This window comes from Adiantum capillus-veneris, chromosome 21 (assembly GCF_014529385.1).
Source record: "Adiantum capillus-veneris isolate H3 chromosome 21, ASM1452938v2, whole genome shotgun sequence".
Taxonomy (NCBI): Eukaryota; Viridiplantae; Streptophyta; class Polypodiopsida; order Polypodiales; family Pteridaceae; genus Adiantum; species Adiantum capillus-veneris.
The window spans coordinates 113234920-113379098 of NC_140951.1; the positions used below are offsets into that span (position 1 = coordinate 113234920).

At 43.1% G+C, this 144179-nt stretch overlaps 1 protein-coding gene across 4 annotated transcripts; it reads left to right on the forward strand.

Moving 5' to 3' along the window:
- The first annotated feature begins 20833 nt into the window (after window positions 1-20833).
- LOC147431561 (uncharacterized) lies at window positions 20834-91788 on the forward strand. Of its 4 annotated transcripts, XM_086494117.1 has the most exons (9): window positions 20834-20948; window positions 21045-21287; window positions 67437-67558; window positions 67672-67738; window positions 68184-68215; window positions 68543-68636; window positions 90885-90941; window positions 91021-91195; window positions 91283-91788. In XM_086494117.1, exons 2-9 carry the CDS (start codon window positions 21144-21146, stop codon window positions 91744-91746), a joined length of 1155 nt encoding a protein of 384 aa, XP_086350243.1. In that variant the 5' UTR covers window positions 20834-20948; window positions 21045-21143; the 3' UTR covers window positions 91747-91788. The 4 variants fall into 4 exon arrangements, with proteins under 4 accessions (XP_086350243.1, XP_086350245.1, XP_086350242.1 ...); XM_086494119.1 differs by lacking the exon at window positions 20834-20948 and having other exon boundaries at window positions 20970-21287; window positions 91286-91788; XM_086494116.1 differs by lacking the exon at window positions 20834-20948 and having other exon boundaries at window positions 20974-21287.
- The last annotated feature ends 52391 nt before the right edge of the window (window positions 91789-144179 follow it).

Consider the following 144179-nt stretch of genomic DNA (forward strand, 5'->3'; position numbering starts at 1 on the left):
TCACGCTTTACATACAATGTGCTTTCTGTTGGACTGTTACGAAAGCCTCATTTAACCAAATGAGTGTCAGCTTTCTCATACCAAGCACGAGGAGATTGCTTCAACCCATACAAAGCCTTCTTACATTTGCACACTTTGTCCTCTTGTCCTTTTATGACAAAACCGCGAGGCTGCGTTACATAAACTTCCTCAAATATGTCACCATTCAAGAAAGCAATAACAATGTCTGATTGATGTACATCCCAACCAAAATGAGCTGCCAATGCACATAGAAAACGCACAGTAGTCATACGACAAGTGGGAGCAAAAGTCTCTTCATAATCTATGCCTTTTTGTTGTGCATAACCCTTTGCAACAAGTCGAGCCTTATGGCGATCGATCTCACCATCCGGCTTGCGTTTCAACTTGTAAACCCACTTCGTACCAATGGCCTTTTTGCCAGGAGGCAAATCACATAAAGTCCATGTGTCATTCTCTATAAGTGCATCATATTCTGATTTCATGGCAGCAATCCAATTTTCTGAATTCTGTGCTTCATCAAAAGACAGAGGCTCCTCAACATCATGTAAACTAGACACAGCCAAAGCATAACAATCTGATGCATAAGATGCACGGCGAGAGCCTGAACGAGTACGACTAGATAAAGGTGCATCCAATTTACTATCACGCAAAGTGTGCACCAGCCATTTTGGCATACCTCTAGCCTGCTCATTTTCAGCCCTTTCCTCATCAAGTACATCATGTACATCTGCATCAGTAATAGGCTGTTCTAAAACATTTTCAGAAACCCCCATAGGCTGTACATTTGCCTCATTGGAACTTACATTCGTATTTCCACCACTGAAAAGAGGCAACAAAGTGTCATAAATGTCCTGTGAGCTTACATTACTATCTCTAGTACATGACAGCAAGGGCTGAACAGAGTCTTCCACAAACACTACATCCCGTGAAACCAGAATACGTTTTGTTTGCGGATGATACAACCTGTAACCTTTGCTTTCAGCACTATAACCAACAAAAATACATTTGACAGCCTTATCATCCAATTTTTTGCGCTGCACTTGTGGCACCAAAGCATATGCCAAACAGCCAAAAACACGCATGTGCTCAATAGAAGGCTTTCTATCATGCCATGCTTCATATGGAGTAATAGACTGCAAAGCTTTCGTAGGACACCTGTTAAGTACATAAGTGGCACACATGATGGCCTCAAGCCAAAAAGAATGCGGCAAAGCTTGACTTTTGACCATACATCGTGCCATTTCCGTTAGTGACCTGTTTTTCCTCTCAGCAACACCATTTTGCTGAGGTGTATAAGGCACTGTACATTGGTGTTTTATCCCACGACTAGCCAGAAATGCATTAAATTCATGAGACATATACTCCCCCCCTTGATCGGAACGGAGGGTGCCCATAGTACATTTTGAGACATTTTCAGCCATAGCCAAAAATTGTTTGAAGCACATAAAAACTTCAGACTTCGCTTTAAGCGGAAATACCCATGCATGCCTGGAGTAATCATCAATGAAAGTCACGAAGTACAGGTAATTGCCCAAGGACGGAGTTTGCATGGGCCCACAAACATCACTATGCACAAGTTGCAACCTGCATGTGGCCCTAACTGAACCATCCTTTGGAAACTTAGAACGCTGCATTTTACCCAGAATACAGCCTTCACAAACATGTTTGACAGTTGCTTCAAGAGGCGGCAAAGAAGCAACCATATCAGATTTCTGCAAACGCAGCAAACTGGCAAAATTCAGATGACCAAAACGTGCATGCCAAAGTTTTGCATCTGAAATAGCCCTTGAATCTGCAACAGCATTTGCAAAATTTTGTCCACACTTGTCATACAAAGTGAGCTTATACAGCCCACGGCACAAAAGCCCAGATGCAACAATTTCATCACCAAAACTGAGATCATGAACTGTACATCTGTCATCCACAAATTTGACTACAAGTCCAAGTCTAGCAAGTGCGGATACAGACAAGAGATTCTTCTTGATCCCAGGTACATAAAGTGCATCAACAAGTGTGAAGGAACTGCCATTAGCAGCAGTGAGCACTATCTTTCCAACTCCCTGAACTGGATAAGAGGCGTTGTTGGCACAAGTGATTGAATTCCCATGAGGGACAGACTCGAGAGAGGTAAACAATTCACGATGTGAGGTAATGTGCTTTGTAGCACCACTGTCGAAATACCACACATGTGAATCTGCAGCAACTGACAAGCATGCATCATGGACAGCAGGATTGTAAGTGCACTCTGCGCTAAAAGCCCATTCTGCATCAACATCAGCATCACAATCTCCTTTCACAGAAGACTCAACAATGGCTGCATTTGTAGTGGAACCAGCATTTGCAGTGGAACCACCCTCTTTCTTCTTAGCCTCTTTGGCCTTCAACTTAGGACACGACTTGATCAAGTAATCATTGGCTTTACAATAATGGCAACGCATCTTCTTTTTGCCCTTATCACCAGAATTGCCAGACGAAGTGCTGCCACCAGAAGCATTAGGAACAGAATTTTTGCCACTCGCAGCAGAACCATAAGAAGTGGCTGCATTACTGTTACCACCCTTTCTTTGAGTAGCAATAAAAGCCTGTTCAACTGCACGCTGCCTAGTCCTGTTTTTTCTAGAAAGTGACTCTTGCAACAGCAATGTGCATAATGCATCAAACTTGACAACTTCAGGATTTCCTTGGGTCATGAGTCTCCAAGTACTAGCAAAAGTCTGGTAGGAATCTGGTAAGGCATCAAGAACAGTCTGCACAAGGGAACTGTCCGAAATGACTTCACCTGCAGAAATGAGTTGCTCATTGATATCCTTGACACTAGCAAGGAAAGTGTCCATATCATCTTCCTCATGCATAATCTTCGACTCTAGCTCTTTACGCAGCAAAGCAATTTTAGCCTCATTGCGGCTTGCATAAAGACCTGCTAGAATATCCCAAGCCTGTTTTGCAGATTTTGCTGAACGGATGTGAGGAATAATGGTGCGCTTCACAGACAACGCAATCAATGCATGAGCCTGCGCATCCTTAACATCCCAACGAGCTTGTTCTGCCGTAGGCAAAACAACTCTAACAGCTGCAATCCTTGCAGCAAGACCTGCAACATCCTCAACATCGCCTACATCTTCAGAACCAGGACGTACATCAATGCCCTGCACAATGTTCCAGACACCTTTTGAAACAAGAACATGTTGCATCATATAAGCCCACATAGGGTAGTTGTCCCCATCCAACCTGTCCTCAACAGCAAACATCTTGAACACATCTGTGTTGTTGTTGTCAGCCATGGTAAATGCTGCACCTGATGTGAAAACTGCCCGAAAATAGGAGAAATGGAGCGGGAACAACTTGTGCTATATAGCACAATCCGTAGAAGACTATAAGGCACCTGTTATGCAGAAAACGGCACTGACAAAAAATCTGCACAAAATGACGAAATAGCCTGTGCAGTACTGTCTGTAGTGGAAACGGAGGCCGAAATGAGCCCAAATCAAAATTCTGAGAAGACCATGCTCTTCGAGCTCTCTTAAAATATTTGTCAACCTGCGAACGCTCGCCAAAGCTCACTGAAATCGGAGAAGGTGAGCAGGCGTGTGCTGGAGCAGCTGGCGACTAAGCCCGGGAGGACGTGACCTGCTCTGATACCAATTGTTGGAATTAGGGTTGCAGAGAAACACACACAGCTTGGAGAAGACGAAGGAAGCTCAAGGCACACAATAGAGAGTGTGTTACTTAGTGTGCAATGGAAAGATTGTTAGCCCTAGAGTGATGGGCGTATATACAATGCACGGGGGAAAAAACCTCCTAAAGAGGGAAAAAATGCCCCGGCGGTCCTAGTGTGTTCACACACATCACTACCACATGTATATGGTAACACTTTCTTGAATGGTGATATATTTGAGGAAGTTTCTGTAATGCAGCCTCGCGGTTTTGTCAAGAAAGGACAAAAAGATAAAGTGTAAGAAAGATTTGTATGGGTTGAACTAGTCTCCCTGTGCTTGGTATGATAAATCTAGTGCTCATTTGGTTAAAAGAGGCTTTTGTAATAGTCTAACAGAAAGCACTTTGTCTATAAAGCGTGAGGGTGACGTATTTCTTATCATTGTTCTATATATAGATGCTTTGCTAATTATTGGCCCAAATGAGACATATATTTTTGAATTTAAAGCTGATTTCAATGCTACTTTCAAGATGAAAGATTTGGGACTGTTGAATTATTACTTGGGCATACAGTTTAAGCAGTGTGATTGTGGTATTGCCTTGTGTCAAACAAGCTACATAGAAACATTACTATGTAAGTTTGGACTTGAGGACTACAAACCTATTGCTACTCCCATGGAAACAAGTTTGAAATTGAGTCTTCATGATATTGGTGATCATGCCAATGTCACTCTTTATCAGACTGTTGTTGGATGCCTTATTTATGTATACAATATGAGGCCCGATATTCAATTTGCAGTCTCATAGGTCAAAGATTTATGCATAGCCCATGATCTAGACATTGACATGCTATCAAGAGGATCTTTTGCTACTTGAGTGGCACTTTACATCTTGGGTTATTTTAGACATCTTTACATCTTGGGTTGCTACTTTACATCTTTGCTCCACTTGATTTGTTACCATACATATGTGGTAGTGATGTGTGTGAACACACTTAGGACCGCCAGGGCATTTTTTCCCTTACTAGGAGGTTTTCCCCCAATGCATTATATGTACGCATGTCTTTCTAGGGCTAACTTATCTTTCCATTGTGCACTAAGCGATATACTCTTTGTTGTATGACGTGAGCTTCTTCATCTTCTCCTATTTTCAACACTTGAAACCATTCTAAGGCATCATCCAAAAGAACCATAAGTTCATGCCTTCCTCTGCATAATACAAATACTGTAACATAATTTTACAATGATAAGAAAATTATCATAAAATCTAATATCTAACCCACCCAAATGATTTTCTCATATTAAACTGATCACTTAATGTGGGAGAATAAACGGGAACAAGGGTTAAGATATAGACGTGTGCTTATAGTCTATCTCAACATGGGGCCAATGGTAAAGGGGCCCAAATGAGAGATGGTCTATCACAGAGCAAGGCTAACCAATGGAGCATAAGACCTTAGGGTTAGCTCCATTGAAGACCTCAAATAAAGTGTGTAAAAGTCCTTTGACCTTGGATAAAAACTAGAGCTGAGCTTGAGGTGGGAACCTAACCCAACTCGAGGTGCTTGTCCTGCTGGATGATTAAGGTGCTTGAGATGCTTGTCCTGTTGGATGACTAAGGTGCTTGAGGTGCTTTGTTGTGCTTGCTTGAGATGCTTGTGGGAACACCCCAAGCTAGAAGTGCTTTATCATGCTTGATGAGTAAGATGCTTGAGCACCTAAAGTCAATATGATCCCTACATAAGAGGGGGCGAGCCCATATTGTAGGGGCTAGTGAGAGAACACACACACACACACACACTCAAGGTAGCCCCAAGCCTTAAGAGGCAGCAAGGACACATGCCAAGCTCCTACCCATGTTACCTTCAAGAGGTGCTTGAATCCTATTGGCCAGGCTTAAAAGGGGTCCAATGATAAATTACTTGAATTATCTAACTGTTCTTTCATTTATCAAGTCCTCTCTCTTGTATGGGAGAGGGGGACACTTATCCCAACACTACCCCTATTTCTAGACATGACCCAAGCTTGTGATTGGCTAGGCTTAGCATGAGCCAATGAGCTTCAACCATGAGCTAGAAGAGGGGGTCGACCAAAGCAAGAAGGGGCCTTGCTTGCAGGGTATACTCACCCACACACACTCACACACACTCTCATTGTGTGCTATGCAAAGTGCAAGATCTCCATCTCCTTCTCCAAGCTCCTTGAGAAGTTGAGAGCCTACACCAACACTCTTGGCTATGGAGTGCAAATCCAACCAAGAGCCATGCTTCAATGCTTAAGCTTGCCATCTTCTCCATCTTCATTACTATGCTATTATGTATGCTAGCAAGAAGAGTTATGATAAGTGAGGAACTAATTCTTTCTCCTATGACATGTTTCTTCTTCCTCTTCCCTACCCTCATTCCCTGCTAGCTCTCTCCACCTTTGAAGGTGTTTGAGGTCTTGGGATTGAGGCTTGGGATAGTTAAAGCTTTCTTCAAATTTTATGTTATGTTTGTGATCCATGAAGCTTTCCATCTTCATTGCATCACCTAGGTCACAAGGAACACAAGGATTGTATTGTAACAAGTCTCTCTTAATGGGAAAAATCATAATACAAATGCCTATTGGAGGGGGAACCGGCTCCACCTAAATCCAGTCCTCAACTGTTGTCATGTTCTCTAAATTCTCTCTCTTGCAAAAGTAATGTTCATGCCAAGTTAACTGATTGCTATGCCTATGTTGTTATCTTCAATTATGTTCACCCGCTATGCTCACAAAGTAATTTCTCACAAGTACTCTCATTAATTTCCGCTACTCTCAAGTTAATAGGACAATTCCATTACAAAATCCTCGTCAAGTTGTTGTCCCAAGTCAATTTGTTGAGTATCCTTCTCATATGTAGCATGGAAGCCCTCCAAAGCTTCATCCAATATACACACAATTTCTATGTCTTCCTCCTCATGAAAGAAATCCTCTTGAAAACCCATCACATGCTGCAAGAAACCCTCATCACATGAACCATGCATATTAGATAGCAAAACAATTTTGCACATCCTCTTGTACCCCCTCTGAGTAGGCATCCACATCCTTGGAATTCCCCTCATCAATTGTTATCTTGCTTTAAGTCATCAACATATGCGCCCTTCCAATCTATGAAAGATGAATGCTCATACATGCGCTTGAAATTACCCTATGACATGATATTATCATCATCTTTATGCCTTGCATACCTGTAGACCATCCTCTTTATGCCCATGATATCGCTTGCATACTCGTGGAGAATCCAAACTCATGTTACCCTATAAAAACATCACTTCATTGAAATCACCTTCATTTGCATCTCCAAAGGGATTGGAAATAGCATCCACATACAATCCTCTTTATGCCCAAGATAGTGCTTGCATACCCGTGGACAATGCAAACTCATGCTACCTTGTAAAAATGTCACTTCATGGCAAGCACCTTCATTTGCATCTCCACATGGATTGGAAATAGCACCCATATCACAAAACATCTTTGAATAAGTTTTCTCACCTTGTAATTTACTCTGTGATGTCACTTCGACTGTATATCATCCATGGATACATCTCTTTCTTCACTTTGCTGGATTTGAAGTTTCATATTTTACCCCTAATAGCACGAACCTTGTGTAAAAACACTGGAATATTCAATTTATCATACGTAGATTTGATTATGTTGTCATCTTTGGCCTATAATAGTTGGTCATCTTATAGAAGACACTCATCTATAATGGATTCTAGCTTTGCTCGAACTTGATTACAACCACATGTATCATTTGTAATAATTGGTCATCCTATAGAAGACACTCACCTATAATGGCTTCTAGCTTTGCTTGAACTTTGGTACTTGCACCATTTCCTCCATCTCTGTGGAACCAATCTACTCCAAGTCTACATATTCAAGATATCCTTTCTTAATGTCTTCATCAAAGTAATCCCAACTATGTTCATATTCCCTTGCAAGGTCTTGGATTTGCTTATGAAAATTCCCCTCTAGTTGTTCAAACGCTGCAATCATTTGATGTTATGATACCCCTTGAAGCTTCATCTCTAGGACATAACACTCCTAGGTTGTAACCTTCAATCATGTTCCACTTGTCATATACCTCACCTAAGGCCATTTCAATCTCTTCTTTTATTTTCTTTTGCTCTAATATTCGTTCTTCTTCTGTGGCATGTTGCTGTTGCATAAACACAACAAAAGGCTTGGAACATTTTCATTGTGGCGGACTAAATTGCATTTCTTGTTACTCCATAGCTTTGAATATCTATGTGGAGACTTTCTATGAAGCTTTTTAACCCTCATCCAAGCCTACTTTGCATTGGGTTCACCAAAAAGTATGTCAAGAAGTAGGCAGTGTGGCTAGGAAAGCGTCGGGGGCCTCTGACTCTGAGGGTTCACACCAAAATCAAGCGAGAAGACACACTTAAAATGAAGAATCTCCAACCATGAAGTCTTCACTCTATAAAGCCAAGATCAACTCAAAACTCTTGTGTGTGTGATGGTTTAGTGTAGCCTTGCTCCTATCCTAATTGCACAGATACAATGCCTATTTGCCCTATCGAAAACCCTTTCTTCCTCCAATTATTTGTCAAGGAAAATTTATGGAAGCTTTAGAAACTCCATAGACAAGCCCGCACACCTTTTTGAAGAGACAAAACCCTAATTGGAATCCCCACGCACTCGAATACAAGGTAGGAACAATGTGGGAGTGCATTAGCACGCCATAGAAGAAGCCTGTGTATCCCTTCTCAGAGAGGTTAAAAGTGATAATATTTTTCTTCTAGTAAACCAGACCCTTGCTTAGAGTCACAGAAATGTGAGTAATGTGGCATTTTGAGCCACTTTTTGACCAAAATGGGTATTTTTTTAATCATTTTGCGACATTTTTTGGGCCTTTTTAGGCCCCAAAATGACCCATTTTGACCATAAGAAGCCCAAACAAGCTAGGAAAAATCTTTAAAATTATGTTATTTTTTCAATTTTTTTGACCTCTAATCATATCATTGATGGCTATGCATGCTAGGTAATATTTTTGGATGGTGTTCGTCCTCATTGAACTTTCTAAGCGAAACGAGTGTGCCATTACAAATACACTTTGACATATGTACATTTGTAAACCAAAATAGGTATATGTTATTGTGAGAAAATAGGTATATTTTATTGTGGGAAAACAAACTTCAATGCCACGTCTAGGGCCTCGCCTCCCTAATAAGATATGTATACAACTACAACCGTGGGAAACGTTTTCACACATATGACAGTATGTACACGGTATATTTATTTCACATATCAAAAGGAATAAAAAGTGAGGTAAAATTTAGATTCACATTGTAAACATGCCACGACATGACAATGTGTGATGTTGCGTGTGCCAAGTTTGGTGGCGCTGCCGACCTTTACGCTAGGGATGACTCACACCTTCAAATGGGCATTACTATCCTTAGCAAAGTGGAGTGGCATGTGGTCAAGATCGAGTTTCCAAAAATAGAAAAGAAAAAAAAAATGATGTTATTTTTGGCAATGAGCCAAAAGAAGAGGAGATTTGGGCCTTATCATGATGTGTATTGGGTAGTTTGGTGAGTTCTTAAAGAGGAGGAAGAAAGAGAGCTTGGGAGAGGGAGGAGAGGAGAAGAAAGAGAGCTTGAGAGAGGAAGTAGGGGAGAAGATCGTGTTTTCTTGCTCAATCACACACTTTTTTGTGTTCTACAAAGCAAAGGAAGCTTCTGCTATAGTCTAAAAGAAAAAATTTCTTATTGTGGGAGCCGACATGGCTTGGTTGAATCATTTATGATTGGATTTAGAGCTAATCAATCAATTTGGGATTGATTTTTTATTGGGTTTGCACAATTGAGGTGTATACCGATTGTTAATTGATTATATAGTCAATCTATGTTATTTGGATTTTGAAATAATCAATTGGAATCGAATATTGGTTGCTTGCTCAAATTCTTTTCTATCTTCCTCTAATCAATCTTAAATCTGGTTAATTATACATTCTATTCGGTCCGTTTAAACCTAAGGTAAACTCTACTTATAGCTAGAGGCCCGTGTTAACCACCGGCGTCCACTTCTAGTAGTCATGGGCCGGGCTTGTCGGTCCAATAGGAAAAGGGTAAGAGTGATCACCGATGAGAGGCGCGCTCTAACTAGAACATTCAAGGGTTAGTTGGCTAAGCATGGGCGCCCAAGTGTGAACGCGCGTGCTCATATAAAAGTCACCTAAACCTAAAAATCACTCATTCTCTCATTTGTGCAATTGAAGAGTGCTCTTGCTCCATCTCCATCTTCTTCTTCATCTCCTTTCGTGTGTGTGTGTGTGTGTGTGTGTGTGTGTGTGTGTGTGTGTGTGTGTGTGTGTGTGTGTGAGAGAGAGAGAGAGAGAGAGAGAGAGAGAGAGAGAGAGAGAGAGAGAGAGAGAGAGTGATCGAGCATTGCGATGGCACGGCAAGCGGTTGAGCACGGCATGGTGGTAGCTCCCTCTTCTTTGCGGCAAGGAATCCTCCACGAAGGTGAGCGTAGGGCGGTGAGTGACATACCCTTGCTCTCTTGAGTGTAATCTGGTTGTGTGCTTGCAGCCATTTGTGGCTCACACACAGTATACAGAAAGTCCCTTGCTTTGATACGTGCGACAGATGTGCACATTTTTGGTGCCACTGCCAGGGAGATGCCTTGCACTAAGCTCGAATACCACTCTATGTTGCTTTGTGGTGCAATGTGAGATGTAGGAAAGGTAGAGAAAGAAGGTGTGTGGCTGTTGAGAAGGATGTGTGAACTTTGTTTTTGCTACAGTGTATTGTTGTCTGTTAATAAGGTGTTAGATTTTTTTGCTGCAATGTATTGTTTTCTGTTGGATAAGGTGTTAGAATTAAGGTATTAGATCTATAAAGTTAGATCTGTAAGGTGTAGTAGGTAGATCTGTTAGTTAATTAGTTGATATAGTACTGTGTTAAATAGTGTGTAACAATAGCTCTGTTAGTTGCAAGTAGGTAGGTTAGGTGTGTGTGCGCACACACGGCGTGATTGCGGCGACCTTATTCGCCAAAAAAAATTATTTAAAAGGAAGGACCGGGGATCGGGAACATTCCCCAAGCCCAAGCTCAAGCCCAAGCCCAGGCTCATGCCTCAGTTACTTATTTTAGCCTCACGCCTAAGTAAAAATCGACTCTTTTGAGGACCATCGGAGCTTCGGGCTATAAAGCACACCATGACCCCTGAGCGATACGCTCGTTTCAAGCTATCACACGCTCTAATCCAAAAACCGATCGTAAAAAGACATTAAAAAAACTAGTGAAAACGGGGTGCAAAACGCCCAAAAAATCAAGCGGTTAACCTTCAAGGGTATTCGTCGACGCTTGTAAGGTGCCAAAGGCACATGTATCTGCGCTTGGTCGTGTGCTAAAGGCCAAACAACTAGCAAGCACTTCGACTTAAGTAGGTTCTCAATACCCACCTACCTTAGGTTCCAGGCCCTCGGCGGGGACCCAAGGTAGTACAACCCAAGACCCAAACATAGTGTCTAGTGACTCTTCATCTGACTATGATATTATGGAAGGGCATCCTACACCAAACCTCGAGCAAGTAAATTAAAATTTACGTGTTTGGGCTCCACAGCCTAGATCTAGTGTGTTTAGTCGCTTTATAGAAACCTTTAGTAGAGCTACTCGCTCTGAACCTGCGGCTAGTGAAGTTAACGAAGGTGAGGGAGAGGTAGATTCGCCTTTGGTATCTCAGGGGGAGCCTATACTCCCCAAGAGTGTCCACGTCAATATCTTGTCCCTTGTTTTCATGGAAGACTCTGCAAAGCAATCACCCCCCGAAGTTTTACTACCCGATCGTAGGAGTCTTGTGGAGGTGCAAGAAGTTGAGCGCTATATGCAAGCGGCTAGGGAGAGGAAAATGGAGAGTTTCCTAGAAGAACGCCAAGCCATGAAGGGAAAGACCCCTGGGACAATAGGCATAGCAATCAAGCAATCGAGTGCTCGTGAGTTAGTAGGCAATGTGGATCAAACTGTGGGGAACAACAATGCTTCCACCTCAAGGGAAACCTCTAGTACACCGGGCCTAGAAGGGTTATTTCTCAACTAAAATTGGGAATATGACCTACAAACCGAAACCTTGACTGACCTGTAAATGAGTTACACATACCATATAGGTTGGTTAGAAGATGTACAATCTACTTCTAGCACCACAAGTCTAGAGGAGCGGCAACAAATGGTCTGCAATGTCATCCATAGCATCATCCAATCGGAGAGGCAAAACCGAGGGATTAACATTCCTTCAATGGGCCTTATGAGATTCTTGGATACGGGCAAGGCTAGACAACCGACACTATCACAGATGGAAACTCCTTCAGTGAGTCCAATGGACCCTTCAGTGATTGTGTCGCCTGGAGTTTTGGTACAATCTGTGATGAGTACAAAAAGCACACCCTGGACCTCGTTTGTTAGCACTGCACCGCTACCTAGTAGCACAGTGCCCCCAACAATACCTATAGGTGCGCATAAAACCTATGTACCTCTCACACCTCATGCCCACGTAGCTCCCACACTCCCAATTATGCCAAGGGCTTACACTCCACAATGGCATTATCCGAGTTCTTATTCAAGTCGAGCCATACCATTTAGCAATAACATGTCGTATCCAGCACCGGCTATGCCTAGGGCCACACCTATGAACTTTGGACCACCACGTGGTACACCACCATAGGAGGTATGGGACCCGAGGGCCGCGTGTATGCCAAGGTCAAGGCCAACTCCCATTCCACATGTAGTTCCAGGAGCGCCTGCACCTGCGACCACTATACCTGCTTATTTAGGAGATTTGGTAGCATTTGCTCAAACCATCGGTCAACCTATTGCTGAGAATTTGCGTAACACACCTGGTAGAGAGTCTAGAAGTAAGGCAGTACAAAAAGCCAAGCTCAATCAAAAGTTTAGTGGAGACGGGGATGTGAGAAAGCATATCGAAGTGTTTGAACAAATATGCGATTCTCTAGGAGAACACAATGACCTGCATAAGAGTAATGCTTTAAGCCTAACCTTAAGTGAGAAGGCTGGGGATTGGTATAGAACCCTAAGGGTGGAAGAAAAGACGATTTACCCTACACTTAGGAGACTGTTCTTGAAAGAATACATACGAGAGGGAGTTCTTTGGGGTGTAGCATCTCAGGTCCAGAAAGCCCAATGAGAGGAAGGAGAGTTCGTGAGAGACTTTATTAGTCGCTGGAAGCATTTGAATTCTCATTATAATCCAAATAAGCGCTTCAATAATAATCAATTGCTTGATAGATTCATTAGGGGATTACGACATAAGGTTATCGACAATGGCCTAGTCATTAGAGGTATCACCACTTGAAAAGCAGTCACCACCAATGCGATCCAATTGGAGGATAATTTAATGATTCAAGGAGAAAGAGTGTCTGTTGAGCCTAAATCTACTAGCTCGCAAGCATTAGGGCATCAACCAATGACCCTAAAGCCTGTTGCTAAGGAGCCAAAGATATCTGAGACGACTTTAGCAGATCTCACCAAGGTCATTCAAGAGAGTCTTAGAGACAATCGTGCTCCGCAAAACTTATCTCAAATGACTTTAGCAGATCTCACCAAGGCCATTCAAGAGAGTCTTAGAGACAATCGTGCTCCAAGAAGGGTGCAACAATGGTGCTCAATATGCTATGGTTCGCATAGTACCAATGAATGCCCTACTTTTAGAGTAAAATTCAATGGGAATTGCAATGCCTGTGGGAGGTATGGTCATCAAGATAAGGATTGCATAGTACTTAAGCGCGCGATGGCCAATAGACTAACCTTGGCATGGACAGACACACCTCGAGTGCTTGCATTGATGCCAGCCCCACCTCTTGAACAAACGTCACAACACATGGTCCCTAGGGCCCAAAATGTAGTTCAAACAACACCCTTACCACCTCCAATGCTAGGACCACAACCACCACATCCAAGAATCACGTCTGTGAATCAAGTGGATTGTGAGTCATCTATTGCTTGTTTGGAAGGCTGTGAGGAAGATATAGACCCTAATATTGCCTATGGGATTGATGTGCTTGAAGAAAGTACACAATACTATTGGGGACAAGTCAAACCTGTCTATCAAGTAGTTGCTCTTGCTGCAAGAGGCCAAAATATCAATTACACTGCCAAGAGACCACCTCTTCAATGCTATGAGTGTGGAGGTCCACATCGTTTGGCCGAGTGTCCTATTAGGCTACAAAAGAACGCCACACTAATGCAAACCAATCAAGCGAGCACGTCTACAATGCCGATACTCATGTGTAATTGATGTGGCATAGATCATTTGATTGCCCAATGTCCAAATAATCCAAATGCGTCGAAGATCACGCCATTAAACTTGATTGAGGTTACCAAGGAGCCATCACAAAGTACATCTATGGTACCGGTAAACGTACTCACCCGATCGATGCTCCAAAAACAAAATTATATTCTTGAGGAAAGAGACACGGCATCAATTGCCCAATCTTAGAAAAAGAAGAAAACGAAGGAAGAGATCACAAAAAGCAGTGAAGTCAGACTCCAGTTCAAAGACCAACATAGGGATTGGTGACGACCCCGTATATATGAACGACGCTCAAGAGGATTCTGATTCAGGTGAAACTATGGACACCAAAACGACCACTAAGAAAGAAACCAACAAGGAAGATCGTCATGAGCCACAATGGCCAGGATCCAAGAAGAAGATAGGAATTCATCCAAACCCTATAGAGGAGATCAAGCGAGTCAAGCAATTAAGGAGTTTGGTAGAAGATACCCAAAGGGATCTAGACCCAGCACCTAGGCAAATCCATATTACAGACACATTGTCCCCTACGCAACAACAACCTCACAAAGTCCATAGACCCCTAGCCATACCTAGTGTCATCCAAGAAGAAAGTAACTTAAAGTCATGGGAAAGTGGGCGTACTCACTTCTTGTTAGAAAGAATATTTACAGAGGGACTACCTGACCCTATCGAAGAAATGGAGATCCCATCTTCCCCACGTCAAGGGACTGAAGCCCAAAAGGTGCCGTTAAATATTGCCAAATTGATGGATTTTATGGCTTCAAAAGTTAGAACCACCATCATGTCCAAACTATATGGAGACCCTGAGCTATTCTTAGATCTTCGAGGTTTCCTTAATGGAGAACTGAAGGTTGGGCTACCGTAATGGATGGAGCTAGGGAGATGCCAATAGAGGAGGAACACTTAGATCCACAACCCAACCTAGAAGAGAACCCTATTGTAGAAATACATGTTAACAAGTTGGGACAATACTTTGAGGGCGATATATCCAATGCAACCATACCAATCACTACCAAGGGATTAACTGTGAAGGGAATCCTTGATGGTGGCGCTGGGGTTAGCATTGTGACTAAAAATTGCTAGGAAACTATGGGAAGACCTCACCTTGGGACCACAACCATAGTAGTAAAGATGGCCAATGGGTCTATTGTTAAACCTATTGGGATGCTAGAAGATCTCAAGATCAAGGTCTTTGGACATAAAATAAAAAATACCTTCATTGTTATGGATTTCTCCAAGCACACTATGGCATCTGAGATGATCTTAGAACGTCCTTTCATGAGGGAAGCAAAAATGGTGCATGACTGGTCTAAAAACCATGTCTACTTGCAGTTCCAAGATTCTGTCATTCAAGTGGATCTTGTAACTTGTCGAGCACATCCTCTAGGAAACAAATTTATAATTGATAATAGATATGACACCATAGTTCACTCGGCCCCATTGCAGTATTGTTACACATGTAAAGTGGACACTGATGTTGGGGAAGATTCTCCTTATATGGATGTACTACCTGGGATGACTGAGTCAAACAATGTGGATTGGGTCCACTTAGCAGCAACCATAGACACTTGGGGAAACAGGGGGACGACCTAGGTAACACCTGAGGGGGATGAAATGCCACCACTCGTACCCTTAAACATGCTAGAAGCAATGCATATAGCTTTTGATGACCTACAAGATGAAGGTTTGACTGGCATTGGAACAGTAGCGTCTCACAAGACTATAGCCCACACGATTTGGGGTCTGAATCATCAATTGAAATTGACTCCGAGGACGAAGAATTTGAGTTAAATCTTAGTGCAAATGTGGGGACAAACCATTCAGGGCCCTATGGTACCCTAGATGACAATCTTTCCAAGGGAGCAGAAGACACAAGTAGCGATTCATCTATTGACTCTTCACTAGAGATTGGCCGTAATTGAAAATTAGACAAGAAGAGTAAGAGATATAAGAGGCGATGATATCGAGCAAATGTGCGTGCTAGAATAAATGAAAAGAAATCTACCGCAGAATGGATTATTTATATAGGGGTATGTGATGCTCATCGAAAGTTGGTCGATAAATGGGGCGAATACCTTCAAACGATATGTGGTGTAGTCCAGAATCCATTGACATTGCACAACTAGAAGCTACAGAGAAGCCAAAGTTGAGCTGTATCGTAAGGAGACGACAAAATCGAGAGTTAGCTCAACAACAAAAGGAATTGGAAGTGAAATCACAGTCCACAGAACAACAGGACCCCACAGACTTACACCCTGCAAAAACTGAACATTTCAAATCCTACACCATAGAGGAACGTAAGGTTGTGTATACAAAGGCTCAAAGAAAACCTATGGATGGAAGAAATGGAGTTGAAACCATTGGATTCCTCAATGGGAGTAAATTCAAAAGGTACTATGATCCTCTAAGCCAAGAAGAGTTACAAGCCATCCATCAAAAGAAAGCAACCAAAGAACAGGCAGAGCTTAAAAAGATCCAAGCAAGAGTTGAGGCTCGAGAAAGACAACGTCTTAGACGCCAACGAGAAGCTAATCTGGGAATCACGTAAGCGTTTTTTGAAGACACTGATGATGATTCATCGGAATCTGAGCCACCTCTATGATATCCAATTAAACTAAATAGCCTCTATCGGAGAGTACTATATAAGGCATTATTGGATACAGGAGATCAACATAATTTGCTATCCTATGGAGTCTGGTGTCAGCTGGAAAACCACCCCTATCCACAAGCACCATCCAAGTCAAGGGTGTCAATAAGAAGAAGACCACTGTTTTTGGAATCCTACACACTCCTGTTATTTATGACAATGGAACCGTGGTTCAAAGCTTTTTGGTCATGCCTGTTGGTACTATGGAGGGTAATATAAACCTGGGGTGCAAATGGATGTCTGTAGTCAAATGTAATATCGATTGGGAGATCGCGAGTATCCCGATGCAGAAACCAACTCATGGCCCTACGGATCAAGGAACAACACTTGAAGTCTCACCTCTTCATAACACAAAAAATAACAAAATATTGCCAATCCAAAAAGGCACAACATCCTTGCTAGTAGCACAATCCTCTAAAGCTTCAACTTCCATGGCTACGACAGACAGTGCTACATCAAAGACTCCACGTGATCTGACCAAGGGTATATATCAATGGGTCCCCAAGGTATCGTTATCGGACCCCCCTATGGTTCAAGTTAATTCACGAAGGAAACCTCAAAGGAAGGCGTCCACTCAGGTTAAGAAGGTGAAAACCAAATCATGTTGGATTGCCAGACAACTATTAGAAGCCCAAGGCTACTATGATGGAAATGATCGAATTTGGGTACCTAAACGTAAATCGTGTCCTTCCCTATCCAGTACGAAACCATGTGAGTCAAACCTTGTGATTTCAAAGCCGATGGAAGACCGTGGGAAGGGAAAGATCACAGAATGCTACACACCTATTCCAGAGCTAGTTTGGGTTCCAAGGCAAAACCAATCTATTTGGCTTAGCTCAGGAAAGGGGGAGTTCCATGAAGCTTGTAGCTCCTCATGTAATGCATGCATAGAGGTAAAAGCTTCTACACAACCTCCACCTACCATAGGCAGCCTCCATGAAGCTACAAAAGATTCGACACCTCCCATTGTTCAATTATTACCTGATGCACTACTTCAAGTTCGTTCATGGGAGAGTACCTTACCACCTTCCAACTGGATGAGGCACCCAAGGTAATAGAGAACTATTGGCTAAAATCCTCACCTATTACCAATTGGAATAACTCGTGCCAAAAGGTGATATCCTTTTAAAGTGTGATCTACCCAAGGAAGGAGGGAATCTTCATTCACGTCAGCCTATTGAATTATTTCCCTCTTACCCTTCTTTCCCTGATCCTTGAGCTTTCCGATTTTAGGGATTGTATATATATAGATATATAGTAACTAACCACTCTAGTTTAAAAAATAATATTTTTTTAAGAAAGAAAAGTAAAGAGCAAGAGCAATTAGCAAACGAGTGTGCACAATACTAGTTAAAATCATTGACCCAGACCTACACATGTCACATCAGGTACATTGAAACAAAAACCTATGTCATTAAACACCTAACCATCCTCTATTTGGGTTCACAGATATGGCTGATTCTTATGAATATTCTTTTTACATGTCCCAAGTAATGCATTTATGTTATCCTCATATTTTCTTTGAATGGGATTCGATTGAATCACTCACTTGTGAGAGAAATGTTGAGGAGTTAGAGTGGCTGGTCCGCCTCTTGACTACGACGGATCCCTATTCTATCAAGGAAGTTTGCCCAATTGCCCAAGTTTACCCTTTTGCCCAGGCTGAGTATGCATGCCTTGTGACATTCCTAATACTATTCTGCACAGACGAGGACGAGGACGATAATGGTGATTGGACAGACAAGACACACGGCCTTACCGAAGAGGATTACACCTACCATGATGATGAGGATGGCGGTTTAGCTTTAGAGCTACCGATCAAGCTCTCCAACCTCCACTTACTTTGATCCTCATCACTCGAGTGATGGAGGGTAGGTACGATTAGTACGATAAGAGTGTTTCTGGTTTAGAGTTTATCGATTAGCAAAGTTCTCTGATGTGCCTCTGGAAGGTATATGTTTGGTGATGACTATTGTGCAGTTTGTGACTACATAAGGATGCCTTTGAAGGACAACGACAATGGATATTTACATGTTACAACGGATGTTCTTCATTATATTAGGTGCACTACTTCCTTTTATCTATGCTTTCCACAGTTACATGTTTGCATCTTGTCATTTGAATTTCTAACAATGCATAAAATTTATGAAGTTGTGACATTGCCAATTATAATTTTTTCAAACTTCTAGTACCGTGTTCTTCTCTTTGAGTTTTGTCTATTAGTTGGCTTTAAATAAGCCACTTAATTGCCGACTTTAATTCCTAAATAGTCTATTAATTGTAGTAACTTTATGTGTTAAGTTGGTATATGAGATGTTGAGTCTCCTGGCTAGTTTATGCTCAAGCTGGTATTTGAGACCTCGAGTTTCCCAACTGTTGGTATTTGAGACCTTGAGTCCCCCAGCTACTTGTAGCAGACCAAAAAGAAAAAAGAGAGAAAAGAGAAAGCAAATAGTACAAACTTCCTTGTATTTTATGTTGATTACACTTAAATGGTATAAGTGACAAGATCATTAGTCTTTAGACCTCGACGAGCATTCCTAGGGTTAACTACTCTGTAGTCAACATTTTTGAATTAACGTTGGTCAATGTAGTACTTACTTTAGCCCTAGCTCTTGTGTACTTCTCTTAAAGTTAACCTAATAGACCTTAACTGAATTGCATTTTATTCAGGCACTACGCTTGTTTTAGTTGGCAATGTTACGATTTATGATTTTTTTTTCGCATTTTCTAGAATATCATGTATGCATCTTACTTATTGCACGCCTGCACATGTTGCCTTTGAGCTTTCACAATGTTGTTTTTCTTCTGCTATACAGGTACTCTTATCGTGGATCCCAATGCTGCACTGTTATATTCTGAGGACGGAATTTACATCAGGAAGGGGGGCATGTTAACCACCGGGTCCACTTTTAGTAGTCATGGGCCGGGCTTGTCGGTCCAATAGAAAAAGGGTAAGAGTGATCGCCGATGAGAGGCGCACTCTAAGTGGAACATTCAAGGGTTAGTTGGATAAGCATGGGCGCCCAAGTGTGAATGGGCGAGCTCATATAAAAGTCACCTAAACCTAAAAATCACACATTTTCTCATTTGTGCAATTGAAGAGTGCTCTTGCTCCATCTCCATCTTCTTCTTCATATGTGTGTGTGTGTGTGTGTGTGTGTGTGTGAGAGAGAGAGAGAGAGAGAGAGAGAGAGAGAGAGAGAGAGAGAGAGAGAGAGAGAGAGCATTGCGACGGCGAGGCGGTTGAGCGCGGCATGACGGTAGCTCCCTCTCCTTCGCGACGAGGAGTCCTCCACGAAGACGAGCGTAGGACGGTGAGCGACATTGCTTGTAGCCATTTGTGACTCGCACACAGTGTATGGCAAGTCCCTTGCTTTGACACGTGCGACACATGGACACAACCCGACATCTATCTAAGCTCCCTTGGAGTACGAGGCACTTTGATATCGTCCTTAGACCTATAGCTTTGTTTATGAGGTGATCATAAGAAACCTTGCGTGCCTTTTAAATTCCTTGGCACACACACACTCCCTATGCATTCAAAAAAATGGCGCATTTCTTTTGAATAGGGGAGGGGAGGTTTTTTTGTTTGGGGAGGGGGGGAGGTAGGTTGGTTGTTTCAACACATTGGTGGATTGAAACACATTCATTTAGAGAAATTTAATGGCATTTCCTTCAATTCAATGGGCATGTTGCAAGGATGAAGAAATGGTGAGAAGCAAAACGGACTTCAAAACATTGTCATACTTGTAGGTTCGTGCTTTTATTAGGCGGAATCTTTGTAGATCCCGATTGAGGCCTCAGCTAACCTCTGTGTGGGCACCAACCAATCACTCCCCAAAAACTCTGAGGTAGAGATCGAACTCAAATGGGCGCACGCAGATTTCCAATCACGTTGTAGTAACCACCTCACCCAAAGGATTTCGGCTTACCGACGTCCACATGTATTTAAAAAAAAACAATTTTTCATCAGCTTCTGCGCGCAGCTGCTCTCTGCCTTGCCTGACGTCAAATGTTTTTTTTAACCACCTCACCCAAAGGATTTCGGTGACTTACCGACGTCCACATGTATTTAAAAAAAAACAATTTTGCATCAGCTTCTACGCGCAGCTGCTCTCTGCCTTGCCTGACGTCAAGTGTTTTTTTTAATAACTTTTATTCCAACACCTTCGTCGGCATCTAAGCAAGATTCGCCTCAATACAGATTTTTCCAAAATCGTCAGGACATACTTGTTTGGGATATTCCTCCGCGTATGGAACAACCTCTGCAACTAACAAGAGAAAGAGTGTGAGTAGATCTCAAGGTAATGGTTGATTAAGTAGTGCCTTTTTAAATGCTCTTGATGATGCACTTTTGGTACTCGCCCAGAGAAACTTTCTTTGTATGTGGCGCCCAACAGACTACTCGAGCTCCATTCTCATTGAACTAGCAGCCTGAAACTCCATTGTCATTGTACCAGCAGCCTGAAACGCGCTTCTGGTGATCTTCAAGGACGCGTATGGAGCCTACCTTGCCTAGTATCAAAAGTCGATTGCAGGAGGCTTTTCTGCAACTAACAAACGAATCCACCATCTTTGAGCGCCTCATGTACAAGAATGTCAATCAGCACCGAAGGGCTCTTTACTTCAGGAGACTTTGCCAGGTACACAAATTCAGCTTTCATGGTAGTTTTTTGCATAGTTACCTCACAATATTGTGGAATTCAGTTCGGTACAATATGGTATTTTTGAGACTGTTCATCTAACTTACACTAGAAGTTTGGTGTATGATAGAGTCAGGGTGACATTTCAGAATGTAAATTGAGGTTTTTTGTGCTTGTGTATTTGCATTGAAATTCGCCCAAATGTTATTTTTCAATCAGCCAGTACTAGTTGTAGATTTTCCATATGCGTATGGTTACTGAACCAAATGTTTAGAAAGGTATTGTAAACAGGAGTATGGTATCGGAGACCGTACTCTGCCTGCAAAAGATTGGGGGCACATTATCATTGATTGATTTTGGTCTTTTTGGACCTGTGTGTCCCTTACGTTTGTCATCTTAGGCTGTAGGCCTTATTGTGAGGGTCTGCAGCGCCAATTTTGCAAGTCGACAGACCGGGCCACTTTTTGTGCAGGTCGATAGAGAGTTCTCTCTCCTCGCCTTGCAACTTGCAAGTGTTCGCACTCCAAGTCCCGAGTCATCTACATTCACAGTGTTCTCTGTCTTTTTGCAGCGGGAAGAAAAAATAAGTTGGAACAACTTATTAAATGTCTTTTGGTGTCTGGGTAGTCATGCCACGTCATCAATTTGTGACATACACCCCTCTTGAAAGAATTGTAATCGCCCTCCATTACGCCGGCAAAATCAGACATAAGCCATAACCCAGTTCAGTAGACACCGACTCTAAGTACTGACACACTAGACGACACAAATCTAGCACTTGCACAAAGATGACAGTCACATCACATCACATTCAAGTCATATCATCTAAAATCCATTCAGATCTAGGACCATGATTCCTGGCAACGTATTTAGCAATCGCATCTAGATCACGCCGGACCTCACTGATGTCCGATTAACTAATTCTGATTGCGATCATGTCCATTTCTCAAGACCGAAATGCTACAGTCATTTCGTCAATCATTTCATCTTTCAATCATTCCATCTTTCAATCTTGCACTCAAACACAATCACATCATTTTTGAAAATTATAGTTCATTAGTCAAACACGGAGTTCATACTGAACAGAGTGTTTCAATCATTCGGTTCTAGTCATCTTATCGCTGTGTAGCCATCTCATCCCTCGGGGAACTCTTGATGCGCTCACCACAGTTTCATTCAATCATCAGTCATCATCATCAATCGAAATTTATGATTCTTATCTCGAATCGTGATCGGGTTCAGTCTGGAGCTGTAATTGCTCCCAATTGCATTCACTCGTCATCGATTTCACTTGTTATCTGCACACAAACAACAAGTTCTTCCAGAAAACATAAATCAAAGTCATCTTCGAAAAGTCCTGTTTCAAAATCTTTCATTCATAAAGTCATAAAATACATCAGTATCTTTTTCAATTTTCTATCGGGTATTTGTTCTGGAGCAAGTATCTTCTTGCCTAGCTCTATTTTAGTATGTTGTTTGTTCATTCTTGAGCCTTTTTGAGGCACCGTGCCGATATATGTCCTTGTTCCCCGCATTCTAAACACTTTCCCGTTTTGAGATATTTGTCTTTCTATTCCTTTGTGAGTTAGGGTCGTGTATCTTTTAGTCTTCTGCTTCTGTCATCACTTGTTGAAGGTTCTGATGGATAAGTCAAGCTACCCGAATGCATAGCAAAGCCTTGCTTAGCATGTTCCTTCAACTACTGTATGGTCTGAGGTTTTTGTAATAAGCTCTCATATCTCTCCGGACAGTCCACAGAAAAATTGCTTGATTTGCTGCTTAAAACTGATCCTTTTAAAGGATGAAGCAGATAGGAAAACATTCCAAAATCTCTTGCAATAAGTATCTAAAGTATCTGGCTATACCATCCGAAGATGATTTAGGCGGTAATCACGTCTCGTTCGTATTCTTGAGTGAGCCACAAAGAAAAAAAATTCTCTTGAACTTGGAGTGCTCTGAGTAGCGGCCTCCAGAAAAAGCTATGTCAAACTGTTAAATAAAAGCGAGGGCATTGTGCGCATCTCGAAAACCTGAAAAGGTTTCGAATTTTATGGCTTGTCCACCCTCCTTGAATTCTTTGGCCTTCTTCGTGTTCTTTCCATATCTTTGATTCTTTCGTCGTTTCTTGCCCTTTCTGTCCTCATCACTTGAATCAAAAGAAGAAAAGCTATCCGAATTGTCAGAAGAAGATGAGGACGAGTAGACAATCCCTCAAAGTGTACATGCTTCTTTTGTTTTCTTGCATTCGCAAAAAGAAGATTGACGACACAAATAGTTAGGGTAGTCTGTTCCCTTGTTGCGTTTCTTCAATTGCTTCTTCGCTCCCAAAAGTTGGTCGACTCATCTTTTGACAACGTCATCGAGTTCATCTTCAGTGAGCATCCGTGGGACAGGAGGTTTCTTGAGGGCTGACTTTAATGGGAAGTTGATGGATGTCTGCCATCGGGAATGAACTTCATCGATTGGGTGCCGGGTCAAAAATTTGGCATACTGGGGATCCTTTGAAAATTGGAGCAATTGCTTTGCGCAATCATCAACCTGTTGTTGACGTTGCATCTTGTCACAAACTGGTGACTAAGTAGAGCCACCCGGACATAAACACACACCCCTTGCGGGCTGACGGAAAATGCGTCGACAGGCTGACGTGGCACTGTAAGGATGGCCACATTATGCGTTGACATGGTGACATGGCAGCGTATGAATCTCCGCAAAACGCACTGACATGCTGACGTGGATTAAAGGAAATGCTTGAACATGGTGGTCCACTCTTTTTTTGAGGAAAGAAGCTTCAATTAAGTGGTTGAAATTTAAAAGGCTCTTTATTTCTTCTTGGCTGACCCAAGAGTACGAACGGGATATACAAACCGCTTGCAACTACCTTCGGATGACCAAGGGAGATTCTTTGGACGCTTATTGCGAGAGGTGTTGGGACTCTTTGCTACCGACCGCTTCATTTAAGAAGGTCTCTTTTAAGGAATAGATTGAGCGGTTTTGCTGCGGACTCCTTGTTGGGAATGGGATCGTGCTAGCTATGGTGGATGAAAGAGAAACATAGCGTCAATGTGTGAGTGTGTGTGTAAGCAAGGTTGTCACTCAAGTGAATTAAGTTCCAAGATAGAATTAGCTTGGACTCATAAACACAATCTTGAGTATTGACTTAGCTTAGCACAAGCTCACCATAGACAAGCATGTAGTGCAAAATAGAGTTGTGTTTATTCATTCATGAAATGAGCTTTAAGTAGCTTTACAGCCTTGCTCCACAATATGTGGGATAAATCCAGTGTCCTCTCCTTGACTCACACTTTAGGACAAAGCTCACACTTTACAATCCTCCCCTTGAGGTTTGGACTATGACAAGGTACTGAAGATGCAGAATCCACACAGGATGATAAGTTGCTATCCACACAGGATGGTAATATCCACACAGGTTAACAAAATCCACAAAGGATGTTAAAATCCACACAGGAAAATAAAATCCACACAGGAAAAAAGTCCTCCCCTACAAGTAGAGAGGCTGCATCTTCAAAATGGGTCTTCAATGTTGCTTTCGTCTTCATCCTTTTTGTCTTCTACCATGTGAGCTGATCCTTTGATATGTCTCTTGCCTTCGTAGCTTTTGCTGTTGCTTTCAACTGCTTCATGGTCTTTGACTTCGTATCCTCCCCTCGAACAAGTGCTTCTATCTCCCTTTTTGTTGTGCAATCAGGCTTTATTCCATGCGTCATAATGACATGCAACAATATGCAAAGGTATCCTATAAAAGGGTTTATGCAAAAAGTTAATGATTTCTCTTCCATCTTGGTCATACTCCGAGAGTCCAAGCATGCGGTGTTTCTCATACAAAGTCTTCACACATGGAGAGGTTTTAGCAATTTGGAGACTCTCCAATGCCAATGTCTATCCCCTTACAAAAGCACATTTATAATGTCATCCATGTAAACGAATATAATTACATACATTGCAAGAAGTTGTTGTGCTTGGTTGCAAGATCAATGTGTGTCACAAAAATACGGAAGCGTAAACTGACGTTTAATTGCACTTCAAATACTCAAGAGAATTAGAGAGAGAGAGAAAGCTTAACACTTCATTGGGGACCAGAAGATGGGTTGGTCCCCCCCCATAAAGAGAATATCTTTATTACTAAGAGAGAATCTTTACAATCACAGGAACGGGACGAAAGCCCGTCCTCTATTCTTTCTTGGCCTTTTTCTGCTTCTGACTGAGAGAGTAGAAGAACTGCTCTCTGACTACTGAGAGGATCTATCCTCTTCTGCGAGATTTTGGGAAGCTCTCGTAGGGGAGAGTCTACCTTCCACAAAACTCATCGGAAGCTCTCACGAATGAGGGCCTATCTTTCGCTAACTGTGCCACTTTGGACGTAATCATTCCTGCAATTAACCAACCACAGAAACATGCAAAACACAGACACACACACGCTTGCTGTAATTTTCTGCACATAACCAGAAATTGTTACCTGAGCGCGTTCCAATGCCAAAATGGAGGTTCTTTTCGCGATGGAAATGCTCCAAACTTGGTGTATGTGTAGAGTAGGTAGTGGGGAATGAGATTCTATTAAGACTTTGCTGAAATTCACCCTAATACAAGTGATTAGGGGCTGAAAACAGGGAATTTGCAGCAGCTAGGCAAGGGAGAAAGAGATTTTTCTACTACTTTACGCGATGAAACTTCTCCCAAAGCTGCATGCAACCTTGAGAGGCCTTGTTCTAGGTGATGGGTGCTCAGATGCTTCACATACACCACAAGGTGCTGCTCTCAAGCTTCAATGGAGAGCTTCACTGCGTAGAGGATGGTCAACTTGGGGGGGTAGTGCACTGCCAACCTGGCAAGAGGGGGAGGGACTCCTCTCTTATAGCCTAGTGAGGGAGAGAGAGATTGCATGGGAAAGTGTGCCAAGTGACACACTTACTTTAAAATTTTTAAACCATTCAACTTTTGACTTAAAAAATCCTATGCTAGTTAATGAAATGTGTAATTAAGTGCTCAACTGCACACATAGATGCAACAAATGAAAACTTTATCTGCTCCCTAGCGCATTGCCGTACCAACAATGCTCTGGCATTATTTTGCGCACTTGTCCGACCATTTGGTCCAGCGCAAATCATTTAAGAATACTTTTAACTAACTTATCCTAAGGCTGTAAAATAATCAGGCCTTAGGGTTATTATTCTAAGGACCCCATCTCATTCCTGTGCTTGCACTAGCGCGCGTAATTTTATGAGCCTGAAATCTGAGGCTACTATCTACCCCTTCATCGAAGACCCGATTTCCCAATCGCTAGGGCTTCAGGGTATTTTCTGCTAGGGTCTCCCTGAGGTGCATTGGCCCAAACTTGGGCGCACCTGAGGCTCCAGAACTGCTAAATCTATTCTGATGTGCACACAACTAATTAGATAATTCTTTTCTCGTAAATAAATTAATTATTTACAAAGTTTGACTTAGTTACATCCCTCTTGGTTCTAAACAGTTGACCTCAAGTGTAGAGCGTCAACATAACTGTGCAAGATGTCTGGGTAGTCCTTAAGATCGAACTCAGTCATCCACTTTGCATCTAAAGGAGTGTAATTCTTGAACTTGACTAAATACTTTCGATGTAGACTCCCCGACTTGAGTTGTCGCTCCGAGTGGTGTATTATCTGTTCAGGTTGAAGGAGTTCCTCAGTCTCTTCGACTTCTGGAGGATCTTCTTGTACTTGCGCCACTGGAGGAGGTCCAACATACGGTCGGAGGAGACTGACATGAAAAGCATTATGGATGCGCCAGTTAGAAGGTAAATCCAATCTGAAAGTCACGTCATTGACTTTATCTGTAATTTTGAAAGGGCCGTAAAATCTATGGGAAAGTTTGACAACTTTCCCTTTTCTGACCCGCTTTTTCAATCTAGTTTTCTCAAACCGAAGCAGGACATATTGTCCTTTTTCAAGATTGAGATTCCTTCTGTGCTTGTCTGCTTTTCTCTTCTGTTGCTCTTGAGTACGAAGAATCGCTTGCTTTACTTGTTGATGGGCAATATCAATATTGCGCACAAATTCATCTGCGGCGAAGATGTTTTCTTTGGTCACCATAATAGGAAGTAAGAGTGGCTTCCCATAAATAATTTCGAAGGGAGCTTTACCAGTTGAGGAATGTATGGTATTATTATATGCAAACTCAACTATTGGTAAGTACTATTCCCATTCGGATTGTCGTTCTGAAACATAGCATTTGAGGAGATCTAAAACAGTGGCATTAGCGATTTCTCTTTGACCATCTGTTTGAGGAGAATAAGCTAATGAAAAATCAAGCTTAGTTCCCAAGTTTTCGAACAATGCCTGCCAAAATAGACTAGTCATGCGGGGATCTCTATTGCTGACAATAGTCTTTGGCAATCCATGGTGTTTAAAGATCTGAGCTAGAAATATTCTAGCCATGTGATCAGCTTTGATCGTCTTCTTTACTGGAAGAAAATGTGCTTGCTTACTGAATCTGTCTACTATAGTCCAGATTGCATCATTTCCATTCTTGGATCTAGGAAGATCCGTAATAAAATCTATGGCAATACTTTTCCATGGCGTGTTAGGCACAGGGAGCGGCTGAAGCTTGCCATAAACCTTATGTTTGTCATATTTTACTTTTTGGCAGACTAAACACTCGCGTACATGTTTTTCAATGTCCGCACGGAGTGTTGGCCAAAAGAAATACCTTTCGAGGACGCTAGTGGTGGAAGCAATTCCCCGATGCCCGGCATAAGGAGAATTATGTGCTTCATCCATCACCTTCTGTCGTAAGGGCTGAGCTATGCATATTGCTTGTTGACGATAGAGCGTATTATCCCTAATGGAATAAGGTGGCCTTGAGTGACCAGCTTGAAGATCTGCCCAAATTGTGGCGAAGTCTGGATCTTGAGGATACATCTCGCTGAGAGATTCTAGTTCCTCATGATAAATTGTTGTTAGTGCATTGATCTTTGGACGCCTGGAGAGAGCATCTGCAAGTGCATTCTTTGTTCCAGAAGTGTGTAAAATCTGAAAATGGAACATTGAAAGAAAGTTGGCCCATCTCATTTGCTTTTCTGATAACTTTCTCTGTGTGAGAAAGTAGCGAAGACTTTGATGATCTGTTTTGATAATAAAATCAGCTCCTAATAGATAGTGCTTCCAAATGGAAAGAGCATGAATTATTGCCATTAGCTCTTTCTCGTATATGGAGACATGCAACTCTGCATCTTTAAGGCGACGACTTTCGTAGGCTATGGGGTGACCCTCTTGGTTCAAAACTGCTCCTACACAATCTCTAGATGCATCTCAGTATACCTCGAAAGGTTTGCGAAGATCAAGGACGGTGAGAACAGGTCCGTGACTGAGTAGATACTTAAGCTTTTCGAAAGCTTGTTTTTGTTCAGACCCCCAATGGAATGGAATCCGCTTCTTTGTCAGGTCATGGAGGGAACCTGTTATCGCGGAAAAAGCTTGAATGAAACGCCGATAATAGGAACAGAGGCCAAGGAAACTTCGTACATCATGTACTGTAGTTGGCATAGGCCATTCTACAACTGCTTGAATCTTATCAGGGTCCATCCTCACCTGATTGTGAGACACTATATGGCCCAAATATTGGATTTCTTTTAAAAAGAACTCACTCTTCTTAGCATTCACAAGTAATTTGTGTTTGCGTAATTCTTCAAACACTAAGGCAAGATGCTTATAGTGTTCGTCTTCCGTCTCTGAGAAGATTAAGACGTCATCAAAGAAAACGCCTGTAAAGCTTCTATATGAGTGGAAGATTCTATCCATCATTCTGTTGAAAGTAGCTGGTGCATTAGTGAGTCCAAAAGGCATCACTAGAAATTCATACAACCTGAAGGTTGTTCTAAATAAAGTCTTATGCACATCCTGAGGAGCTATGCGGATTTGATGATAACCACTCTTCAAGTCTATACAACTAAAGACACTTGCTCCTTGTAACTTGTCAAGAATGTCGTCAATCCGAGGGATTGGAAATCGATTCTTGATTGTGATCTTGTTTAGAGATCTATAGTCTATGCACATACGGAATGTGCCATCCTTTTTCTGTACTAGCAAGACAGGTGAACAATATGGAGAAGTACTAGGCCTTATTAAGCCCTTCTCTAAAAGTTCGTTAACCTGCTTGAGAATTTCCTCTTGTTGCATTAGACTAACTCGATAAGGGGGCTGATTTGGAGGAGAACTTCTTGGGATCAAATCAATTGTATGATCCTCAGGTCGCGAAGGTGGGAGTTCATTTGGAAGTTCATCTGCAAAACAATCTTTATAACTTTCTAATAACTTAAGTCTTTTTTGCTCTAAAGAGGAAGAAAGTTGTGAAACAGACACATCTCTCTCTCTCTTGCAAAAATCAAGTACGCTGAAACACACTTTTTCATTTCTTTCTTGATGGCAATGTGATTGGCGATAGGAATACGCCAATCACCTGCATCTGCAAGTACAAGATACTCCTTTCCTTTATGAGCGAAGGATAAGGTTTTCTGAACATAGTCAGGAATGGGATGCATCTTGTAGTGCTAAGGCATTCTCAAGATAACATCGCATCCTTCAAGTGAAGCTAGTGAGAAAGACTCTTGATCTTTGTAGTCGTCGACCTTTAGATTCACCTTCCCTATGATTGGAGTAGAGTTTGAGTTCTGCCCTTTGAAAGCAGATTGTGCTTGAATAGAAACTCCAAAACGATTGGGCTGTAAGTTCAGGTCATCAGCTAGCTTTATAGAGATGAAGTTGTCTGTACTGCCAGGGTCAAACAGAATAAGAGCCCGTTGGTTGTTGATGCTACCCCATGCTTTGAGAAGAGCTCTTTCTTTTCTATCCTTGGTCGTATTTCCCTGTACATCTGGGATTGCATTGGAAGAGGGTGGTTGCGGAGGTTTAGTAGGACAATCACCCTTCATATGATCAACTTGTCCACACTTGAAGCATCTTCCTTCACTAATGTAGGTTCGCAACTCAGCAGGCGAGAGATATCTCCCTTTCTTGGGCTGATTTGGCTTTGCTTCTGCTTCGGAGGCGGTTCTTTTCTTCTTTTGAGAAGAAGAAGTAGAGGTAGGCTGCTCATGGAGAGCCTTCTACTTGGCATGGTAAGTGCTTTGCTCCATCTTCGTGGGAGTACCCTTGTCATGTATTCCATCAGCTATGCGGGCTGATTCCATAAGGATCTGCAAGTTACCTCGAGGGTAAAGATTCATAGCCTTTTGCAAAGCTTCATGCAAACCTTCTTCAAACTTGTGCATCTTCTCCGAATCGTCAATCTTCTTGAATGGAGTGACTTTCAAGAGAACGTCCCAAACCTATCCACATAGCGTGGAACAGTTTCGTTCTCTGACTGTGAAAGTTGATCCCATTCTTTCTTTACCTCTTCCTCATAGTCTGGAGGAAGGAACTGTGTGTAGAACTCCTTCTTGAAAGCAGTCCAATCTTGGGGTTTGCGATCTTCCAGGATAAGGGTTAACCACCAACTGCTGGCGGTGCCTTTTGAGATACATATTGACATGGCGAAGCTTGGATCTTTCTTTAAAATTCCCTTCAGCAAATGCAACTTCGAATTGGTGGATGAAAGCCAAAGCTTTGTCATTATCACGCCGTCCATTGTAGGTGTCGAATTTCACATCTTTGTCTCCCGACTTGAATGTTTTCTGCCTGTTATGCTTCTTCTTATGGTGCTCCTTCTTTCTATGCTTAGACTCCTTATGGATAGGAGTCTTTTCCCTTGAATGCACTTCTTGCTGCGACGGATCGTCAAGAAACATGTCTTCCGGAGCAACGATGTTATCCAGATCCTTCATGAAAGAGAACTGAGGGGAATCAGGGGGATCTTGCTCTTGAACCTTTGGGTTAAACCGCACATGACGTTCTGGAGGTTTCCTCTGCCTCTTGTGCATGCGGGAGGTTCCAATCAAAGGATCTTTCCTTGGTTCTGGCGCCTTTGGGTTCTGCGGGATTTCTCTCGACCCCATCGGCATTTTCTCCTTCCCTTTCTCAAGAGTATGGAGAATCTTTTGAACTTCTGGATGGAAGAGAGCTTTTTGCAACTCTTCCACCTGCTGTTGAAGGAGAGAGAACTCTATCCCGCGTCCTCCCAATTCTGCAGTCTGCCAAGAGTCGTCAATCCCTTAAGGAAGAGAGAGATGACCTTGCTCTGATACCACTGTCACAAAAATACGGAAGCGTAAACTGACGTTTAATTGCACTTCAAATACTCAAGAGAATTAGAGAGAGAGAGAGAGCTTGACACTTCATTGGGGACCAGAAGATGGGCTGGTCCCCCCCCATAAAGAGAATATCTTTATTACTAAGGGAGAATCTTTACAAGCACAGGAACGGGGCGAAAGCCCGTCCTCTATTCTTTCTTGGCCTTTTTCTGCTTCTGACTGAGAGAGTAGAAGAACTGCTCTTTGACTACTGAGAGGATCTATCCTCTTCTGCGAGATTTTGGGAAGCTCTCGTAGGGGAGAGTCTACCTTCCACAAAACTCATCGGAAGCTCTCACGAATGAGGGTCTATCTTCCGCTAACTGTGCCACTTTGGACGTAATCATTCCTGCAATTCATAGTTACATGGGACGGCGGGTCGGGGTCGGGAACAGGGTCGGGAACGGGGTCGGGACGGCAAAAGTCAGGAAACGGGGACGGGGGTCAGAACGGCAAAAAAAAAAGAGAGTTTTTTTGGCATTTTTTGACCTACACACATGCCACACACATAGAGCATCACTTTGACCATAAATTTACACTAAATAGACCAAAGAACACGAGTCATATAGGCTGAAATGTGCTAATAAAACATCGATGATCGATGGATACAAAATGAGAAGTGCATGCCACAAGGGCTCAAGAGTCAAAAAGCCTAAAGGACTTAGGACAAGCCTGAGGCCTCAAGGATAACAAAAAGTACAAAGGGCTATGTAGTAGGTAGAGTCGTAGACTCAAGAGTCTAGACTCGAGAGTCGAGTGATCAATGATCATCAAACTCAAGAAGTGCTCGCCTGTTGAATCTCCACATCGTCGTCGTAGTCGAGGTTGTCAGCAACGTATGAGGGCTTCGGCTCGGGAGGCTTGCATTGAGGCTCGAAATCCTCCTCTAGCTCCTCCAAAAGAGTATCGGCCATAGATGGATTCTCTTGTGCCATCTCCCACTCAGTGAAAGGATCTGCCTTGTGTGTGACGCTCTTGGCAAGCATACGCAAGTTAGCGCTCACAAACACCAAATCATTGGCCCTGTGAACCCCAAGGCGATTCCTCTTCTTAGAGGCAATGTGGCTGTACACACTCCATAGTTGCTCCAAGCAACTAGTGGTACATGCTTGGCTAAGGACACGAACAGCCAAGCGCTGTCAATGTGGGCCATCTCCTCCATAGTCCTCCCACCACAAAACCGAGCCAATCTTGTTGCGATCAAGCTGTGCATCTACACATCCATAGGAGCCCTTCTTTTGCCTGTAGTTGAGTAGCTCGTCTCTAATCTTGCGCCTAATGTCACTGCTAGGCTCAAGGCGCTCCAATGCAAGCCGCCATCCTTTGCTCACCTCCTTGTCGGTCTCTTGACGCCTTCCTTGAAACTCAGGGTCAAGCACATAAGCTGCCGCATGAAGTGGAGAGTAGTATCCATTCCACCTCGACTCACACAAGCCATGAATCTCCGCATACTGAACAGGGTCAGGCACAAGCTTCTCAAGTGCCTCTATCATCCGATCCATGGCTTCGTAGACTTTGCCAATGCATGGCTGCAAGCCATCCACCACTCGAAGTAGGTGTAGAATAGGCTTGACCATGGCGTCAAGAGTCTTCACCTCCTCCCACCAAGCGGCGTTGTCGGCCCATTCTTGGCATTTCAATCCTACTGCTGATGTAGACTCCGGCATGGCCTGGAACTCATCACTGAGAAAGAGGCCCCTTAAGGCTCCGCCACATGTAGACAAGCGGCCTAGCATAAGCCAATTGAATGCAAATCTTGTCTCTGAATATTTGAGCAAAGACAAGTGGCTCCTCTTTGAGAATTCATGGCACACTTTTTGATGGTTGAGCACAAAGGAGACAATTCGAGAGGCGTCACCAATGGTGGGTGAAATCCATGACAAGTTCCCTATGTCCTTGAGGAGGTTATTGAGGCAATGCGCCATGCAAAATGTGACATGGATGCTGGGATACATGCCCTCAATGATAGCTTCGGCTGCCCTATTTGACGCCTCTCCATCTGCAACCATACAAAGGACATTCTCCGGGCCGGTGATCTCTATGGTGCTTGTCCACTCTGCAGCAAGCATCTCGGTGGCCTTGCCACTATCGGATGCATCATGTGACTCCACAAAGTACATCTCCCCCCGAGAGTAGGCCACCACCCCGTGGATGGACCGCTTGCGGGTGTCGCTCCATCCATCTACAAGAAGAGAGACGCCATTGGTCTCCCACAAATCCTTTGTTGCTTGGGCCGCTTGCTCCACTGCAAGCTTCTCTTTGTCAAGGAGGGTGGTGCGAAGGCTCTCCGATGAAGGTGGCACATAAGAGGAGCCATATTCCTCTATTTTCGTAACCATGGTTCGAAAGTATGGAGACCTATCCACACAAAATAGAGCATGTTGCGTTAGTATGGAGAGTCGAGAAATTATAACCCATTATGAATACAAAATGGAAGATTGCAATGTGCATATGCCAAGGGAAACTCACCGCGAAGCATGGAAGGCAATGTGGTCGTGGAAGAAGAATCAGGCAACCGACCTATCCACCTCTTCCTTCAATTTAGGATTCCAATTTTCGTTGAGAGTGGTTTGGCGATGCGGAAGGGAAGAGGACGGTGTAGATCCATGGCTCTTGAAGGTTCGAGAGATGTCGTCAAGGTTGGCTTCCCTTTGCTCTCGCGGTGTCGCCGTGGCGGAGGGATCAACGGCAACAAAACGGCCCCTCTTGGCCGCTTCCGCAACCTCATACACCGTGAGTTTCTGAAGAAGATCCAACCTCTTCTCGGGAGCTACATGAGGGCAAAACTTCACCTCGTGACCGGGTTCATGAAGAAGATGGGCTCGCACTTTGTTTGAACCACCCGATCTCTTGTATGGACATAGCTTGCACGTCCATGGTCTTGCACCGCCACCTTTGCCACGCGAGCTAAAGTCGACTTCATCCCACCACGACCACGTTTGCACGGCGGGCCTCCTTCGAGAAGAAGCGGCTTGAGAAGTGGAGTTGGCTTGAGATGACATGATGGTGGAGAGACTCGAGAGAGTAGAGCTTAGAAGCTAGAAGGGTTAGAGGAGAGCTTGTGTGGAGAGAGAGTAAAGGAGAGCTTCAAAGTGGGTAGAAGAGGGAGAGGAGAGCTTCCAAGTTCAAACTTGAGCCTTGAGCTTGAGGGAAATGGAATGAGTTTGAGCCTTGAGCTTGAGGGAAATGGAATGAGCATTGAGCATTGAGACTATGAGTATTAAGAGGCCCAAGGGAGCCTTTTATAGCCTCCCAAGGACCAAGGCTTAAAAAATATGGCAGTTGGGGCTGCACAGAGCCGTTGCAAATGGTCAAAAACGGCCATTTTTTTGAATCCGACCCCGTCGACCCCTGCCGTCCCTGTCCGGTCCGTCCCCCCTGCGACCCGCCCGTCCGGCCCGTTTTCCGTCCGTCCCTCGGCGTTCCCAGCCGTTCCCGGCCCAGTTACGGCCGTCCCCCGGCCCTAGGGCCCGTCCCCCCCGTGCCCTGTAACTATGCTGCAATTAACCAACCATAGAAACATGCAAAACACAGACACACACACGCTTGCTGTAATTTTCTGCACATAACCAGAAATTGTTACCTGAGCGCGTTCCAATGCCAAAATGGAGGTTCTTTTCGCGATGGAAATGCTCCAAACTTGGTGTATGTGTAGAGTAGGTAGTGGGGAATGAGATTCTATTAAGATTTTTCTGAAATTCATCCTAATACAAGTGATTAGGGGCTGAAAACAGGGAATTTGCAACAGCTAGGCAAGGGAGAAAGAGAGTTTTCTACTACTTTACGCGATGAAACTTCTCCCAAAGCTGCATGCAACCATGAGAGGCCTTGTTCTAGGTGATGGGTGCTCAGAGGCTCCACATACACCACAAGGTGCTGCTCTCAAGCTTCAATGGAGAGCTTCACTGCGTAGAGGATGGTCAACTTGGGGGGGTAGTGCAGTGCCAACCTGGCAAGAGGGGGAGGGGCTGCTCTCTTATAGCCTCCCAGAAGAGGGGGCGCTAGCATGAAGAGAGGGAGTGAGGGAGAGAGAGAGAGATTGCATGGGAAAGTGTGCCAAGTGACACACTTACTTTAAAATTTTTAAACCATTCAACTTTTGACTTTAAAAATCCTATGCTAGTTAATGAAATGTGCAATTAAGTGCACAACTTCACACATAGATGCAACAAATGAAAACTTTATCTACTGCCTAGCGCATTGCCGTAACAGCAATGCTCTTGCATCACCGTTCACACTTGTTCGGCCATTTGGTCCAGCGCAAATCATTTAAGAATACTTTTAACTAACTTATCCTAAGGCCGTAAAATAATCAGGCCTTAGGGTTATTATTCTAAGGACCCCATCTCATTCCTGTGCTTGCACTAGGGCGCGTAATTTTCTGAGCCTGAAATCTGAGGCTACTATCTACCCCTTCATTGAAGACGCGATTTCCCAATCGCTAGGGCTTCAGGGTATTTTCTGCTTGGGTCTCCCTGAGGTGCACTGGCCCAAACTTGGACGCACCTGAGGCCCAGAACTGCTAAATCTATTGTGATGTGCACACAACTAATTAGATAATTCTTTTCTCGTAAATAAATTAATTATTTACAAAGTCTGACTTAGTTACAATGTGTACTTTGGAATTTCCCTTCAATGTGAAGTACCTGTTCACTTGCGTGAAGTCACCCTTCACAGCCTTGAGTTCTTCTTTGATGACTGGAATGAGCCTTTGAAGTTGACTTTGGATACCTTTGGAGCTCCTTTTTAAATGCTTGAAGATGCTTTGTTTTGTATGCTCGAAGAAGCCGTTGATGAAGGTCTTCTACCTTTCTCTTTAGTGCTTGAGGCCGCCTTTGAATGTCAAAGAGAATGGTTGCTTTTGTGGGGGCACCAATTAATTCGAGGCTTGGGAAAGGTGGCCAAGGAGTGGCATTCTTCGTACGCGGAAACGGGTCCTGAGTCAGGAAGTGGGCAAGGCCACGAGTAGGCGGGGGCTAGGTTCGGGCAACGGGCAGGACTCCCGGGCAGTCGGGCACCTTTTTCGGGCAGGCGCAGGCAAGACTAGACGCGCGCATCAACAAGGGCTGCCGGACGGATAATCGGCCGGCCTCGTCCGATCGCGGACCCGAAAACTTTATGGAAAACAGCTCACCGCCGAGCTTGAGGTCCGCCAGTGGGCGCCCAAGCCTTTTTTGGTATGGCCCCTCAAAAATAAGTGTTGACCCTTATTTATAGGGTGTTCCCACCTTGGTAGGGCCAGCTTTGAACACCTTTTGGGGCTTCTTTTCTACACGGTTTTGGTGGGCATTAAAGGCCTTTTAGACACACACACACACACACACACACACACATACACACACACACACACACAATTTGGGCTTTGAATCTGCAGGGAAAACCAGAGAATGAGGGTGTGCATGAGAGCAAGATTGAGCAAGCTTTAGAATACGCAAAAGAGATGCGATTTTAGCATGGGTGGGCTTGACGGAAAGCACTTGAATGGGGCTACGCACACACACCAAATTGCAAATGTCAATTTGCTAAATAATGAGCAGCTATTGAATGCAAGATGCAAGTTCTTAATGGCTAAATTAATGCAATCTTATGCTAATTAATCTTCCAATTAGCTAGTGAGTAGTGGCCCAAGAGTCTTTAGCTCAAGAACATGCTCATGCTAGCCAATGGAACACTAATCAGGCATGCGGTATGCAATAAAAGGGCAAATCTAATGGATTTATCTAATGATGATAAAGTAATGCTAATTGTACCAACACACAAACGCATAACAACAATCCTAGCTAGCACACCATAGCTCTGATACCATTTGTTGGGAATGGGATCGTGCTAGCTATGGTGGATGAAAGAGAAACATAGCGTCAATGTGTGAGTGTGTGTGTAAGCAAAGTTATCACTCAAGTGAATTAGGTTCCAAGATAGAATTAGCTTGGACTCATAAATACAATCTTGATTATTGACTTAGCTTAGCACAAGCTCACCATAGACAAGCATGTAGTGCAAAATAGAGTTGTGTTTATTCATTCATGAAATGAGCTTTAAGTAGCTCTACAGCCTTGCTCCACAGTATGTGGGATAAATCCACTCTCCTCTCCTTGACTCACATTTTAGGACAAAGCTCACACTTTACACTCCCTACAGAGATCCTAGACTACTACTTGGAACAAAAGTCAAATTCTATCCAAGAATTAATGGGTCTTGCGAAACGGGGTTTTTGGATATATTTGGGAAATTTGACTTACCCCACTAATGAGATCTTGACTCAGAACCCGACAGACCTCCAACAATGATAGTAGAAAGAAAAAGAGTTCCCAGAAAAAGAAGGATAAGGATACACGGCGCCAGCTGACTCTGCGAGAGAGGGCCAATTATATTTAAGAGGGGAAATCCAATCCCTTATTTCGACACTTATGGATTCCGAAAAGAATCAGTCGACTTCTTGTGCATTTGTTGATGCGGGAGGAGATCACGCATAAGATTTAAACGACTTATTAGAGGAAGAGTACGGGCCACCTCGGCCTACTTAGTACGAACTTCAAGAGATGGAACGTCGACAGCAGGTTGACGATGTCAGGCCAAGGGCAGGAGGGCATGGCCCGACCTAGGGGGGTCAGGGACCTAGGCCAAGGGCCGGACTGAAGGTGTGGATAGGGGATCCATTTAGGGCAAAGGGCCATGGGCCCTCCTATAAAAGGTTGGCTAGGAGGAGGATCCGGCATTCAGTCTCCCCTCGGCCTTTCACTGGTATCAGGGCAAAGGGCCATTGGTCCTCCTATAAAAGGTTGGCTGGGAGGAGGATCCGGCATTTAGTCTCCCCTCGGCCTTTCACTGGTATCAGAGCCAGGAGAGGGGAGAGCTATGGAGGAGGGAAGAAGGCAAGGCGTTGCATGTGCTCTCTCTCTCTCTCTCTCTCTCTCTCTCTCTCTCTCTCTCTCTCTCTCTCTCTCTCGGTTAGGTCATGGGAAGCTGGATGACGAGTTCTCCAAGGCGGGGCTTGTCATGGCCGAGAGGACGCGGGAATGGCTGCTTGCATGACGGAGGCGGGCGGCTTCGACCTGCGCGAAACCGGGCTGTGTTAAGCTTGCCGAGTTTGCCATGAACCAAGGAGGGGAGTTCGTCACAGCAGCATGGCTCGACAAGGTCCGCAGCGTGCGCCCTCTTTGGTTTCCTCCCTGCACAGACGATAGCGTGCTGCCATAGCCAGGTTCGATTTTGTTAATTTTGTTTTTTCCTTTTTTCCCACTATTGGGCGCTCTAGGGTGCCCATGGGCCACCCAAGCGGCTTGTCACGCAATCATAATAGCCGTGCAAAATCGCATGGGCAAGGACAACCGCAAGGGGATATTGCAGCAGGACATTGTGCTGCCATGCAAAGCTGCATGGCCAAGGACATCCATAAGGGGAAGTTGCAGCAAGACATCGTGCATGCATAGATTGTATGATTTGCTCGACAACAAACATAGTCGGCACGGCTTGCAACCTTGGCATGCAAAGAGAATCGACCCAAACGGTTGCTTCTCAAAGCGACAAACAACTATCCACGGAGACAACCAACCAGGCACGGCATGGCAAATTATTGTGGGTCGAAGTAATTGGCAAACGTACTTTACATGATTCAACATTATTCAAAGATAATAGGCAATGGATATTAGACAACACAGGTATTGCTTGTCTGTGAAATCATTACCGATTTTCTACTTGACCAAGGTCGAGCACAGACGGGGTAACTCGGTCTCGACTTTGAGTATAGACACAAGGTAATATATGGGTGTCTCGAAAATGCCCGGGTCATCAATTGAAAGTACCGCTCCGTATGACCAAGTATATTGCTCCAGTTTTGACTAGGGAGGACGACTCCACATGAACCTAACCATGGTGATTATGTCCTCGTTAAGGAGGACAGCTTGCATTTTCAGCAGCCACATATGGCTTCGTTGAGCAGTCTCTCTTTGAAGGGAAAAAAGCAAGGCCTTCAAGAGAAATGCTCCATATTGGTGTATGCATTGGCTGCATATACACTTTAAAGAGAAAAGCACCATATTGGTGTATGCATTGGTTGCATATACACTTCACATCTATTGTCGCTTGCCAATGTGCCGGCAGATAGAATTCTCTACAATGCTAGCTTGCGAAGCAAATGTTGCTTTGGTTAAGTAGAGTTTGACGCTTGAGATAAAATAAGTTACATGGTTCGCAAGGCCGATTCTGTCTAACAGTTCGACAAGGTTGATTCTCTTTTCGTTGACATTTTGGTGTTTACCCAGAGCACTTGTTACCTATGAGCACTAAAGTTGTGTTACATCTCACCTTTCAATGAGACTACAGGTTTTTACATCCCATGAGGGTGTCTATGCTACACTCAGTGGAGCAATACATATGGCTATGAGTCAGATTCAAGCAAATTACCAAAAACTTGGCCTCAAGTGGGCGACAAGGTTAGTCAATTTCCAGCTATGTTTGTTTTTGTCTATGTTTTACCTTTCATTTTTGAAAAGATCTCTCTGTTGTGCAAAGCAAAGTGCTTGTGCAGACTCCATAAGAAGCCACTGTATTAAGCAAAGTGCTTTGCTTGTCTTCATGTGCAACACGACTTCTTTTATGCGCAAAGGTATTATCGGTTGACTTTAGATCAACGATAATGGCACACATCTTAAGCACTACGTGGATATAAGCTCACAGTTTACGCCACGGCGCACTGTGATGTATCCATACCAATGTACTCGTGCAAGGCACGTATAACAAAGGCTCACATGGTCGAGACTGTCATTGAAGCCACGGGCTTGTTATTATATTGTTTTGCTTTGTATGCATGGCATACTAATACGATAGTTGCACTGTTACACAACACCCATCATTGCATACGCTTCCACTATAGCACTAGCTACTACGTCACGGACAAGCTCAGTTGTTGATGTTTTCAAACAATTTGTTTTTATGTTTCTTCCCAGGCAACGTGCCATACATCTGCACCCTGATACAGTCTCACGATCACTTACACGGTGAGTCGGTCAAGATGTGACTTATGGTACCTCTCTCTACGAGGGCGTGGTACAAAGTACGCTTATAGGATAAGCTCAGACACAGCCATGGTATGCACTGGCTCATATGCAAGGGACATACAACCCATTTGAATAAGGCTTTTTCCTCAACCCAGCATTCTCTCTTTCTCTTTCTTTTCAACTTCTTTGCGGGAAAGGTGAAACCCAACGTGCCCATTGACATTTTTCTATGTCAATACGGTAACAGGAAGGGCTAAAAGACAACAAAAAGGGCTACGAGCCATTTCTTGCTACTTATTTTGGAATGGTTAAGAGCCATCTTTTTGTAATCCATCAGTGATTGCTTTCAAGATTGACCAACTCTATTCAGTTGCGTACCCATTGATTTTAATGGACAAGTAAGAGTCTTGCCATTACTGATTTTTGGGTCTTAATTTTCGCACTCTATACCTTCAGAGTGCAGATCACGTTGAGTTTTTGAAAGACTTAAACTTCTAAAGGCTTCTCTCTACTAAGGTGTATAGATAGAGCAAGCATTTCAGATAGCATGGCTGTTCACAACAACCTAAGATTATGGATTTTTGGGTCTAGAGTAGATCCAGTGGTAAATACGATTCGAACTTGAGTGGATCTTTTCTTTTATCTATAGCACTAGGAGTGTCTATATGCATAGAGTATTAGGGTAAGACCAATCTCGTGATTGCTCAATCACTTCTTAAAGTGTTGCTGGTCAATTCTTGGACCCATCACACTTGCACTTTCAAGGAAAGAAGTCCACAGATTGCCAAGGGGTAGTGGCCAAATTTCAACTTCCACAAGAATTTAATGCCACGGGCAAAGCCAAGGGGGGTCACAAACATAGGCCAAAGGCTATGCCAAGGGCTGGCTGCTAGTTGAGCAGTTTTACTGCAAAGGTTACCCAAGGGGTTTGCCACTGTTGATTTTCACCAAGGGGTCTAGATTGCACAAGCAACACCTAAGGTTACATGTGCAATACTACTTGCATTTCACTACTTTTCAATTAGTGTTCTTAGGCCTTTGGAGGCAGGAAATTTGGGCAGGTGCTCTTCACTCCGGATAAGTGACCACTACGTTTAACCTACAGGTATGCATCTGTTTTGGTTTTGTTTCTTTTGGTTTGTTTTTCTACGTAGAATGCATAAACTATGTTTGCTCTTTTGAGAAATGACAAGGTCATGTAAGAGCCAAGCATTTTGGGCTGTGGTGTAACAAATCGCTGACGTGTCAAAGCCACTAAAGAAGAGAGCCAACTTGCAGATCACGGCCGAGAAGCCAAAACCCTAAGAAGAAGCAGAAGAAGAAGAAGAAGAAGTTTTACAGTCTTGACGAGTGGCCTATTTTTAATGAAGAGTTCCCACCAACTTACGGGACTCCGTCCGATGGGGCCCAAGTGACATAAAGGCATTAAAAATAAAGTAGAACACACTCAAAAGATTTTGCACATCAAAATATGACGTGGCACTTGTACGGACGTTCCGGAATTCACGGCGGACTTTTAGGGAAATCCCGAAATTTTAGGAAAGTGATTTTTTGGGGCTAGCTTTTCATATTTGATGCTTTTAGGCTTTGGGCCTTTAAATATGAGCCTTGGGGGCCCTCTCTGGCACTCTTCAGCGCGCAGATTGCAGAGGAGGTGTTCCCCGACTGTTGTACTTTGCGAATCAACAGTAATATAAAGAAATACCGAAAGGGGCGCCAAGGTTTGGGGCCAATACTCTCTGGGGTGGAATTCCGCCACTTCGTGTTACGTATCGTTTCTCTCTCTCAGTTCAGTTGTTATTGAAGTGCTAAAAGTCTGTTCAGTCTGTTCTTTTCTATTGGCACGTGGTGCCCGTCTTGTGTTGACAGCCGAGGTGACCCGTACTCTTTATCTTTTGTTCCATGCAAATTTTCCATGTTGCCACCCGTTCGAGAATTGTCGAGTGGGTTCGTCTGATTCGTGCGGGAGTCATCTCCTGAATCTTGTGTTATCTCCTGAATCCATGTGTGTCGCGGTAAAAGGATTTGATTTCCCGGTAGAAGAGAAATCGGCTGAGCTCTGATACCATTGTTACAGACTTGGGCACCCCAAGTTGTAAGTCTGGCAGGACACGAGAGAATCACTTAAAATACTTCACAACTTTATCACACTTTAAAATTGGAGTCGACATGGCCCGACGTAGTTCCGTGCCCAGAGGTATTGGCCCCAAAATCCAGCGCCCCTTTCGGTATTTATTTTTATATTAATGAGCAAAACACCCGAGGGACCTCTGCTCTTAGACTTTGCGTCCAGATGCTCTTAGAGTGAGGCCCCCAGGGTTCTATTTATTCTTACAAGGGATGCCCCAAAAGCAGAGCCCCAAAAGCACTTAGTTCAAAAGCAATCAATCCCAAAAGCATCTGGTCCAAAACTAGCGCTGGGACTCCTGAAAAGTAGCCAGCCTAATTCTCGGATTTCCGTACAGCGTGCCATGTTAGCATTGTAGGCGCTTTTTACGGAAATCCGTACGGCAGTCCAATCAGCCTGTCAGCGTAATTTGCGAAAAATCCGCACTGCTGTCGAGTTAGCTTTATTCAACTTGTGTCCCTAGGGCCTTGTCGGCAAGTACCCATAAGTTGGAACAATTTATTAGGTGTCTTTGGGTGTCCGGGTAGTCATGCCACATCATCACTTTTTGACACTAAAAGTAGGCTAGAATGATTAGGCAAGGCTAAAGAGGTACAACCGTGCAATGCAACCTAAGGATCACCATTCGTTGATGGCTGCTCAAGTAATGGTTTGAGCTTTTGACGAAATGACCAAATGTTATAGTAAAGGCTAAAAGTAGGCTCAAATGCTTAGGCAAGGCTAATGCGATACAACCAGGCAATGCAATCTAAGTATCGCCATACCCAATCTCCAATACGAAAGGGTGAAGTTCAACTGTGTATAACCTTGTTGGTGACTTTTTATTTCATTCCATTGACCTTGGCTTTGCCTCTCAGTTGCATTGTAGGGAGGGGTTGCAATCTTTGGCCCCTACTGGAGGCAGGATCACAAGTGCTGGTTTCTTACAATAGTATTTATACTTTTCAAGAAATTGTAAACTTTCCATTTCGATATAGACAGGTTTTTGACTACATCTGGCTGGCTTTTGCCATTGTGCCCCCCTTTAATTGAACTTTTGTTTTTGGTAGACATTACAAAGTAACAATGCCAATGGCAAGGCTACTGTTGTGTGACTTGATGCTGTTTTACAAAAGGCAGTGTAAAGTTGGTGAGGTCTCTTAACTCCCTTTTGCAATCTTTACACAAATACAGAAGAAATGGGAGAAAATAAAGCTTATAGACAAAGGTGATGCTGGAGAAATCTAATTTACTATGGTTTCAAGAGATCCTTTTTGTTAAAGCTTTTATTGGTAGTAGTTGTAGAGGTTGACCTATCGGTGTGGGCTGACACCTTGTATAGGAATCTTTTTAGGTTATGCCTCTGGATTTTAATCCTGTACTTTGTTGGTACGGAGCTTGTTTTTTCTGGATTGTGTGGACTTGGAATTTGGCCTGATCAAAGCTCAGTAGCCTATTTAATTCCCCTTCCTCGCACGTTTTTCATCTTGTTCCCCCCCCCCCCCCCCCCCCCCCCCCCCCCTTCCTCCTCTCCAAAAAAAGAAAACCCCATCCCCCCTCTTGTTGGCGTGCTTGGTCATTTCTTCCATGCCGCTCACAACAATGTTAAGGCACTCTCTTTGGGTCCATCTGAAAGTGACCTCTTTCTTTTGCAAAGCGTGAAGAGGTGATGCTATCTCTGCAAAATTCCTGATAAACCTTCTATAGTAGGAACACAATCCCAAGGAGCTTTTGACATCGTGTACAGTCTTCAAGTCTGGCCATGTCTTAATAGCTTCGACCTTTGCGGGATCCATTATGACACCATCCTTTGACACTATGTGGCCAAGAAAGTGGATCTCTTCCAAGAAGAATTCATTTTCCTTAGCATTGACATGTAACATGTGACTGCGCAGCTCTTCGAACACAATGGTCAAGTGACGCCTATGCTCCTCTTCATTCTTCAAATAGACTATCATGTCATTGAAGAATGTCCCAACAAACTGTTGATGCAAGCAGAAAATCTGGTCCATCATCCTGTTGAACGTGGTAGGAGCATTTATTAGACCAAACGGCATCACTAGAAACTCATAAAGACCAATGTCGTTCTAAACGCAGTCTTGTGCACATCCTCTGGCCTTAGACGAATCTGATGGTATCCACTCTTAAGGTCTATCCTGCTGAAAATTGCAGCACCCTCTAAACGATCGAGAATATCATCAATTCTTGGAATAGGAAACCTATTCTGCGAGGCTTTTGTGCATGTTATACCTGAGTTGAGGAGTAAACTAGATGCCAAGTCCCTTAAAGGCCTTTTCATGGGATATGGTGAAGAAGGCGAAATGGGTTACAGGATTTGGTTACCTCAGCTCAAAAGGGTTATACGCAGCCGGGATGTTGTTTTTAATGAGGCAAGGCTGCTTCAAAACAATTGTGCCTCAAAGCATGACCATAAAAGGGTCAAATTTCAGCATGACCAGCCACCTGTTAGGCCTATTCTTGACCCTCAGGATGCACCACATATGGCTGAAAATGTAGATGATCCAGTGGTGTTTGAGCCAGAAGATGTTGGGCAGCAAATTGAGGCTCCTGAAGGGCATTTGCAGCCACGAAACAATGCTGAAAATGGTGCTGAAAATGTACAATAACCCATTCTTGATGATTTTATCATGCCACCTGATGTAAACCCATTGCCGGATAATGTGGATCATTGGGTGAGGCGGTCTACTCGTCAAAGACGGCCTGTGAGCAGATATGATCCCTCTTTGCATTACATTATGCTGACAGATGAGGGAGAGCCTCTTACGTATAAAGAGGCAAAGACATGTGAGCATAGCGACAAGTGGGAGCTTGCTATGTAGGAAGAGATTAAAGCTTTGCATGCTAATCATACTTGGGATTTGGTGGAATTGCCCAAAGGAAGGAAGGCTATTCCTAACAAATGGGTATAAAATCAAGACGGTTGATGCAAAACCCAAGTATAAGGCAAGGCTAGTTGCAAAAGGATATGTTCAAACCAAAGGCATAGACTTTCAGGAAGTGTTCTCTCATGTTGTGAAGATGACCACTTTGCGTGTATTGTTTGCCATAGTGGCTGCTCTTGATTTGGAAATGGATCAAATGGATGTACATATCGCTTTCTTGCATGGTGATGTGGAGGAAGAGCTTTACATGAAGCAACCCGAGGGTTTTGTTATTCCTGGCAAGGAACATTTGGTATGTATGCTCAATAGAAGCTTGTATGGCTTGAAACAATCATGTAGACAATGGTACAAGAAGTTTGATCGCTTCATGCTTAAACATGGTTACAAAAGAAGCTATGCAGACCATTGTTTGTATACCAAACGTGATGAGGATGGCAGCCCTATCATTCTTGTTCTCTATGTGGATGATATGTTGATAGCTGCAAAGAAAAGAAGCATTGTTGATGCTCTTAAAGGGCAGCTGAAATCTGCATTTTCAATGAAAGATCTTGGGGCAACTGAACATATACTTGGAGTGCGTGTTAGAAGGCAAAGGGATCAGCGCATATTGTATTTGTCGCAAGAAAAGTACATTGAAAAGGTGCTGGACAGATTTAATATGGCTGAAGCAAAGCCTCTTGGTGTGCCATTACAGCCATATGTCAAAATCTCCAAGGATGATTGTCCCAAGTCAAAGGAAGAAGCCAATGACATGCAAAGTGTGCCTTACGCTTCAGCTTGTGGTTCACTTATGTATGCTATGGTTGCTACTAGGCCTGACATAGCCCATGCAGTGGGAGTTGTGAGCCGGTTTATGGCTAATCCAGGCAGGTTGCATTGGGATGCAGTGAAGTCCATTATGAGGTACTTGAAGGGGACTAAAAACAAATGCCTCTGCTATGGTAAAGGACCATTGGATTTGAAGGGATTTTGTGACTCTGACATGGCTGGTGATATGGATACACGAAATCCACAAGTGGCTATGTATTTACTCTTGCAGGAGGTGCTGTTTCATGGTGTTCTAGATTGCAAAAGATCGTTGCATTGTCTACGATAGAGGCTGAATATATTTCAACCACCCACTGAGGCTTCCAAAGAAGCCATTTGGTTAGCACGTCTATGCAGTGAGTTTGGTTTGCCTGACAAGGCACCTATGCTTGGTTGTGATAGCCAGAGTGCCATATGTCTGGCAAAGAATGCCATGTTTCATGCATGCACAAAGCATATTGATGTGCGGTATCACTTCATTCGAGAAGTGCTTGAGGATGGCCTTATTACATTGGTTAAGGTCCATACATCACAAAATCGAGCAGATGCTCTCACTAAGTGCTTATCCAAAGCACAACATCATCTCTGCATACAGATGGTGGGAGTCACGTAGCTTAAAGTCGCCATTTATGTCTTTAAGTGGGAGGTTGTTGGGTTAAAGGCCCAAATGGCCCCCTTTTGTGTATAGTTTTAAAGGTTATTAATCTTTGGTCAAGTTCACATTGAACTTGGCCACTAACTTTAAATTGGTCCTATACTTTTAATAAAGGGAATGTGAGCCCAATTTTGGTTTACTCACTTATTCCCCTCAACTATCGTGTAGCGCTCTCTCTCTCTCTCTCTGCTATCTTCGTTCCCTAGCGCCCCCCTTCTCTGCAAGCTGTTGCCCCTCTCCAAGGCACAAGCCCTGCACTTCTCCTCGTGCTCTTTCACTTGCACACACCGCTTCGCGCTCATCAATCCCCTCCTTTCAAAGTGAGGTACTGGTACCGAACTGTATGGCGTCGAGGGAGATCGCCAATAGCATCCGGAATCCTGGAAGGGACTCTTCGTTGGCCCACTCTAATGTGTGGGTCGTGCGGTACTTGAACTTCATAAAGGTCTGCAACGCTTGCTTCTTTGGGCCGCGCCGAAAGCGACACAGAGTCGTCTGTGGCTCCTTCGATGCTTCAACTTCTTCTAGAGTCATGCTTCTTTCTCCTTCAAGAATCTCCATGGATGAAAATTCCTGAAACCATTTCCAACACAAAACCATGAACATACCTATTCCATGTAAAGTGATTGGAAAAAATCTTGTCTTCCTCAAAGATTGTGCATGTAATGTAGATGAACAAAGAGACGGAGTGCCAAACCATTCACCACACACACGCAAACAATGAGATCGAATCTTTCTCTTTTGATCTAAAGCAATCAACTGTGGCAATTCACAACGGAAATGCCCATGCTTGGTGCTCATAATTTCATGTGCTCTTTCTACAATTGTGTCGTACCAAGGGAGAGACATGGAATGTGACTTCCTTGAATGCATACTTTTCAGCTTTTCATGAGAAATACGCATACATCCGTGCTCATTCATGAGTGAATCGTGCTCATCGTGCAATATGTCATGCCTGTGAAAAGGGATCACATAAAGACGCCGACTAAAATACAGGTAACGATCATGAATGAAACACTTGTATAATGCGTGTTGACGAATCATTCGAACACATAGTACTTCCTGTGAGGGTTCTTTGGACATAGGCCCGAGAGCCAAGATCGGTTCGTCGTGTTTAATCGAATCTTCTTGTGGGGGTTCTGAGGACCTCGGCTCGAGAGCCAAGATTGGTTCTTCGTGATTGATCGAATTTGCAACGAGGTTAGCTTCACTAGAGAAAGTATCAACTAACACATTATCCTTGTGAACAATCATATCATCTTCATGCAAATCATCATGCTCGTGAGAAATCACATCGTGATCATCATGCAATCATCATACTTGTCATTGTCATCTAAATCATCATGCTCATCATTATCATTCAAATCATCATGCTGATCATTGTCATTCAAATCATCATGCAAATCTTCATGTGTGTCATGCTTTGGAGAAGTAGAGACTGAGAGAGTCTCCTTTTCCTGATTTTGTGCAAAGCGCACCTGCACAATAGAAAAGAGTTGCAAGAACTCTTTCATGTGTTGGTCGCTCTGTTCTTGTCTTACTTTGTTCTCGCGATCAAATTCTGCTTCACTTTCTTTGTTCTCGCGATTCAATTTGGCTTGACTTTCTTTGTTCTCGCGATTCGATTTGGCTTGACTTTCTTTGGCTTCCAGGTCATACTTACGCTCTATGGCTGCCACGCTTTCTTCGTAGTCATGATCTATGGCTGCCATGCTTTCTTCGTAGGCCTTTCTTTTTGCTTTTCTTTCTTCGCGTTCTAACTTTCTTTCCATAAACAACTGCTTCAACTTCTCCATAGGAGTTAGTGCAATCCTTGGCGTAGACGGGGAAGGGGGAGGGTCGGAAAAACCTCCTGGTGAAGAAAATTCTTCTTCGCCTCTCTCATGCTCATCACCTCCAAATGAAGTATCCATTCCGCTTCGAGTGATGACCATCCACTGAAGTCTTGGGTTCTTAAGTTCACGAGGAACTTGGGTTCTTGAGGGTCTTGGTTCTTGAGTTCTTGAGGTTCTTGAGTCTTGAGGTTCTTGGGGTTCTTCTTTCGCTTGCAATCTGTGTTAGAGAGGATCTTCTCTTGTCACAGGAACAGAATAATAGAGCTAGACAGTAAAAGATAGAGAAAGAGATCTTTGTATTGATAGAGTTTGATACAACAGAGGAGTGATAAAATATGTGGATGCACTCTGTTGTACGGAGCTTGAACCTCCCGACCACCCCCGAGCTTCAGTTCGCTTGCATGCAGCATCTCACTCGCACTCGCAGAAGAAGAGATCGGTGAATGATCCCCCAAAACGCACCACCCGTCTTTCTATTTTGATTTTTCCTCCAAAAGCATGCGACCTCTCAAAATAGCCGCTTTTCTATTTTTGGCGTTTGGTCGACTCGACTTGCGCGCCAAGTATACCTGCGAAAATAAGGTAAGAACGTGATCGCGAACCGATCCGTAAAGGTTAGATCTGTAAAGGTTAGTCCTAAAATTTTTAGCTGTCTTCAACTGAACATAACTCCCAAACGGAGCCTAAACAGCCCAAGTCCGTCTCACACAATCTTGTTGCCCTCGTTGCCCTCTTCGACGGCTATGTGATGGAAAATTTCCATAGCCTGCTCTGATTTGTTGAAAATCAACCTGCAAAACAGCATTTTCTACAAAAACGATGCAAAAATAGAAAATCCCACTTTTTTCTTAATCTTTGGTCCTCAACGAGCATCAAAACATCAAAATCTCTAAAGACTCAGAGAACCAAAGTTGTCCCTTATAACACTGGCTTTGATCGCTTAATATATCACTTTTTCAAAATCCCACGTTAACACCTTCAAAAATGCTCCAGAAAGTGCCTTCCGGATCAAAAAATTTTATTGGACGAAAACAATCCACACATCCTTCTACACAGTGGACTAACTTTAAAACGACCAACACTTCCTAGAAAAACAAAATTTATTGCCAAAACACCTCAAAATCAAGTCCTGTTACATCTCTTCACCCGAGTTCTTCTCTTTACCACAGGCGCACCCCTTGGCGGCCTTGCGCTCACACCAAGGTTGCTTTTTCCCACCTCACGTCGATTGGCCGGCCGCTAAGTGCACGGTCCGCTCTCAATGAGTGAAAAGAGGTACAAGGGGAGGCTGGACAAGCCCTTCTTTCTTGGGTTTCCTGTCACGCTTCAAAAACACAATTAGGAATCGACACGCCGAAGCGAACTTGGGTTTGTGCGACCTCAACAAGCAAAAAAAATAAAATTGTGGTTCTTGTGGTTCTTCCCTTGAGTGATACAGAACACTGCCAAAGCTCTGATACCAATGTAAGGTGCAGCGGAATGAATGTTTGAACTTTGCTCAAGATGAGTGCTTCGAAGTGTACTCAAGGTTCCTTTTATTCTTATGGAAGGGAGAGCCTTCCGTTCTTAATGAGAGAGTGCAATGGACACAAACAAAGTGAATGGAGACTGTGAATGGATGTGCATGAGACTGAGAGATAGAGAGAGAAGAGAATACGACACCAGAGACGTTGTAAAACCCTCCTCCGAAGCTCTATGGCGATAGCGGTCTACTTATGATTGCACAAATCTCTACAATGCTTGGACTTGCCGACGATGTCGACGGCGATGAGGACGACGACAAGACGGGCTGAAATCTGAAAATGCTAATGGCTGAAATCTGCAAATCTTTAGCTGCTGAATTCTGACTCTATGTCGGAGACGATGTAGATGGCGACGATGCAACGATGACGCGCTGAAAATGCAGATGCTGAAATCTGCGTTTTCCGGGCTGAATCTGCGAACTACGCGGGATCTGACCGTGCAACGAGGATCTGCTACGGGAAGGTGAGATCTGCGAGGTTCGGGGGTTCTACTGTGGTACTGACTGCTGAAAACTGAAAACGCTGATGCATAATGAGGTTCCGTCGCAAAGATCTGTAAAAATGCTGAGTTGTCTTGCAGATGCAAAAACGCTAGGGCTGAAAATTATCCTGTTGTGGAAATCTGCTAACGCTAGGGCTGATCTGCTTCTTGCTATCGCAAGGAATCTGCAAGATCCAAAAACGCTGGCTGATTTGGTCCAAAACACTAGGTTGATGTTGTGGAGCAAAAACGCTAGGCCTCTTGGGGGTTCTGCTGAGAAGTTGCCTGTTGAGCGTGTGCTCCTGCTGCCTCTTCTGCCAGAAAGTGCTACCTTTGATTTGCTTATATACAAACTTAGCAAAATTGCCCTACCTACTTTCCAACAAAAGTCACTTAAAAATAATAAGTGAAAAATATCAAAAATAGGGAAAATAGTCCTATGCACTCTAAAAATGCTACTGATGGGATCTGACTAGAATCTAATGGTCATGATGTGTGCAACCAGAGGATATGCATCTAATCTAAGTGTCTGGACATGCACGGTCTGCGAACAGACTCACAAAAGTGCCAGATCACTTCCTATTCTAGACTGACTAGACTGAACTGAACCCTGATCATGCTGTAGCTTGTCCACGGACACATAGGGTTGGATGTGTCACGTGACACGACAATTTCTGGCCATTGAAATTGCTCCTGACACGTCGTGCTAAAAATGGTCTAGAAAACAGATTTGACCAGCACCTAGGGACATCGTCGCGACACATAATTGAAGTAGCGGCACCAGTGTCTGTCCCAGAGACTCATATTCTCCACATATGGAATACGTCTCAAGTAAGGATGTTTGAAAAAACATCCTTCAAGTACGAGCTGTACTTGGGTGTGGAGGTAACTGTAAACACGCATGCGACGTGCGTGAGAGAGACTCTCGTTATCCATGCTCCACACTGGCTAAACCGAACTCCTTGAGTTCGTAGACCGTGTTGCATTCCATGTGACATGTGCCAAATAAAACCCTACAAGTGGGTCGATAATTGCATAATGTAGAAACTGATTTTGGACACCACATGTCACAAGACGGGCACCACGTGCCAATAGAAAAGAACAGAGTGAACAGACTTTTAGCAGTTAAATAACAATTGAACTGAGAGAGAGAAACGACACGTGACACAGAGTGGCGGAATTCCACCCCAGAGAGTATTGGCCCCAAACCTTGGCGCCCCTTTCGGTATTTCTTTATATTATTGTTGATTTGCAAAGTACAACAGCCGGGGAGCACCTCCTCTGCAATCTGCGCGCTGAAGAGTGCCAGAGAGGGCCCCCAAGGTTAATATTTAAAGGCCCAAAGCCTAAAAGCATCAAATATGAAAAGCTGGCCCGAAAAAATCACTTTCCTAAAATTTTAGGATTTCCCTAAAAATCCGCCGCGAATTCCGGAACGTCCGTACATGTGCCACGTCATCATATTTTGATGTGCAAAGTCTTTTGAGCGTGTTCTACTTTATTTTTAATTCCTTTATGTCACTTGGGCCCCATCGGACGGGGTCCCGTAAGTTGGTGGGAACTCTTCTTTAAAAATAGGCCACTCGTCAAGACTTTATAAGTGTGTAAAACATCTTTTTCTTCTTCTGCTGCTTCTTCTTAGGGTTTTGGCTTTTGGGCCGGGATCTGTAGGTTGGCTTTGTTCTTTAGTGGCTTTGACACGTCAGCAATTTGTTACATCTCCCCTTCTTGAAAGAGAGTAATCGTCCGTGATTACAGCATATCTGCAAAACAATTCAAGTTAACTCAAAAATTTCTGAGGGTCATTCCGAGGGACAATCAATTTACTCTTTTTATTAAGGAGTTAGCTTCTCCTTTCGGCTGTTTTGATCAAAGAGTTAGCTTCTCCTTTCTGCTCTTTTGATCAAGGAGTTAGCTTCTCCTTTCGTCCAGATCGGAACTCTTGATATTCCAGCGTAGTAAAATTAGCCATCACACCCAGACCGTACTGATCTTCCACGGGTGTCTTGATGCACTAAAATTACATACCCAGGCAATCTCATCCAATTAGGAATATTCAGTAATTGGCACATCACAATGCAACACAAATGCTTACATATGCATGTTACAAGACATAGAAACATAAAGCCGCCGATGAACACTCCTCCCACATAACCTAACAAAGTTTGGGCTGGGAGATATTCAACGACTCCCTCATCACTCCTCCCGCAAAACCTAAAAAGGTCCGAGCCGAGAGATATAGAGGCCTTTTACAACCAAACGCCCCCCAGACCGAAGCCTACTCCCCATGCATCGGCCTGCGTCGTTCCGAGGTTCAAACAATACCAAAACAGTATTTCTGACTTCTCCACCTTGGAGGGAAATCACCAATCATTGAAACCAGTATCAAACCAGAGTCAAACAATTCAAATCGGCACCAAAATAGGTTCAAAATAGATACCATCCATTTCAAACAAATTCTAAATAGGATCACCAAACAAGAGCAAACAGAACTCAAAACTTAAAAAAAGCAATCTCGACATCAGTCAAGCTCGAAAAGTCGACTGACTTTCCATCTTGAAACCTGCACCGCCACGAGGACGTGGCAGTTATTAACCATGTCACACAGATGTGGCAACTGCTAACCTTGGTTGTTGGTTTCTTTCCAATGGGGTTTATTTTATTTGTTTTGAGACCCTCTTATAGAAGTAGCAAACGGTCGGACATTGTATGGCCAATGTGAACGGTAGATTCACCCGCAGACGGGAAGTGGTCGGCACTGGAATCCGTATGGTAAGAGGATGTCTAGGCTCAGAGCAAGATCATATAGGTCCCCCCGTCGCACTTAGCAAGTTGGTGATTCTAGGAAGTGAACTCAATAAAGGCCTAAAGTCAAGGTGTGACTACCAACAAAAAGTATCCAATACTTGGGCCACATTGCACTTTTGGATGGAACGGAAGCATCTCCTAAAATTTAGGGAACTGCTATTTTGGGCCGTGAAATGTGTTCGCGTCATTACCATGACTAGGGGAACATTTTACAACTCTGCCGCGAAGTCAACTGGGCAACCGGTCAGGATATTTTTAAGCTGCGAACTCGAAACGGGCAAATGCTTGTAAATGCGCCAAGTGTCGATTTTTCATGAACTTTACCCTTGCAGAAAAACGGGTGCTGATTTTTAAGCTGGGAGAGGCCTCATTTCAGTTTTTTGTCACAGGTTAAGAGCTATGGAGTGCTTCCTTTCCCTCTCATGTACAGTGTGGTGCTAGGAGTGATGCCCTGCACACTACACATTGCTCTCTCTCTCCCCTACGTGCAGTTATGTGATGCGCCACAAGAGGGCTCCTCATTTGACTGATGTACAACTGTGTGGGTTTATGCTTTTGTGCTGAGGCAAGAGCCTCCTTGAGCAGGAACAGGGGTAGCTAGCTGCTACTCCAAAGCAGGCACTGGTGAGGGTCATAACCTCACCATACAGGTGCAAAATCAGCGCTGTGTATGCGCTGTAATTTTACTGTTTTCAGCCATACGGACGCCAGAACCTTTGGGAATCGTGCCCCACGGCAGAGGACAATTAGGGGACTGTTTGGGGCTGAAAACAAGGTAAAAACCAGTAAATACAGTGCTGAATTTACTGTTTTTGGGCAGGAATCAGAGGGTATACGCCAGTAGAATCGAGTTCCAACAGGGGAATTGGTTTCGCGCAAGTTTAGGGGTTGTTATGCTGCCGAAATTTGGCCAAAACAGGCGGTATCTAGTGGGATACAGTCAAATGATTCCCAGGACTCTTCTTTGTACTTTACCCTCCTAAAGAATAAAGAAATACCGAAAGGGGCGCTAATTTTGGGGCCTACAGGTTGTCGGCGTCTGCTCGGAGCATTCTAGCTTCCGAGCCATGTGTGTGATTGAGTGTCAATTCCCGTTACAGGTCTCCTTTGCAAAGTGCTCTGTGTGTGTGTCTAAAGTAAAGAATTTCGGGTGAAAGCGAATACCTACCGCCCTACGGGCCGGTTTCATGCACCAGAAATTAGGGTTAGATTCCTTCCATGAGGTCGTAGCCGAGCACAGCATGGTCCGTCAGCTCTTGGACAAACAGTGTTGCTTTGGCGGCGATGGTAGTCCCAAGATAGCAATCGCACTAAACCTCCAAGGTCATCTGCTCGTGAAGAGACATCTACTGAGAGATGTCGAGAAGTTTCAAGATATAATCTACTAGGGTTTCCATGGCAAGCATTTCAGGATACCCCACTCTGCCAGAAGTTGCACTCCGAAGGAAGATGTCAGAAACTGTATAACTTCGGGCAAAATTTTTCTTGAAAGCTTGCCAAGTACTTGGAGTATGCTGCTTGGTAGCTATCAACATCTGCATGGCCCTGCCTCTGAGAAAAACAGTGACTCGAAACAAATCTTGGATCCTTCTTTTGCAAGTGATCTTAATGGCTCATGCCCTGTAAGACATGAGCGGTGAAGACAGGAGCGCGCTTGATGCGCGATGAAGTAAGGCTGGGAGTGGCTAATAAGCCTCTCGTTTGCTCTGTCTGCTCTTTCGTAGGACCGGTACGCTTTCAGAAAAGCACACGCCTGATGCTCTGATACCACTGTCACAAGACGGGCACCATGTGCCAATAGAAAAGAACAGACTGAACAGACTTTTAGCACTTCAATAACAACTGAACTGAGAGAGAGAGAAACGACACGTGACACGGAGTGGCGGAATTCCACCCCAGAGAGTAATGGCCCCAAACCTTGGCGCCCCTTTCGGTATTTCTTTATATTATTGTTGATTCGCAAAGTACAACAACCGGGGATCACCTCCTCAATCTGCGCGCTGAAGAGTGCCAGAGAGGGCCCCCAAGGCTCATATTTAAAGGCCCAAAGCCTAAAAGCATCAAATATGAAAAGCTGGCCCCAAAAAATCACTTTCCTAAAATTTTAGGATTTCCCTAAAGATCCGCCGCGAATTCCGGAACGTCCGTACATGTGCCACGTCATCATATTTTGATGTGCAAAGTCTTTTGAGTGTGTTCTACTTTATTTTTAATGCCTTTATGTCACTTGGGCCCCATCAGACGGGGTCCCGTAAGTTGGTGGGAACTCTTCTTTAAAAATAGGCCACTCGTCAAGACTTTGTAAGTCTGTAAAACTTCTTCTTCTTCTTCTGCTGCTTCTTCTTAGGGTTTTGGCTTCTGGGCCGGGATCTGCAGGTTGGCTCTGTTCTTTAGTGGCTTTGACACGTCAGCAATTTGTTACATCGGCCTACAAAGTACCAACTAATGGAGATGTGTAACAAACTTGGACACCCCAAGTTAAGATACTGTTGCGACACAGTATAGATTCACTTCAAGTTAACTGACAGAACAAAAGAGAGACGACACGAATGAAAAGGCAGAACTGAAGCTCGCTGCTGCCTGCGCTCCGCCCCCCCGGCTTCCTCTCCCCCTGCTCCCTCCCGCGCGCTATCCCCTGCCCCTGGTCTTGTGCCCGCACGCCCTCACTGCCCCTACCCGCCCCCTCCTCATCTGCCTACCCTCGTGCCCGTTCGCCCTCGCTACCCCAGCCCGCCCTCTACCCTCAGCCCTCCTCCTCACTCCTTGGCTTCCGTTCCCCTTTTACCTCTGGTGTTTTCTTTCAGCCTGTTGGTATTCGCCTTGACGCCAACGCCCTTCTCGATTCAGCAGCAGACACAGAATGGCGGCTTCTGCTCCACCTCAGAGGGACTCTATAGAAGCCCCCTCACCTGACACCGCGGAGCCGACCCTTCGACTTGCTCTCTCGCCAGAAGAGCAAGCGAGCTTGATGGTTGAAGTGGAACGCTTGCAAGCTACTTCGGTTATCTGCAAGATCATTGGCACTCGGCCCAGTCAGGGCGAGGTTCGGGATCTACTTCAGGCCCACCTTGTCTCCGATGTGGGTACAATCACTGATGTCCAAATCCTCGGGAGAGGGTACTACCAGATAGAGTTCGAGTCTCCAGAGATGACGGCCAAGGTGATTTTGATGACCCCGCTCGGCATTTGAGCAGCTCGAGCTTACTTCAAACGATGGCATCATGGTTTTGACCCTACTATAGATGTGTTTGAGGAGGAGGCCGGCTTGCCGATTTCGGTCTGCTTCCGAGGCTTGAGGTGAGAGTACCTCCCTCTTCTCCCCAAGATTGGTTCCATGCTCGGGACAATTCTGGAGTCTCTGCGCACTGCAACTTTAGTTGTGGCCAAGGCTGTAGTTTTACCTACTGTGCGAGTTCTTGTTTGAGACACACACTCCCTCCTGAAGGTGGTATTGTTGCCTCGGGTGAGTGGGGGTTGGATCAGACAGAGTATGGAGTATTCAGGTTTCTCAAATCAGTGTTTCATTTGCAGACAGATGGGCCATTTGGCAAAGACCTTTCCTCGCAAGAGACCTCGACCCACAGCGCATGCGCAACCTCCCAAGGTTGAGCATGCCCAGCAGCCAGATACACAGGACGCACAGGCTGGTACCTCGACAGAGACCAACGATCAGACAACTGACCGTTGGCAGCAGGTGCTTGGCCATCGTCGACAGGGGCGGGCTCGCTCCACTGCTCCCCCTGGTGGCCGACCTCTTTCAGCTTAGCAGCACTGGGTTTTGACAGGGAACCATTTTGACCCCCTTCAGCAGGACCCGCATGAGGAGTTCCCATCCGCTTCGGTTCCTTCGCCTCCACCACCTCCTCCCTCAGATGCTGCCGCTCCGCCTCCTCCCCCTCCTCCACCTCCACCCCCGCCTCCCGTCCCTCTTCTCTCCCCGTGGGGCCCACAGCCTCATCTCCCGACCCTCCTTCACTCCTCCTCAGAAGCAGGGGACTGGACGCGTCTGTTGCGAGGTGATCCCTTGGTAGTGCTTTGCTACGAGCCGTGTGGCTCGGGAGGGCAGCCCCATCTGAGGCCGCCTTTTCTGGTGCAGACTTCTTCTTTTGCAGCAGTCCCTAGAGGTTTGACTAGCTTTGACATTCGTAAACACTGGGACTTCTTTGACTACAGCTTCACACGGTTCCTGGGTGACTCTTCTCTTGACCTGGAAGAGGCTTGCTTTTGAGTCCACGTCCTCTTTCTTGCAGCTCGAGGCATTGAGGCTTTGGACACAGCTGTGGGTTTCTCCTTCCCGCTGTGCGGTAGGTATCCTACAGAGTGGACCTTGCACACAGTTCTTGACTGGCTCCAGATTCAGGCTACTGAGTTCTCAAACCACATAGGGGACTTAGGGGTGACAGATCTGGTACAGACACTTTGGCCTCTTGCGAAGTTCAGCGTGACGCCACCGGATGTAGCGGGTTGCAGGCACATTGTGGTGCATCTGTTTGTTGATACTCAGAGCCCTCCTTGCTATGTATTTGTACATGAGGATTCTTGGACAGAGGATGTAGCCCTACGGGCTGCACGCTCGGCTTGGGCATGGGTGGGACAGTCACTCTATACGCGTTTGTGTAGAGGTCGTTCGAATGCGGATTACTCCCCATCCAAACCAGCCTCAAAGATAGCGAGGTTGGCTGCTGTTGCAACATCTGTTTTCTCTCACTAACTCCATCAGGATCATCTCATGGAATGCGCAGGGATTAGGAGGGCCCTAGTTTCAGCGTCAGAGGGGTCGGCTGCGTTAGGAGCTTCAGCAATGCCTTGTGGGTGATGAGATTAATATTCTTATACTACAGGAGCATCATCTGTGTGAGAGCCGCGTTAGACGGTGTGGTCAGATTTTGCGTGGTCGCTATGAGACATTTTGGTCAGCTGCATTTGGACCTGGAGGCATCAAGGGAGGGGTACGTATGACTATTGCGGATTCTTTGCAGCGGGCCATTGTGGGCAGAGGTATTATTGTACCAGGTAGAGCTCAGTGGATTACTATGCAGGTTCAGGGTTGCCTCATGGGTTTCCTGAACATTTATGCGCCCAATGTGGCAAGTGCACGGGCAGAGTTCTGGTCTCAGGTTGTGGAGTCTTTGTCGCATGCAGAGCAGTGGTGTGTTGGGGGGGGACTTCAACATGTTGCAGGACCCCTCTGATCGGATTGGAGGTGGCCATGTCACGGTGCACGGGGCTGAGCTGGCAGCTTGGAGCGGTTTTGTATGACTATGAGGGTTTCTGATGTTGGCGCACTCAGGTTTTGTGAGACCCCCTAACAGCTTGATTTTCTCTCGTTCTGGTCGCATAGTTGGAGGAGTGAATCTATCTAGGATAGATCGCTTCTATGCTAGTGACCGCATTTGTGACTTGGATGGGTCAGTTTGCATCTTGGCTGGGACGTCCTTTTCGGACCATGCACGTGTCACGTGACACATCCATCCCTATGTGTCCGTGGACAAGCTACAACACGACAAGGGTTCAGTCAGTCTAGATTAGAAGTGATCTGGCACTTTTCTGAGTCTATTCGTAGACCGTGCATGCCCAGTCACTTAGTGTAGATGCATATCCTCTGGTTGCACACAGCATGATCATAAGCATTCCCATCAGAATCCTTCAGGGGAATTTTCCAGTGATTTTAGCCTATTTTACCTATTTTTGACATTTTTCACTTATTATTTTTAAGTGACTTTTGTTGGAAAATAGGTAGGGAAATTTTGCTAAGTTTGTATATAAGAAAACCCAAGTAAGCACTATTTGGCAGAAGAGGCAACAGGAGCCAAGCGCAACAGGCAACTTCTCCAACAAGACCTTGGCGGTTCTCCCCTCCAAGCAAGACTCAGCCCTAGCGTTTCCTGCATCAAGCATCATCCTAGCGTTTTCACATTCAGCATCATCACCAGAAGCAAAGCCCAAGCTAGCGTTTTTGCAACAGTTCAGCATCGCCGGCAAGGCTGCAACACATCAGCATTTTCAGCCATTGCCATCGCCACAGGAACCCCCATGCCTAGCGTTTTCGGTCATAGCAGATTCAGCCCCTAAAGAGTAGCAGATTTACCCCGGAAAGACCATCAGTTTCAGCCTTTAAGAACCTCAGTTTTCAGCCGCTAAAACCTGCAGATTTTCAGCGACAAAGACCTACAGAATCAGCCCCAAAATCAGTGTTTTTGGACTGTAGCAGATTTCAGCCCATAGCGTTTTTGGATAGCAGATAAAAGATTGCAGATTTCAGCCCTTAGGTCGGTCTCGTCGTCCCCGACGTCATCGCCGACATAGCCTAGACTTGCATCAATCACATGCATTCAGTTTGTACCAGTTTGTACAATCATAAGTAGACCACTCTCGCCGACGAGAGTGGGGCCTTTGGAGGAGGGTTTTACAACGTCTCTGGTGTCGTATCTCTCTTCTCTCTCTATCTCTCAGTCTCATACACTTGCATGCACAATGTCCATTTACTTTGTTTGTGATCATAGCATTCTCTCATTAAGAACGGAAGGCTCTCCCTTCCATAAGAACAAAAGGAACCTTAAGCACAGTTCGGAGCACTCATCTTGAGCAAAGCGCAAACATTTATTCCGCTGCACCTAACATTGGTATCAGAGCTTTGGTAGTGTTCTGTATCACTCAAGGAAAGAACCACAAGAACCACATAATTTTCTTTTTTGCTTGTTGAGGTCGCACGAACCCAAGTTCGCTTGGGCGTGTCGATTCCTAATCGTGTTTTTAAGAGTGAGAGGAATCCCAGGAAAGAAGGGCTTGTCCAGCCTCCCCTTGTGCCTCTTTTTACTCATTGAGAGCGGACCGTGCACTTAGCGGCCGGCCAATCGACGTGAGGTGGAAAAAAGCAACCTTGGTGTGAGCGCAAGGCCGCCAAGGAGTGCGCCCGCGGAGAAGAGCAGAACTCGGGTGAAGAGAAGATCCTTCTCGAACACAGATTGCAAGCAAAAGAAGACCATCACGAACCTCAAGAACCCAAGACCCCCAAGAACCCGAGAACCCCAAGAACCCAAGTTCCCCGTGAACTTAAGAACCCAAGACCACAAGAACCCACAAGAACCCAAGACTTCAGTGGATGGTCATCACTCAAAGCGGAATGGATACTTCGCTTGGCAGTGATAAGCATGAGAGAGGTGAAGAAGAATTTTCCCCACCAGGAGGTTTTTCCGACCCTCCTCCTTCTCTATCTACGCCAAGGATTCCACTAACTCCTATGGAGGAGTTGACGCAGTTGTTTATGGAAAGGAAGTTAGAACGCGAAGCACGAAAAGCAGAAAGAGAAGTAGATAGAAAGGCCTACGAAGAAGGAATGGAAGCCATAGAGCGTCAGTACGACTTGGAAGAAAAAGAAAGTCAAGTCAAATTTGATCGCGAGAACAAAGCCATCAAAGAAAAGAGCGACCAACACATGAAAGAGTTCTTGCGACTCTTTTCTCAAGTGCAGACACAGATGCAAGAGATTCGGGAAAAGGAGACTCTCTCAGTCTCTTCCTCTCCAAAGCATGACACATGATTTGCATGATGATGATTTGAATGACAATGATAAGCACGATGATTTGGATGATAATGATGAGCATGATGATTTGCATGAAGATGATGTGATTGTTCACAAGGATGATGAGTTAGTTGATGCTTTTTCTAGCGAAGCTAACCTCGTTGCAGATTCGATCAATCACGAAGGATCGATCTTGGCTCTCGAGTCGAGGTCCAAAGAACCCCCTCAGGAAGAACCCCCTCAGGAAGAACCGATCTTGGCTCTTGAGCCTAGGTCCAGAGAACCCTCACAGGAAGTATTATGTGTTCGCATGATTAGTACGCACGCATTGATGGAGTGTTTCATTTGTGATCGTTTCCTGTATTATAGTCAGCGTCTTTATGTGATCTCTTTTTCTAGGCATGACATATTGTACGTTGAATGGATGAGCACGGATGAATGCGGATTATTCATGAAAAGCTGAAAAGTATGTATGTAAGGACGTCACATTTTATGTCTCTTCCTTGGCATGACATAGTTGTAGAAAGAGCACACGAAAGTATCAGCACCAAGCATGGGTATTTCCATTGTGTTTTGCCACAGTTGATTGATTTAGATCAGCACGACAAGATTCGATCTCATTGTTTGCGTGTGTGTGGTGAACGGGTTAGCACTCCGTCTCTTTGTTCATCTACATTGCATGCACAGTCTTTGAGGAAGACAAGATTTTTTCCACTCACTTTACATGGAATAGGTATGTTCATGTTTTTGTGTTGGAAGTGGTTTCAGGAATTTTCAGCCTCGGAGATTCTTGAAGAAGGTGGACCTACGTCCATAGAAGAAGTGGAAGCATTGAAGGAGACTCAGAAGACTTTGTGTCGCTTTCGGCGCGGCTTAAAGAAGCAAGCGTTGCAGACCTTTATGAAGTTCAAGTACCGCACGACCCACACATCAGAGTGGGCCGGCGAAGAGTCTCTTCTGGATTCCGGATACTGTTGGCGATCTCCCTCGACGCCATACAGTTCGGTACGAGTACCTCACTTTGAAAAGGAGGGGATGTCACGTGACACATCCAACCCTGTGTCCGTGGACAAGCTACAACACGACAAGGGTTCAGTTAGTCCAATCTGTCTAGATTAGTAGTGATCTGGCACTTTTGTGAGTCTATTCGTAGACCATGCATGCCCAATCACTTAGTGTAGATGCATATCCTTTGGTTGCACACACCATGATCATAAGCATTCCCATCAGAATCCATCAGAATCCTTCAAGGGAATTTTCCAGTGATTTTAGCCTATTTTACCTATTTTTGACATTTTTCACTTATTATTTTTAAGCAACTTTTGTTGGAAAGTAGGTAGGGCAATTTTGCTAAGTTTGTATATAAGCAAACCCCAGTTAGCACTATTTGGCAGAAGAGGCAACAGGAGCCAAGCTCAGCAGTCAACTTCTCCAACAAGATCTTGGCGGTTCTCCCCTCCAAGCAAGACTCAGCCCTAGCGTTTCCTGCATCAAGCATCATCCTAGCCCTGCATCAGCCTAGCGTTTTCACATTCGGCATCATCGCTAGAAGCAAAGCCCAAGCTAGCGTTTTTGCAACAGTTCAGCATCGCCGGCAAGGCTGCAACACATCAGCATTTTCAGCCATTGCCATCGCCACAGGAACCCCCATGCCTAGCGTTTTTGGTCATAGCAGATTCAGCCCCTAAAGAGTAGCAGATTTACCCCGGAAAGACCATCAGTTTCAGCCTTTAAGAACCTCAGTTTTCAGCCGCTAAAACCTGCAGATTTTCAGCGACAAAGACCTACAGAATCAGCCCCAAAATCAGCGTTTTTGGACTCTAGCAGATTTCAGCCCATAGCGTTTTTGGACAGCTGATAAAAGATTGCAGATTTCAGCCCCTAGGTCGGTCTCGTCGTCCCCGACGTCATCGCCGACATAGCCTAGACTTGCATCAGTCACATGTATTTAGTTTGTATCAGTTTGTGCGATCATAAGTAGACCACTCTCGCCGATGAGAGTGGGGCCTTCGGAGGAGGGTTTTACAACGTCTCTGGTGTCGTATCTCTCTTCTCTCTCTATCTCTCAGTCTCATACACTTGCACGCACAGTGCCCATTCACTTTGTTTGTGATCATAGCATTGTCTCATTAAGAACGGAAGGCTCTCCCTTCCATAAGAACAAAAGGAACCTTAAGCACAGTTCGGAGCACTCATCTTGAGCAAAGCGCAAACATTCATTTCGCTCTACCTAACAGCACCAATGATTCTCACAGTCACAGATAGACAAAAGAGGGGCAGTGCGATGCTACGTATCCGTGAGAGGATCTTACTGGACTCTGAGCTCAAAGAGCGAGTGGTGGCTCTTTGGACAGAGGGCTTGGACTGTCACGTGCACATCTAACCCTATGTGCATGTGGACAAGCTACTTTATGTAGCTAGCTTAGGAAGTGTTCTGGCACCTTTGTGAGTCTGTTTGTAGACCGTGCATGTCCAGACACTTAGAGTAGTTGCATTTCCTTTGGTTGCACACAGCATGGTCATCAGATTACAGTTAGTATCCAGCAGGAGCATTTTACAGTGCATAGAACCCATTTTCCCTATTTTAGCCATTTTTCACTTATTATTATTAAGTGACTTTGTTGGGAAACTGGGTAGGGCAATTTGGCTAAGGAAATATATAAGAAAACTAGCGCTAGCACTTTTTGGCAAAAGAGGCAGTAGGGAACCAAGTTCTGACAGTGCACTTTCTCAGCAAGACCGGCAGGAGGACTTAGCGTTTTTTAGCCATCAAGATCCCTAGTGTTTTCAGCAACTGTAGATCAGCCCCAGCGTTTTGTAGGATGCAGATCAGCTTGGCGTTAGCAGATTCCCTAGCGTTTTTGTAGCAGATACCCCCTCAAGCCTAGCGTTTGCAGTTTCTTGGCGACAAAACCCACTTTTGCATCAGCGTTTTCAGTTTTCAGCATTCAGACTCCGCACCGCAGCCCCCAAACCTTGCAGATCTCCCCTTCCCGCAGCAAATCTCGCCGCACGGTCAGATCAACCGGCGTTTGCAGATTCAGCCCGCTATTCGTAGATTTCAGCATCTGCGTTTTCAGTGCATTGTCGTCACCAACATAGACTCACAATTCAGTAGATAGAAGATTTGCAAATTTCAACCCCTAGGGTTTTCAATTTTCAGCCCATCTCGTCGCCGTCGTCGGCAAGTCCATTGCATTTAGACCGTTGTACGAGAATTGGGGCAATCAATAGCATAGACCTCTCTCGCCATAGAGAGCGAGAAGAGGACTCTGGAAATAGAGTCAGAAAAAAGTTCTAAGGATGCTATGCCCTGAGTCTAGAAGGTGAGATCCAGAGGATTTGGAATAAGGAACGGAAGTTCCTTGGAATAGGGTTTTGCCCTAGGAATAGGAAGCCGAGGCTTCCGAGAACCATCAAGTGGTAATACGTTTAGTTGAAGTGCTTGTATAGACTTCTCCTCAGTAATAAAGATACTATTACGGGGGGGGGGGGATCAACCCATCTTCTGGTCCCCAGTATTGTGTCGATCTTCTCTCTCTCTCTTTCTCTCTCTCTATCTATTTCTCTCTATATCCTTCGGCTTCAGTATTAAGTGATAAATTCTATTTATCCGAGTATATTCTATATTGCTATGCGGTCCCGTTTGTGACAGGTGAATCTAGTGCAGCGGGCATGCACAAGAGGGGAGTCACTTCGCTCCTTTGTGAACAGATTACCCCAATTTTTGATATAGAGTCACTGATGTTCCTTTGGGTTTCAGGGATACTGCTGGGTATTTTGCTGTATGACTTTATGAACTGGAATTCCCAAAAATGAAAATGATATTGATTGATTTGTACTTGACTTGTTTGAGTGCAGGAACTGAAAGACGAAATGACTGCAGCATTTCGGTCTCATAAATCTCTATAGACATGATTACAATATGGATTAGTTAATCGGGCATCTGTGAGGTTCCAATTGGATCTAGATGCGATTGCTAAATACATTGCCGATTAATCATGGTCTGAGATTTGGAATGATTTTGAATGTGATTTGTCATGTGATGTCCTATGATGTGACTGTTGATTGGTACATCTGCTAGATGTGTTGTTCCTAGTGCGTCGGTACTAACAGTCAGTGTTTGCTAAGACAGTTTATGGCCTCTGTCTGTTTTGCAGGCGTAATCGAGGGTGATTACAATGCTTTCAAGAGGGGGGTATGTCACCAAATGGTGACGTGGCTAATCCCGGACACACCCGAAAAGGGCTGACACGTGGCATAGTACGGAACCCCCGCATTATGTGTCGACAGGCTGACGTGGCCATTGTACGGAATTTTCGGGATTTGCGGCGGAATTTGCGGAACTACTGACGTGGCATTGCGTGCAGATTTCCTGAAAATCCGCTGGCTGATTTTGGCAGATTTTGTGACAGTTGCTTTTGAGTGAGAAGCTTTTCAATCACTGCTATTGGGGCTCTGCTTTTGGGCATCCCTTGTATCTATAAATTAGTGGGCAGGGCCTCACTTCTCAGAGCATCTGGACGTAGAGTCTGAGAGTGAGCACCTACCCACTCTCTTGTACTTTGAACACAGATTAATACAAAAGAAATACTGAAAGGGGCGCTAGTCTTTGGGGCCAATACCTCTAGGCACAGAACTACGCCGGGCCGTGTCGACTCAAGTGTGAATTGTGAACTGTTTTGAAGTGAATCTTTGCTGTGTCACGGTAGAATCTTGACTTGGGGTGTCCAAGTTTGTTACAATTGTTGTAGCCCTCTCTAGTAGAGGTGGTTGTAGCCCTATGGGCAGTTTCATTAACTAATAGAAGGATCTCTTTCTCGGAAAAAAAAAAGAGAGACGACATAGCCCAGCGTAGTTCCGTGCCAAGAGGTATTGGCCCCAAAGACTAGCGCCCCTTTCGGTATTTATTTTTATATTAATTTGTGTGCAAAGTACAATTGAGCCCGCGAGTGCTCACTCTCAGTCTCTGCATCCAGATGCTCTGAGAAGTGAGCCCCTAAGGCCACTTATAAAGATCACATAGGGTTGCTAAAAGCGAAGCCCCAAAAACTCAAACTCAAAAGCAGTTAATTCCCAAAAGCATTTTTCGGGCAGCCCACAGGGTGTGTGCGCGCTTATGTCTGGGTGGCTCTGCCACGTCACCAGTTTGTGACATACCTCCCTCTTAAAAGAATTGTAATCGCCCTCGAGACCATAAATTGTCTTGTAGAGACTGATTGTTAGTACTGACACACTTGACACAACACATCTAGCACTTGTACAAAACGACAGTCACATCACAGGATTTCATTTGACATCACATGAGTTTTCTCTGGCCCTTGCAAAATTCGGCTTTCATAAGCTACTACCCGTCCATCTTGCATTAGCACTGCTCTGATGCTACCAGTGTGACATAAAAACGCGTTTCATAGGTATGAAACCTCGAAACCCCGAAACGGACGAAACGTTTCGGCGAAACTCACGAAACAGGAAAATGTCCGAAAAAAAAAAAAGTCAATTTTGTGAAAAAATTTAGCGAATTTTTTTAAATTTCAGTAGTTTAAAAAGATTTTTTTGTACTCTCTTTGCACTATTGCCTCTCTTTTATGCACATTGTACATACATATACATACGTACATATATGTATATATGTACACACGTATATGTATGTATGTATGTCTATTATACACATGTGCTTATACATATGCATATGTATGTGTTTAAACACTAATAAGAGTACATAATAAAACCAGTTTACTAGTCCGTATGTACACACACACACATGAATCTTTAATCTATCCATCCATCCATACATAGATACATACTTACATACATACATACATACATCCATACATGCATGCATATATAAATAAATATATATTTTTATATCTTTATTTAAATGTATTTCTACGAAACCTGTTTCATAATTTTTGTGCCCTGAAACGAAACGTTTCAAAACCTCGAAACCCCGAAACGGGCGAAACCACGAAACGTTTCATGTCACACTGGATGCTACTGCCACACGCGTCACACTGGACCACAAATGACTTCCTGAGATCTGGCAAAGCAATTACTAAATCTGAAGTCAACTTCTCCTTTAAGAGACTAAAAGCTGAAATTGACATGAGATGCCGTGTTGCAACCAACTGAACCAACACTCACTCTGCCAACAATGATGAGGCATGAAATGAGAGGCCTACCTGAACCTACCATCTCATCAGCTGAGTATTGATTATGCTTACACAGCCTTTTAACTTGATATCTACTTTTGTCATCATTAGCCAATTTCTTCCTGGCTCTTGTTGGTTCAACAGGTACGGAGAGATTTGCGCCTCTTGCAGTTGGTTAAACTGACTGAATTGATCCAGAACATTCTACAATGTATTGAAAACAATTCAAGAAATCTTTCACTTCAAGAAGGCGGGCAACAATCAAAGTAAGCATTTCTTTTTACTTCAGAAAGAATATGTATAACCATTCTTTACACGATCTGTACTTGCTTTTATATTTATTTTGTGAATCAAGGAAATTGGCAATCTTTGGTTACAGAGAAACAAAGTTGGAAGTTGTTGATATGAGAAGGCGCTTGTATGGTGTAGCGAAACTGCTGGATCAGGTCTGCTGTTTAAAGTTGGTTTTCTGTAAATGTTGTTTGGAAGCTTAGCATTGCAACAGTCACTTCATTAATAGGAGGACGAGGTTTAATGATTCATATTTTGAGTCAGATATGACCATAACAAAGTACCTTCAAACCTAGTTGGTTGGATATAAACAAACTGCATGACTTGAGAATGAATGGCAAGCTTGTCAATGCAGCATTCTAGAGAATAATTTAGATAGTAAGTGGTGCCTTTGTCACTAGATGAGTTTGCAACCTTTTAACAACACAGGGAATAGTGGAAGCCTCGTTGAATAGCAATCTTTTTGACAAAATACAGAACATTTCGAAATGAATAAGATTGAATAGCTCACTTTGTAATTTGCAGTAAGATTGTTGTATCTTTCATTGACCTATTGTTTCATCATCTCTTACTGTTTTTTTTGTTGTTGTTTTGCTCTAGCAGATGTACGATCCTATTTTAAATGCCAGCTTGTATCCTTTTACAAGAGCAGTGTTGGTAGACTCTTGAGTGACAAACTTTTTGTTTATTAGGTTGTAATCGTCTTGAGGATGCTTTATTGGAAAAGGGGACTAAAGTGGTCTTTTTAGACTTCTTGGATAGTGATTAGTTTATGGGGTGGGCATAGATATGTCAATGACGCTGCAAACACTTGATTAAACTAGCTTTATGTTGTTTGATGAGGTTCAAAGCTGGTGCAGAATTCAATTAAAGTTGGGCGTTTTTGGATTTTTATGTCCATGACTGATGCCCGTAGAGCACAAAAATAGTTACAGCTTTCTTCTTTAATTTTCTCCCAGACAAGTGGCAGGACTACTTGGTCAAACATTTTTTATGCCTTTTGCTCTCACTGCACTCTCTATGCTTGCTCGACTACGGGTGTTCATACTGCAGGTTCTCTCTCTCTCTCTCTCTCTCTCTAAGTTAACATTCACCTCTCTATATCTTTCTGCCTTCTCTGTAGGGTTAAGAAAGAATCAAGGAAATAATTAGCTAAGCCACTCAGCAAGATTTATGTTACTGTGATAACTGATTGTGTCATTGAATATTTATCATCCGCTATGGCTAACAACATGTGCGCGCATGCGTGTGTGTGTGAAAAGAAAGAATTTACTTTTGAGTCTTGACTGCTTCTAAGTTTCATACCATCGATAGTGATGTAATAGTCTCCATGGGTTTTTGTTGTTTTGAGGTTTCTTATCAATAGCAAAAAAAACATCATTGCCAGTTCAGACTTCTTACGGCTCAATAATAGTCGAGCCAAAGACTTGAAAGACTTCCTCTCACACGCTTGCTGCTGCTGCTGCCCCCCCCCCCCCCCCCCCCCCCCGCCCTCGCGCGCCCTTTGCCTTCAACTGCTGCGCGCAGCCCCCCAGTGCACCCCCCGCCCCACCTGCTGCCCAGCCCACACCTGCCCGCTGCTCGCTGCCACCCAGCCCGCCGGCTGCCCCCTGCCCCGCTGCCCGCTGCCCGCCCATCCTTCGCAGCTGCCCCACTCGCCTGCTGCCCCGCCATTCGCCTCAGCCCACTAGCCCCGCCTCCCAATACCTCCTATCCCGCCAACCCCGCCTCGCATCCCCGGTTTTTTGCGGTCGTCTTCTTCCTCTACTTACTCGGGTTCAGAAGGCCTCCTCTCGTCAACGACTCTTTGCCTTCTCTTCACAGCAGCAGACACAGATGGAGGCTCAAGCTCCGCCATAGAGGGACTCCCCCAAAGTCCCCTCGCCCGACCCCGTTGAGCCCACCATTCGACTTGCTCTTTCACAGACAGAGCAAGCGAGCCTAGCTGCAGAGGTAGAGTGCTTGCAGGCGACTTCTGTCATCTGCAAGATTCTCAACACCAGACCTAGCAGAGGAGAGCTGCGTGACCTTCTCCAGCGCCACCTTCTTGTAGAGGTAGGCAAGATCTTGGACGTTCAGATCCTCAGACGAGGCTACTATCAGATCGAGTTGGAGACCTCCGAGATGGCGTCCAAGGCCATCGCCATGAGCCCCTTGACCATCCGAGTAGTTCGAGCCCACTTTCGACAGCGGAGACATGGTTTTGACCCTGCTTCAGATGTGTTGGTAGAGGAGGCATACATTCCCATCTCCGTTTGCTTTCTTGGTTTGTGGAGGGAGTACCTACCACTTTTGTCCAGGATAGGCTCAGCGACTGGGACTGTCGTGGAGACACCTCGCACGGCAGCCTCGGTAGCTGCCAAGGCGGCCGGGATTCCCTCATTTCGCGTTCTGGTTAGGGATACTCACACTCTCCCGAAGGTCATCCTCCTTCCTCGGGTGAGTGGGGGTTGGTTTAGACAGAGTGTGGAGTATTTAGGCCTCCCGAAACAGTGATTCATTTGTCGACAGATGGGCCATCTTGCGAAGGCCTTTCCACGGAGGAGGCCCCGACCTACACCACAGATTCAGCCCCAGGTCCTTGCTGCAGCCCCCACCTCAGCTTCACCCTCGACAGCCCCTCCTCCCCCCGAGTTCCCCCCCTCCTCATCAGCCTCCCCCCCGCCTTCTGTTCCAGCCGCCTCTCCCCCTCGCCTCTCTACCTTTGCCGGGTCCCCCCCCCCCCCCCCCCCCCTCCCGCTCCAGTTCCACAATCGACTTAGGGGGCAGGGCTATCTCCGGCTACTAGGAGATCTCTTGGCAAACCTTTGCCACGAGTCGCTTGGCGAGAGAGGGACAGCCTTTCTTGCGACCCCCTCTATAGGTACAGATATCTCTCTTTGGAGCAGTCCCTCGAGGTCTGACGAGCTTTTACATTCGGCGCCGATGGGACTTCTTTGCCTACGACTTTACACGCTTTCTCGGCGACTCCTCATCAGACCTTGAGGCAGCCTGCTTCAGGGTTCATGTTCTGTTCCTTGCAGCCAGGGGGATAGAGGCCTTGGACTCAGTAGTAGTTGGCTTCTCTTTTCCCCTTTGCGGTAGGGACCAGACTGAGTGGACCCTCGACTCAGTGTTGGAGTGGCTGCATACACAGGTCCTAGAGTTCTCTCACCACATGGGAGACCTAGGAGTTACAGACATGCTTTTGACTCTATGACCATTGGCCAAGTTTGCGGTGACTCCTCCAGATGCAGCAGGATGTAGACACATTGTGGTTCACTTCTTTGCTGATACTCAGTGCTCGCTATGCTATGTATACATTCACGAGGACTCCTGGACAGAGGAGGTTGCTTTACATACGGCTCCGGCTACTTGGACTTGGGCCAGACACTCTTTGCAGTAACGTCTATCTAGAGGACGCTCGGATGCGGATTACTCCCCATCCAAGCAAGCCTCGAAGATAGCACGTTTAGCTGCTGCGGCAGCATCTGTTCTTTCTCGCTCTCCATGAGGATCGTCTCATGGAACGTGCAAGGACTAGGTGGGCCCCAGTTTCAGCGTCAGAGGGGCCGACTACGTTAGGAGCTTCAGCGTTGCCTTGTGGGACGAGAGATTGATCTTATGCTGCTACAGGAGCATCATCTGTGTGAGAGCCGCATTAGACGTCATGGTCAGCTCTTGCGTGGACGATATGATACTTTTTGGTCAGCTGCTTTTGGACCTGGAGGCATCCAGGGTGGGGTATGTATGACTATTGCGAATTCTTTGCAGCAAGCCATTGTGGGCAGAGGGATTATTGTGCCAGGCAGGGCTCAATGGATCTCTATGCAGGTTCAGGGTTGCCTTGTGGGCTTCCTGAACATATATGCGCCCAATGTGGCGAGTGCACGAGCAGAGTTTTGGTCACAGATTGTTGAGTCTCTGCCGCAGACAGAGCAGTGGTGCATAGGGGGTTACTTCAACATGTTGGAGGACCCTTCTGACAGGATTGGTGGTAGCCATGCTACTGTGCAGGGAGTTGAGCTGGCAGCTTGGGAGAGATTTTGTATGACTGAGGGTTTCGGATGTGTGGCAGCACTCTAGCTTTGTGAGGCCCCCAGACAACCTGGCCTTCTCTCGTTCGGACCGCAGAGTGGGGAGGAGTGAATCTATCGCGGATAGATCGCTTCTAAACTAGTGACCACTTCTGTGACTTGGGTGGGACAGTTGGCATTCTGGCAGGGACTTCCTTCTCGGACCATACACCAGTGATCCTCACAGTGGCAGATAGACAGAGGAGGGGGAGGACAATGCTTCGCATCCTTGAGAGGGTCTTGCTGGACTCTGCACTCAGAGAGCGAGTAGAGGCTCTCTGGACAGAGAGCTTGGACGTACATGATTCTCCTGCTGACAGAGTGGCCTCAGGACTAGCTTAGCTTAGTCGCTTCTTTCTCCAAGAGTCTTTGGCTCGCCTGGCTGCAGTGAGAGAGGAGGAGCAATGTCTCAGACAGGGCATTGCTTCCTTGAAGAGGATGCAGGAGTAGCATTCAGACAGTCCTTGGTTGGAGGAGCAGTTACAGCAGGCTCGCCAGGAGCTGGTTAGCACAGAGGAGCGGCGCCATGAGTTTGCTTTCCATCGACGGGCATCTCAGTGCACGCAGGTGGGGGACAGAGTGACTGGTGCTTTCTTCGAGGCAGTGGAACCTCGGCATACGCATGCCAAGGTCAGTCAGCTGAGGAGGCCCGACGGGTCAATTGCTTCTGAGCCAGAGGACATGCGTGCAGTTGCTACTGAGTTTTACCGTGAGTTACTGTCTGCAGAGCCTCAGTCAGAGCGTCAGGATGCATGCAGGGAGCAGGTGTGGGCACAGATGCCTTGCTTGGTGATTGAGGAGATGCGTCAGAGGCTTGAGCTGCCACTTCAGCTTGAGGAGTTGCACACGGCTCTTAGTGCACTCCCCCGTGGTAGCTACCCATGTGAGGATGGCTTGACTCCCAGTTTTTCTTCGAGTACTGGGACTTGCTTGGCCCAGATATCTGTAGTGCTTTTCACTACATCTTGCACACAGGAGAGATGCCTGACAGCATGAGTGAGGGTCTCATCTACCTCATTCTCAAGGAGGGTGGCTCCTTGGATGAGATTCGACAGTGGCACCCCATCACCATCCTCAACTCAGCCTACAAAATTCTTGCCAAGGCTCTAAGTTTGAGGATCCAGCCACTTCTAGAGAGCCTTATACATGGGACTCAGACAGGTTTTGTCAAGGAGAGCAGTATCCTTGACAACATCTTTACTTTTTGGGAGGCTTCTGCTCATGCGCGGCTCCGTGGTGAGGATCTGGTGATTCTTCTTCTCAATTTTGAGAAGGCTTACGACAGAGTTGACTGGGACTTTCTGGAGGGCACTCTACGTAGAATGGGCTTCTCAGATGCTTGGATCAAAGGGGTGTCAGATTTGTACAGACGGGCACACAGTCAGGTACTTTTGTCAGGAGGTAGAGGTGATCGTTTCATGCTCACACGTTCGGTCAGACAGGGCTGCCCTCTTGCCCCTTTCCTCTTTTTGTTCTATGCTGAGGCGATGAGCAGGTTTTTGGTGTCACAGCAGGTTGGTTTACGGGGCTTAGCACTTCCCATTCGGGGAGATGAGCTATTGGACGTTGAGTTTGCTGACGACTCAGCCTTGTACTTGGATGGCTAGGAGGCCAACCTTCATAGCTGTGAGCAGGCTCTTGAGACCTTCTGTTGTGCATCTGGCGCATTGATCAACTGGAGAAAGACAGTGGCTTTCTCGGTTGGTAGTGCGCCTGTACCCGATTGGATGCCAGGGGAGGGTTTCGGGTGGATTCCCCCAGGGACTGCAGTTCGGTACTTGGGCTGTCAGGTTGGTTTAGACTTGTCTCCCGAGCAGCAGATTGCTCCCCTCCTCCTATCTATCAGGAGGAAGTTTCTACATTGGAGCTCTGTACGACTTTCTTTGGCTGACAGAGTTGTAGTGGCCAACCAGGTGTTGTTGGCTACTGCGTGGTACATCACTTCTTGCTGGATCTTCTCGAGTTCTTGTATCAGCCAGGTAGAGAGGCTGATTAGGAACTTCCTTTGGTTAGGGCATGACACTCAGACAGCCCGGGCCAAAGTGGCTTGGCAGGTTATCACTCTTCCTTGTTCACAGGGAGGGCTTGGGATCATGACCCATCACAGCAGAGTAGAGCCCTTCTTGGGAAGTTCATCGTCCGAGGACTTCTTCAAGGTGAGGAGCCTTGGAAGGAGTTCTTGCTACAACGGCTTCGTGCTAGGGTGCCTCATGCCGGAGGCCCTTGGCAACCTTCGACCAGATGGATCTTCACAGAGATGTGCAGAGTTGGTTTGAACAGGAGATTGGAGGACCGCTTCGTTGTGGGTTTGCTTCGATCTTGGGAGCACTTGCGGCGAGGCCTGGAGCAGCGGCAGCCTACTTGCACGGAGGAGCGCCTACGACAGCCCCTTGTTTGGAACCCCATGGTTAGAACTCAGAGAGGCCACCTGGTTGATAGTCAGCCTCAGGTTTCTTGGGGTCCCATGGCAGCGGGTCTAGCACGCTTTCTAGGTGACTGGCTACAGTTTTCAGGCTTGTCAGAGGAGTTGCAGGGCTTTCGATTACAGGGCATGAGAGGGGTGCAGAGCATGTGCTAGGACATCTCAGAGGCAGTACCAGTTGAGTGGCTCACACCTCTCGAGTCAGCAGCGGCCAGATGAACGGGAGCCTTCACGCGACTGGAGGTTCTCATCTCAGTTTGGGCTTGTTCACAGACTGTTCCCTCCCTGTTTTTCGAGTTACATGGTGAGGGACGCTTACAGCGAGTTGCAGTAGAGGCCCCACAGGTGGCTGAGTACTGTTTTCAGAGGATCCGAGTGGTGGGCATCTGTGGGAGGACTTGTGTCATCGATCCTAACCCAACTGCTCTTGAGGCTGGACATTGGAGACTGTGGGCTCGGGAGTGCTGTCCACCGGCACGAGTACAGTGGGATCTTGGAGAGTGGCTATGGAGGGACCCTTCCTCTTCTGCAGACCACCCAGGTGTTTGCAGACCACCCAGGTGTTCCTTTCTTTCAGTACACTATTCGACTAAGACGTCACATTCTGGCAGCACAGAGAGAGGCTCGCCTTGCTGCAGCACCTCATTGGCAGGAGGAGGGTCTCACAGCTGAGTTCTTGGCAGCTTTTTGGGAGAGGTTGTGGGAATCCAGACAGCCGAGTCGAGTCACTTTGTTTCAGTGGTGGCTGGTCGCACACAGAGCTACAGCAGTTGGGAGCTGGCTTGTGCATAGTGGTCTCTCGGCCACATGCGCAGCTTGTGACCATCTTGTGGAGAGTCAGCGCCACTGTCTTTGGGACTGTCCCTTGGCACAGCAGGTGTGGCTTCCTGTTCTTCGGTTGATGCTTGCTCTCTCCACGACTCGGCAGTACACTTGGGGGGCAGCTGCTTGGTCCACTCTCACGGGCCCGGCACTTCAGTTTGAGCTATCTTCCACCAGCAGGATGATAGTGATGCAGGGGGGGCGACCTACACTCCAGCCTGCCACAGAGCTTACTCCACAAGAGTGGTGCTGTGAGAGAGAGGAGTGCTGGGAGCTCATCAGTGGCCTGACACTCTGGTTCATCTAGTAGGCCCGTTGCTTCCGCATCTTTGAGGCTCGCCCTGAACCACCAGCAGAGACTGTTCGTGATCTTTGGTTAGAGCTGTGATCCACACTCTCAGAGGATAGCTCAAGAGACTTCAGGGCAGCTCCACCCGCATGAGGGAGCGCAGAGAGGCCTTCCTCCAACTTTGGCGTCCTGGGCCTTTTTTCACCATGGTCCAGGGTGTACTCAGATGGCACTACTGTCCACCTTGATTTAGCCTTATTGTACATATGCTGTTTTTTCATTGGGAGAGTCTCCCCATCATGGTTGTTGTAGCCCTCTTTCGAAGAGGTGGTTGTAGCCCATAGGGCAGTTTCATTAACTAATAGAAGGATCTTTTTCTTGGAAAAAAAGAACATCATTGCCAGTAAAAGAGTGTACGTGAGGTGGTTGTAGCCTCTTGTGTTGATTTTTCTGATTGTATAGACCATGAGCGAAAGAGGGAGATTCTTTCTCAGAGAATTGGAGCCAGTTATGTTGGAGTTATGTCATCACAATGCACATGATGGTGGCATTCTAGGTTGCATCTCATGGTTGTAGCCACAATGGCCCTGCGTATGCATGCTTATGAGCGAAAGAGGGAGATTCTTTCGTAGAGAATTGGGGCCAGTTATGTTGGAGTTATGTCATCACATGATGGTGGCTTTGTAGGTTGCATCTCATGGTTGTAGCCACAATGGCCCTGCATATGCATGCTTAATCCATTTTTGCCTATGTATTAGCTTTTATGCAGCTTGCATTTTGTAGGACTCTAGGTCACTTCATCAGTATGTAAATGACCCTATGCCCCTCATTGTCACTATTCAGTTGTATGAGCACTCTCTTGAGTTATTGCTCTTGAGTCATTCTCTCCCGAGTTCTTTGTGTTCTCCTTTCTCATGTGCTTCCCTCTTCATTCCTTGGACATAAACCAAATCTATGCTTTAAATGCATATGATGGGGCCACCTTGCGAAGGATTGTCACATGGTGCAGCCACGGATTCATTTTGGTCATAAGACAAGAATAGCTCAACACATTAGAGTTTTGCTCAGTTGCTACACTGCGCATGACAGAGATCAGAGGGATAAGAGCCAACAATAGTCAAGTCAAAAGAGCGAGCATAGACAAGGAAAGAGGCAGCCAGTGTTAACGGGGAGGACACACACTTGTATACTTCAAAAACAAAGCTGAAATGAAACAAGGCACACAATCAGCCAGAACGGCTGGCTCCTCCCTCAAAATTTCTCTTTGGTTATGGGAGAATTGTACATAGTATCATGGGCAATACAATGCCAGACCTCCATATAGATGAAAGTGAAAAACTCAGCATTGCAAACAAGTGAATGTCGAGGTTGATTCTCCAAGCCGGGTGTTCGTTCTATCTACTCTCTCAAGTGGCTACATTCTCCTCCATCTGCTTGCAATTGTCTTCCAAACAAGAAGCCACAATCTTTGCAAGCACGTACGACAAGAGAATGCTTAATGTGTTTTCACACACATTTTTAATTTTTAGGTGGACATAAAAGGACTTAATAGTTGAAGCTCTTTGACCAAACTGAGAATTTTTACGAGTGAGAAGTCTTAAAGACTCATAAGAGAATTTGCAAATTGAGCTTCTAGGCATTTTTGGGGGCTGAAAACTCAGTTTTACTGCACTTTGAAGCTTTTCATTGTCATACCTACCTTGGGAAAACCTCTTCTCTTGATCCTACACCACTTTTCTACATGTCCAGAGCTGTTTTTCATCAAAACAGCCCATTATATGGCTGAACCCTCTATTGTCTTGCAATTTCAACCATCCCTTTTTGATGGAGATCATTTGGAAACACTTTCCTGATTAATGTTCTCAATGACTTTAGGTTGCCCAAGGCTCTAGTCCTAGGACTTTCTCATTCAGAAAAGAGGAGGATACTTACCACCTGTTCACAAGCCACAAAAATATGTGAGCAAACAACACACACAAGGTTTCGAACAGGTGTTTCCAATTCTGAAACTAATCACGGCATTCATGCAAGAAATTAGCATGCAAAAATTAAGCACGCAAGCACATAAATATGCTATGGAATGAAACATCGGTATGGATGGCCCCCATTCATGAGCCTACGACTAGACGACGTTTCCGTGCAAGTACATGATAGTGCCAGACCTTGTGGAAAGTTTGTACACAAGGCATTTCCAGGCATGTGCATGTGAACATAAGTCCAACGACATGGGAAGCAAGTCCACTGTTCCATGCATAAACTCAAAGTTCAAGACCCAACGGACCATAAGATTTGACAACACCTAGCAAGAGGGGTCAACCCATGATGTCTTTTCATTATATTTTCCTCAATGCAAGCACAACATTTGGACCACATTTATCATTTAAGTGGCCAAAAAATGCCATTCCTCCCAACTTATAAACAGATGTCTACCTAGGAGGATTAATACCGACAATTTTGTGAGCGTGTATGTAGGACCTGCATGTGTGGACAAGTCCATTAGATTAGGTTTTCCAGTTTTGGAAACCTCTTGCATAAATGGTTTGACAGATGTTATTACACTACGGTGGGCATCTAGCATGACGTGCATATAGTTCTAGGTCAGAGGAATCCAACGAGCCATTCCTCACGTCGATCGGATTCTCGAGAGGGGAGGGGGGGGGGGCAGATGTGCGTCAGTTTCACCCACCTAACTTATTAATAAATCATTTTAATGATTTATTTGTTGCGTGTGGTGGATGGATTGCCCTACCTAAGCCTAAATAAATTCTTAAGGCCTATTCCTCACCTATAAAGGGAGCAGCTGTCACGTGACACATCCAACCCTATGTGTCCGTGGACAAGCTACACCATGATCAGGGTTCAGTCAGTCCAGTCAATCTAGATTAGAAGTGAACTGGCACTTTTGTGAGTCTATTCGTAGACCGTGCATGCTCAGTCACTTAGCATAGATGCATATCCTCCGGTTGCACACAACATGATCATCAGTATTCCCTTCAGAATCCATTAGATTCAGTCAAGGGAATTTTCCAGTGCATTTAGCCTATTTTCCCTATTTTTGGTATTTTTCACTTATTATTTTTAAGTGACTTTCCAACAAAAGTAGGTAGGGCAATTTTGCTAAGTTAATATATAAGCAAACCCAAGTTAGCATTTTCTGGCAGAAGAGGCAGCAGGAGCACATGCTCAACAGGCACCTTTTCAACAAAACCCCAGCAGGAACTCCTGGCGTTTTTGGTTCCTCCATCCTCGCCATAGAAGAACAGCCAGCGTTTTTGGATTCCATCAGCATCCCTATCTAGCCCTTGGCGATTTCAGCCCAGATCCTCGCCAACAATCCCCCAAGCCCTGGTGTTTGCAGTTGCACCATCGCTAGCACATCAGAACAGCCAGCGTTTTCACTAACGCCAGCAGACAAGTCAGCGTTTTTGGATTTCAGTTTCAGTCCCAGATTTGGTCTAGCGTTTTACTAACGCTACACATCAGCCTCAGTGGTTTTGGTTTTCAGCCTTATTGCAACAGATGTACAGCGTTTTCAGCAGGCATTAGAAGCAGACAATTCAGCCCTAGTTGGTTGCAGATACACACCAAATTCAGCCCATAAAAACGCAGCCAAAACAGTCATTTTCAGCCACCGAAACAGTCCCGAAATTCAGCAGTTAGAAGACCACAGATTTCAGCCCTAAAGTCGTCGTGGTCATCAGCATAGTCCCAAGTTGCATCAGTCCCTTGCATCCGCATTGTACCACTTTGTGCAATCATAAGTAGACCACTCTCACCGACGAGAGTGGGGCCTTCGGAGGAGGGTTTTACAACGTCTCTGGTGTCGTATCTCTCTTCTCTCTATCTCTCAGTCTCATACACTTGCACGCAGAGTGTCCATTCTCTTTGTTTGTGATCATAGCATTTTCCATCAAGAACGGAAGGCTCTTCCTTCCATAAGAACTAAAAGGAACCTTGAGCACAGTTCGGAGCACTCATCTTGAGCAAAGCGCAAACAATCATTCCGCTGCACCTTACATTGGTATCAGAGCTTTGGCAGTGTTCTGTATCACTCAAGGAAAGAACCACATAATTTTTTTTGCTTGTTGAGGTCGCACGGACCCAAGTTCGCTTGGGCGTGTTGATTCCTAATCGTGTTTTGTTGAAGAGTGGCAGGAATCCCAAGAAAGAAGGGCTTGTAGAGCCTCCCCTTGTCTCTTTTCACTCATTGAGAGCGGACCGTGCACTTAGCGGCCGACCAATCGAAGTGAGGTGGGAAAAAGCAACCTTTGTGTGAGCGCAAGGCTGCCAAGGGGTGCGCCCGCGGAAAAGAGTAGAACTCGGGTGAAGAGAAGATCCTTCTCAAACGCGGTTTGCAAGCGAAAGAAAACCTCAAGAACCTCAAGATCCTCAAGAACCCAAGAACCCAAGACCCTCAAGAACCCAAGTTCCTCGTGAACTTCAAAACCAAAGATCATAGTGCATGGTCGTCACCCGAAGCGGAATGGATACTTCGCATACAGGTGATGAGCATGAGAGAGGCGGCGAAGATTTTTCTCCACCAGGAGATTTTTTCGACCCTCCCCCTTCGCCATCTACGCCACGAGTTGTACTAACTCCTATGGAGATGATAGTCAAGTCGATGTTGGACATGATGGCACAACAACAAGAAACTAATCGAGTTGCGTTGGCACAACTCGCAAGCAAAGCAGAACAACAAGAAGCTAAGGACCGTGAGCGCGATGAAAGAATTGCAAGACTTGCCGCAGAACAAGCAGCTAAGGACCGTGAGCGCGACGAAAGAAACGCAAGACTTGCTGCAGAACAAGAAGACAATTGCCTTGCTTTAGAACGCGAATGCGACGCACGAAAGAAAGAAAAGAACTAAGAAAGGGGGAAGCGGCAGCACGAAGCGCGGCCTTGGAGTTCGAGCGAGAGGCTCAAAGAGAACTACGAACGCAAGAGTTGGTTCGACAGGTACTTGCCTCGAAGACCGAACCACCCAAAGATCGTGGGAGTTCATCAAGTGGTGCAAGTCACAATGCGGATTCAAACCATCGAGTCACAGAGAAGTTGACCTTCAGTAAGTATGATGGTAAGATGGATGCTACGGTTATTCATTCTTGGTTGCATCAATTGAATGCTTATTTTGCGACAACTAAGAAGATAGGAAATAACAAAGTTTTGACAATAGCTACGTACCTTGCCGGTGATGCCATCAATTGGTACCACGCATGGCAAGAGGCACAGCTAGCCGCGCACGTAGAGGAAGCCGACGAACTCACGCCCCTTTCCTTCAATTGGACTGATTTTCAAGACAAGCTCAAGGCGCGGTTTATGCCACCTCAGTACCTCGCTTGATTGAAGGACGATTGGCGCTCTCTTAAGCAAATTGGTATGCCGGTTATGTCTTTTTCTAATCGTGTTTTGTAGCTAGGCACTCAATTACGAAAATCAGATGATGAGCGCAAAGAGGCTTTTCTCTTTGGATTGGACGAGTATATCTAAGTACGATGTTGAGGTTCTCGATCCAATTGATCTCAACAAGGCGGTAGCGATTGCTCTCGCACAGGAGATGAAGCACAACAAGGGAAAGCCTAAGGAGAACAAGACTTCCACAAGTACCTCGCAGACTTCTTAGAACCCTCAGAACGATAAGACTGGTAAGAATGGTAACTCTTCTAACCAATCTTCCAAGAGTCTCTCAGAAAAGAATTCTTCCAATGAATCTAAGGGTAAGGCTAACACAATTGCTAAACCTAAGCTTACTCCATATGAAAAGGTAGCACAAGGAATTGTAGGAGGATACATCACGTCGGAAGAGCAAAGCACTTATTCTAAAAAAGGTCGTTGTTTTCATTGTCACATTAAGGGTCACATAAAAAGAACATGTCCTAAGCTTGAATCGAATGAATCTAAAGAATCCACAGAACCCACTTCCTCTGTCAATGCAATTAATGATAACATGAGTGCGCCCCAAGTTTCTCAGGACCCTCCCATTGATGATTAAATGTTATGGTCGTACGTAGGGGCACCGTTTTGTCATATTGTTTGACCCAGGTAGTATGCATGATGTGATTAGTTCCTCTCTTGTTGAGAGAGCCCGCCTCGAAGTTAGTCTGAGATCTCCTATCGAGGTCTCTGGCTTTCGTCCCGGTATGGACGCTCTCATCACGGAGGAGTGCCTTGATGTGTTGTTTGCAATTCAACAAACTGCCTTCACTAGAAGATTTATTGTTTCTCCTCTCTCAGGATGTGATATGATTTTGGGCATTCGATGGTTTCGTGATAATGACGCTCTCATGAAATTTGCGGCTAACACTATAACTCTCAATGCCGACAGTGATTCTCCTATTGTCATTCATGGAGAGGACATTGCTCATTCTCCATCTCTCATTGCTAATATGCAGGACAAGATTGAAAGGATTCAGGAAAAGGAGACTCTCTCAGTCTCTTTTTCTCCACAGCATGACACACAAGATTTGCATGATGATTTGGATGACAATGACAAGTATGATGATTTGTATGATCAAGATGTGATTTCTCACAAGCATGATGAGATGCATGAAGAAGATATGATTGTTCACCAGGATGATGTGTTAGTGGATGCTAACCCCATTGCAGATTTGATCAATCACGAAGAATCGATCTTGGCTCTCGAGCCTAGGTCCAAAGAACCCTTACAGGGAGTATTATGTGTTCGCATGATTGATACGCACGCATGGTTCAAATGTTTCATTCGTGATTGTTTCCGGTATTTTAGTCAGCATCGTTATGTGATCCCTTTTCCTAGGCATATAGTATGTTGAGCACATTTCTCTCATGGATGAGCACGAATGTATGTGGATTTTTCGTGAAAAGCTGAAAGGTATGTATGTAAGGAAGTCACATTCCATGTCTCTTCCTTGGCATGACACAGTTTCCGAACGAGCACATGAAAGTATGAGCACCAAGCATGGGCATTTCCGTTGTGAATTGCCACAGTTGATTGCTCTAGATCATAAGAGAATAATTCGATCTCATTGTTTGCACGTGTGTGGTGAGCGGTTTGGCACTCTGCCTCTTTGTTCATCTACATTGCATGCACAGTCTATTCGGACGACAAGATTTTTTCCATTCACTTTACATGGAATAGGTATGTTCATGGTTTTGTGTTGGAAATGGGTTCAGGAATTTTCAGCCATGGAGATTCTTGAAGACGAAAGAAGCAGGTCTCTAGACGAAGTTGAAGCAAGGAAGGAGCCACATAAGACTTTATGTCGCTTTCGGCGCGGCCCAAAGAAGCAAGCGTTGCAGACCTTTATGAAGTTCAAGTACCACATGACCCACACATCAGAGTGGGTCGGCGAAGAGTTCCTTCTAGGATTCCGGATGCTATTGGCGATCTCCCTCGATGCCATACAATTCGGTATCAGTACCTCACTTTGGAAAGGAGGGGATGTCACGTGACACATCCAACCCGATGTGTCCGTGGACAAGCTACAGCATGATCAGGGTCCAGTCAGTCCAGTCAGTCTAGATTAGAAGTGAACTGGCACTTTTGTGAGTCTATTCGTAGACCGTGCATGCCCAGTCACTTAGCATAGATGCATATCCTCTGGTTGCACATAGCATGATCATCAGTATTCCCTTTAGAATCCACCATATTCAGCCAGGGGAATTTTCCAGTGCATTTAGCCTATTTTCCCTATTTTTGGTATTTTCACTTATTATTTTTAAGTGACTTTCCAACAAGAGTAGGTAGGGCAATTTTGCTAAGTTAATATATAAGCAAACCCAAGTTAGCATTTTCTGGCAGAAGAGGTAGCAGGAGCACATGCTCAACAGGCACCTTCTCAGCAGAACCCCAGCAGGAACTCTTGGCGTTTTTGGTTCCTCCATCCTCGCCATAGAAGAACAGCCAGCGTTTTTGGATTCCATCAGTATCCCCATCTAGCCCTTGGCGATTTCAGCCCAGATCCTCGCCAACAATCCCCCAAGCCCTGGCGTTTGCAGTTGCACCATTGCCAGCACATCAGAACAACTAGCATTTTCACTAACTCCAGCAGACAAGTCAGCGTTTCTGGATTTCAGCTTCAGTCCCAGATTTGATCTAGCGTTTTACTAACGCTACACATCAGCCTCAGCGGTTTTGGTTTTCAGCCTTATTGCAGCAGATGTACAGCGTTTTCAGCAGGCATTAGAAGCAGACAATTCAGCCCTAGTTGGTTGCAGATAACCCCCAAATTCAGCCCATAAAAACGCAGCCAAAGCAATCATTTTCAGCCACCGAAACAGTCCCGAAATTCAGGAGTTAGAAGACCACAGATTGCAGCCCTAAAGTCGTCGTCGACATCACCGTCGTCGTCATCGGCATAGTCCCAAGTTGCATCAGTCCCTTGCATTCGCATTGTACCACTTTGTGCAATCATAAGTAGACCACTCTCGCCGACGAGAGTGGGGCCTTCGGAGGAGGGTTTTATAACGTCTCTGGTGTCATATCTCTCTTCTCTCTATCTCTCAGTCTCATACACTTGCACGCACAGTGTCCATTCACTTTGTTTGTGATCATAGCATTTTCCATCAAGAACGAAAGGCTCTCCCTTCCATAAGAACTAAAAGGAACCTTGAGCACAGTTCGGAGCACTCATCTTGAGCAAAGCGCAAACAATCATTCCGCTGCACCTTACAGCAGTAGATCCTCACTTAGAGCAAGTTGCAGAAGAAGCAAGTTGGAGATAGTGCTAACAGGGAGCTCAACGTTTCTGCAAAATCGTTGCTCAGTCTAGCGTTTTTGCATGCAGACCCTAGCGTTTGCAAATCTCAGCCATGGCGCCATCTTCATAGTAGCAGATCAGCTGGCGTTTCCATTTTGAGCCTTTTCTGTTGCGGGAGCGTGCTAGATCTGCTAACGTTAGCTTATCCTGTTGCGATTTGGTACTTCGGCAGTCCATTGAGCCTCCCCTCAGTCATTCCCTTGCCGGCATCAAGTGCTCCATTGCTGTCCATCATCGCCGTCATCGAGATCTGTGTTTTCAGCCGTGCTTTATGCGAGAGATCTGCTGCGTTTTGTGTGCCAGATCCAAGTTTTTGCAGCCAGCTTTCAGCCGTTCGTTCCTCTCACATCAAGAGCACAATTCAGTCCCAAATCTTCCCCTTGGTGGCCATTCACAATTCCACATCGAGAAGGATCCAGAGGTGCATCAAATCAGCCCCGGAGATACCTCGTCTTGAGGAGTTACTTTCATGGGGATAGGCACCACGTGCTAACGGAAAAGAACAGACTGAACAACTTCAAGCACTTCAAATAACAACTGAACTGAAAGAGATGCACGACAGAAGAGACAGGGAGTGGCGGAGTTCCAACCCAGTTACAGAGTTAGAGCCAGTAATACTTGTAGCTCCTCCCTTGGGAAGCAAGTCAAACAAGTTAAGAAGTGGCTATTGGAGACCTTGCGAGATTCAACAACTTCAGATTTTCTACCCGATTGGCGTGAAGCCGGTACTACATGACAATCTTAGCGACTTTGACTTGTCGAGACAGATGGGACTTTATTACAGGTGAACTATGCCTTGTCGATAGTGATCAAGGATAGAGATCCTCTGACAGTTCAGGAGGCACTTTCACAACCAAAGTGGAAGTTGGCGATGTAGAAAGACATATGTGCCAAAGGGGGGAGAGCAATACGCGAGAGCAAGTCATTGCGTTGCATGAGACAAGGGAGAAGGCAAGCTTTTTAGTAAAGCTGTGATCACCTGCACCCACTACCCACCCACACACTGTAAAGCACAATGAGCTGCAAATCAGCCTCCTCTCTCAATTTGGGCGCCCCCTCTTACTGATGCTTTTCGCAAATCGCTCTGGAGCCGCCATGTGTCCAGTTTGCCTCTTTATAGTTAATTCCTAGTACCCACCGACTTATAAGTGTAGCGAAAGGGCCTAAATGACTTTGAACTGAGCCTAGACACCCTTTTACTGCTCGGATTTCAGTGTCGGTCGGCCCAACTAACTCGTGGCGACAAGGCCTTTCCTTATGCAGGTGAAACTCTCGGCCATCGGCCGTTTCACACTAGCCACACAATGTTCGGCCATTTGCAACTTCAAAAAGAGGGTCCCAAAAATTAAATAAAAGTCATTGGAAAGAAACCAACAACTAAGGTTAGCAGTTGCCACGTCCTCGTAACAGAGAGCTCATGATTATTAGCAAAAAAAGGCTGCATGAAGAGGGCACTTCCAAATTGTGCCGATGAGAGGAGGAAAGGTTGACCTTTATAGGGATTGTAGTGCCTCAAGTTCCACCAGTTAAGTGGCTGTCTTAGAATGTGAAAATGTGCACATTGAGGGGATTCTGGCATTGCAATAGCCATAACTCATTGATTGGTGATGCGAGTGACGTAGTGTAATAACATCATCAAAACGTGTGTACAAACCAATCCTGCTAGAGGGTTCCAAAATTGGAAAAACTAAATATATAGGTCCTGTGAACATGCTCACAAAATTGCAAGTACTAAATCCAAGGTTCTATGTCACAGATTGCTGACGTGTCAAGGCACTGAAGAATGGAGCCAACCTGCAGATCCCGGCCAAGAAGCCTAAACCCTAGAAGCAACCGATGAAGTTTCACCAACTTGCAAAGTTTGGCGGAGTAGCCTATTTTTCCAACCTGCAGATCTCGGCCGAGAAGCCTAAACCCTAGAAGGAGCAGAAGAAGTTTCACCAACTTGCAAAGGTTGGCCGAGTGGCCTATTTTTAAAGAAGAGTTCTTACCAACTTATGGGACCCCGTCCGATGGGGCCCAAGAGACCGAAAGCCCTTAAAATAAAACGGGACTACACACACACACACACACACACACACACACACACACACTCAATCTCTTGTGAAAGTGGCAGCTGTACGCACATCCTTGATTTATGCTGATGACGTGGCATGCTGTACGAACTTCCACGAATTGCACTGGCAGATGTTGACGTGGCAGTTGTATGAAATTTCCTATTTTGCGCTGACAGCTTTTAGGGAAGATATTTTTGGACCATATGCTTTTGAGTTTGAAACTTTTCATGTGGATCAATCTCTGGCATGCTCCCGAGTAGAGGTGCAGAGTCTGAAATATCGGCGTTGTAGTGAGTTCAAGCAATATAAAGAAATTCCGAAAGGGGCGCCAAGGTTTGGAGCCAGTGCTGTCTTGGGGTGGAATTCCGTGACTCTTCGCCTCGTGTGTCGTGCATCTCTTTCAGTTCAGTTGTTATTGAAGTGCTAAAGTCTGTTCAATCTGTTCTTTTCTGTTGACATGTTGTGCCTGTCTTGTGATAGTGGTATTAGAGCTTCAAGCGTGTGCTTTTTTGAAAGCATACCGGTCCTACCAAAGAGTAAGATGGCGTTTCCAAGCTTTACAAGGATTTTATTAAAGTATCTTCGTGTCCTGACCTCGAACTTATTAGCCACTTCCACCCTTACTTCATCGCGCATCGGGTGCACTCCCGTCCTCATTGCTCTGTCTTACATGGTATAAGCCACAAAGATCACTGCAAGAGTAGGATCAAAGATTTTTCAAGCCGCTGTTTTTCTCAGAGGCAGTGCCATGCAATGGTGGATGACTATAGCTACCAAGCCACACACTCTAAGGACTTGGCAAGCTTTCAAGAAAATTTTTACCCAAAGTTACATGCCTTCAGACATCTTCCTTCAGATTGCAACTTCTGGCAGAGTGCGGTATCCTGAAAGGCTTGCCACAGAAACTCTAGCAGATTAAAACTTGAAATTTCTCGACATCTCTCACCAAGTGTCTCTTCTCGAGTTGATAATCTTAGAGGTCCAGTGCGATTGCTATGTCTTGGGACTACCATCATCACCACAGGAACACTCTTTGTCGAGGCTTGTTTCAATTGTTCAAGACTTTATGGACCATGCTGCAGTCAGCTACCACCTTATGGAAGAAATCTAACCCTAATCTTGGTGCAGGTTTCAAGATGGAAAGCCAGTCGTCTTTTCAAGATCGACTGATGTCGAGATTGCTTTTTAAGTTGAGTTCTATTTGAGAACTTGTTTGGTGATCCTGTTTGGAATTTGTTTGAAATGGATGGTATCTGTTTTGAACTTGTCTTGGTGCCGATTTGAATAGTTTGACTCTGGTTTTAATACTGGTTTCAATGATTGGTGATTTACTCCCGGTGGAGTACTGAAGAGAATTGATGTTTGAGAATGCTTGTACATACTCATGGCCCGAACCTTTGTGGTTATTTGCTGGAGGATTATTGAATGTTTGAAAAGTGTTGTTTTTACTCATGGCCCGGACCCTTGTGGTTATTTACCGGGGGAGTATTAAGAAGTATGAACAGTGGTTACTCTCAGCACCTCCAAACGACGTAGGCTGCGGTCTGGGGGGCGTTTGGTTGTAAAAGGCCTCTATATCTCCCAGCTCGGACCTTTTTAGGTTATCATCGGGAGTGATGAGGGAGTCGTTGAACAGCTCATGGCCCGGACCTGGATGGTTATTTGCGGGGGGAGTGCTCATCGGCGGCTTTATGTTTCTATGTCTTGTAACATGCATATGTGAGCATTTTTGGTGCATTGTGATGTGCCAACCATTGAATATTCCTTATTGGATGAGATTTTTCTGGGAAGCCAACAACCCAAGATATCAAGAGTTCCAATCTCGAATGAGACTCCTTATTGAATGAGATTTTTTTGGGAAGCCAACAACCCAAGATATCAGTAGTTCCAATCTGGAATGAGAAAACTGCTTGTCCCTCTGATTGTCCCTAGGAATATCCCTCGGAATGACCCTCAGACATTTTTGAGCTAACTTGAGTTGTTTTGCAGATATGTTGTAATCGTGGACGATTACTTTCTTTCAAGAAGGGGGGATGTCACAAACTGCTGATGTGTCAAGCCACTGAAGAACGGAGCCAACTTGTAGATCCTAGCCGAGAAGCCTAAACCCTAGAAGGAACAGAAGAAGTTTCACCAACTTGCAAAGTCTGACCGAGTGGCCTATTTTTACAGACTGTAGATCCCGGCCGAGAAGCCTAAACCCTAGAAGCAGCAGAAGAAGTTTCACCAACTTGCAAAGTTTGGTCGAGTGGCCTATTTTTAAAGAAGAGTTCCCACCAACTTATGGGACCCCGTCCGATGGGGCCCAAGGGACCTAAAGCCTTAAAATAAAACAGGACCACACACACACTCAATCTCTTGCAAAAAAGGTGACGACATGGCAGTTGTACGGACGCCCGTGATTTATACTTTATGACGCAGCAAGCTGTATGGACTTCCGTGAATTGCGTTGGCAGGTGCTGATGTGGCAGTTGTACGGAATTCCCTGTTTTGTGCTGGCAGCTTTTAGGGAAGATGTTTTTGGACCGGATGCTTTGAGTTTGAAGCTTTTCATGTAATTGCTTTTTGCTTTTCATGTAACTGCTTTTCATAGGCCAAGGGCCTTTAAATATGTGTCATGGGCTCAGTCTCTTGCATGTTCCCGTGTGGAGGTGCAGAGTCTGGAATACCGGCGTTGTACAGAGTTCAAGCAATATAAAGAAATACCGAAATGGGTGTCAATGTTTGGGGCCAGTGCTCTCTTGGGGTGGAATTCCGCCACTCCCCGTCTCGTGTGTTGTACATCTCTTTCAGTTCAATTGTTATTGAAGTGCTAAAAGTTTGTTCAGTCTGTTCTTTTCTGTTGGCACGTGGTGCCTGTCTCCTGACATCCTAAAACACTGATATGTACAAGATTGGCTTTGGAAATGGGCACAAAGAGCCACGTGCATGTGACATCATCCAAGGATCTCTATCAAAAACAATGGATGCTTATGAATAGTAAGAAAATAGCGGATGGTCCGTGTGATAGTGAATTCAGCACCTAATAAATAATGCTTCCATGAACTCAAAGCATGTATGACTTAAATATCTTTCTTTGTGAGCAGTCTACACCTATAGGCAACAACATGCCCCTCTTGCTGCAATACTGCTTCTAAGCTACTGTGCACCAGCATCACAATGTACTTCAAAGGATTTTTGAAGATTTGGCAATGTTAGAACAACTCCTGTAGTAAGCTTTTCTTTGAGGTTCTCATAACATAGAAATGGCATAGAAGGGAAACATGGAATGGGAACAGGATCCCCGAAAGGGGGAGAACGGGAATGGGGGATCCGTAATTGGAGAGGAGAAGGACAAGGGTAGGTAGCCTAGAGGGGGATTGAAAAAATGGAGATTCTATCGAGGATCTAGGTTTAAGCGGCCACAAGGTCCTCAAGAATGCTTCAAAAGGGGTGAAACGTTACGTACAAAATACTTAGAAAACTATTTGTTGGCCCTTAGAATAGGCCTTGACAACAGAAGCGGGGGATTTGATAAACCGAAGATCAATTTTATCCTCTCCTTGGCTTCTCTCATCTATAACCACCATTATTTAACCTTTGAGGATAGAATTTGGTGCCAAATTAAGGGCATAGCCATGGGTTCAAACTTTGTAGTATATGCATGCCTTTTTTTATTTTATGCTTTTTGGAAGAATTCTCTAACTTCATCCTCCATCCCTCTTTTCTCTACGATAAGCGCTTTATTGATGACTCCTTTGGAGTTTGGATTGGCTCTCATATAGCCCTCACCAACCATCTTAAAACCTATGGTACTCCCGCACAAAATCACATTAAAATCTCCTCACAAATCTCCTCTGCCTCGGCTACTATCTTGGATATTTCTTTCTACAAAGGACCCTCATTTGACTCCTTTCACCTCCTTAGCTCTCTTTGCTTTCAAAAACCCTTTAATACTTATCATTACATCTCTTGGAAATCTTGGCATCCTACCCACCAAAAGGTTTCCTTTATCCTAGGGGAACTCAAGAGATACATCATTCGCGAGAGCACCTACGAGGGATAGTTACACCTTCGTTCTCTCTTTTTTAAACGATTTCGAGCTAAGGGTTATCCATGTCGCTTTTTTCTTTCCTTGCTTTAACTCTATTTCATATAAAGAACGCCACCTCTTCCTACAATCTCAACCCTTGCCTAAATCCCTTCAAGCCTTTGTCAAAATCCCTTTTACCCCAATAACTCGCAAACTGGACCTATCGTGCACCATCAATAAATCTCTAAGCTTAGCTCTTTCTAGTCATCCCCATCTCTCATCCCTCCCCCCACCTACCATTTGCTGGAAGAATGGACCTAATGTTGGAGCCCTTTTGTCTTCTTGATAATAGTGTTGTAGCAAGTTGTAAAGCAAGAATATGCAAAGGTACTACTTGTATGAAATTCCTCCCACTTGTACTATCTTGGACCACCGCTCGTGTTTTTTAATCACTTCCATTTTCTCTACATTTAGACAACCTTGAAACCTCCACCCGTTAAATGTTACCATCCACACTTGGAATTGTAAGGATGGTCTCGACCCAACTCATCCCTTTTTGAAACTCTTGTATAGAACTCCCCCACCCTAAGTCTTTTTGTAAGCACCACTGATGAGCAATTACATAGCGAAACATGTTTGGTGTTTACACAAGATTGCCACAAAAACCCCAACCCCACCTCTCTTTCCCCTCTCCTATGATCCATGTGTCTCCCCCCTTATTTTTCAATGACTTGTTTATTTTCGTGATATGTATAAACTTACAGCTCTCTCCCGTCTCCCTTGCATCCTCAAGGAGTTACTCGCTCATGCACTCATTGAAATTTTTAAAGAAAATTTGCAGTTAACCCTAGTTTATTTTAGGTGTACCACAAAATGCTCATAAGAGATTCTTTGCTGTTTGTGGACCAGTGTCTACAAGACGTTTTGACGATATTCAACACTTTTTCAGAATGGGCATCAAAGAAGGTTGTAAGGCAGGCTGACATGGATACAATGTTTATGCTCAATGAAACGGTCAGATTCTTATGCTCATTCTCTGTTCTAGGAACTCATTGATCACAATTTTCAAGCATTGCCCATTTCTGTGACATGCAAATGGGATGGCGAGAGGCTTTTTCTTGCTGCGACATCAACACACCATCAGCATGACTCGGTTAATAAAGGATTTGTGGAGGATCAACATGGCCACAAGTATACGGTTTTCAAGTCTCCGGTCTTAGGTAAAATAGATTTATTGATGACATACACAAATGGTTTATGAGAATTTGTTTTACATCACGTCAATTGACATTTATTCTGCTTTGAAGGAGATACTGGTGCTGAAGATGATGGTGCTCCAAATGAGGGAGTCATAGAGATCATGCAATCACCAGGCCTCACGGCTACAGTGAAAGAGGCAGACTCAATAGGGTCAGATTTACCAATGCTAGCTGTGGAAAAAGCCGAGTATAATAGCATGGTATTCAATGATGTTGCAACTCTGGATGTTGGCAGACGGTATACCACAAACAACCCACAAACACCAATTCTAGAAGATTCGTTACCCCCAAACCAAGGTGCCAATGTTCTGCCAAGTCTGCCTCCACGCGAAAACAATGCAAAAGCAGATCATTTCATGTCTGTGCCAAAGGTGGCATATGTCTCTGTTCTTCCAACTACTAATGTTGAAGTAGAAAAGGAAGAAACCCCTCCCCTTAAGAAACAGAAAACAGACTCTCTCTTTGATATGCTTCTAGGGCTAGGAGATGGTACACAGAGAAGTCTCTTCTAATTTTAAGCAAAATCAAAGGAAGCTGCAAGTTTCTGAAAGGAAGCCGTCTAGTTTCTTTCTTAAAAAGAGCGTTTTGCATGCAAAGGGATCATATCCAACAGATGAGGTTAATTGAGTTAGTTGGGATGGCTTGATGAGCATTAGAATACTTGTGTCGCTAGGTTGAAAACCTGTGACTGGATATGACATACATTGGTGGATAAACCCTAGGAGGAATTGGCCCCAACCCTTGTGGAATAAATAGTTAAAATTGGTGGGTGTCAAACCCTTAGGTAGTATGTCACCTGATTGTATTTCATTAATGGTGCACCTGATGGCTTTGTAACCTGCCATCTTTGCTGGTTTGGGGGTTCTCTCTATGGATCTGCCTGTGGTTACTATAGCTTCCCCGTCGGCCTCTAACAAGGTAAAAAGATAGCTTGTTCTGCATAAGTAATGGTGTCCACCCATGGTGAAATGGTGGGTTACTGTTCTTAAGCTGTGAAATTCTTTTCAATAGGATGGGAGATTTTGAAATGGGTATTCCTACATCGCTGTATATCTGAATCAGTTAGGGTAAAGGACCCAGTTTAGAGACACTCACGAAAAAAAGTGTAATTTTGGGCAGGATTTTGCAAATTTGGTCAGATTTGAATTTGGAAAATTGCATGAGATTCCTCATGCTAAGGCGGATTAGGTAATACCAAGATTGAATTTTTCTTTATTTAATTTGGGTTGTCAATTTAACAAAGTTTAAATTTTGAGGTCTTTTATGGGTTAGAGACACCCAAGGCCTAGTAGTGGGACAGTTTTCAACAAATCACAAGTTGACACATAAGCAAGATTCCTAGTATTTCCAAATTTTTGTTTTTAAATTGGGGCGTATGACTTTTAAAAGGCACCCGTGTTACAACTCGCTCCTTTACCCTAAAGACCTCTTAAAATATTGTCGTGAGACCCATCATGGGAAGGCACTTCGGCCAGTCGGAGGACGTATAGTAGCAAAATCCTATATGTGATCTTTTGGATTGGAGAGTTTATTTGATTGTTTTTTTAAGAAAAAGCTGTTTTTCTTGAAAATTATGAGAAAGTACTTGATAAACACGTCACTAGGAATCACGTCTTCTAAGATTGTTAAGTTATAGCAGAAAGATGGTTAACAAACTCTTAGAAAGTAGAGATATGCTTAAAGGCTTGTACACATTGCCTTCAAAAAAAATTTAAAAAGAAAAAGGAAAATTTGAAACTAAAACTGACTTGATTCAAATTCCTATGGAAATGTAACATAGATTATCGAACATGAATAAGAATAGATCTAGTTTGACAAAAAAAGGTTAAAGATAAACACACATGGGTGAGATTTATAACATGTAGAGGTTCTTTTGACACCCGTAATACCAACTGTGAACTAATCAATAATCAATGGGTTTTTTCTACAGTGATGGATACATATAATAGGATTCTCTTATTTTTTCATGTTTGAAGCTTGACGTAAAGATTGTTGGATTTCTAAGAGGGTGTTAGGAGATTGTCACGACAAAATGTTTATAGCATAGCTTTTTGGCATTGACATACAGTGTCAATACTCAGAGAAGCGACCTTATGGAGCATGGAGACGTGTTGATTGTCAATCACAACGAAGTGAACATATGTAGGAAGATACACACGAGCAATCACGAATTAACAATCGACAATCAGTTGTTAGGATATACTATCGATCTCGTAATTGTTCGAGCTTGGAATGCTTCAAAACTCTAGGAAACTATAGGTTACAACTATTAGAATAATTCCAGATCATGAAAAGGTGATTCTATAGTTTAGACAAATTGCAATCCATCGTTTGAAAAGTCATCAAAACTTGTGCAGCGATAGTTTAACAACTTTCCCTACGGCCTAAGAACAACCTCCTATTAGGATTGACATAAACTTGACTACATCACTAGAACAATACATTAAAACTTGCATAGTCTATATACTAGCCTTCACAAAATTGATAGTGAATACACTCAAAAGATAGAGCAAGAGAAGAGAAGAGAAATGCAATGCACTTGATGGAATTTGATTTGGATTACCACATTGCAGGATAATGATTACAAAATAACTCTGCTCAATTCATTGCTTCACTGTACAAAATGTTATCTTTTATACTTAAAGCTTTTAAAAAATGACCTTTAGACTCAGTTCTCATGGGCAATATATATTTACATCAAAATTATGTTGTTCAAATCCAATTACATCAGCTCCATTTATATTTACCATCCATGTAATCAAAATAGGACTACAAAATGAGGACTTCAACAAAAAATTAGCTAATAAAGATATTCATAGTTAGCATCTGCAAACACTTTCCCCTTCCCATCTCATGTGATCCCATGACACGATCATATGTAGGTTGTTCTTTGGGCTGGTTGTCTTTGGGGGAGGAGCTTCAAAACTCCTTTTTAGTGGATATGATTCAAGACTTGCTTTTCTTTCCTTGAGTGATTTCTTTCTTGATGTGCTCTTGTTGGTTTAAACATTGTTTATTGTTCTCCATATAAGTTGAATGTTTATATGCCACTGATAATGTACATAAACTTTTAGGTGATGTATGCTTTTGTTGTTGAAGCATCATGTAAGCTACATCTTTGAGTGATTTAGATATCATAAAACTTGTTGCAAACTAAGTGACTAAAATCACGTTTCTCTTTGATGATCGTAACTTGGCCAGAAACTTTGAGCAATTTTAATCTAACTATGAACAAACTTCACCAGTAGACTGAAACTAACCTTAAGGAAAAGTGTAAAGACTAGTAGATAAAAATAAGGTTGGGGTCATGGAAGTATGATCCATCTATTTTGGTTCACTCCATTTTTGAAGATAGGGTTTGTATGAGCATGATTAGTACTTTGTTTTGTATGATCGTTTTGAATTTGGATCACTAGTTTCAATTTTATATTAGATATCGTAAATTTTAGGTTAAGAATTGAACTTTGGTTTGGTGCCTGTTTCTTTGGATGCTTAGCCCCATCGTGGAGATGACCTCATGATGGTGCTAGTGATCCAATTATGCTTGCAAAGTAATTCCGTGTGTTATTGATTCCAAGTCTTTGAAGTCTCACCATATTTGAAGCACTTTGTTAGTTCATTGTTAGTGGTTTTGTGGTCTTGAAGGTTTTGTTAGCTTTCTTGCTTGACTTGTCACCGCTTGCAAAGTTTTGTGGGAATATAGATTCTAGGGACGATGGACATCATTTTTGGTGTTTTGCAGTTAGGATTGTACCATGCATTCCCCATGCTATGTGGGTCATTTTGGCAAAAAAATTCTCTGAGTTAAGGTGTTAAATAGTTGCAAGTGCAATTTCTAGTCAGCCACCACATAGATTTGTGATTGTTGCCTTGACCATAGATATTTATAGCAAAATACTTATGACATGTGTGGAGGTATATGGATTGCGATCTGTGTATCGTCAGTTTTACTAGGTTTAATGATACCATCTACTAGGCAACATTGATTTGAGCTTGTGGTGGGAGTCTTGTGTGATTTAGAGCCCCATAAGCCCTTCGAATGACAAACTTTGAAATTGGCCCATCTTGTGATTAAAGGTAATCTATAGATCCAAAGGAGTTGAGATATGAAGAGAAAACTTAACAAATAGGTGCCAACACTATGGTGATGAAATATTTTTCCTTTGTGAAAAAACTTTCAGTTCCATGATATTGAACAAGTTGGTCAAATTTGACTTTTTTCCGTTGGAGTTGACCTTTGAGGTATTTGGAACTTATTTATACTACTCCTTATGAGAAATCTGTAGTTTTTTATATCTTGTAGGAAGGTTGCACAGCTCGAAAGTCTCTAAAATGCACTTGACCTTGATTCTTCGTGCATTTTCCATTTTTTTGTATTGAAGCATCATTGCTGACCTTGAAGACTAGGTCAAGTCCATTTTTTGTGATGGAGCATTGTTGTTTACCTCGGCGAAGGATGAGAGACCAATTTGTAATCTTTTTCTTCTTTTTCCATATCGTTTTGGTTGTCCGTGGCTTCTCCTTCCCATGTTTGTCGGTATGGTTCTTGGGTGACTTTGGTGAAAGTCTCCTTCTTAGTGTGTTCACCAAAAACCTTTTCAAGAACCAATGGAAAGTTTTGAAAATCTATTAGCTTTTAGAGAAATTTAGCCGGTTTTTATTGGTTTTTACATTAAAATCCTCAAAAATTGAGCCAGTTTCCTTTAAAACCCTCATTTAAGGAAACCCTCAAACTAACTGAAGATTTTCAATTTTTCTCCTTAAAAAATACACTATAGGCCGGTTTTCTGTGAACACTGCTCCTTCTCTTTGACGGCCCTCTGGCTGGCGCCCATATGACTCTATCCCACAAACCCCTTGTATACTAACCCTTGTTGACTATATATGAAACATAGCAATAAAGGTTCCACACAAGGCTGAGAGCTTGACTGTGTGCAATTATGCCTCCTCTCTCATCTTCTCCTTCCCCCTTCCTCCACGCACTCTCGTGCATCCCCACAACTGATACCAGAGCCATTCGCTGATCCAGAACCGGCTCCCGCGTGTGCGTGCTGAAGGCATGGAATCTTGAGGGGTTTTGAGCATCTGCAGAAAATCGGGCAGAGAACCGAGCAGCAGGGGGCTCTATAGTGAGAAATTGGGCAGCCATTGCAGAGCAAGTCGAGTAGCGAAGAGTCGAGTTTTGAAGGAGAGCAGTAACTATGGTTGCGGCGAGTAAAACTAATAATATAATTGAAGAGAAAGCAAAGATTCAGACAGTAACGAGTCGCACAGTACATAAAATCAAATTAAGCAATTTATTTCCTCAAAGGTGTGCGTGTAAAGGTGTTTTCGTACACCTTCTCTCTCTCTCTCTCTCTCTCTCTCTCTTACACACATACACACACACACAAAAGATGTCACAGGACAAAAAACAGCTTAGCTAATGAGCTTTACAGCTACATCTCTATTATGCCGCCTATCACATGATCACACACACAGCTATCACAGTAGAAGCAAGTATTTGGCCCCTCTGCCAAAGGCACGATACGAGTCGCCAAGGCTACCCCATACTCCCGAGTGTGGTGAGCACAGTTAAAATATCCTCGTAGCTGATAACCATAACTACGGTATAAGAAAATCTTCTGAGGAGGTAGAAACTGGGCTAGCAGATATAGCCGATCTGAGAAACCAGGCTTTATGGAATGCTCGATATAATAATACTTAGGCCCTAGACCCACTGCTTCAGTAAACATCGCCAATCGGATATTATTTTTGAAATGTTCACGACCCCAAAGTGTCACTCTGGTCACTCGATCCTGATATGTCCACCACTTTGTTTGAGAAACAGAGGTTCCTAGCTGCGGGAATAGATGCTGTTCATAACGGAGTAATGTTGCTCGACGTATAGACTCATTTGACATAAAGAGATGTGCAGTTGCTATGAAAAGAACCTGGTCATGACAGTAGGCCATAATACACCAAGGATGCAAAATAGATGAAGAATGCCAAACTCTGGAATGATACTATATACTTGGGGCTTTATATTTGACTAACCATCTCCAAAAAAAACTTTTTTAGGAAAGTGTGCCTAATATGGTGTTGTCTCACATTTTAAAAGGTTTTTTTTACATTATTGTGCGGGTGGAAACCTTGTAGAGGGCATGGATAGCATGTATAAATACCTACTATATACCCGAGACTTGATACAGCTTACTAGATATGGGTCTAGAGACCTGGGTATAAATATGGGAATCATTGCTATTTAAATTTTACCTTGGGGTGATGTAGTCTGTCTGACCGGGGTTTACAACTAAATTGGTGAAAACCACTTACTCTGGAAATGATACTCCAGATTTGTTTGTTTAACCAACCATTTAGAATTAAAACAGGTTATTAACTCCTGAGACTTATTATGGTTTGGAGAGTTTTCCCAAAAAAATATCATATACTCACAGTATAGAAAGGTGTTTTACACTAAGGAAATGCTAAACCCTAAAGTCATGCTAGCAGATTAAAAATACCTACTGGGGTGTATATACCCGACACCGTATTTAATCGCGTCTAGTGAATAATACCGGGCTTTTTATGGGAATATATGCTATACCATTGTGGAGGTGACTGTCCGACTTGGCTTCACATTATTTGGTCTCAGTACAAATCCTTAAATTTCTGTAAGCGTGGCTTATGGTCCTTCTTGCATCCTCTGCACGCCACCGCTTAGGTTTTTGTGGAAAGGCCGGCGATGATAGACTTCCCCGCCATTTTTTCTTGAGCAGTAGGTGATGATATTGTGGAATCTTACCTGCTAAACCTCTGGATTCTGCCTCCGGGTCTTAGGCTCTGGGGGATACTGGTGTACGTGCCTGGAATGACGTCCTCGATTGGGGGCTTAACCGGTCCAACTCAACTGTCGCGTCTGCTGCAGAGGAGCATCAACTATTTAAACTTGACTTCTAAAGGTGAGTTATCATACTCACATAGCTACGTCTCTGTTATCATTTTCCTGTGTGTGTTAGTTCAAAAACTTTGCGTATTCCATCTACTGGTGGCTGTGGCTCAAACATGCCGAAAAAATCGGAGAAAGCTAGTGTGGAGGCGTCATCATCTCCTAATCTTCAGGTTAATAGAAATTCTCTGTCTTGCTCTAAGGAATTTCTTTATACACTATGTAGCTTTGCTGAGGCTGTTTTCTGGGAAATTTAAAAAAAAAACTTGTTAAATAATCTCCGGATACTGAGTTGTCATGTGAATGGTGTATGAGGAGATATAAGATTGGCTTGCTTTGTCATCAATGCAAGTTATGGTTTTGCTTTAACTAATGTGGTATGGGTCCGTGAAATCAGTGGATGGGGAAAGAAAAATCTGGTTTTTTATATCGTTTTCTGAGGGGATTAGTCTGACACTGTCGGATATGGAATAAAATGACTTGAGCATGTATAATGGCATGTTTATAGAGCGGACTGCATTGGAAAAAGTAAAGTTAAGCCGGGTTTGATCAACTAGTTGATGTATGTCTCGCTGGTCTTTACATAGAGCCAAAAATTCACAAAGATCTAAAAAATAATAAGCTAAAAATAGTTTGCTTATAATGTCAGAAACTTATGTCTGTTGTAAAAACTAAGAAGTCAGAGTACAGTTATTTCCATGAGTTGACCTCAGACTGAATAGACTCAGATTACAGGTATCGAATTTTGGAATGAAGAAACTTTGAATAAATTAAAGGATGTTTTCTGATTTACTATTGGATACTGACCTTTTTCTTGTGTCAAAATGAAATTATCTCTTACTCTAGAGGCTGGCAAGTGTTATCCGTTTGACTGATGGTGTTTGTTTTCATAAAATAAACAAAAAAATACATATATATAACCTGGCTTTGGAATCTGACTCTTACTGGTAAGGGAAGAAGCGTGGATGGCTCAAGATAAACTTAGAATTACCTCCTAATCTTGAGGTTAACAAGATTTTTTTAATTCCGATATTTTGCCTAAAAAAAACCAGGTAAGTAGATGGTTTTTTCTTGCTCCGATGACTGTTCTTAAAAAATTCATAGAGAGAAAAGTATATGGAACGGGGTTTTGCTTCGACTAAAGATGTGTTTTTGCTATGTAAAGTAGTGGGAGACCGGCTCTGAAACATAGCTCTTCTTGGCATGAAGAAAGCGTTAAAATAAACCAGTATCTACTGAGTAATGTTTGATGGAAATGAAATTAAAAAAAAGGGAGGGAGACTGTTTGACTGGTTTTTTTTGTGTGTCCTATATAATTTGTTTTTGGAAAAAAGCAGATTGCCAAGTGTATGTCTTATCCTTTGACTGCATAAAAATGAGGATAAAGGACATGAAGGGTATATAATGTTGACTCTGGTAATATTTTTTCTCAAATGGGTAATGTACTCATGAACGATGTACTGCAGATCTGAGAATAACCTGTCTTACACTAAAAGAATGAGATATTTGTAAGTAGTTGGATAAGTTTGTTGACTTTGCTGAGGTAATTTCGGAAAAAGGACTTACCCGGAATTGAATCTGTTATTAAAATCTGGTGCCTATTTTAGAAAAAACTACTTGAGAGGATTCAGAGGTCATTCAAAACTTTTTTTTTTTGGAAATAGTGGCCAGGCATATTATTTTACAGTAGGGTATGATAGGTTTCGCATACCTGATTATAAGATTAAATGAGGTTTTTTTAACTCAACTTTTTTACAAGTAAGATTGATCTTTTTTACCGGTAGCCTATTGTACTGAAGCGGCTAAAAAGGTTATTCTGTGTACTGGCTTCGGGCATGGTGCCCTTGATGCTGACTTCACATACCGGACTAAAGGTTAAATAAAATGCAAGTTTCAGCATTGTCATATACTATACGAATAGAGGTAGGTTCTGATTAACCTATCACTTAGTTCAAAGAGGTGATAGATTTCTGATGGCAGAAGTTCGGTCGAACCTTGGCTTCTCAATTCCTTTTTAACTTCTTCTGCTGGCTTCTTTTTCTCATTTAAAGTATATAGGCACTTGGCCTTACCTAACATCTTACTAGTAAGTTTGATCTCGATACCACAAGGTAAAACATATAGTGACCTTAAGTGGATCCTGGCTGGTTAAATCTGATGTTTTTTATAGCAAAAGTTTTTTTCGGATTTAACTAAAATGATACTCTGAATTTACAGATTACTTCAGTGTTACTACCCTAACTTCTGATAGTTGATAGGAAGGAATGCATGATATGGTGTTGAGCATGGCATACAGTTCCCTCTATCTGGGCATAACCTGAGATTCGTAAATTTTTTATTTTTTTTTCCCGGACCGAGTCTAAGTTGGCTCACTATGACTAAGTGGTCCAATATATTGTAGTATACATTTTGTTAGCTGGGATATGGCAGCAGTAGGAATGACATAACATGAAAGTAAGGAACTTTGGGAATAATGGTTATGATTTTTTCTCTAAAGAAGGGGTATCTCCGCTAGGTAATAAGTGGTAAAAACTAAAAGTATTTTGGGGGATATCTTAGCCCGATTATAAAATAAGTCCCGAATAAGAGGCTATATTACAAATGTTGTTGATAGACAAGGTAGTGGGTATTTTTTCAAATAGAATAATCTAGTTAGGGATGAAGTTTTGGAAATTTGTTTTGGTACTTAAATTTTTTTAAGATTAGAGAAAAAATAAAACAGAATTTATGGCTGCTCTATGGGGTTGGGTACCGTTTGTATGAGATTGGTTGAGAAGCCAACGATCTTCGTTCTTACCATTTTATTTTAAATCAAATAGTCAAGTTAAGGACCATGTTTTTTTTATGGTGACCTGGATAACAAATGGGATGCCCAGTATCACCTGCGTACAGTCACGTGCTAACGAACTGTTTTCTTGTGGCTATGGGTGCAGGTGAGGGCTACCTTCCTTGATTAAAACGTCCACTTCTTAATAAATGGTGGATCTCGTAGTGTGATACAAGATTTCCCAAACTTTGGGTTTAAGGATTCTTGAGCTGTATTTTGTTATCTTCATTACCTTGTACATAATTTATTTTCAACTGCAAATAAATTACTATGCAAAGCCAGTGTACTTTTCTTGAATTGTTGTCTGTGAACAGTTAGTGTTCGTTTGCGTATAATTTTATAGATTTAGAATTGCTACACACACAATAAACGCAAAAGAGAGATTGACTTAGCAGTTTTTCTCTCTCAGACAATGACTCTAGAAACTTTTCCCTATTATAGTATAAAGTTTATACTCTAATAGGCAGGGGTGCTATCACACAGTCTCTGTGGTTTTCTTTACCTGACTGGTGAAAAGGTTGATAGCACTACCATTCCACTTTATATTCATGCTTCTTACTTTACTTTAAATACTATCATTTACATAATCTATTACTTCTGTTGACCAGGTCGTGGGAAAGCTCACTGCAAGAATGAAAGTATGCTCTGACCCTGAAAAAAGAGCTCTGATTTCAGAGAAATTACATCTAGCTAAAGAAATAGAAAAGACCTTCCCTTGTATCTCTCATAGGACTAGGCCTTATCTTCATAGGGCTGTAAAATTCAAAATTGTAACACTGTGTATTAGATCTTCGGGTCTATGCTCCTAGACTATGGAGTTCTAACTAATGATAATTTTGCAGATTGTTCCCCTTTCCCAAGGACTGGCTCTTCCTGTGGAACCCCTTTCCCTAGCCTCGCTTCTTGTACTAAAATGTATACAAGATAGAGAAGCTTCTACCCTAATTTATGATGCTTCAAAGGAGTCTATAGAGGCTATCTCTTGTCGAACTGATTTCATTTGACCTATGGGTTAAAGTACTAGCTCTTCTTGTAAAAAATAAATCGGATGGTATCAACCTTTTGATGGAATTTACTTCAAATCTGGCTGGACTTTCCAAAGCACACATTCAGGACTTAGCGTCTTTTTCTTCCAAAGGTTCAAAACTGTCGAATCTTCTTAGAAAATTTTGTGGGCTTAGTCCTATCTTTGTTACTGCTCCCTCTACACCTATTGTCCCTCCTCCGAATAGTCTCTTTTGTAGAGATGCAGCTGCTTTAGAAGCTGTAAAGGAATTTCAAAAAGACCTTTGTTCACTCAGTGAAGCCTCGCTTTTGGACATGGTACCGAAAGTCTCGAGGGCCTTTCCTTTTTTACCATCCCGACAAGTTGAGGTAGAATCCTTGGGAGTCGAGCATAGGTTGTGGTTGTTTCCAAATAAAGGATTTCTTGCACCCATATCCATGGAAACCTGGGTCTTCCTTGCCAACTTGGCCCCTGCTACTATTGAGGAATGCAAACTTAAAGTTCTAAAAGGGATCCAGCTCTTGGACAAAGGGGATCTGATTAAAGATCCTTTCAATATGAGTTTCCTTGATGACAAAAAATGTAGTTCGAATACAGGGCTATATGCAAGGACTAAACGAGTAATGACCTTTAGCAAAAGCAATGCTGATTACTACACCGAGATAGTGTGGAATGTGTTCAGGCCTTACCTTAAGTGTGCTTGCAGATTCTTGGACCCCAAAGCCTCTTGCGAGTCAAGCATTATTTGGTTTGACCATGCTATTTGGTATGCCCTCAACAATCTACCTAGTATCTTTCCGGATAAAGCAGAAGAATTTCACCTTTCCCTCTTTTGTTCTTGGCTTGGTGGTCAAGCGAAAGATCTGCTCTTAGCTCAAATTGCCTTTATTCAGTATAGAGCAATTATGCGTGACACCCTTGAAGAGCTTGGATCTGATGGATGTGGGACTTTGCTTACCACTTATGGCGGCTTTAAAGGTATCAAAAGTATAGTTATCCAAATTAAACCGAATATTGAAGAAGATGAATCTCAAGTTTCCAAACATCCTAATACTCTTGTCTCTCCGGCGGCATCTTACACCTCTTTCCTAACCCCCTCTTCGAGTGATTCTGTGTTTGGAAGAGGGAAAGGTAGAAGTTTTGTGAGAGGTAGGGATAGAAACCTTTTGGATATGTAATATGCAGGATCGATGGATTGCTTGCGGAAGATGATACCTACCTCCAAAGGAAGAAGTGTGTAGTAAGATTTTCACACATTGCTTGTTTACAAGAAAAATTTTGGATTTCTTTACTCCCCAAGCTATCTTTGCAGAATGTTTTGGACATATTTTTGGGTCAAATGTATTACTAAAGGATGTGATGATTGGTTGGAAATACTTGCCGCCTATTAAGAATCTTTTTTATTCCATTACGTTTCTCCATAATAATGAGATACCTATCTGCTCTTGTCATCTTTTTAAAAACTTCTGTAAAAACTTCACTGAATTTGGTTTACATGTTTGTACATCTAACTTAGAAATCGTTTCGGATCCTCAAGTAAGGAGTCTATTGAGTAATGGCTTAAATCATATTCCTCCCTTTCCGCTAAATCCTCAAAGTGCCTTATCTGCACTACTTGAATGCCTGGTCGACTTGGCCTTAAAACTCCAACTGGAGGAGGACGTTCACTTCCAACTTACATCAACTCTCAAAAGAATTTTTTGGAAAAAGATTAGTCTTTTGCCACAAGTATGGCTAAGCACTGATACTACTTGGCTTACATAAAACATGAAGACCTCTATCTTTGATATTAAAAAGAAATGGCTCATTATTGGCGTAGATAAAGCGTCAAACACTGTATCCATTATATGTAAAAAATTGGCCTTTGAGGCGGCCAGTTCAAGACTTAATAGTAATGACTTTAGTAAACTCGATAACTCTCCGCTATATGTAGCTACAACATTGAACAAGGAATTATCAGGACTCGGCTATAGTCCTGAATCTCTAAAAATTCCGGTACTCTTCCCAACATATAAAAATCATAAGCATAAATTTAGATGGATTTCTGACGCTTCAAATTGCCTGTTCTCTTGTGTTACAAATGATATCACCCATTGCTTAAATTTGGTCCTACTAGAAATAAAAAATATATGTGCCATCAAACACAGAGATATAAAGAGATTCAGAAATATAGACTATTGCCCTTTTTGGGCCATAAAAAACGCGGCTGAGGTGTTTATCAACCTCCCAGAAAGCATTTACTCTATCTTCACGGCAGACATAACTCAATGCTATGAAAATATCCCGATAAATGGGCCATTAGGACTTATTTATACCTTATCGTGTCTTATAATGATTGCCTTTGCCCACAGAAAGGAACTTGGGTATACATACATCTCACAAAAAGCGAATAAAGGATGGGTAAAAAAATCGAACAAATCTGCACCATTCAGCTTTAAAGAGGAAGATCTTTATAAGTATATCCTTTGGCTACTGAATAACAGCTGTATCCAATTAGGAAATACCTGCTACAAACAAACTCTAGGAATCCCGATGGGGTTTCCATGCTCTCCGGTTATGTGTAATCTTTATCTCTGTTACTTCGAATATCAATGGCTCCAAAAAATATTAAATAACCCCGCAAGTAATTCATTACTCACACATTTTGCACATTCATTCAGGTTTATGGATGACCTATGTAGCATCAACAACCCCATATTTGAGATTACTCTTAAAGATATTTATCCACCTTGCTTAAGTATTGAACCTACATTCTCCGAGAGAGTACTATGGCAGGATAAATGGATCGTTTCTAGAACACACTTCTTGAATATTGAGTTTACTTTGACTCCCCCTTTTTTGGGAAATTTTATACTATTTTTTTTTGGAAAAGAGATCATCTTAAACTTGTGTCCTCTGAGTTTACGAAGAAAAAAAGCAATAGACCATACAAAAATTCTCTACACACTTGTCTTGGAATGCTTTTTCTTATAATGTATGCCTCTTCCGACTGTTTTAAAGCATATGAAGAGATTGAAGCTTTGATTGCCAAGTTCATTAAAAACGGGTTTACAAAAAAATACCTTGTTGCATGCATCTGCAACTCCTTAGAAAAACACAACTGGACCTACCTCAAGTTTGACTTACATAATCTGATAAGTCTGCTTAAATCAGAATAAATCTAACCTCAGCATAGCTGGTTGTGAATTAATACAAACACTTCTTGAGGTGGTAGCCCCCTATTCTATGAGGTCTACTACATCATAGGATAAGGTGCCTGGGAATGGGTGGGCACACACACACACACACACACACACACAAAAGATGTCACGGGACAAAAAAAAGCTTAGCTGATGAGCTTTACAACTACATCTCTATTATGCCGCCCATCACATGATCACACAAACAGCTATCACGGTAGAAGCAAGTATTTGGCCGCTCTGCCAAAGGCACGATACGAGTCGCCAAGGCTACCCCATACTACCGAGTGTGGTGAGTACAGTTAAAATATCCTCGTAGCTGATAACCATAACTACGGTATAGGAAAATCTTCTGAGGAGGTAGAAACTAGGCTAGCAGATATAGCCCATCTGAAAAACCAGGCTTTATGGAATGCTCGATATAATAATACTTAGGCCCTAGACCCACTGCTTCAGTAAACATCGCCAATCGGATATTATTTTTGAAATGTTCACGACCCCAAAGTGTCACTCTGGTCACTCGATCCTGATATGTCCACCACTTTGTTTGAGAAACAGAGGTTCCTAGCTGCGGGAATAGATGCTGTTCATAACGGAGTAATGTTGCTCGACGTATAGACTCATTTGACATAAAGAGATGTGCAGTTGCTATGAAAAGAACCTGGTCATGACAGTAGGCCATAATACACCAAGGATGCAAAATAGATGAAGAATGCCAAACTCTGGAATGATACTATATACTTGGGGCTTTATATTTGACTAACCATCTCCAAAAAAAACTTTTTTTAGGAAAGTGTGCCTAATATGGTGTTGTCTCACATTTTAAAAGGTTTTTTTCACATTATTGTGCGGGTGGAAACCTTGTAGAGGGCATGGATAGCATGTATAAATACCTACTGTATACCCGAGACCTGATACATCTTACTAGATATGGGTCTAGAGACCTGGGTATAAATATGGGAATCATTGCTATTTAAATTTTACCTTGGGGTGATGTAGTCTGTCTGACCGGGGTTTACAAATAAATTGGTGAAAACCACTTACTCTGGAAATGATACTCGAGATTTGTTTGTTTAACCAACCATTTAGAATTAAAACAGGTTATTAACTCCTGAGACTTATTATGGTTTGGAGAGTTTTCCCAAAAAAATATCATATACTCACAGTATAGAAAGGTGTTTTACACTAATGAAATGCTAAACCCTAAGGTCATGCTAGCAGATTAAAAATACCTACTGGGGTGTATATACCCGACACCGTATTTAATCGCGTCTAGTGAATAATACCGGGCTTTTTATGGGAATATATGCTATACCATTGTGGAGGTGACTGTCCGACTTGGCTTCACATTATTTGGTCTCAGTACAAATCCTTAAATTTCTGTAAGCGTGGCTTATGGTCCTTCTTGCATCCTCTGCACGCCACCGCTTAGGTTTTTGTGGAAAGGCCGACGATGATAGACTTCCCCGCCATTTTTTCTTGAGCAGTAGGTGCTGATATTGAGGAATCTTACCTGCTAAACCTCTGGATTCTGCCTCCGGGTCTTAGGCTCTGGAGGATACTGGTGTACGTGCCTGGAATGACGTCCTCGATTGGGGGCTTAACCGGTCCAACTCAACTGTCGCGTCTGCTGCAGAGGAGCATCAACTATTTAAACTTGACTTCTAAAGGTGAGTTATCATACTCACATAGCTGCGTCTCTGTTATCATTTTCCTGCGTGTGTTAGTTCAAAAACTTTGCGTATTCCATCTACTGGTGGCTGTGGCTCAAACATGCCGAAAAAATCGGAGAAAGCTAGTGTGGAGGCGTCATCGTCTCCTAATCTTCAGGTTAATAGAAATTCTTTGTCTTGCTCTAAGGAATTTCTTTATACACTATGTAGCTTTGCTGAGACTGTTTTCTGGGAAATTAAAAAAAAAAAACTTGTTAAATAATCTCCGGATACTGAGCTGTCATGTGAATGGTGTATGAGGAGATATAAGATTGGCTTGCTTTGTCATCAATGCAAGTTATGGTTTTTCTTAACTAATGTGCTATGGGTCCGTGAAATCAGTGGATGGGGAAAGAAAAATCTGGTTTTTTATATCGTTTTCTGAGAGGATTAGTCTAACACTGTTGGATATGGAATAAAATGACTTGAGCATGTATAATGCCATGTTTATAGAGCGGACTGCATTGGAAAAAGTAAAGTTAAGCTGGGTTTGATCAACTAGTTGATGTATGCCTCGCTGGTCTTTACATAGAGCCATAAATTCACAAAGATCTAAAAAATAATAAGCTAAAAATAGTGTGCTTATAATGTGAGAAACTTATGTCTGTTGTAAAAACTAAGAAGTCGGAGTACAGTTATTTACATGAGCTGACCTCAGACTGAATAGACTCAGATTACAGGTATCGAATTTTGGAATGAAGAAACTTTGAATAAATTAAAGGATGTTTTCTGATTTACTATTGGATACTGACCTTTTTCTTGTGTCAAAATGAAATTATCTCTTACTCTAGAGACTGGCAAGTGTTATCCGTTTGACTGATGGTGTTTGTTTTCATAAAATAAACAAAAAAATACATATATATAACCTAGCTCTGGAATCTGACTCTTACTGGTAAGGGAAGAAGCGTGGATGGCTCAAGATAAACTTAGAATTACCTCCTAACCTTGAGGTTAACAAGATTTTTTTAATTCCGATATTTTGCCTTAAAAAAACCAGGTAAGTAGATGGTTTTTTCTTGCTCCGATGACTGTTCTTAAAAAATTCATAGAGAGAAAAGTATATGGAATGGGGTTTTGCTTCGACTATAGATGTGTTTTTGCTATGTAAAGTACTGAGAGATTGGCTCTGAAACATAGCTCTTCTTGGCATGAAGAAAGTGTTAAAATAAACCAGTATCTACTGAGTAATGTTTGATGGAAATGAAAAAAAAAAAAGGGGGGGAGACTGTCTAAATGGTTTTTTTTTGTGTGTGTCCTATATATATTTTTTTTGGAAAAAAACAGATTGCCAAGTGTATGTCTTATCCTTTGCTTGCATAAAAATGAGGATAAAGGACATGAAGGGTATATAATGTTGACTCTGGTAATATTTTTTCTCAAATGGGTAATGTACTCATGAACGGTGTACTGCAGATCTGAGAATAACCTGTCTTACACTAAAAGAATGAGATATTTGTAAGTAGTTGGATAAGTTTGGTGACTTTGCTGAGGTAATTTCGGAAAAAGGACTTACCCGGAATTGAATCTGTTACTAAAATCTGGTGCCTATTTTAGAAAAAACTACTTGAGAGGATTCAGAGGTCATTCAAAACTTTTTTTTGTGGAAATAGTGGCCAAGCATATTATTTTACAGTAGGGTATGATAGGTTTCGCATACCCAATTATAAGATTAAATGAGGTTTTTTTAACTCAACTTTTTTACAAGTAAGATTGATCTTTTTTACCGGTAGCCTATTGTACTGAAGCGGCTAAAAAGGTTATTCTTTGTACTGGCTTCGGGTATGGTGCCCTTGAAGCTGACTTCACATACCGGACTAAAGGTTAAATAAAATGCAAGTTTTCAGCATTGTCATATACTATAAGAATAGAGGTAGGTTCTGATTAACCTATCACTTAGTTCAAAGAGGTGACAGATTTCTGATGGCAGAAGTTCGGTCGAACCTTGGCTTCTCAATTCCTTTTTAACTTCTTCTGCTGGCTTCTTTTTCTCATTTAAAGTATATAGGCACTTGGCCTTACCTAACATCTTACTAGTAAGTTTGATCTCGATACCACAAGGTAAAACATATAGTGACCTTAAGTGGATCCTGGCTGGTTAAATCTGATGTTTTTTATAGCAAAAGTTTTTTTCGGATTTAACTAAAATGATACTCTGAATTTACAGATTACTTCAGTGTTACTACCCTAACTTCTGATAGTTGATAGGAAGGAATGCATGATATGGTGTTAAGCATGGCATACAGTTCCCTCTATCTGGGCATAACCTGAGATTGGTAATTTTCTTTTTCCCGGACCGAGTCTAAGTTGGCTCACTATGACTAAGTGGTCCAATATATTGTAGTATACATTTTGTTAGCTGGCATATGGCAGTAGTAGGAATGACATAACATGAAAGTAAGGAACTTTGGGAATAATGGTTATGATTTTTTCTCTAAAGAAGGGGTATCTCCGCTAGGTAATAAGTGGTAAAAACTAAAAGTATTTTGGGGGATATCTTAGCCCGATTATAAAATAAGTCCCGAATAAGAGGCTATATTACAAATGTTGTTGATAGACAAGGTAGTGGGTATTTTTTCAAATAGAATAATCTAGTTAAGGATGAAGTTCTGGAAATTTGTTTTGCTACTTAAATTTTTTTAAGATTAGAGGAAAAATAAAACAAAATTTATGGCTGCTCTATGGGGTTGGGTACCGTCTGTATCAGATTGGCTGAGAAGCCAAGGATATTTGTTCTTACCATTTTATTTTAAATCAAATATTCAAGTTAAGGACTATGTTTTTTTTATGGTGACATGGATAACAACTGGGATGCCCAGCATCACCTGCGTATAGTCACGTGCTAACGAACTGTTTTCTTGTGGCTATGGGTGCAGGTGAGGGCTACATTCCTTGATTAAAACGTCCAGTTCTTAACAAATGGTGGATCTCGTAGTGTGATACAAGATTTCCCAGACTTTGGGTTTAAGGATACTTGAGCTGTATTTTGTTATCTTCATTACCTTGTACATAATTTATTTTCAACTGCAAATAAATTACTATGCAAAGCCACTGTACTTTTCTTGAATTGTTGTCTGTGAACAATTAGTGTTCGTTTGCGTATAATTTTATAGATTTAGAATTGCTACACACACACACACACACACACACACACACACACACACACACACACACACACACACACACACACACACAAGAGAAGAAGAGTATTTTAACGTCCTAGGAAACTATCCACAAAGAGAGAGAGAGAGAGAGAGAGAGAGAGAGAGAGAGATTTTTCTACTCGAGACACATATCTCCGATTTCCATCTTAGAGCACTGGGCGTTCTTGATCGACGAGTAACCCCGAAGTTCCCCGCGCATCGGTTTGGCCCGACACCATTGAGCATCAACACATTTTCACAACTTTGGCGGAGAGAGAGAGAGAGAGAGAGAGAGAGAGAGAGAGAGAGAGAGAGAGAGAGAGAGAGAGAGAGAGAGAGAGAGAGAGAGAGAGAGAGAGAGATTACTTTCTCGATGCTCCGTATCGTTGTTCAACATCAACATCGACGGCATTTTCTTGACATCGGTGACGTTCTCAACTGTTTTTTCTCGACACCGACATTCCCATGGATGGGCGATTTCTTGGGGACAACAACACTCACGACATGCTCGGGTGAGGTATCTCTATCATAGAGGAGTGACACTTAGTATTAGCATTGATCACATTGGCTATGTTTTCGGTCCAATTTTGGCTTTGAGCAATGGTTTGTTCGGCATTTTCGTCCGACGTTAAAAATCGGCATTGGATCCCTAGTCTACACCGACACAGAGGTCATCCCACAATATGTTTAAGGGGGCATACACCTATATCTCCAAGTTTTTCAGACACGCACATGCACATTACCTTCACATGTATTCTTAGAAATGATTTTGTTAGCAGTTTACTCAGCGGACGACTATTTGTTGACAAATGCGCAATGCTATTGAGCTCTTTACTGCATGCAACAGCTTTTGGCGCTTGTTTGTGTGCTGTTACTCATGTACGTTGAGTTGCGGATACTACCTATTGTCCACCATGTGGAACCATTTTTATGGCAGTTCTCCAGCCGTTTCTAAGACTCAGACTGAAAGAGCCCTTTCTAAGACTGTGGCTAATCATCGTGTCTGCTTAGCCTTTTGGAGGGTCCTGCGTGAGGTTTTATTGAGCTAGGGTATTCTAGAGTGTTGAGATATCTTTGGTGATACAGGTTGCTAGAGTTCTCTAGTATGGAACCCTCGCCATAGGTTATATATCTAATCAGCTATTTTGCTTGACTCTGTATATGAAATTCATTTGTCAGTGACAGTTAACAGTTTATGCCCAGATTTACTCTTTTGAGTTGGTTTATGCGTTTTATATGTTGCTTGGATTGAGATTTCACTCCCAGGACAAAGGAGGCTTTGTAAAAAATTTTCCATGACTCTGTCTATGCCTTTTATGAGTCTTTGAGAACTATTTTTGGCTTTAGATTTTGGCTTCATTATATCTGTCAAAATCTTATAGGTTTTCTCGCCATAAATTTTGGCCTTATTTCCATAGTTCTCAAATCTTTCAAACATGGTATCTTTTACTAAAAAAGACATTTACATTATCAAAAAGTTGGACGATATGAAGCTCTCTATATGAAAATAGCAATTCCAAGATGTGTTGACCCAAAAAGGTCAATTAGAGCCGCTCTTTGAGCGTGGAGAGGGAGGTGGCTATATAGAAGCATAGTGGAAAATGCTTGATACAAAAGTTAGGTCCACTATTCGCTTACACTTACCCGAGTCTGTCTACTTTACCATAGTGGGTGGAGCCATTGCTAAATCCTTATGGGATAAGCTGTGCAATACATATGAGAGAAAAAGTGCAAGTAACAAAGTGTACTTGACGAAGAAGCTTTTTGAGCTTTGCATGAAAGAAGATGAAATAGTTTTTAAGCACTTGAAAGAAGTCAGTTGCAGCGTCAAATAGTATTCAATGTTCTTTTTAGCTAGTTGACATCACATGGACTAGAACTTGATGATGAAGTGTGGTCCATCTTCTTACACTGCTCTCTATCCTCTTCATAAGACATATTTTGTAACTCTGTGCCTGAGGGCAAGTTAGCCTACGATATCTGCTTAATGAAGAGATATGTAGAAAGTCAATGGAACGTGCAAAGCAAGGTGATGCATATGTTGCCAGTAGTAAAGGTCAAGGAGTTCACACTGACAAATGTGCCAAAAGTAAGGATTGTGGGAATTCCCAAAGAAAATCTAGAGGTTCTTCGCGCAATGTCGAGTGCTACCATTTCTATAAGAAAGGACACTTGAAAAAGATTGTCAAACATGGCAAGAGAGAAGGAAAAGTCTCAAGATAACAAGAAGTCACACAATGATGGGCAAGGGAAAAGCTAAGATTGAGGAGCTCAATGTGATAGAGCCTCCTAAGATTTCAGATGTGCTTGAGGTCCATAGTTTCTCATATGTTCTTATCTTTACAATAGATCTTAGTCCAGATGCTCTTATAGCACAAGATGCTAGCCTTGATCAGAATTGGCTCATAGAGTTTGGAGCCAATTTCCATGTAACACCTCATAGAGAATGGTTACCTACATATGCACATACTAATGGCAAAGTGAAGCTCAATGATGTGTATGAGCTTGAGATACATGGTGTTGGAGACATCAAGCTAGTCAATGTTAGATATTCTCCCAAGCTAGCAAAAAGTTTGGTATCTGCTAGTCATCTTGACGACTTTCGTTACATGACTACCTTTGGGAATGATTCATGGTCAATTCCGAAGGAAATCTTGTCATTCTCAAGGGTCAGAACATGGAACACTGTACTCTATGTTTGTTTCGTGTGTAAAAGAGGATTTTATATCCATAGGCGAGCTATCGGCTACTAAGTTGTGGCATAGCCAGCTAGGCCACACGAGCCAAATAGAATAAAAACACTAGCTCATTTTGGGTACTTGTGTTGAGTTCTTAAAACCTTTCTATACGTGAGCACTACATTTATGGTAAACAAACTAGGACCAGTTATGGCAACTGAATAGAAAGTGTTTGCAGCAACTAGAGCTTTTCCATAGCGATGTCTGCGGTCCTATGCTGACCAAGTATCTATAGGGAGCTAGCTACTTTGTGACTTTCATAGATTATTCCACTAGGAAGGTACGGGTTTATCCTTTGTAACATAAGGATTAGGTCTTCTCTACTTTCCAAAAATTCTTAGCACTGGTAGAAAATCAATCTGACAAGAATATCCAAAGCTTGCGGACTAACAATGGTGGAGAATACGTCTCCAAGGAGTTCGAGATTTTTTGTAGCAAGAGAGGTATTACAAGATAGCTTACTGCACCTTACACATCTAATCAGAATGGAGTTGCAGAAAGGATGAATCGTATGATTCAAGAGTGAGCCACAACCATGATTTATATGGTAAATGTGACTCAAGGCTTTTGGACAGAGACAATACTAACAATTGTACATATCATCAATCTGTCACCTAGTACGCCATTGAATTACCATACTCTAGAGGAGTTGTGGTCCAGAAAGAAACCACACTATGATCATTTGTGTGTCTTTGGATAATACAAGGCATATGCACATGTGTCCAGGAAGCTTTGAAAAGATCTAGACCCAAAGTCACACAACTTGAAGTGCATTTTCCTTGGTTACGGTGCAGATGGAGAGATGGGATATCATCTGGCACCCAAAATCTCACAAAATCATTTGCAGTTCACATTTTATCTTCAATGAGTCAAAGGTGCACAAGAAACCTATCAAAGACGTTGAGTATAGAAAAGTCACATTCGAGGACACTCCCATAGAATTTTGAAAACTCACAAGTATAGTGATGTACTTTTCACTACCAGTGCCCCAATTGATAAGGAAGAGAACTATAATCAAACTTTGAGATGTTTTCTAGATCCTCATACCCACTTGAGCGGTTTCATCCAGGGTTGGACTATGTCATGCTGATTGGCTATAGTGAAAGCCATCTTGTTAAAAGAAGCCATGCAAATAGATGAAAAGGTCAAGTGGGATCATGCCATGCAATCTGAGTAAAACTTAATTGTTAGTAATGAGACATGGGACTTGGTTGAATTGCCAGAAGGCAACCGGACCTTACCTCATAAATGGGTTTACAAGAAAAGGTTTACATCTGATGATACACAATCTAACTAGAAGGCTCAACTGGTTGATAAGGGATTTAAGTAGCAGAAGGGAGTTGATGTTACCACATACATGTGGTAGTGATGTGTGTGAACACGCTAGGACCGCCGGGGCATTTTTTCTCTCTTTAGGAGGTTTTTTCCCCCCGAGCATTTTATATACACCCATCACTCTAGGGCTATCTATCTTTCCATTGCACACTAAGTAACACACTCTCTATTGTGTGCCTTGAGCTTCCTTCGTCTTCTCCAAGCTGTGTGCGTTTCTCTGCAACCCTAATTCCAACAATTGGTATCAGAGCAGGTTGCATCCTCCCAGGCTTAGTCGCTAGCTGCTCCAGTACACGCCTGCTCACTTTCTCCGATTTCAGTGAGCTTTGGCGAGTGTTTGCAGGTTGAAAATATTTCAGATCAGCTCATAGAGCTTAGTCTGCTCAGATTTTTGATTCGGGCTCATTTCGACCTTCGTTTCCACTACAAGTAGGTCTGCACAGGCAATTTCGTCATTTTGTACAGAATTTTTGTCAGTGCCGTTTTCTGCATAACAGGTGCCTCATAGTCTTCTACGGTTTGTGCTATATAGCACGTGTTCTTGCCGCTCCGTTTCTCCTATTTTCGGGCAGTTTTCACATCATGTGCAGCATTTATCATGGCTGACAACAACACAGATGTGTTCAAGATGTTTGCTGCTGAGGACAGGTTGGATGGGGACAACTACTCTATGTGGGATTATATGATGCAACATGTTCTTGTGTCAAAGGGCGTCTGGAACATTGTGTAGGGCATTGATGTACGTCCTGGTTCTGAGGATGTAGGCGATGTTGAGGATGTTGCAGGTCTTGCTGCTATTAGAGTTGTTTTGCCTATGGCAAAACAAGCTCGTTGGGATGTAAAGGATGCGCAGGCTCATGCATTGATTGCATTGTCTATGAAGCGCACCATTGTTCCTCACATCCGTTTAGCAAAATCTGCAAAACAGGCTTTGGGATATTTTGGCTGGTCTTTATGCAAGTCGCAATGAGGCTAAAATTGCTTTGCTGCGTAAAGAGCTGGAGTCGAAGATTATGCATGAGGAAGATGATATGGACACTTTTCTTGCTAGTGTTAAGGATATCAATGAGCAACTTATTTCTATAGGTGAACTCATTTCAGACAGTTCCCTTGTGCAGATTGTTCTTGATGCCTTACCAGATTCCTACCAGACTTTCGCTAGTACTTGGAGACTTATGACCCAAGGAAATCCAGAAGTTGTCAAGTTTGATGCATTATGCACATTGCTGTTGCAAGAGTCACTTTCCAGAAAAAACAGGACTAGATAGCGTGCAATTGAACATGCTTTTATTGCTTCTCAAAGAAAGGGTGGTAACAGCAATGCAACCACTCGCGGCAAAACTTTTGTTCCTAATGCTTTTGCTGCTGTTGGCAGCACTTCATCTGGCAGTTTCGGTGATAAGGGCAAAAAGAAGATGCGTTGCCATTATTGTAAAGATAATAATCACTTGATCAAGTCGTGTCCTAATTTGAAGGCCAAAGAGGCTAAGAAGAAAGAGGGTGGTTCCACTGCAAATGCTGGTTCCACTACAAATGCAGCCATTGTTGAGTCTTCTGTGAAAGGAGACTGTGATGCTGATGTTGATGCAGAATGGGCTTTTAGCGTAGAGTGCACTTACAATCCTGCTGTCCATGATGCATGCTTGTCAGTTGCTGTAGATTCACATGTGTGGTATTTCGACAGTGGTGCCAAAGCACATAACCTCACATCGTGAATTGTTTACCTCTCTCGAGTCTGTCCCTCATGGGAATTCAGTCCCTTGTGCCAACAATGCCTCTTATCCGGTTCAGAGAGTTGGAAAGATTGTGCTTACTGCTACAAATGGCAGTTCCTTCACACTTTTTGATGCACTTTATGTACGTGGGATCAAGAAGAATCTCTTGCCTGTATCCACACTTGCTAGACTTGGACTTGTAGTCAAATTTGTGGATGATAGATGTACAGTTCATGATCTCAGTTTTGGTGATGAAATTGTTGCATCTAGCCTTTTGTGTCGTGGGCTGTATAACCTCACTTTGTATGACAAGTGTGTGGACAAAATTTTACAAATGCTGTGCTATTTCAAATGCAAAACTTTGGCATGCACGTTTTGGTCATGTGAATTTTGCTTGTTTGCTGCGTTTGCAGAAATCTGATATGGTTGCTTCTTTGCTACCTCTTGAAGCACTTGTCAAACATGTTTGTGAAGGCTGTATTTCAGGTAAGATGCAGCGTTCTAAGTTTCCAAAGGATGGTTCAGTTCGGGCCACATGCAGGTTGCAGCTTGTGCATAGTGATGTTTGTGGACCCATGCAAACTCCGCTTGAGGCCATCATGTGTGCCACTTATGTACTTAACAGGTGTCCTACGAAAGCTTTGCAGTCTATTACTCCATGTGAAGCATGGCATGATAGAAAGCATTCTATTGAGCACATGCGTGTTTTAAGCTGTTTGGCATATGCTTTGGTGCCACAAACACAGCGCAGAAAATTGGATGATAAGGCTGTCAAATGTATTTTTGTTGGTTATAGTGCTAAAAGAAAAGGTTACAGGTTATATCATCCGCAAACAAAGCGTATTCTGATTTCACGGGATATAGTGTTTGTGGAGGATTCTGTTCAACCCTTGTTGTCATGTACTAGAGACAGTAATGTAAGCTCACACGACATTTATGACACTTTGTTGCCTCTTTTCAACGGTGGAAATACGAACGTAAGTTCCAATGAGACAAATGTACAGCCTATGGGGGTTTCTAAAAATGTTACAGATCAGCCTATTACTGATGCAGATGTACATGATGTACTTGATGAGGAAAGGGCTGAAAATGCCAAAATGGCTGGTGCACACTTTGCGTGACAGTAAATTGGACGCATCTTTGTCTAGTCGTACTCGTTCAGGCTCTCGCCATGCATCTTATGCATCAGATTGTTATGATTTGGCTGTGTCTAGCTTACATGATGTTGAGGAGCCTCTATCTTTTGATGAAGCACAGAATCCAGAAAATTGGATGGTTGCCATGCAATCAGAATATGATGCACTTATAGAAAATGACACATGGACTTTATGTGATTTGCCTCCTGGCAAAAAGGCCATTGGTACGAAGTGGGTTTACAAGTTGAAACGCAAGCCGGATGGTGAGATCAATCGCGATAAGTCTCGACTTGTTGCAAAGGGTTATGCACAACAAAAAGGCATAGATTATGAAGAGACTTTTGCTCCCACTTGTCCTATGACTACTGTGCATTTTCTATGTGCATTGGCAACTCATTTTGGTTGGGATGTACATCAATCAGACATTGTTACCGCTTTCTTGAATGGTGACATATTTAAGGAAGTTTATGTAACGCAGCCTTGCGGTTTTGTCATAAAAGGACAAGAGGACAAAGTGTGCAGATGTAAGAAGGCTTTGTATGGGTTGAAGCAATCTCCTCGTGCTTGGTATGAGAAAGCTGACACTCATTTGGTTAAACGAGGCTTTCGTAAACAGTCCAACAAAAAGCACATTGTATGTAAAGCGTGAGGGTGATGTACCTCTCATTGTGGTTCTTTATGTCGATGATTTGCTGATCACTGGACCAAATGAGAGACATATTGCTGAATTTAAGGCTGATTTGAATGCTACTTTCAAGATGAGATTTGGGACTGTTGCATCATTACTTGGGTATACAGTTTAAGCAGTGTGATGGTGGTATTGCCTTGTTTCAGAAAAGTTACATAGAGACATTGCTATGTAAGTTTGGACTTGAGGATTGCAAACCTATTGCCACTCCCATAGAAACAGGTTTGAAGTTGAGTCTACATGATGCTGGCGATCCTGCTGATGTCACTCTTTACCAAACTACTATTGGCTGCCTCATTTATGTATGCAACACGAGGACAGATATTCAGTTTGCAGTCTCACAAGTCATCATATTTATGCATAGCCCAGGGTCTAAGCATTGGCAGGCTGTCAAAAGGATTTTCCGCTACCTTAGGGGCACTTTACATCTTAGCTTGTTTTATCCCAAGGGGGGATCATTGCAACCAGACTTACATATTTTTCGGATTCAAATTGGGCTGGTTGTTTTGAAACGCGAGTGTCCACAAGTGGTTTTTGTTTCATGCTTGGCAGTTCATGTATATCATGGTTGAGCAAGAAGCAACCTACTGTGGACACTTTGAGTTGTGAGGCTGAGTACAGGGCAGTCTTCACAGCTACGGTTGAGTGTGTATGGTTGAGACACCTTATGGCTGATTTGGGTGTTGGACAGGACACTGTCAACACTATCTACACTGACAGTCAGAGCGCATTGGCAGTTGCGAGGAACCCAATTTTTCATGCTTGCACAAATCATATTGAGGTGCATTACCACTATGTCAGGGAGAGGCTCTCAGCAGGAGAGATCAGCTTGGCTTATGCACCAATATAGGACAACCTTGTAGATCTTTTCACAAAGGCATTGTCTCGTGAGAAGCTTGAAGATTTCCGCAAATCTTTGGGGGTACTCCCCTTTGTGGACTGATCATGTCCTCAAGGCAGGGCACTTCCCTTTACTCGTGTGCCAGCTCTCGTTCACTGCATCACTCCAGGGGGGATTTGTTACCATATACATGTGGTAGTGATGTGTGTGAACACACTAGGACCACCGGGGCATTTTTTCCCTCTTTAGGAGGTTTTTCCCCCCCGAGAATTGTATATACGCCCATCACTCTAGGGCTATCTATCTTTCCATTGCACACTAAGTAACACACTCTCTATTGTGTGCCTTGAGCTTCCTTCGTCTTTTTCAAGTTGTGTGCGTTTCTCTGCAACCCTAATTCCAATAGTTGTTTTTGACAAAATATTCTCGCCCGTGGTTAAGATGACTACACTGCATACAATGCTTAGCCTAGTAGCCATAGAGGACATGGAGCTTGACTAAATGGATGTGATGACCACCTTTCTTCATAGGTATCTAGAAGAGGATGTTTACATGAAGCAACTTTAAGGTTTTGAACAGCGTAGTAGGGAGGAGCTTGTATGCAAACTCAAAAAAGCACTTTATGGCTTGAAGCAAGGTTCAAGATAGTGGTATAAAAAATTTGACGCTTTTATGAAATCACAAGGTTTTAGGAGTCAAGAGGATTATTTATTGTATACAAAGAAACTTATTGATGGTTCTTTGCTCATTCTCATCTTATATGTAGATGACATGCTCATAGCAGGAAAGTCCATTGAGGAGATTGTCAAATTAAACCAAATGTTAAACAAAAACTTTGCTATGAAGGATTTGGGGAACTCAAGTCTTTTTTTTTTTAAAGCGTATCAAGAGAGATAGGAAAAGGTGCATGCTTGAGTTACCTCAAGAATCGTATATCCAAAAGGTATTGCAACATTTCAATATGCAGGGGGGAAGGTAGTGAGTACCCCACTACCGTCATATTTGAAACTTAGCAAGGAAGATTCTCCCAAGGCAAACGTTGAAAGAGAAAAAATGGCAAGTGTGCCGTACTCTTTGTCTATAGGTAGTCTTATGTCTGCTATGATAGCTATGAAACCAGACATTCCATTTGCAGTGGGAGTGGTTAGCTGGTACATGGCTAATCCTGGCAAGCAGCATTGGATAGGGGTAAAACACATCCTCATATACTTGAAGGGTACAAGAAGTAGGTGTTTAGGCTTTGGTAACAATGATGCATCTATTGTTGGTTACAAAAATGAAGATTATGTGGGTTGCAAAGATAGTAGGAGATCTATGTTTGGCTACATTTTCATATTTGTAGGAGGAGCCATTTCTTGGATATCATCTCTCTAAGAGTGTATGTCTTCTTCCACCACAAAGGTTGAGTACGTTGCAACTTCAAATGTCAACAAGGAAGATATATGGTTGGCACATTTAGTGGGAGATCTAGACATTCAGAATGCTCCAGTTTTGCATTGTGATAGTCAGAGTTCCATTGCTTTGGCAAGGAATCCTGTGTTTTACTCCAAGTCGAGACACATTGACGTGAGGTATCATCTCATTTGGGATGTGTTTGATAAGCATTTGGATCTTATCAAGGTCCACACTGATGAAAACCAAGCACATGCTCTTATAAAGAGCGTAGCTATGGAGCGGTTTGCTCATTGCATCGAGTTATTGGGTGTAGGGTGAACAGATTTATACAAGGGTGAAGTTGTCATGCTTCACAGTTGTACATACTAGCTTTAGTCACCACCTATGGCCACATTAGCCTTTAAGTGGGAGATTGTTGTGGGTAAAGGCCTTGTGGCCGGCACCCATGTGACCCTAACCCACTAATCCCTTGTATACTAACCCTTGTTGACTATATACAAAAGATAGCAATAAAGGTGTGCGCGTTTGTTGTACGTGTCAAAGCAAGGGACTTGCCGTACACTGTGTGCGAGCCACAAATGGCTGCAAGCACACAACCAGACTAATCTAGCAAGTTCAAGAGAGCAAGAGTGTGTCACTCACCTCCCTACGCTCGCCTTCGTGGAGGATTCCTTGCCGCGAAGAAGAGGGAGCTACCTTCATGCCGTGCTCAGCTGCCTCTCCACCACTGTGCTGTTGCAATGCTTGATCACTCTCTCTCTCTCTCTCTCTCTCTCTCTCTCTCTCTCACACACACACACACACACACACACACACACACACACACACACACACACACACACACACACACACACACACACACACTCACGCACGCACGCACACACACACACACACACACACACACACACACACACACACACACACACACACACACACACACACACACACACACACAAGGAGATGAAGAAGAAGATGGAGATGGAGCAAGAGCACTCTTCAATTGCACAAATGAGAGAACGAGTGATTTTTAGGTTTAGGTGACTTTTATATGAGCTCGCTCATTCACACTTGGGCGCCCATGCTTAGCCAACTAACCCTTGAATGTTCCAGTTAGAGTGCATCTCTCATCGACGATCACTCTTACCCTTTTCCTATTGGAGGGACAAGCCCGGTCCCTGACTCAAAACAATGTAATGTCCGTGGATATTTACTAGGCCGATGCCTATTTGCCAAGGTTAGCACCAAGCGATAGGTGGCGTTGTGCAGTCCCCAAGCCTCATACTTGCCCAGTGTTGACTTCACTGTCGCACTGTCGCATGTCATGTCTTTGACACCAAGGTCAACACCAAGCGATAGTTGGTGTTGGGCAATCCCCAAGGCTCCTATTTGCCTAGTATTGACTCAACTGCCTCTTGTAATGACTTTAACACCAAGGTGAACACCAAGCGATAGGGAGCGTTGGGCAGTCCCCAAGCTTCCTATTCGCCTAGTGCTGACTCCATCGTCTGACTTGTTGGTTAACAACCCCCCCCTTCCTGATGTAGATTTCGTCCTCGGAATCTATTGTGTTGAAGCTCGTTCGTCAAAATGGAAGAGCATTTGAGATGAATGGCCTTAGCCTTCTTCAGTCATTGAAAAATTAAACAACATTGGCACAGTAATTGCATTCTCATATACAATTAAAAAACATATGCACTTTTGGGCAGACAATTGATTGGTAACAAAATTTTAAACTATTTATCAGTAATAAACATTAAATTGTAATATAATCAAACGCATAAACATTTGTGAAGGTAAAAAACTAAACAAGTATGGGGTCGCTAATTTAATGATCGAAAGGCACTAGAGTTAAACTATTAATACCATGGGCAAGCTCTCAATTTTCTCTGGTCAATTAAGTTGTTTAATTGCAAGAGCCAGGTTTTTCATGTCCGAGGACTGACTAGAGGCTATACCTAGAAGACCTTGTAGTTAAGATACAATAAAAGGAATTGCTTATGAAATCATCGCTGACTTATTTCCTTGTCTTTGACCCCCCAAATTCTTTCCACAGTGATTAAAATTTGATGTGTGTGTTTATTTTGTATGCCTAGGGTTTTTTGCTTTTCAGGGAAAAGCGCCCACATTGGGAACCTCTAGGGCTCTAGTACGATAGGCGATACATGTGAGTGAAGTACCAAATCAAGCTGAGATTTCTCTTTCCGCTTAAGATTTTACATTGTGGCACTTTGATTTTTTTTTGTTCGTTTTCAGTATTTTAATTTTGTAACTTTGGGGGGGTCATATAACACTGTTACCCTCCCCAGGCTCATCACATTAGTAAACTCCCTTTATAATACTTAAGCTAAAGGTCAATAGGGACTAAGCCCACTAGAAAGCCATATTACATTGCACACAATGCTACCTAATTCAGATTAAGAACCTACGTAACCATTGATTATTAGGATGGCATTCCCCATGGTATTAAGAGAAGATCTCTAATGCCTAACTTGGTCAAACTAGCTTAGTCGGACTACTTGATTTTTAAACCTAGACAAGTGATTATAACAAAGAATTACATTGAATTTAATATTTGATACTAAGAAAATGTCCTGAATATTATGCTACCGATCACAATTAGAGCAGACAAACATGGATGCAAAAAAGATAAGGAGCAATGCTAATGGACAAGAAACACCTGTTTGTGTTGATGATCGCACTCGATTTGAAGAGTGAACGAGAGAAAGGTTCCATGAAGGTCCAAATTCTAACAACATCAACACATTCCTGTACACACTAGGAAACACAAAGAATACCTCTAGGAGGCACATCAGTGGAAGCGGTACCAACCCTTATTGAACACAATTAAACAACATAAGGAACCCTAACCTAATTATTTGCACTCCCCCTAGAGAGTCAATAGGACATTGTAGAGATTGGGGGGGAGCCCTAAGGTTAAACCCCTATCCTCGTCTTTGAGAAAAACAAAATCATCACCCATGAGACCATATGTGCCATCCGTGTAATCATGTAAATTGTCTTCATCATTAGAGGCAACAATGTTTACTAAGAAGGTCACTAGACGTCTATAGTCATCTTGGTTAAAAGGGCAGGCTTGTGAAATGGGAGAAATGCTCTCTACTAAGTATGGATCAGTCGTGGTCAAGAGACGTATCAACCATTCTAACTAGTCGAAATTCCTCTCACATGCTAGCGTACCTACCAAATCCCATTCATAGGCAAGCACCGGGTAGACTATGTGAAACACTTGTGCGAAGTAAAGAGGGTACCTCTCACCCAAGGTAGGAGTGGATGACTCTAGCGTACTAGCCATATCTGTACACACAGATAGATGATGGTTAGAGTGCAGCTATTACAAGGGTCGTGTCAAAAGATCGTGTCCTTGTGCATAATGTGTTTTTATGATTTTGTGCTATGTATAGAACTCATAGGTTTCTAGATTTTTGTTTGGTAGCTCTTTCTCTTTTACTTTCTTATTTTTGTTTTTTTTTTAGTATAAGGCTTTATATATACATTCCCTAAGATTGGGATATTCAGAGGTCAGGGAGGAAGGTTGAGAGGGAAGCAAGTGAATGATGGATGTCGGCAAACACTCCCCTCTTCCTTGGGTGGATCATACCTTTTGGAATGATGTCGTCACCTTTTGAAACCAATTGTTCCAAGTTGTTATGGATGAAGGCTTTAACCAATAGTTTTCAACTGCTCTATGCATTTCATCTAGTTGCAAGGGTGGTAAGGTACTCTCCCATGAGTTTATTTGCAACGTTGTTGTAGGTGGTGAACTTACAATGAGAGGTGCAAACTCTTCCTTGTTTGTATGGATATGTACAATGGTAGGTGTGTCAAAGCTTCTATTTTTGTATAGGAACTACATGAAGAGCAAGAAGCTTCATTTGACTTTCCTGTTCCTGAGCTCGGTGTGACAAATCGTTCTTTCTTCGGTACCCAAACTAGCTCTGGAGTGGGTGTATATCATTCCGTGATTTTTTTTTGTTTCCGCGATCGTCAATTCGTTTTGGACCTATAGGATTGGGTTCACATGGGTCAAGTGACATGTAAGAGCACAAATTACGTTTTGGCACCCAGATTTGATCATTTCCTTCATAGTAGCCTTGGATTTCCAATAGTTTTCTAGGAATCCAATGCAACGTTTCTTTACATTTCTTGGGTCGAGTGGGACGTCTCTTACCAGGCTCCTGTCTTTTAGCACTAGCTATGGTCGCTAAAGAAGCTTTAGGGACCCACTTGTATATTTTCTTTGTTATATTAGGATGGGTCTTGTGTGTCTCAAACTTTATTTTGACTACAACAGTTGAAGCTCTAGAGAGTTGGGCTATGGGGACATATGGTTCAACCTCTTGGACATGCAATGTTTTGGGTTTTATTTCCTTAAGAGGCAATATCACAGAGACTATGGCTTGAGTGGTAGGGCTAAGAGTTAGTTTCTGCGTTGTGACACCCCTAGTCCCCCAATCAATAGTGTATTTGGTGGCTATCATCCACGTGTGTCCTAGGTTTATATTACCCTCCATAGTTCCAGCAGGCATGACCAAAAAGTCTTGAGCTACAACCCGATTTCCATAACTGATAGAAATGTGCTAAATTCCAAAAAACACAATTTTTTTCTTGTTGACACCCTTGAATTGGATAATACTCTCAAATAGAGGTGGCTTCCTTAACTGACACCACACCCCATATGATAGCAGATTATGTTGAGCTCTTGTATCCAATAATGCGTTATATAGTACTCTCCAATAGAGGCTATTTAGTTCAATTGGATATCATAGAGGTGGCTCAGATTCCAATGAATCATCATCAGTGTCTTAAAAAACGCTTCCGTGATTCCTAGATTAGACTCTTGTTGGCGTCTAAGATGTCGTTGTCTTTCTCGAGCCTCAACTCTTGCTTGGATCTTTTTAATCTTTGCATGTTCTTTGGATGCACGCACATTTTCTCGATATCGTCTCCTCTTATATCTCTTACTCTTCTTGTCTCATTTTCGATTACGGCCGATCTCTGGTGAAGAGTCACTAGATGAGTCGCTACTTGTGTCTTCTGCTTCCTTGGATAGATTGTCATCTAGGGTACCACTTGGCCCTGAATGGTTTGTCCCCACATTTGCACTAAAATTTAACTCAAATTCTTTGCCCTTAAGGTCTATTTCAATTGATGATTTTGACATCAAATCGTGTGGGCTGTAGTCTTGTGAGATGCTACTGGTTCCAATGCCAGTCAAACCTTCATCTTGTAGGTCATCAGAAGCAATATGGATTGCTTCTAGCATATTTAAGGATACGAGTGGTGGCATTTCATCCCCCTCAAGTGTTACCCAGGTCGTCCCCCTGTTTCTCCAAGTGTCTATGGTTGCTCCTAAGTGGACCCAATCCACATTGTCAGACTCAGTCATGCCAGGTAGAACATCCATATAAGGAGAATCTTCCCCAACATTAGTGTCCATTTTACATGTGTAACAATACTGCAATGGGGCCAAGTGAACTGTGGTGTCAAATCTATGATCAATTATAAACATGTTTCCTAGATCCACTCAAATGACAGAATATTGGAACTACAAGTAGACATTGTTTTTAGACCAGTCATGCACCATTTTTTCTTCCCTCATGAAAGGACGTCCTAAGATCATCTCAGATGCCATAGTGTGCTTGGAGAAATCCATAACAATGAAGGTATTTTTTATTTTATGTCCAAAGACCTTGATCTTGAGATCTTCTAGCATCGCAATAGGTTTAACAATAGACCCATTGGACATCTTTACTACTATGGTTGTGGTCCCAAGGTGAGGTCTTCCCATAGTTTCCTAGAAATTTTTAGTCACAATGCTAACCCCAGCGCCACCATCAAGGATTCCCTTCACAGTTAATCCCTTAGTAGTGATTGGTATGGTTGCATTGGATTCATCGCCCTCAAAGTATTATCCCAACTTGTTAACAAGTATTTCTACAACAAGGTTCTCATCTAGGTTGGGTTGTGCATCTAAGTGTTTCTCCTCTATTGGCATCTCCCTAGCTCCATCCATCTGTGAAAATTGTGGTAGCTCGACCTTCAATTCTCCATTGAGGAAAGCTCAAAGAGCTAAGAATAGCTCAGGGTCTCCATACAGTTTGGACATGATGGTGATTCTAACTTTTGAAGCCATGAAATCCATCAATTTGGCAATATTTAACGACACCTTTTGGGCTTCAATCCCTTGACGTGGGGAAGATGGGATCTCCATTTCTTTGATAGGGTCAGGTTGTCCCTCTGTAAACATTCTTTCCAACAAGAAGTGAGTATATCCACTTTCCCATGACTTTAAGTCACTTTCTTCTTGGATGACACTATGTATGGCTAGGGGTCTATGGACTTTGTGAGGTTGTTGTTGCGTAGGGAACAATGTGTCTGTAATCTCGATCTGCCTAGGTCCTGGCTCTAGATCCCTTTGGGTATCTTCTACCAAACTCCTTAATTGCTTGACTCGCTCGATCTCCTCAGTAGGGTTTAGGTAAGTTCCTATCTTCTTCTTGGGTCATGGCCATTGTGGCTCATGACAATCTTCCTTGTTGGTTTCTTTCTTAGTGGTCGTTTTGGTCTCCATGGTTTTACCTGAATCAGAATCCTCTTTAGCATTGTTCATACATACGGGGTCATCACCAGTCCCTATGTTGGTCTTTGAACTAAGGTCCTGACTTCCCTGCTTTTTGCGATCTCTTCCTTTGTGTTTTCTTCTTCTTCTGAGATTGGGCAATCGATGCCGTGTCTCTTTCTTCAAAAATATAATTTTGTTTTTGGAGAATCTATCGTGTGAGTACGTTTACTGGTATACCACAAGTTTACTTTGTGATGTCTCCTTCGTAACCTCAATCAAGTTTAATGGTGTGATCTTTGTTGCATTTCATTTATTTGGACATTGGGAAATCAAATGATATATGCCACATGGATTACACATGAGTATCAGCATTGTAGATGTGCTCACTTGATTGGTTTGCATTAGTGTGGCGTTCTTTTTTAGCCTAATAGGGCACTCGGCCATACGAGGTGGATCTCCACACTCATAGCATTGAAGAGGTGGTCTCTTGGTAGTGTAATTGATATATTGGCCTCTTGCAGCAAGAGTAGCTACTTGATAGACAGGTTTGACTTGTCCCCAATAGTCCTCCATGTATATTGTGGACTTTCTTCAAGCGCATCAATCCCATAGGAAATATTAGGGTTTATATCTTCCTCACAGTCTTCCAAACAAGCAATAGATGACTCACAACCCACTTGATTCACAGAAGTGATTCTCGGATGTGGTGGTTGCGGTCCTAGCACTAGAGGTGGTAAGGATATTGTTTGAATAACATTTTGGGCCCTAGGGACCATGTGTTGTGATGTTTGTTCAAGAGGTGGGGTCGGCATCAATGCAGGCACTCAAGGTGTGTCTGTCCATGCTAAGGTAGGTCTATTGGCCATCGCACGCTTAAATATTATGCAATCCTTAGCTTGATGACCATACCTCCCACAGGCATTGCAATTCCAATTGAATTTTACTCTAAAAGTAGGGCATTCACTGGTACTATGCGGACCATAGCATACCGAGCACCATTGTTGCTCCCTTCTTGGATACTTATAATTGTTTTGTGGAGCACGATTGTCTCTAAGACTCTCTTGAATGGCCTTGGTGAGATCTACTAAAGTCATCTCAGATATCTTTGGCTCTTTAGCAATAGGCTTTAGTGTCATTGGCTGATGCCCCGATGCTTGCAAGCTAGTAGATTTAGGCTCAACAGACACTCTTTCTCCTTGAATCATTAAATTATCCTCGAATTGGATCGCATTGGTGGTGAGTGCTTCCCAAGTGGTGATACCTCTAATGACTAGGCCATTGTAGATATCCTCATGTCATAATCCCCTAATGAGTCTATCAAGCAATTGATTATTATTGAAGCGCTCATTTGGATTACAACAAGAATTCAAATGCTTCAAGCGGCTAATAAAGTCTCTCATTGACTCTCCTTCCTCTCGTTGGGCTTTCTGGAGCTGAGAGGCTACACCCCAAAGCACTCCCTCTCTTATGTATTATTTTAAGAAGAGTCTCCTAAGAGTAGGGTAAATAGTTTTTTCTTCCACCCTTAGGGTTTTATACCAATACTTAAGGTTAGGCTTAAAGCATTACTCTTATGCAGGTCATTGTGTTCTCCTAGAGAATTGCATATTCGTTCAACACTTTGATATGCTTTCTCACATCCCCGTCTCCACTAAATTTTTGTGTGATCTTGGCTATTTGTACTGCCTTACTTCTAGGTTCTCTATCAGGCGAGTTACACATATTCTCAGCAATAGATCGACCGAGAGCTTGAGCAAATGTTGCCAAGTCACCTAAGTGAGCAGGCACCATGGGTGAAGGCGCTCTAGAGGCTACATATGGAGTAGGTATTGACATTGGGCTTGGAACATAGGAAGCCCTTGGTTCCAAGTTTGGTACGGTGTTGTGCCATGTGGCGGCCCAAAGTTCATATGTGTGGCCCTAGGCATAGCAGACGTCGGATGTGACATGCTAATGCTAGCTGGTATGGTCCAATGGAAATAAGAGCTTGGGTGTTGTGGTTGTGGAGCATAGGTTGTTGAAACAATGGGAGGGGTAGGGGCTACATGAGTATGAGGACCCATAGGTGTATACGATTGGTACACACTTGTAGGTATTGTTGCAGGCATTGAGCTACCATGTACCGGTGCTTTACTAACAAATGAGGTCCATGGCGTGTTTTCTGTCATGCTCATCACTGGGGTAGGCATGTTAGCCATGGTGTCATCAAGGGAAAGATGAGTTAGACTTGGAAAGGTAAAGCTATCACTTGTGGGCTCGGATTGCAGTGAGAACCCTAGTGAAACAACATATGAGGATCCATCGGACTTACCAAGGGAGTCTCCATTTGTGATAAGGTTGGTTGTTTAGCGAATCTCATGAGACCCGTTGAAGGCATGTGGATCCCTTTGTTCTGCCTTTCTAGCTCAATAACCCTATGGATAACATCAAAAACTCCTTGTTATTGATCCTCTACACTAGTAGCACCCGTTGTGGATTGCAGGACATCTAACCAACCCAGTGATAGGTGTGACCTGTGTATAGGTCGGTTAGAGTTTCTGTTTGTAGTTTGTATTCCCAGTTCTCATTTAGGAATGCTCCATCTAGGATTGAGGTGCTAGGGATGTCTTTTGAACTAGATGCAATGTGGCTCTCTATGGGTTGACCCCTAGTGGTTGCTAATTCAAGAGCACTCGATTGCTCTCCTAACAAGGATATTTACATAGGGGGTTTCGCTTTTAACTCTCTTCGTTGCTCCGCCTGGCGTAAGCTCTCGATTTCCTTTTCCCTAGCCGCAATGATATATCGCTCAACCTCTTACACTTCGGCAAGGCTTCTACCATCAGGTAATATAACCTCGGAGGGGAATAGCTCTGAAGAGTCAGGGGATGCAGTGAATGGAGTATTCATGTGCACACTCTTCAAGAGCATGGGGTCTATGTTGGTCATGAATGGCGAATTTAGTTTCCCACCCCCCTCATTTACATCGTTAGCTCCATGTTTGGAGTGAGTGGCTCTACTAAAGGTTTCCTTCAAGTAGCTAAGCATGCTCGACCCGGACAGTGGGCCCATGGCATGCATGTCTTGGCTTGAGCTATCAGGATTAGGCATTGGGTAACCCTCCATGATGTCATAGTCAAAGGAAGAGTCACTCGACGCAATATGCGGGTCCTGAGTGGTACTACCTTGGGTCCCCATCGAGGGCTCGGAACCTAAGGTAGGTGGGTATTGAGAACCCGCGTAAGTCGAAGTGCTCGCTAGTTGCTAGGCCTCTAGCACACGGCCAGAGCATAGATGCATGTGCCTTTGGCACCCTACAAGCATCGGCGAATACCCTTGAACGTTAACCGCTTGATTTTTTAGGCGTTTTGCACCCGTTTTCACTCGTTTTTTAATGTCTTTTTACGATCGGTTTTTGGATTAAAGCGCGTGATAGCTCAAAACAAGCATATCGCTCAGGGGGTAGTGGTGTGCTTTGCAGCATAGTGTTCGGTTACCCGAAGCTCCGATGGTCCTCAAAAGGGTCGATTTTTACTTAGGCTTGAGGCTAAAATAAGTAATTCTAAAGGGTGATTGAGGCCTGAGCCTGAGTGTGGGCTTGGGTTTGGGCCTAGGGAATATTTCCGATCTTGGTCCTACCTTTAATTTTTTTTTTGGGATAAGGTTACCGCAGTCGCGTCACGCACGCGAGTACACACACCTTACCTACCTACTTGTAACTAATAGAGCTACTGCTACATTAACACAGTACTACAACAACTAATCAACTAGGGATCTACTTACTATACCTTACATATCTAACATTATAGATCTAATACCTTAAAGCTAACACCTTATGAATACAAAACACAGCACATTGCAACACCTTATTAACAAAAACAGTACAGTGCAACAAAAATAAAGTTCACAAATCCTTCTCAACAAGCCACACACCTTCCTTTTCCTTTCCTACATTTCACATACAGCACAAAGCAGCATGCAGTGCTATATGAGCTTAGTACATGGCATTTCCTCGGCAACGACACCAAAAATGTGCACGTCTATCGCACGTGTCAAAGCAAGGGACTTGCCGTACACTGTGTACGAGCCACAAATGGCTGCAAGCACACAATCAGACTAATCTAGCAAGCTCAAGAGAGCAAGGGTGTGTCACTCACTGCCCTACGCTTGCCTTCGTGGAGGATTCCTCGCTGCGAAGAAGAGGGAGCTACTACCGTGCTGTGCTCAACCGCCTCGCCGCTGTCGTGCCGTCTCAATACTCGATCACACACACATACTCTCTCTCTCTCTCTTTCTCTCTCTCTCTCTCTCTCTCTCTCTCTCTCTCTCACACACACACACACACACACACACAAGGAGATGAAGAAGAAGTTGGAGATGGAGCAAGAGCACTCTTCAATTGCACAAATGAGAGAATGAGTGATTTTTAGGTTTAGGTGACTTTTATATGAGCTTGCCCATTCACACTTGGGCGCCCATGCTTAGCCAACTAACCCTTGAATGTTCCAGTTAGAGTGCACCTCTCATTGATGATCACTCTTACCCTTTTCCTATTGGACCGAAAAGCCCAATCCGTGACTCAAAACAATGTAATGTCCGTGGATGTTTACTGGGCCGATGCCTATTTGCCAAGGTCAGCACCAAGGTGGCGTTGGGTAGTCCCCAAGCCTCTTATTTGCCCGGTGTTGACTTCACTGTCGCATGTCATGTCTTCGAGGCCAAGGTCAACACCAAGTGATAGGTGGCATTGGGCAATCCCCAAGGCTCCTATTTGCCTAGTATTGACTCAACTGCGTCTTGTAATGACTTTAACACCAAGGTCAACACCAAGCGATAGGGAGTGTTGAGCAGTCCCCAAGCTTCCTATTTGCCCAGTGCTGACTCCACTATCTGACTTTTTGGTTAACAAAAGGATCTACATAGACTGAGTGCTTGACTGTGTTTCCCCCATTGTGCCTCTTGTCATCTTCTCCTTCCCCCTTCCTGCACGCACTCATGCACGAGCCATCCTCCCCACAATTTATGCATTAGCATGCTTGACCTTGTAGTTGGATTTTCTCATGTCTTTTGAGAGAAGATTAGTGGTTAAGCTTGGATTGCTAAATATGTGTGTTGTCCTCATAGTATCCTTGTGCTTAAAATAGCTTCATTGGAACCATTCATTGTTGAACATTACCCCCATTTTTTCTATTTCTAACTAGAGGATCCACTTTCACCTTTGTTTCTATCACTTCTATCTTTGGAACTCAAATTTTCTTAACCTTCTGATTAGAGGAAGTTTGAGGTCTTTTTTTTTGTCTTTTAACGTTTTGAGAGAGAGAGAGAGAGAGAGAGAGAGAGAGAGAGAGAGAGAGAGAGAGAGAGAGAGAGAGAGAGATTTAAGCCAATGAGAGAAGGGATTCCATTCGTAAATCTTTTTTGTCTTTTAATGTTGAGAGATAGATAAGAAGAAGAAGAAGAAGAAGAGAAATTAATGGCGTAGGAAACCATCCCAAGAGACCTTAAAGTCTAGCCGACAAGGAGAGTTGAACTCAAGACCTAACGGAAATAGCATAACCAATCTACCACACTTGGGTGATAGAAAGGTTATACCATTTTACTCTTTTTATTAGGACACACACTCAAACCCACACACACACACACACACACCCAACAAGAAGAGACTTATAATGTACATAGTGTGATATATGCGAAAATGAATGCCACGGTTGTAGCCGTGTACATACCTTGTCGTGCAGGCGAGGCCCTACACGTGGCGCTATGGAATGCTTTTTCACATAAATATATGCCTAATTTGCTTTAGGAATGTACAAATGTCAAGTGTTCTGAAGTGGCATGCTCGTTTTGCCTAGAAAGTTCAATGCGGGCAATCTCGGTCAAAAATAGCAGGTTTCGTGCGCTGGCGTAAGAGACGTATCCAAAGTGCTTACCAAGTGGAAAAATGAGGTTCAACATGAAATTTGAGCCTAATGGGATTTTCTACAATTTTAGGGATTTTTCCCAGCTCGTTTGGGCTTTTTACAGACAAAAAGTGATATTTTTGGGCTAAAAATGGCTAAAGATGGCCTAAAAATGGTCAAAAATAGCCTAAACAAATGCTCAAAATAGCTCAAAATTCCACATCAACGACACTGGAATTGTTTCTCAAGTTGTGTGGGAAGTTTTAGAGCCAAGAATGAGCTCATTTGGGCATATGAGCAAGGAGATACATCCATTCCTTTACAGGGTGCTAGTGCAGTCCCGTGCTGCTTCCACTACATGGTTGAGGCTGTGAGGCCTCCAATTAGGGTTTCCCCTCCTCAAATAACTACTTGGGCTTCTCCAATTAAGTACTAAAGCTTCCATGAAATGGTCACGACGAAGAATCAAAGCGTAAATTGAGGGTTTTTAACATGTCGAATGAGCACTGCATCTGTGCAATTGGGATCGAGGCTACACCTAATCTTCACACACACAAGAGTTTTGAGTTAGCATTGGTTATTTTTCAAAGTGGAGCTTTCATGGCTGGAGTTTTGTTCTTTTTTAGTGTGTTTTTGGCTTCAAATCGTCTACGCCTTGCTTGATTTTGCTACAAATCCTCACAGTCAGAGGCCCGTCGCTTTTCTAGTCGCACTGCGCACTTCTTGACATCGTTTTATTTTGTAGATATTTATCCCTCTGACAATGAATATTTGTAGCCAGTGGAGTACATAATGGGAATCTTTAATGCTTTCCATGCATCGATGGGAGAGCTTATGTACAAAACATGCTAGAAGAGCGCTCGCAGAAAGGGAGGTCTTCTTCTACAACTTCTTCTACAACACTCCCCGCTCTACCCATGGCTTCGGCACCCTAAGTCATCTCCCACTTGCCCCACATAATGTTCTAGAGTGGCTAATCCCCGGCTTCTGAAACTTTTGAGTGTTTCAAACTCAAGCTCCATCAAAAAATTCAGAAGTGCTTATGACTAAACATTGCAAACAAGCAAGTATGCGTCTCTATCTTCATGCCATTACATGTGTTTATAGACTTCTTCCACAACAAAGAGGTTAGAAAGACAAAGACCATGTTCATCTGCAAGTCAAAAAGATGCCTTGATTTTTTGGATGACCCTTGAGATATCCACAATTCCAAGGGCATTTTTGTGCAAGGTGAACAAACAGTCAATTGTGTGCAAGTGTATGATAGCATCACAAAACTTCATAGTTTCTTTCTACTACATAAAGCGGCATCAGGTAAAAGGTCACTTGGTAGCTATGGACCAAGACCTATGTGATGATGCTAGTAATCCCTTGAGGGTGATTTAAGTAATGTGTGAAAATGAACTGGTGACAGTTGTTAGCGTTAGAAGTAATGTCACCCTAAGATAGGTGCTGGAGGATTTTCTTAATGAGATCAACCTCAACATGCCTGCAAATTTGTTTTCAACATGCAAAAGGTACTATGTTGCACGCCCGCTAGTTATTGTGTCTATGTAATTACGTTCTCATTGTGATCATGTTAACTGAACTCTTCTTCGGCTTGTTGTGTTTACAGGTACCCAGGAGAAAGGACACTACGGTAGTATGTGCACAGATTGCAGATGGTAGAATGGATGTTGTGTGTTGCATATCTTGATACAAAGACTTGTTTCACAAATCACTGTAAAAAAGAACTTTACCCTAAACCTTAGACGGCATATGAATTTTATTTTCTTAACAAGCTGTACACAACACTTTTGTGAACATTATACAATGATCGATACATAAAAAAATTTGCACCCAATTTTTCATTCAATAAGTACAAATGAGTACATTTCAATGAGTGTTTTAATGATCTCCAACAGCAGGTGAGGCAAGGGCATGAGAGATAGAGGGTGAGGTAGGGGGGGATGTCCATTGTGGGGGTGGTGCTCATTGGTGTGTAGAAGAGGCAAGGGCATCAGACATGGGTGGAGGGTGATGAGGGGGCAAGGGACTTGTAGAGGTATTTGGGGAAATGGTGATGAGGGTAGGTTGTTGCATTTCTGGAAGAGCTGGGGGTATCTCCTATGTTGAGGCCATGGAGTGGACCTTGGTGCTGGCGGCATGGTTGCATCGCACACTCCTTCTAGGTGCATTACAAGGTTGATTATGTTCTCAACCAATATGGTCAAGAACAAATCAACATGCACATCTGTATAATCTGCTAGTTTTCTAACTTGCAAAATCATTCAACCCCATAAGTGAGTTTAAGAGGTTATAAATCATGGATAGTGATGAACAAAAAGTAGGTGCTTATGCTTTTTTTGTGCTGCTCCCCATACACGCGCTCCAATGGGAACTTTGTGTTCATAAACACTCTACAGCCATATGAATGCTTGTCTTGTTGTTTGGCGACCTTGCAACTCAAAAGAAGATATATGGTCATGTCTTCCCATATCTCCTCCTAGGTTAGCGCCTCTAGAGCAATTACCAACTTTCGAACATACCTTAAACAATTGTAATTAAGTGTCATAACAAGTTCACAAATAGCTTGTGACACTCAAGAAAGGCCTCCATTAACCAAACATTCCTGTGGAAACCTTTGCAAGGTAGCAACACTTTCGCTCCATGCCAAAGCAGCCAGGCTCCAATGGGAGTTGTTTTAACAAGTAAGGTTAACTGAGATGCATGTTTTGAACATACACATAGAAGGTATACTTTTATTATTGACAAGTTTTACTCTTCATTGTAAGCTAACAAAAGTAAGAAACTTCGTTGTCTCCATGTTGACGATTTGAAACCAATCAACTACCTCTACCAACGATGTATTCTCAAATGAGAGAACTATAAACTACTATATCAACACACTCAAGATACTCTGAAAGGTAATACACGCACTCTCTAAACACCCATCCCTTGACCATTGAACCCTCTGGTCGTGCTCTTTGGCAAACAAGCCGCTTTAAAACTCCCGCACCCATCCCTTGACCATTGAACCCTCTGGTCGTGCTCTTTGACAAACAAGCCGCTTTAAAACTCCCGTCAACCCAGAACACCCAACGATGGCTAACATCACTTGCAATCTCTATCTCATCCAAGAGATGAATGAGTACGTGGATTTGGATTTCAAAAAAGGACGTCAGTAACTCTTTCTCTACCAAACAAAGGAGCTCAATAATTTTACTTTTTTTGCGGTCTTGACCTTGTATCAATCTTCTCATATGTGATTCACAATCTATCTCTCCCTCTCTTTCTCTCTCTCTCTCTCTCTCTCTCTCTCTCTCTCTCTCTCTCTCTCTCTCTCTCTCCTTTCCCTCTTTCTATCTCTCTCTTTCTACCTCTCTCTCTTTCTATCCCTCTCTCTCTACCTCTCTTCCTCTCTATCTCTCTCCCCCCCCCCCCTCTCTCTCTCTTTTTAACTTTTTAATTTTATCTCTCTCTACACTCTCTTCCTCTCCTCTCCACTATATCTATTTAAACCCAAAAAAAAATCTCTTTTCATAAATCTTCTCCCCCCCCCCCCCCCCCCTCTCTCTCTCTCTCTCTCTCTCTCTCTCTCTCTCTCTCTCTCTAATCTCCATCTCCTTCTCTCTCTCACTACTTTTTTCTCTCCATTTTATTCTTTTTATCTATTTTTCTTTTTACTATATTCTTGTTTCGACTCTAATATTTCTTTTCTTTAATATTATTTTCTATTCTAATCACAAATAGACTTAATCTAGTCTAATTTCCATTTGCAAACAAAGCAAGCATTTTTCAAAGTTTGCCATGAGAGCGGGAAGATCGAATACTCTACTCTACACAACATTTATAAACCCTAATCCCTATTCAACCATATAGACAAATGGAAGAGGTATGTGCACTTATGTTATCTCCTATTGTTTTAATATTTATTTGTGTGTGTGCATGCGTGTGCCTGTGCATGTGTGTGTGTGTGTGTGTGTAGAGCAGTAGTAGAATACAATAGAGAAAGGGGGGGGGATTAGGTGTTTACCTTGAGTTGTAGAGATGGTTGACAATTAGGTTGAGCGTCCAAAATAGATAATGGAAAACCCCCCTCTCTGAAAACGCCTTCCCAAGGAAAATAGAGTGTATGTGTGTGTGAAATAGTGCTTGTGTGTTTGTGTGTGTCATGTGTGTGTGTGTGTGTGTGTGTGTGTGTGTGTGTGTGTGTGTGTGTGTGTGAGAGAGAGAGAGAGAGAGAGAGAGAGAGAGAGAGAGAGAGATTGGGGGAGGTAGAATAGGAGGGAGAGAGGGCTGCAAGTGCGATGACGAGGGAGAAAATGAGCAGAGTCAGTATGCCACAAATACGTGACATACTCTGCCCCTCTGTTTTTTAAGCACCATATATTATCGCAAAAATTACCACACATATTGTTGCCGGTATTACCATGATGTATTTTCAAACGGATACAAAAGTATCCAAGGTAGCCAAGGGGTACAAACCTCTCTTCCTCTAACCTTAGATTATTATGATCTCCTATCCATATCCTTTTAAATTTTCTAATAATTCTTTTTTTTTATAGAATTGATAGTTTAGTATATTTTGTACTAACATACTATTGAAAAATTAGCTATCTACTCTAATAAATATTTATTGTATAGAGCACATGCTTATTTCTAGTAATTTTAGAGATTAAAAAAAATATTATTCCTTTGGTACCATTTTCTATTGAAAATTTAGCCATCTAGTCTTACTATTAGTGTATAGAGCACATGTTATTTTTAATAAATTTCACTACTCATTGCACTTTATTTATATATATTTTTTGTCATTTCTCTCTCTTTTTCTATTGAGAATATAGCTGAAAATTAATCCACTAATTAATTGTTTATTTTTTAGGACACATATGGTTAAAAATAATCTTTTTGCATTATAATGTCTCTCTTTCGCGTGTGTGTAGAACAAGTGGGATGATCGTGGCCCTACGAACGGCCCTAAATGTGATCGATGGCTCAAGGACAAAATCCCTTCTCCTTGCACCAAGTGAAAAAGAGCAATCCCTCGTTTGAAGCGCATTGCTTTGGAGTACGTGGAGAATGAAGGGCTTTGGCATCTTCAAAAAAGTTATCGAGTAGATGAGAGCACTGCTCACCCCTCGCTTCAGGAGGTCCCCCATTGGTCTGTGTTTGGTGGTGGTGCTCTCGCATGAAAGGATAAAAGACAGTGACAACAAGATCTATTGGGCAAAGGCACAGTGCATGGTGACCCTTCCACTAGCTCTACTTTGACAGCTCCTCCTTCCACGTTTCAAGAGCACTCTGAGCTTGAGGACAATCACATGTTTGACATGGTTGATGAGTTATTGGCTCACAAAAGAAACATCTGCGAGGAGGATTGTCGACCATGCACTTGAAGGGCAAAAACATGGAGGACAAATTGCTCCTTATTACGAGTGTCCCAATAGCTTTTTACAATGGTGCATAGTACTCGGTGCTCCGGGCATCGTTGGAAGTCATTAACTTGCAAGAAAAATTTGGTTGGAGAAATGTAAGTGTAAATGCACTCCTTGGGTAAGTTCTTTCCATGGACTTTTATACATGGCACTCACTTTTCATCGCATGGGCTTGCATATGTATTAATAATATGTTTTTGTTGTTGTTTGGTGGGAAAATTGCTTCCTAAATATCACCACATGCCTTTGGATCACTGAGATTGTATGTCACTGCACTTGGCATGAAGTATGAGCATATCTACACGTACGTCAACAATTGCATACTCTATCGCAATGAGCACGCACATGCTATCTCATGTCCTGTGTGTGGGAAAACATGCTACAATACCGGAGTGAGCGGGGCGCACCTACCTCGTAAGGTATTGAAACATTTTCCACTAATCCCTCACATTCAACACATGTTTAAAATCAGGTCTACCATGGAGCTTCTCACATGGCACGCCAACCACCGCTCAAATGATGGAATGATGCATGTCCCTATCGATTCACCTGCATGGAGGCACATAGAAACACACTGGCCAAAGTTTTGGCTAAAGCCACAACACTTGAGGCTTGGGCTGGCAAGAAAAGGTGTCAATCCCTTTGGCACCAAGTCCACTTCATGGAGCACTTGGCCTGTGGTGATCATCAACTACAGTATTCCACCATGGGATACAACCAAGAAGAGCAGTATACTTCTTTCCTTGCTTGTGCCAGGGAAGTACAAGGTGGAAAATATTGATGTCTACCTTGAGCCCCTCATCGAGGAGTTAGGGAGAGGCATCCCTGTTGTAGATGTCTCACTTTCAAAGGCAAGGAGAGTAGCCATTTTGAGGGGGCTTGGAGAGATTTCTAGTATGTTATTTTCATTCTCCTCTCTAGTTATCCTCTCTAGTTTGAAGCTTATCACTAACGATGGAATATGTATACATGGTTGTTTTCATCGGGCCACAATGCCTGTCCTAATTGTAGTCCATCATTGGTGACGAGAGGCAAGATGCCTTACGCAAGGTAATCTATTCCAAAAAGTGCACGATGATAGAATGGGAAACTATTTGGAAAGAGCACTACAACAATGATTTGGTCTTGACTGCTCCACCAAAAGGTATGTCATGGTATTTCATATTTTTAAGGCTTCCATATTGGAAGGACATAAAAATACAACACCTCTTGGATCCCATCCACATATTAAAAAATGTAGCGCACACCATATGGGATCACATTATTGGCAAAAAGGATTCATTGGGGGCGAGAGAGGATTTGAGGGTCTTGAAACGTCTCCTCGCCTGTGCCACACCATGTCAAGCCCCCAATGGGAAGATTGTACTTCCTAAAGCGCCATGGATGCTAGCCAAAGAAGAGCTAGATCAAGTGAAGGGTACCATTGCGTCTATTCACACACCAACAAGATACATGAAGTCACTAAAGGGAGCTTTCACAAAAGCAACAAAATGTGGAATCATTCAATTATCTGGGTTGAAGTCCCCATGATTGACACTAGATGCTACATGTAAGTCTTTCTCTCTATTCTCTCTTTCTCTCTATTATTTCTATTGTTTATTTTTTAGGGAACACATGATTTGTGTGTATGACTTTCTCTCACTTTCTTGTTTACTTTTGACATTGTAGTTCATTTTGCCGGCGGTGAGTATGTGCATATGTCGGGACAAGAAAGCGAGGGAAGCTATTTTCAAACTTGGAGAGCTACTAAGGTATACCACAAGACTCAACTAGACTTTTCTATGTACACAATAACCTCAACTAGCACTTAGTGTTTTCTTGTTGATTTGTGAGCTCCAAGGAGATTGAAATAGATGCCATCCGTGCTGCTCAAACTCTTGCAGTGGAAACCGTGTGTGCCATTGAGGATGCATTTCCTTGATCGGTTCTTCTTAGCCAAATCCACCTCTTGGTTCACGTGGTTTAGGAGATCACTATATGTGGAGTAGTGCATGTACGGTGGATGTCCTTTTTAGAGAGGATTTTAAAGACTCTCAAAGATTTTGTGCGGCTACACTCCTAGCCAGATGGATGTATAGCCAAAGGGTGGATCATGCAAGAGGCATTTGTTTACATCTCAGAGTATTTGGCACAAGTTGATTCCTCAATGCCTTGCATGTGGTCATCACAAGGAGGATGCAAGGATGACTTCACACTTGCCAAGTAGAAAGGGAAAATTATTTAACATGGATATGAATCTATCCCAAGTGGTCAATGAACTTTGTATCCTCAATGCGTGCACTTGTGGACAATGGCAAAGGCAAGGCATTTTCAAGAGAGGGAAGCATGGAAACAAGCATGTGGAGGAAGGAGGGCACCCCCAGTGCTTAGACACCTTGCATGTTTCTCATATCTCATTAGTGCTGAGTGGATTCATGAGAGAATGACCGAAGCAAAAGCACGTGGAGAAGACATCACCGACAAACAATGGGAGTATGCACGAGGTTTTATACCAAAGGTAGAGTACTCATATACTTAAACCATATTGTATAGTTTTTTATTGATTTTATTTGTATAATTGATAAAATATATAATTTTCTTATTTTGTAGTGCCTTTCCATAAACTTATGTGGTCAAAGGGACGACACTTTTGTACATGCCACATTGACGAGCGTTCGACCACCATGGAATGTGGCATCATGGGAAAATTTGACACAAATGGTGATGAAGGCATGTACTGTGGAATTATTGAAAGGATAATAAAGGTTAATATTAGAACATTTCATACCTTCATCTTTGGGTGCAAGTGGTTTGAAAATGTGTCTAGACATCATGAGAATGGTCTCTACATGGTGGAATCTAGTGTGCATCACACAGGGAGGTATGACAATTTAGATTTTCCACGCAATTGTGAGAAAGTGAGTGACTACTTTATTTACCCTTATTTTCTTGTAACATTAATTATACCAATGTTACTCACTTTGATCTTCTCTTCTATAGATCTATATCCCAACAATTCACCAACCAAAACTTTGGTTCGTAGTTCCTGCAACACTTGGAAGGAGAACCATTTTTCCACTAATGAAGTGGATAAGCATCTATAACTTTTTGAAGCAATTATTTAAGTAAACTAACAAATGCTTTTCATTTTTCTAAGAAGAGTTTATAGTATAAAGAGTTATGGGTGCAAGTGGAGCTAGCGTTTTGTGTTGTGCATAGTGCAAGAGTGCTTTGAAGAAGAGCTGCTTTCTTTCCTCCTTGTTCAATACCTTCTCATGACAAGAGCTCTTTGGCATCACTACATAAAGCCTTTTAGAATATGCAAAGAGTGCATGGATGCAGTCGCTCGGGTGAAATGTGTGTGCAGTAGTAGAAGTGTTAATAAAGGCAATAATAAAAGCAGAAATATCCACGATAAGCAAGAAAATGAGAAAGACTCTTTCAAAAGTGTAGGCTACGCGCACATTGTTGCAAGATAGTGCTTGAAGAAACTAACATAGGTGCTACCATCTACTAAAATGTGGGCACACTTCACTTTATCATCCCCATGCCTCGATAGAAGATTCCGTCCATGTTTGGCTTCTCATATCTAACAGTGCTTGCTTTACATGGAGACGCATGCATAACTTTAGGATGGAGCAGGCTCTTCCTAGTTTCATGTTTATCCACATAGCTATTGTCTCATGCTTTAATTTCAATTTTTTCTAAATTTTACATAATGTTCATTAAATTTTTTCACAAGAAAAATAGAGGGAAACATCAAAATTTGAATGTTTAAGCGCCTAATTGGTGTTCGATAATAGATGCAATAATTTTTGCAGTAATAATTACAGCAATAAACGCGGTAATAACGGCGGGTATATCTGCACTAATGCTTGAATAAAAAATAATTACCCCCCCCCCCCCCCCCCCCCCCCCCCCCCCCCCGTGTCCTCCTCTCTTCCCTGGCCAATCCATTTTGGACTCTCTCTCTGTGAAATGCGATAAATGAGCACGGTAAACGTTTTAAGATTTTCATGGTGATAGAAAATAAAGAGAGGGAAGAAATCATCAGCTGCATCACCGTGTAGGATCAAATGGAAAGCCTTGAAATTCCCCAAGCATGATATAAACTCTACCTGGATTAAAAATATGGCAACCTGCCGGCCACAAACCATAGTTATTATCGCCTGAGTAAAAAAAAAGATCAATTTCTTCCCATAAGTGATAGCCATCATCCCCTGTACCAAATATATGGCACTGGCTATAACCTTCCACTTGTAAAGCATGCATGCTCAAGACATTTTGCTCGTCATTTCTTGAAGCTCTTTCACCATAAGCAACTCGCATGCCGCCTACTAAAGAGAACCCCATGGCATAATCCACATCAAGAAATCCTTGCAATTGGTGCAAAGCTACCAGTAAACTAGCCTTGAATAGAACAACTATATGATAGAACAGAACCACCCTGCCATTTATCTCCACCTGCTCCATAGCCAAGAAAACGTGTTCTTCTTGCAAAACTATATCCAAAAGCTCTATAAATGGCTCAAAATCCAAACCTTCAACCTGCTCTATAGAAACTAGATTAAACTAGTCAACTACTAGCTCTGGTAGTGATTCTCGAACCTCACGCTCTACCTCTACCAGCTCTTCAAATATCTGCTCAATCACCATATCATTGGACAAACAATATAAAAACTAATCCGATACCTCATCACTTGCAAGGTTGGTAGCACCTTCCTTTTGCACAATGCCTCGCTCTCATAGGCTACACCTACACTAGTCTCCACAAAGCCAATTGCCAGAGTCACCTTTCCACGACCACACACAAAACTCTAGAATTGTATAGTGCACCTTTAATGCCCTTCAAGGGACGGTTTCCTCACCCCCTACATAGACAAATCACTTTGACAGAACTTTGGAATTGTATATTGCACCTTTACATGCCCTTGAAGGCAAGGTCTTCCCACCCCTTGCATAGACAAATCACTGACATGCCTCTACTACTGTTTCTAACTCTTGCAAGTCATTCTCAGGAACCTGTCCTTCAACCAAGTTGGATGCACAATCAACCATTCCTCTTCTTCTAGCGGAGACTCACCATCACAAGACATAAGAGAGGGTTGATCAAATGACTAATTCACATAGGGTATCCTACCTGATAGATCTCTTTAGAGGGAAAATATCAATTAGATCTCCATTGATAGAAATTCTAGCACAAGCATGATTAAATAGGACTTGAATAAATGTGATGAAGATATTTCCAAAGTGCCATAAAATCTAATATCTACCTATACCAAATGATTTTCTCGCATTGAACTGATCATTTAATATGGGAAGGTAAATGTGAACAAGAGTTAGGATATGGATAAGTGCTACTAGAACCATTCTCAGTAGGGGACCAAGAGGAGAGATGAGCTCATCTCAATAAGGGTCCCAAATGGAGTGAGGTCTACCAAAGAGCAATGTAAACTTAATGGGATTTTAAAAGACCGTATGTTAAGCATTATTAAATCCTCCAAAGTCTAGTGTTAAAAGTCCTTATGCCTAGAACCTTTAGGTAAGATTTTGGCCAACTTTAGGTGCTTGAACACAAAAGTAAATGCAAGTCCTAGAAAGGAGGGGGTGAGACCTATTAGTAGGATCATGAGAGAGAACAAACACACACACACACACACACACACACACACACACACACACAAGACTTGCTCAAGACACTAGAGGCATAAAGGAAACATGTAAACACCTAGCTGAGTTGTCCCCATTTAAATTTAAATCCTATTTGATGGACTATGGCATGAACCAATGAGAATTAATCTTGAGTAAATTGAACATAAACATTTTAGAAAAGCTTATTAAAAGAACCAATGAGAAATGAGACCCCCCTAATTCCTATTGGATAATCTATCAAGGGGTCCAATGAGAATTAAGCAGCCCATAAGCTAGCTTAATTCCTATTGGCCAATTGATTTAGAGGTCCAATAAGAATTTATTTCATTTAAATAATTATCTAAGATCTCTCTAAAGGGGAAAGAAGGACACTTGTCACAAGGCTACACACCTTTCTTGTTATCTCTCTTTGGCTAAGCCTAGGCATTGACCAATAGGATGCAAGCATGAGTAATTGCAAGAGGGGGGGTCGATCAAAGCAAGAAGAGGATCTCATTATTGCATACTCAAGCACACACACTCGCACAAATCATGTGTTGAGCAAGAAATCCGTCTCCTTCTCCAAGAATTGAGAAGTAGAGAGCCTACATCAACACCTCTTGGCTATGAAATGCAAATCAAAGCAAGAGTCAAGCTTCAAGGGCATGTTCATCATCTACTCAAAACTCCATTGCTATGCTAAGCTATGCTCTAAGAGTGATGATATGTAAGGAGAATACTTCTTTCTCGTATGCTACATCTTCTTCCTCTTCACTTTCCTCACTCCGTGCAAGCTCTCTTCACCTTTGAAGGTGT

Excerpts from the sequence above, each read along its gene's own strand:
- LOC147431561 (XM_086494117.1), top strand. The coding sequence starts at position 21,144 with ATGGAGCCTACCTTGCCTAGTATCAAAAGTCGATTGCAGGAGGCTTTT. Across the intron at positions 67,559-67,671 it reads GAAGGCGGGCAACAATCAAA|AGAAACAAAGTTGGAAGTTG; the intron begins GTAAGCATTTCT and ends CTTTGGTTACAG. Across the intron at positions 67,739-68,183 it reads TAGCGAAACTGCTGGATCAG|CAGATGTACGATCCTATTTT; the intron begins GTCTGCTGTTTA and ends GTTTTGCTCTAG.